At 39.2% G+C, this 144,179-nt stretch overlaps 2 protein-coding genes across 5 annotated transcripts in view; one reads left to right on the top strand and one right to left on the bottom strand.

Moving 5' to 3' along the window:
• Window positions 1-2,402: 2,402 nt before the first annotated feature.
• Window positions 2,403-75,862, bottom strand: MAGED1 (MAGE family member D1). 4 transcript variants are annotated; one of them, XM_060138234.1, is made up of 15 exons: window positions 75,820-75,847; window positions 41,124-41,227; window positions 40,929-41,022; window positions 8,487-8,560; window positions 7,048-7,776; window positions 5,718-6,386; window positions 5,522-5,585; window positions 5,226-5,305; window positions 4,906-4,997; window positions 4,601-4,680; window positions 4,467-4,509; window positions 4,131-4,193; window positions 3,443-3,557; window positions 2,823-3,208; window positions 2,403-2,614 (listed from the first exon to the last, which is right to left on the bottom strand). In XM_060138234.1, the coding sequence occupies exons 4-14, from the start codon at window positions 8,529-8,531 to the stop codon at window positions 2,831-2,833; spliced, it is 2,358 nt and encodes a 785-aa protein (XP_059994217.1). In that variant the 5' UTR covers window positions 8,532-8,560; window positions 40,929-41,022; window positions 41,124-41,227; window positions 75,820-75,847; the 3' UTR covers window positions 2,403-2,614; window positions 2,823-2,830. The 4 variants fall into 4 exon arrangements, 3 of the variants coding, with proteins under 3 accessions (XP_059994217.1, XP_059994218.1, XP_059994216.1); XM_060138235.1 differs by lacking the exons at window positions 40,929-41,022; window positions 41,124-41,227 and having other exon boundaries at window positions 75,820-75,862; XM_060138233.1 differs by lacking the exons at window positions 40,929-41,022; window positions 41,124-41,227; window positions 75,820-75,847 and adding an exon at window positions 9,091-9,239.
• Window positions 75,863-143,051: 67,189 nt separating this feature from the next.
• GSPT2 (G1 to S phase transition 2) overlaps window positions 143,052-144,179 on the top strand; it is a 2,539-nt gene continuing 1,411 nt past the window's right edge. Inside the window, exons 1-2 of the mRNA XM_060137386.1 lie at window positions 143,052-143,150; window positions 143,257-144,179. The exon at window positions 143,257-144,179 is cut by the window's right edge and continues 1,411 nt beyond it. Of these exons, the coding sequence (XP_059993369.1) occupies window positions 143,268-144,179 (912 nt within the window). The 5' untranslated portion in view covers window positions 143,052-143,150; window positions 143,257-143,267. The remainder of the gene's footprint in view (window positions 143,151-143,256) is intronic.

Raw genomic sequence — 144,179 nt, forward strand, 5'->3', positions numbered from 1 at the left:
CTGTGTACAATTAACCTAGATTCTCCAGTGTAAGTATTTTACTATATTTGTGTTATTCTCCTTGTCTCTCACACTCTATACACACATACATGTGGACACAAATTTTAAAATATTTTGAGAGTAAGTTACAAACACATTCTCTTACAGAAAACAGTACAATAATCAAAATCAGACCACTAACATTGACACTAACAGACCAATAACTGACCTTATTCAGATTTTGCCAACTGTCCAAATTGCACCAGAATTTCATGAGCAGTGAAGGGAAAGAATCAAATCTCTTCTGGGATATGAATAGGGCAGATGGTGTACTGAAGCCTGGATTAGGGTTCAATCCACAGGGATGGAGCTAAGGGGGCTTCCATAGGCATTGGGCCTCCTCTGCCCGCTCCAGGCCCCAATGATACCACCCTCCTCTTTCTTCAGGCTTCCTAGAACTCCCTTGTGACCTTCCACACCTCTGATGTTGCCATAACCACATAGTTCTGGAAATAAACTTTACCTGGGACTGGTCCCCACAAGGCAGAGGCCCCAGGACTCTTCCACCACTTTAGCACCTAACACAGCTAGGAGGATCCACAGAGCTCCATTGTTATTATTAGGTTTCTGTCTCACAGACACGAGCTGGGGAAGGGTGCAAAAATCATCTCTTGTCATCTCTCATTCCCATTGACAACTGGGCAAGGGAGGCTCAGAGAAGTCTGAGACTATTAGGGGCAGAGCTGGGGGGATGCCCCATTCCTGTCTCTTAGGCCTAGTGTCTTCCCCTGACATCACACAAGTGGTCTAAATTCCCCTCCCTAAAGGGCAGTCACAGTCTGCACACAGCGTGGAGCTGGGGGTGTGGGTGGTGACGGGTGGAGGAGGGAATGACACCTCAGGGAAGACCTGTGCTTACCCGGGTGGCTTATAGATGAACGGGTTGTTCTTTTCTGAGGCTGCGAAGTGGAGTCCATCTACCTGAACGTGGAGGCTGTAAACACACATCGGGAGAAGCCTGAGGTAGGTGAGGGACTCTGTGTCCTAAGCTGGCACGTGGTGAAAGCACCCTCCCCTGCAGAAAGGCAGCCCCAGTCCCACAGAGCTTGGGTGTTTCCACCAACAGGTAGAATAACCAGCACCCAGAAATGCAGGAACCACAGCCCAGACCCGAGGCACCCTAGACACGCACAGCTAGAGCAACCCTGCCTAAAAGGCCTCTCTGGCTGAGGTTCCCCCATACTTGCCTGAGAAGAGGGTCAGGATCCAGGCCTGTCTGAAAGAGGGGAGCCTGGCAGTAAGGACAAGAGGCAGGGAGGGGCGGGGGCTCCACACTGCTGGCTGCTTCCTGCTAATACTGGGTTCTCTCCTTTCAGAATGTGAATGTCACCCGGGAAACTGTGGAAGCCCTGGACACTGTCCCTGCCCACTACTGAGCCCTTCCCAGGAGGCTAAATTGCCTTTGCTCCTGCTTTCTTCTACCCCAGGAGCTCCTGCGTCTGCCCTTGCCCATATGCTCAGGTAACACTAAGCCTCTGAGGAAGTTATGGCCTCTAAGTTGATCCTCAGCGAGAGAGCTCTGCTTCCAGCAAGACCTCAGCAGCTCAAGCCATCCCCGTTCACAGTCACAGCCGAAAGACTGTCTGGCTCTGCATGGAGCTTTGTCTTACTTTCTCAATTCTTGTTCCCTGAGCAACAAAGGTTCCTCTTTCTCCCTGCAGGAGGGGGAGAAGTGGCCATTGTGAGGCCTCCTTCACTATGCATAAGAACTTGTCTCTGTGATGAGGCCCTGTTCCTGTGGGGGTGGGGACTGTGAAGGCTTTCTAGAGGCAGATTCCTGGGCAGCATTTCCAGAAGTAAGGGGCACCAGTGGGACTGACCCTTTATGAGCAATATGACTAGGGGTATGAGATCTTCCTTCTCACACAGGAAACTCTGGCACCTGGCTCATCATGTTCTCTGCTCCTATTCCTGCCCCCATCCTGGGGTCATTTCACTTTCCACATGGATAATATAACGAACACCCTGGAGTCCCCAGAACATTATCTCCAGGAACAGTTATCTCCCCTTACCTTCAACTACCCACTCTCCGAACTTTATTATTATTACCTGGAGTTCTACCTCCTCCGTCTTCTTAAATGCAACTGTCTGACCACCTACACCCTCTCTCATTATTTCATCTTTCAATGTCACTTCAAAACACCTAGCAGCATATCTATCACATATGAGTCACTTCAGTGATATTTAATACCATACTTTTTTTTAGACCTCATTAACATTCGTGTTCATCAATCCCTCCTTTGTTTCCCTATCCATTAGTCAGAAAGCTGATCTGCCCTTCAGGCTAGAACTGAGGCCCCATCTCTCCCATATAAACATGTTGATCTCTCCCTAAACACAGAAAAAACAGGGAGCACATCTAATTCACTTTGCAGTTTCAACGTTTATTTCTGATACCAAAACTTGACAGCACACAAGGGGGGGAAGAAAGCAATAGACAAGGAACAGCAAATAAATTTATCTTGCATGCCACTTTCAGTCAACAGGATGTGGCTCTCTAGATAGCTGTGTTTAGAAGGATTCTGAGGCTTCAGCCTCACTCAGGGGAAAGACTATTGCAACTGATTAGCAATATCTGTGAACATAAAAAAGAAAAAAAAGTAAAAGTCAATGCTATATACCAAATAGTAAGGAACATAAATAACAAATACTGCTTCCGCATACTTCCCTCTGCTACCCACCACGTGTTTCCTAGGACTCCCAGCTAGAGCACATAAATACATTCCCATGGATTCTATATCTCCCAATGACCCTAAGTGCCCAATCCAAAGTGATATACCTACCCAACATCTCACTCAACCCAGAAGAAACCGATGGCACCAAAGTTGGCAGCAAAGTTGGCACTGGCTGTACCACCAGGGCCAATAATGGGGCCGGCGAAGGTCTGAGGAAATCTGGAGCGAGCATTCTGGTGGTATCTGGCCCAGAAGGTAAATGGAATTCTGGACCAGGGATCTCCAAAATCTCCTTCCTCGTCCCAGGTCAGCAGCTCAAACTCAATGTCATCCCAGCTCCAGGGCCCAGATACGGCCTCATCTCCAATCCCCATGCGGGTTCTTGCCTCAGCCCGGGCCTCGGCCTCAGCTGCAGCAGCATCCAGAGCATCCAAGGCCTCATCTGCGGCCTCCATGAACTGCGCAGTCCAGTCACGAGGGTCTCTCTTCTGAACCTGAGATGAGGAATAGAAAATAAAACCCATAATAGTATTAGTTAATATTTATGAAGCACCTACTATATATTTAGCACCCTACTTTGTGCTATTGTTTATGTAGTAACAACAAATACCACCAATAATGTGGTACCTACCGTGTGTGATACCTAAAATCTCATTCCTGCTCTGGAATTTTCCCAGTCAGTCATAGTTCATCCCTTAACCTATTGAGTCTTGCAGTTCCTCTATTACCTCTGCAATGAATCGCAGCACTTTCATCTTGCTAGTCTCATGGTAGGAACGGAGGCCCCAGAGGAACTCATACTCAGGAGGATTGCTGTTGGGCACTCGTCTGTAGTCTAGGTACCTTAGAAAGAGGAGAAAGGCCTTTGTTTCTACCCAGGCAGAATGATAGTCCATCAATGCATAATAATCTGAGATTCTGACATCCCAGATTTCAGGTAGCAACTCCCCCCAGTCTCATTCCTAAACACAGATTTATCCTCTAATAATCAGGCATTTGAACTCCTGTGCCAGTGCTTCTACACAAAGCAGTCACCTAGGCCTGGAGGGTGGCTTGAGTAGGGTCATAGAAAGGACAACACTTAATTTCACCCCCTCTGTCACAGCTCTAGCTCCAAGTGCTTATAATCTTGTCATTGAATCACAGATAGGCCCATTGCAAAGCCTCAGCTAAGCTCAGCCTTTGGAATATCTACTGTGGGCGTGGTGGACAGGCTCCACTTGCAAGATCACTATACTGCAGGAAAATCCAACCACAAGGAGCATACTCAATAAATACTCCTGCGTACATATGTGTGTGTATATGCATAGGTATAGGTATAGTTAGTATAAGAAATGAGCATGGAAAGGGTTTTCTGAGGCTGACCAGCACACAGAATTCATGAAGACCAGACAAAGCTGCTTAGGCATCACTTACTTTTGCTTTACAAACTCGTAAGTGAGAAGTTTCCTCAGATCTCCAAGGAGGGGATGTCTTACCCTGATAGTAACAACAACAACAAAAAAGGGATCCATAATCACACACTATGACATTGCCCAAAGGAAAGAAGAGAGTTTTCCAGCACAGAGGTCAGAGACAAGAGAAGAGGCAGAGAGGTCAGGACTATTTCCCCATCCACCCAGGTCACATCCTTGGGCTCTGTACCTCCCCAAACCAATTCCCTTAGACCACCAGGCTGATGCAATCCTGGGACCATCCTCTGTTGCCAAAGGATGATATACACAGGCAAGAGATGAGAGAGCCCAATCATACCCAGGACGCAGTCCCATCTTGCGTAGTGCCTCCCAGAGGACAGCTGCAATGGGAGGCAAGGGGAGACAAGGGATGGAAAATGAGCGTGGAAAACAGGCGGTAGCCAACCCCCAGCTGCTGGCCCAGCCACTCACCTTCACTGGCACGGTTGCCATTCATGAAGATGACACCCAAAATCACTAAGAGGAGACCCAGCTTGGGTGTGTCTTTGGTCCTAAAGAAGTACAAAAAGAATATATTTTCAGCAGTCATTTGCATGAGACACCCCAGGCAGCTTACCCATCTAGCTTCCCCAGTATTCCTCAGCTAGGGGATAATTCTACCCCAGGTCTGCCCATGACCTGCTATGTGACCCTGAATCCTGGACCTGGCCTACTCGAAACTCCAGGAAAAAAGCATCACTGAGAAAGGCAATGTTCCACCTCCTTTCCCATCTTACGTTCCCAGTATGCCAGCCAGGGACTCAGGGGTACTGATGAGAATATACAGGTGTTCTTCCTTGTCAATTTCCTTCAGCTGAATTCCAAATTTCTACAGGGACAAAAAAACAGACTATGAAATTACAAAATCTAGCATAAGCTACCCCCACTCAGTACTACCCACACTCAGCTACTCCTTCGCCTCCCTGTGAGATTTGCCCTAAACTCCCAGTAGGAATCCCATGAATCTTTTAAATCAAGACTTTCCCATGATATCTAACAAAAACAAAAACCAAAAAACCTTTCCCCATCATTCTGTTCCTCAGGGCTGCCTTCTCACCTTCTCCAGGACAAAGCATGCGCGTTCAATGATTTCTGGATACACATCAGTGTATTCACGGATGATATCCCTCAGCATTTCTGTAGGAGAGAGGAGGGAGCACCTGAGCTGAGCAGGGGCCACAGAGCTGCGACCTCTTTGCCAGCCCTGCCCAGGGGAGCACAGTCAGTGAAAAAGGAAGACTCAACCATGGAAGGACGGGATTGAAGAGGAGGGGACATATAAGCAAAGAGATGTCCACAGAGCACGGGGTGAGGGGAAGAGCAGAGCTCCAGGAGAGGGCACTGGATACCTACCTGAGCGCTTGATGGGCACCTTTGTGTAATCTTTAAGCATCAGGTACTTGACCAACTTATTCGCCTGGGAGGGAAAAAGGAAATCATTAAAGTTATAAGATATTTACAGAACACTTGGTTGAATTATAGATGGAAAGACAACAATGAAAAGAGCAAGGGGTGGGGGGAGAAGTGACTGGGGAGTTACAGTTCTTACTCTTTCCTGAAGAAGGGCCACATCTCGGGGCTGTGAGGCACCCAGGTTCTGTGAGGCACGCGAGTTGGGAGAGGGGCGCAGGTTTGGTGAGGGGCGCAGGTTCTGCCAGTCAGGTGGAACTGGCCAATCGGTGGGGATCCAGTCAGGTGGGAGCGGCCAGTCAGTGGGAAGCGGCCAATCGGGTGGCAGTGGCCAATCAGGGGGTAGTGGCCAGTCGGGAGGGCCTTGCCAATCTGGAGGACCCTGCCAGCCTGGTGGAGTCTGCCATCCAGGTGGAGTCTGCCATCCAGGTGGATTCTGCCAGGCCAATGGGTTCGGCCAGACAACTGGACCAGGCCAGACAATGGGGTTCGGCCAGATCACAGGGTTCTGCCAGATCACTGGGTTTGGCCAGATCACTGGGTTCTGCCAAGCAACTGGGTTTTGCCAGGCTGGTGGGGTCTGCCTAGCTGGGGGGCTCTGACGTGCTGGTGGGGTCTGCCTGGCTGGCTGGTTTTGCCAGCCTGATGGGTTCTGCCAAGCCAATGGGGTCTGCCAGAGCACATTGGGGGGTGCGCCAGGTGGGCTCTGAGTGGTAACTGGAACCGGTGCAGACCTCCAGGTCCCTGGAGCCAGTGGGGCCCGCCTCTGATCCCCACTGCTGCTCTCTTCCACATTCAAGTTATTAATCTGCATCATCAGAGAAAAGGAAGGTCAGGGTCACCAACTGTTTCTATGTCCTCACCATATCTGTTCCAGGAAGGCCCCCTAAAACCCTCACCTGTAGTGACAGCCTGACCCACTAGCCAATGGTCACCCTGAGTCCTGGGCTTGTCTTTCACTGTCTTCCAGGCAGGAGTTTCATCTCTGAACCAGGCCAGGAGCAACCCAAGGGTGGGGCCTGAGGCTTCTCCTCTTCCCATGTCCACCACTGGCTCTGCTTGTACCACCCTGGACAAATCACTCAAGTCACTTCACCTCTCTGGGACTTAGTTTCCTTCTCATAAAACTGAAACTATGATCCCTAGCTGGTATGAGGTACCTTGAAGATTTAGTGAGTGAGATAACCTGTGTGAATGTGCCTAGGCCAAGACCTAACACATGGTGGCTACTTTCAAAACGTAAAGTGAATTACATACAGGCTGTATATATTATGTGTCCATGTCTCATCTCCCCATTAGTCTGCGGACACTCAGAGAACAGGAATTAACACTTTCACCTTTATCATCCCCTACAACCTAGTCAAATACAGACAGTTACATATATTGTTTTGTTTTGTTTAGAACAAATGAACAACCTCAGAGAAGAAAAGAGAGCGCCCAAAGCAAAGTGGAACTAGCAGGGATCTCACCTTGCGGGTCCTCTTGCCCCGAATTATAGTCCTGGACTCCAGATTCTGAGCCTGGGAACCATCTGCTGATGTCTGTGCAGCTGCACCATCAGATTCACAGATACCTGGGCATGGGTCAGCCTCTATGTCAGCCTGGGAAGTGGCTATCTTGGCTTGGTTAACATTCTGGGTCTGGGTATCAGCTACTGGGGCCTTAGTGGTGTCATTCCAAGCCCTGAAGGCTGTTTTGGGCTGAGTGCTGACCATCTCACTGGCACTGAGAGACTGAGAGAAATTGTAGGTGGCATTTGGGCCCACCGTAGTAGTGGTATTCTGGGCCTTAAAGGCCATCTCCGACTTGTTGGCAGTTAACTCACTGGTGGTTGCTGCCTGGGAAAAATCATAGGCAGCATTTGGGCCCTTTGGGGGGGCATTCTGGGACTTAAAGGCTGCTGTAGGCGGTGTGTTGGGAGTCTCCTTGGCATTAAGAGCCTGAGAGAAATCATAGGCAGCATTTGGGCCTTTTGTGGTGGCATTCTGGGCCTTAAAAGCTGTCTTAGGCTTAGTGGCAGCTGCTAAAGCCTGCATATCAGCCATCTCACTGGCTGTTGGGGACTGTGAACTCTGAGGACTAGCATTCGGCGCGCTGGCAGCTGCTGTGGCCTGGTTGGTAGGCGGAGCCTCTGAGATCTGGATGGCCTCCATCAGGGTCTGCATAAGCAAGGTGCTGTCTTCCACGGAGGCCTCAGCCTGCAAATACAGGGGAAAAAATTAAATCTCTGGGTCTGCGAAGTGGGGTTGGGAGGATAGGGGAGAGAACATGCAGGGAAGGTGCAGGCGAGCGGTTGGTGCAAAAAGAGGAAGGCTGAGGAAGAGATCTAGTGGCCTGCGTGGATTAAGGGATAACAAAACTTGTGGTAGGGGCCGAGTGGGGCAGGGGCTAAACAAGGGGTGGGGCCAAATGAGGAGAGGGGGCAAAGTGGATGGGGGGTGCTGATCTAGGAGTGAGGTTAGAACAGGGCAATGCAGAGTGAGGTAGGAGCTCAGGAGGAGGAGGCGGAGCAAGAGTGCCGCCTTGAGGAGTTGAGGAGAATAAGGGGGTCGCAGGGGGTGGGGAATGCTGGAGAAAGGGAGGGTGGAGGCGGGAGGTTGGGGGAGGGGGCGGCGGAGAGCTCTACAAGCCTCAGGACTACGGAAAAAAAAGGTTCCTTACCCAACCAGGATTCTCTGGGCAGATTGCCCTGACTACTAACAGGGTCTCCCCTTTCTCTGAGCAGGGACTGATGGCTGAAAAGGGACGACCCCCCCCACACCCCGCGCCCTTAAACCATGGGAATTTGAAAAACGACGGAATCTAGGCACCAAGAAGGCAAAATCGGATCCAGGCGTCTGGACAGCCAAAGGGGCCCGGGGGGAACTGTCGGCTAGGGAAATGGTGGGGAGGGGAGTGGAGATCTCACCTGGAAGCCGAGGAGGCCCGCACCACAGTCCATTTTCTGAGACATGGTTCTTGTCCCTCTGGCAAGAGCAGAGCCTGGGGGGTGTGGAGGAGGAGTTGGGCATTATACTACAGAGGGCAAATGCGAAGGAACAAATTTGGGGAGATGGTGGTGTTTGAGGTTTGATTGTGGGGGCGGATGAGGTGCTGAATGTGAGGGGAACGGGCCAGATCGGAGTGCGAAAAGTGAATGGGTGTCCGGATGGAGGTTCTGAATCCCGAGAAGCTACGACGGGGAGAAGCTTCAAATCGGGGTTCAGATAAGAGTTCTGAATCCAGGCAGATTGCGTTGGGATTCGCATTTGGGAAATTGAATGGAGTTTTCCAATCAGGAGGAATCGTATAACAGTACAGATCGAGGTCGAGAAATCTGTAGAGATTCTGAACGATGGGAGGGGTTCAGAGAGCGAACAGGGATTCTGAATAAGGGAGGTTCAGGTGAGGGGTGTGTGAATCGGGGTTCGGGGAGTGGAAGAGGGATCAGAATCCGGGGTAAAGGGATCGGGATGAAAAATGGGGGGCCCGCACCAGGGGGCAAGATGCCCTGTCTGGGGGCTAATTCTCACCTTGCCTCAGGCCCCAACCCCAACCCCCTCGTTGCCTCCCTTCTTCACGACTCAGAGGATCGGGATTGCAGTGTTCTGCTCTCAGCAGCCGCACCCTCTCCTTGTCCAGGAGAAAATGCCAGCGCGGCAGCTAGGACGACCCCGCCTCTTCGCCTAATATACCACCCACCGCCTCACATGGTTGTACGCATGCGCAAGAACTGACCGACCAAATAAGAGTCCCGCCCGTTTCCCCAACAAAAGCTTCGCCCTGAAGGCTAAGCTGCGCATGTGCAGCGGGAAACAGTCCCGCCCCTTTGCCAACACACCACCCCACCACCAACCAGGTGGACAGTTTACAGCGGTCCCTCCCCTTCCTCTATATCCCCTCCCCCAAACAGATGCGCTGTGCCTCTAGATCCCACCCCTTGCCCCACACACCGGCCCCCTACCTTTTCCGCAATGCGTCTCTGTTCTATCCCTCCCTCTCAAGGCCCCTCCTGTCAGGTGGGCATGCAACTCCACCCTCTAGTCTAGCAGCACTTAGGTCACTATTAAGGAGGTCTCTGTGTGGGGTCTCTAATTGCAACAAGTGCTTGGCTCCTGCTAAAAATAAGCTCATCCACTTAGGGGGCCTAGGAAAAGGAATGGCCAGAGAGGATACATTAATGGAGGTAGAAAAAGTCTGTGCCTGCCACGTGACTCTACATGATCTTCCCCCCCACCCAAAAGCTTCCAGACTCATAAACATTAGCTTCTTTCCTGCCCTTTTGCAGCTCCAGCTATTTATTTTGTGTGTGGAGGCGGGGAGGAGGGGAGGGAAGGGCACAACGTGTACTTCACAGCACGATCTACGCTGGAGCTTGTTTTCCTCTCACAGCAGCCTTGGGAGGTGGATATCAGCATCTCCATTGTACAGATAAAGACGCTGAGCTACAGACATTACATGAACTAGACAAGGACACTGAGCCAGTAAACAGAAAATGCAAAATGTGGGCCTGGGTCTTCCAGACCCTAAAAACCCCTGTTGCACCATCGCTGGCCCGGGGACTGAGGCACCCTCCCTTCTTCAGTTTGAGCAACAGATCCGCCCCACCTCCCCTGCTCTGTCAGCACCCGTCCCAAGCAAGCAAGTGTTCTGTTCCCTGAGACCTAAGCTCACGCTCTGCATCCCGGAGGGCACAGGTGGGGATCCGCTCCCCCCTCCCCGCCTGCTCTACGTGGGTCCATCCCAGTGTGCAAATTGCTCCTTGGGGTCCACTCCCTGCTCCGTCAGGCCTCTTTGCTATGAGTGGCACAAACGCTGTCCCTGAGGCCTTTCTGGTGCCTGCTGGAGCAGCCAGGACAATAAGGCACCTGTATGTCTGAGCCATGGCAAGCCTTGATTAAGAGTAAACGTTTGCCCTGCTTCCTTCCAGGGCTGGGCCTCAATTCGTGGGATGGAGTGCTGGACCAGTGTGTCACTAGCTGCATGAGCCCACTCAGGCCACTGGAATTCTCTGAGCCTGGCTTCTCAACGGGAAGCACAAGTAGTACTTACTGGGGTCCTACCCAACAACAAACGTGCTGCACTTCCAGAATGACTGGAGAAGCTCAAAAAGGCAGAAAATGATATACAGATGTGAAATGACTCAAATTGAACTGATACTCTCCAAAAATCCAAGGTAGATCTTTGTACACTTCACATTTGTTCTTGCATCAGCTCCTGCCAGGAGCCAACATATGAAAGGAAGCTAATGCTGGGAAGAACTGCAGCATTTGGTCCCCAAGGGCCAACATCAATTCTGCCTGGCTGGATGACTTTCCTCATCTGTTGCATAGCAACCTCCCCTGTCAAGCTGCCTGTTTTTCCTCAGCACTTCCTCTGTAAAGTGTCTGCAGTGGGACGTGATCAGACTCAGGAAAGGTCTGAAACACCATGTTATATGCTTTCTGCTCCCAAATCTGTATTTCCAGTTCTTGACTTGGCTTATGAGTTCTAGATCTATAATCCAACAGACTACCTCACTTCTGCAATTGTCTTGGTATTTTTACTATTAACAGGTCCCATATATCCTCCTCCTCAGCACATTGTGTTTCTCCTTTAGTCATGCCCTTCTCTCTCTTTTAGAGATGGATTTTTGTTTGTTTTATTCATTGCTGTATCCCTAGCACCTAAAATGATGCCTGGCATATTTTATATGCTCAAAAAATATTTAATGAATGAATGAATCCCACCATCCACCCTACTGCTTATGCAAGAAACCTGAGAGGCACTCTTTTTTCTTTCCTGTGATGAATTCACTTACTTTTACTCATTACACAAATAATGCATATTCATCATTAAAAATTCAAACATTACCTAAATATTTTAGAAATTAAGTAGCCATCACTCCAAATCTCACCACCTTGAGGTAACTGCTATTAAGATTTTGATGCTACCTTTTCATACACTTTATGCATATATATTCTTACATAAATGGGATTACATTATATATGCCATACTTTAAATTGCATTCTTTTACTTACTGCCTCCCACTTTCTTTCACCTCTATACCCTCATCTGAGACATGGTTGTTTTTTTTTTTTGCGGTACGCAGGCCTCTCCCGTTGCTGAGCACAGGCTCTGGACACGCAGGCTCAGCCAGCCATGGCTCACAGGCCCAGCTGCTCGGCGGCATGTGGGATCTTCCCGGACCGGGGCACAAACCCGTGTACCCTGCATCGGCAGGTGGACTCTCAACCACTGTGCCACCAGGGAAGTCCTGAGACATGCATTTTTAACAGCCATTTTTATATCCTTTTATGTCCAAACATGTTCCATGTTTTTTGTTTTACAAACATTAAGATCATATTATATACACTTTAATGCATCTGATTTATCTTAGTTAATGCTAATCTACCTCTGATTCATTCTTTTACATTCCTGCATAATATTCCATAATAGGGATGGACCACAATGTATTCAACCATTTCCTCACTGATGGTAATTCATTTTGGTTTCAGGTGTTTTGGCGGAGGGAGGGAGAACATACCAACAACATTGCAATAAAATACTTGTACATATATCCTTATATTTTAATGCTCAATATTTATTCCTATGACATCAGATGCCCAGGAGTAAGACTGATATACTCTACGTTTGGTGTCATAAGACTTTTCCAATTTTTTTTCCAATCTGATGTGTATTTTATTGGTATCTCCTTCTGTTTTTAATTTACATTTCTGATAAGTAAGTAGTGGACCACATATTCATATAAGAATGGACCTACTGGATTTCTTTTGGAAAGTACTTATGCAAGTCTTTTACCTATTTTTCTTGTGTTGTCTTTGTCTTAATTATTTTGCGGACTTCTTGGTACAGTCCTACAGATGCTTATTGAAATCCCTTAGAGCTAGATGTATTGCAAATGTTTTTTTTCACATTTTAGTAAGTGTGTATACTCTATACTATGTAACAGTTCCAACTGCAAGAATATATCTGCCAAAAAGGCCAGATATATTATTCACTTATGCACATTCCCTTAGCAGCTAAGAGAATGTGATCTAGGATTTACCAGTGTGGTGGGGTCCTGAAGACCACCATCGGGTTCAATGATTCACTAGAAGCACTCACAGAACTCAGGATAGGTGCTACATTCATGGCTATGGTTTATTACAATGAAAGGATATCGATTTAAATCCACAAAGCTAAAAGATGCATTAAGTCAAAGTCCAGGAGAGAACAGGGATGAGCTTCCAGTTGTCCTCTCTCAGTGGAATTGTATGGCAGTGCTTAATTCTCCCAGCAAGATGTGTGATAACCAGGGAAGCTCACCTGAGCCTTGGCGCCTGGGATTTTACTGGAGGTCAGTCACGTAGGCATGGAACACCTGGGTGGCTAACCTTAGTTTACTCAGTCTTCAGCCTGTGCAGAGGTCAAACTAATGCCGCAAGGCTCAAGGTCCCACTATAAATCATACTCTTAACATAAACCATCTGTTGGCCCAAAGCCCCGGGTGAACAAAGAGACTCTAATCAGGCACCATATGCCAAAGGCTTAGAGGTTATCTCCCAGGGGTTTGTCAAGAGCTGGACCTTTCTTTGGAATGTGCAGACATTTTTCGGAATGCACAGGGTTTGAACACCCCAGACCTGCCGAGTCAAGTCTTCTACTGCACAGTCATAATTCCAACCTAACACTTGATCTGAAAGGAGTGATTCAAAGATTCAATGATGGAATTCAATGCCATATCTGTGATGGTGGGAGCAGGAACCGCAAGAAAATCCAGTTTCTAGGCGCAGCATTGGTAGCAGGGCCAAGGGCAGCATCCAGTATACAGTATTCAGTGGTGACAGTAATAGTATCCAACCATGCCAATATTTATGGCATGATTTTTGAAATACAGCTGGGCCAGCTGCTCTTAGCAAATTATTTTATTAATTCTACCACTTTAACATACTTAAGAATATTTAAATTTTAAAAATTAATTATGGATACACTGAAAATTGCAAAGATAGTACAGAGAGGTCTTATGTACCCTTTAGCTGCTTCCCTCAGTGAGCACATCTATATACATATAATACAATATCAAAACCAGGAAATTGACATTGGTATCACATGTGTGTATAGTTCTATGTCACTTTATCACATGTGGAGGTTTCCACAGTAATCACCACAACAACCAAGATACAGAACTATTCTGTCACCACAAAGATTTCCCTGTACTACCCCTTTATAGTCACACTTACCTCCATTCCCACCACTATCCCTAACCCTTGGAAGCCATTAATGTGTTCTCCATCTCTGTAATTTTAACATTCCAAGAAGATTATAAAATTGGAATCATACAGTATGTCACATTTTGAGTGACTTTTTTCACTCAGCATAATGCCTGTGAGATACATCCAAGTTGTGTGGTTTTCTCCTTTTTATTGCTGAGTACTATTCAATGGTATAGATGTGCCACAGTTGGTTTAACCATTCACCCACTGAAGTACATCTGTGTGGTTTCCAGTTTGGGCTATTAGAATAAAGCTGCTATAAACATTTTTGTACAGTTTTTTCTGTGAACATAAGTTCTCATTTCTCTGGGATAAATGCCCAAGAGGGCAATTGCTGGATTGTGTAATAAGAGCATGCTAGGTTTATAAGAAACTTGCCAAACTTTCCCAGAGTGATTGTATCATTTTACATTCCCACCAACAATATGTGAGTGGATCTATTTTCTCCAAATCCTTGGCAGCATGTGTTGCATATTTTTAGGAATTCTGATAAATGTGAAATAATAACTCATTGTGGTTATAATTTACATTTCCCTAATGGCTAATAATGTTGAACATTTTTAACATATGCCTATTTGCCATCAATATATCCTCTTTGGAGAAATGTTTCTTCATGTCTTTTGTCCATTTTTCAATGGATTGTTTTCTTTCTTTTTTTTAAAGTGTTGAACCTTGAGAATTTATATATTTTATGTACGAGTCTTTTGTCAGATATATGGTTCGCAAACTGGTTTCTCCCAGTTTGTAGCTTGTGTTTTCATCCTCTTAACAGAGTCACATGGCAAATTTTTTAGAAGTCCAATTTATTGATTTTTTTTCCTTTCAAAGACTGTGGTTTTTGTGTCATTTCTAAGAACTCTTCAACAAGCCATAAGGATCTGAAGATTTTATCCTATATTATATTCTAAAAGACTTATGGTTTTAACTTTTTTTTTTTTTTTTTTTGTGGTACACGGGCCTCTTACTGTTGTGGCCTCTCCCGTTGCGGAGAACAGGCTCCGGATGCGCAGGCTCAGCGGCCATGGATCACGGGCCCAGCTGCTCCGCGGCATGTGGGATCTTTCCGGAACGAGGCATGAACCCGTGTCCCCTGCATCTGCAGGCGGACTCTCAACCACTGTGCCACCAGGGAAGCCCAGGTTTTAACTTTTATATGGGAGTCTATCATCCATTTGGATTGAAATTTTGAATGAGATTTGAGGTCTAGGTTGAGTTTTATTTGGGGGTATGGGAGAGGCAGAGATACAGAAATCCATCTGATCATTCCAGCACAATTTGTTTAAAAGATAATCCTTCCATTGAGTTATCTTTGCACCTTTGTAAAACATCAGTTGGCCATACTTGCATGAGGCTATTTCTGAGTTCTCTATTCTGTTCCACTGGTCTGTGTGTCTACTCATCCATCAATACTGCAATAGTCCTGATTACTGTAGTTATACAATAGTCTTGAAGTTGGATAGAATTTTATTCTTCTTTTTCAGAATTATTTTATCTATTATTCTAGTTCTTCTGTTTTTCTACACATTTTGGAATAATTTATATCTACAAAGCATCTTACTGTAATTTTGATAGCAACTGCATTCAACCTGTATATCAATTTAGGGAGAATTAACATCTTTCCTATGTTGATTGTTCTAATTCATGAATACAGTATGTCTCTCCTTTTATTTTGATCTTCTTTGAGTTCTTCATCAGTTTTGTGTATTCTGCTGTTGTTGGGTGGAGTGTTCTATAAATATCAGTTAGATCCTGTTGGCTGATGATGTTGAGTCTATCTGATTATACTTTTCTCCAAATTTGGGAAGTTTTCAGCCACTTTTTCAGCCCTTCCTCCTTCTCTCCTTCTGTGACTATGATGACAGCTATGTTAGATCTTTTGCAATAGTCCAACAAATACCTGAAGGCTCTATTTATTTTTGTTTTTCAGTCTATTTTTCTCTGTCAGATATAATTTCTATCATTTCACCTTCAAGTTTACTAATTCATTCTTCTGTCTTCTTATTCTGCTGTTGAGTTCATCTATTGATTAAGTTCATTTATTGGATTTTTCAGTTCCTAAATTTTTAAAATTCTTCTTTATATCTTCTATTCTTTTGAAGATTTTCTATTTCTTTGCTGAGACTTTCTGTTCTTTCATGTGTCCTATGAACAATTGCTCATTGAAACGTTTTTATCAAGGCTGTTTAAAAACCCTTGTAGATGACTCTAATATCTGTCATCTTGGTGTTGGTGTGTGTTGACTGTCTTTTCTCATTCCAGTTGTGATTATCATAGTTCTTGATATGACAATTGATTTTCAATTGCATCCAGGATATTTTGCATCTTATAAGGATCTGAATCTTACTTAAATCTTCTGGTTTACCACATGTGGGTGGAAGTCCACATTCCTACTCAGCCTCCACTGACACCTGGGAGAGAGGGGCTTCTTGTTACTGAGGGCTAAGTGAGAGTTCCAGCTCCATATTAAGCTTTTACTGATACCACCCTGATTGGGAGAGACCAGGTGCCTAATTACATAGCCAGGGAACTCACCACCACATCATTGCTTGGGATCCAAGTTCCCTAGAGAGCATGCCATCTTATCTCCTACTTTCAGGGTCATCACACGTTTGGTTTATATATAATGCTCAGTGACAAATAGGGAAGAGTACATCTATACCATTTACCTCTTCCTGCTGGAAGCAGAAGCCCCCAATTCTAGTTGGGGGCTTTTAAAAAAGTTATAACCATGGAGATTTCTAATGTAAAATCATACTATAAGAAAAAAATAATTTGATCACTTAATTAACAATATATATTGCAGTCATTTTGATGTCTTATATGAGTTGCTGAAATAACAAAAACAATATTGGGCAATAATCTGAAAAAGTAACATCCCTTTCTTTTTCTTGAAATGATTTTACCATTTAGAATGTTTGTTGCTTTTTTATAAGTAGCTTTCAAACAACATATTTAGTAGTTTATTTCTCTTCCTATTTTACTTACAGTTACTCATGTTTCTTTCTTCCTTGTTCCCAAATCTAATCCATCACCTATTCTTGTTGATTCTACCATTTTAAGTACACCTCGATTCCATTCTGTTCTCTCACTTTTCATCATCCTATTGCTAGAAGGATGCATGAAGAGAGGGAGAAATGGAGAGAGAAAAGTTGAAAAGAGAGGGGATGAAGAGAAAGAGAAGGGAGGAAGGAAAGAAGAAAAAGAAAGAATGAGTGACAATAGCAGTTGCAAGTAAATGGAATTATTAAGATAAGGAGAAATAAGAGAATGGAGAAGGAATGGATACTAAGTTGAAATAGACAAAGCAGGAGGAAAGAGAATGAGGAAGTAGAATGCATAAGGGAGAAGAGATGTAGGATGGAAGAGTGTGAAAGGGAGGTGGAAGGAGATAGAGAGATTAAGGGGTAAATGAAAAAGAAAGGAAAATAAACAAGAGGAAGGAAGAGAAAGAGGAAGGAGGGTGTAGAGAAAATAACTAGGGAGGAAAGAGGAGTGTCTGAAGTAAGAGGGGCAGGGTGGAGGAGGAAGAGGAAGGGGGATGGGGGAGAGGGAGGAGGAGGAATGATGTGGAATCACACCTCACTATTGGCAGATTTCAGTCTGCAGAGAGAAGAATGCTTAATGTTAGAACTTCTTTTTTCTCCTCAAATACCTAGTTCCCTTTATATTTGGTACCCATCAAAGTGCCAGAGGTAATTTCTCACAGGACGTCACTCTTGCCTAGAGGTAAGACCACTGTGGTTTTCAACCAGTAAGCACCACGTGCCCCACATTTTGAATAGATAAATTTGTGTGTGATACTCAGCATTTATCACATACTTTCTGCTGCTCGTTATTCATCAGGTATGGATGTTATCTGACAAATTTAGGTATGCAGGAAATGTAAGTTTTTTCTCTGCAATTCAACTTGAATTCTGTCAAGTTCCCAATCTACTGAGTGGTTGAAACTCAACTCCAGCAGTGTGAAGTTCTCCTCACCCCATTCTTTGGGATTGTAAGTTATGGTATCTTAGTGTCAAAACATCACGATGAGTGATATATGTTGAGTATCACATGTCCATGCCAGCATGACATGATGTCATATCTGGTTTACCAATGTTTGTCCAAGCAGCTAGCTGTTGAGTTGAGCCTAATTCTTTACCACAAAGCCCCTTTTGGGGTCTGACTCTCTCTGAGGGTGTCATATCCCACTCATATACATGGGAAATATTCTGCTACTCCTATCATATGTTCATCTCTGTGAGGCTGTCTTTGATTAACATATTCTTCTTATACTCCCATGATATCCTGAGCTGAGAGAAACTATGTGAGGAAGCCCAAAGCTCAGAAAGCATATAGATACCACACAACCATTTTTAGTTTGTAGTCTTGTCCTTGTCCTCTTCCTGGCCTTACCCAAGAAGTGAGGCACAAGGCCACATTGCTAGAGGATCTTACAAACCTATCTTGGGTTTCTTCCCATCCCTGTAACACAGGGTTTGGTTTCTCCTTTTTTCAGTAACCCACAATATCTACTGACTTCTTACTTCTTCTTTGCTTTTCTTCCCAAAATGAATATGAGGCTAGAGATACAGTCTTGAAAAGAAGTGCTAACAAGAACAAAAAGCTAAACAAACTAAAAGTCAATGAGTTTTCTTAGACTTCAAGGAGAAACAAGGTTTCAGAGCAAACCACCATCCTGAAATATTGAGGGACAGGCAAATCAAGAGTCACAGACAAGATCTGCTTACCTAAGGCAGAAGCCACTAGAGCCATAACCTTGTAGGAACTCTTAAATGAAAATTTTGACAAACTGCTAGAGGCTGAATATGGACTAGAATGAGAGTGAGAAACTCCTGGGAGTGGTAGTCTTGTTGAGAAAGCACACTTTCATGGGCTTTATTTCCAGGAATCTCACCAGGTTCTCACAGTAAAGATACGAGAAAGACACCTTGGCAGCCCCAGCAGGAGGAGGGTAAGAGTCTTTGTGATTATTCTTGTGAAATATGCCCAGAGCCTTATCCATAACAACGCCCTACTTTCCAGGAGGAAGGACTACCAGAGCCCTGTCCCAGAGCCATGAAGGTAGGACATTATTTTTCTCACTCCAGCCCCCCTCTAGCTTTCTTGTCTCACCTAAGGTGTGTGTATGGCAGAGGGAGAGTTGTGTGGGTGGAGATGTGGGGACTATACAAGAAGAAGTACTTGTAAGGGTCACAGGCCCACTAAAACACTGAAATTTAATTGGAATATTACAAAACACTCCCTTTCCCCCACACCATACCACCATACCAACAGGGCTCCACTATATTATAGTGGATTATAGCGGAATGAGCTGCAAGACAGAGACTTTCTAAGGAAGCCCAAAGTCAAGAGAGGAGAGGACGCTAGAGGAATATGAAGCCTCTGCCACCTGTTGCTAAAGTAAATTTTAAACAAAGCCCAACTCCTAGCAAGATTAACATAAATCTTCACAATAGAGGCCTCGCTTTCTCTCAGTTCCTATGACCTGTCTAGCTTTCAACAAAAAATTACAAGGCACACCAAAAGGCAGGAAGAAAAAGTCTGAAGAGACAAAGCAAGCATCAGACTCAAATGTGACAGAGCTATTGGAATTATTAGGGAATTTAACATACTACAATTAATATGTTAAAGGCTCTAATGAAAAAAGCAAACAACATGCAAGAACAGATGGGTAATGTAAGCAGAGAGATGGAAATCCTAAGAAAGAATCAAAAGGAAATGCTAGAAATAAAAAAATCTCATGACAGAAATAAAGACTGCATTTGATGGGCTCATTAGTAGACTGGACACAGCTGAGGAAAGAGTTTATGAACTTGAAGACAGGGCAAGAGATACTTGCCAAACTGATATAAATAGAAAGAAGAATGAAAAAAACAGAACAGAACATTCCAGAATTGTGAGACAATTTCAAAGGATACAACTATGTCATAACTGGAACACTAGAAGGAGAAAAGAGAGAGAATGGAACAGAAGAATATTGCAAATAATAATGGCTAAGACTTTTCCAAAATTAATGAAGACAACAAATCACAGGTCCAAGAAACTCAGAGAACACCAAGCAGGTAAATACTAAAAAATTTACACTGAGGAACATCATATTCGAACTGCAGAAAACCAAAAACAAAGAAAAATATTGGAAGAAGACAGAGGGAAAAAAATTCTAAGTATACTTATATCAGAACAAGGACAAGAATTACAGAAGACTTCACCAGAAACCAAGCATGCAAGAAGAAAGTGGAGTGAAATATTTAAAATGTTAAAAGAATAAAATCCAGTGACCTAGATTTCTATGTCTAGCAAAAGTATCATTTAAAAGTGAAGGAGATATAAAGACTTTCTCAGACAAGCAAAGACTGAAGGAATTCATCACCAGTAGATCTGCCCTGCAAGAAGTGTCAAAAGATTTTTCAGGCACAAGGAAAATGATATAGGGCAGAAGTGCAGAACTACATAAAGACAGGAAAAGCATCAGAGAGGGAATAAATGAAGCTTTCCTTCAAAGAGGAAATCAAAACTACAATTATAGACATTCTGGGATGCTTTAATCAAAGGAAATTTATGCAATACATTTTTCCATTATTAAACAACTACATGCAATTCACAATAGAAATATTTCAACCATAAACATATAGCAAGGATAAAATAAAAGGATGAATTAAGTTATGGCACACAATTAATAAACAAAAGAAGATGTATTAATATTAGACATAGTACTTTAAGGCAAAACATTCTAGATTAAAAGTTCACTGCATAATGTAAACAGAATAATATACAAATCATAATTTAATAGATGTGCAAGAAGGAATAATAAAACCAAAATCATATCATGCTATTATAACACCCCTAAGTGAATGATAGACTAATCATTCAAAATATGATTCTTAAAACTCTTACAAAGATACTGTTCATTGAGGCCCAAACATAAAATATTATGGTGCCTCAAAATGAGCATTATGGAATTCTTAAATCCTTCTTCCATGTTTTCTGGAATGGAGGTAACTTGATTTCATCTGTTTCATTTACATATGTGTAAGAATGAAGAAAGAAATTTTAAAGTACTGTATGCTTAAGAGGTGCTATGTATTGTGGTAAGTGCTGGGGAAATAATGATGAGCAAAAACACACATATTACCTGCTTTCAAGGACTAATGGATCTCAGTCTAATGTAAACAAACTGAGCCCAGTCACGCTCACACAATTTTAAGAAAGCTTACTGAGCGGTTCATGCCAATTTGTATCACGGGATCAGCCAAACTGACATCTCGAGGTTACATCAAATGATTTTTTTATAAACTTAAATAGGTTACACCTTCCTTCATACTCCACATTTCCCTTCCAGTTAATTCCTCCCTCCCACCACCTAGCAATTAATATTCCATTAATAAGCAGAAGGTTACCAGAAGAGACAAGAGGAAGAAGCCTGCAAGTAGAACTTCCACACAGTTTGAGGATGTTTGATATTTTATCAGATGATCTTGCCATAAGGGCTCTTGGTATCTTGTGACACACAGGCCCTCTATCATTTGCATTGGAAAATCCAGAGGTATATCTGAATGTTCTCATATACCTGGGATATGATTTAGCTCCATATGTGTCTTTTAATGTTCAGCATCAATATAAAACTTCTAAACCGCCTAATTTGAGAATCACAAAGCTTTAACGACAACTATAACAGGGAGCTGGGCTTAGACAAGTCATCACATACTTCAGCTTTATGGCATTTCCTGATTCATTTAATGAAACAAGGATAATCTGAAAAGCACTGGGATACCATACCAACTCCAACATTGTACACACACACGCACATGCACAATGGTAAATGATATATTCCACCTGAGACTGTTTTTTAGTACATGATGTTACATCACAATTATTTTGACATAACATTTTCCATGACATTAAAAAGCCTTTGCAAACTTCCTTTATAATAACTATGCAATATCCAATGATATGAATTTACCTATGACTAATTAACAAAAGTATTATTTCTATTTATTTTTGTTCATTAAATTATCATTGTGGTGATTTTTTTCCCCACAAACTTCGGTGCATATTTCAAATTATTTTCTCATGGTATATTATTAGAAATGGAATTACTAGGTCAAAGGTGTATGAACTATTTTAAGGTTGCTATTCAATAATACCAAAACGCTTTCCAGAAAGATTTTGATCAATACTAGTAATGTAGAAGAGGTCACATGTACCTCTGATAGTGTTGAGTGTTTGCTTGAAAAATATTTTCCAGTTTGATAGACAAAATGATATTTAATTGATTTAAATTGCATTTCTTTCATGATTAATGAAGTGGAACACACTTTCAATGTTTATTAGACATTTGTACTTCTGCTGTGAGAGTTCTTTAAATATTAAGATTATTAACCTTATATCTAGCTCATTTGCTGCAATTTATTTTTTAGTTTGTGGCTTGCCTCTTAATTTTGTTCATGAATTCTTGATCTAGGAAAAAATGTAAACCATTACTTTCTTTTCCATTGTCATTTCCTCTATATTTTTAATGCTACAGATGTCCTTCCCAATCCAAAAGCCAAATAAATATTCATTTTTCTGGAGATTAATTTGGAAATGTGTATTTAGGGCCTAAAAATACTTTCTCAGTAACTTACCTTTCAAGACTATGCTCTAAGTGGGAAATGATAAAAATCTGAATTATTTTGATGATTTTCATGACAGAAGCATGAAGTATAAAGTAAGAAAACACAATACAAATTCAGCAGGATATTCACTGGGACTTTTACAGTTGCCTCAGAATTTTGGTTAAAGCCACATAGCTAAAAAAAAAAAAAAAAAAAGATGCCAAGTATCCCCATATTCTAAAGAGAGCCACCAAGGAGTCCTGAACACAATCCAACAGGGCTTAGGCAGGGGTGGCAGACTACTCATACTACTGATACTTATTCCATTCCTTCTCAGCCCAAATGTACTTAGAGACTAGAAAGAATTAGAGAACAATTTACAGTGTTGTGGGTCCTTGGCTTGGGAAAGAGTGTCTTTCTCTCCCTTGAGGAAGGGAAGGGCATGCGACTCCCTTGCCAAAGCCATGTGAAGAGGGATCCAAAGAACCACTTATAGAGATTGGGGGAATCTGCATGAGATAAGAAGAGAGGGGAGTATTTTATCACATTTTGGATAGTCAACAGTTTCCTTCCAGATTGGAATTTCTGATGATTACTAAGGTTTGACTTGCTCCTAAAGACCTCTCTACATTAAGTGCATTCCTATGGCTTCTCTTCACCATGTATTCAACTACACTTAATAACTTTTTTATATTGAATTATAGTTGTTTTACAATATTATATTAGTTTAAGGCATACAACATAGTGGTTCAATATTTTTATAGATTATATTCATTTAAAGTTATTATAAAATAATGGCTATATTTCCCTGTGCTGTAGAATATATCCTTGTGATTTATTTATTTTATAAATGGTAGTTCATACTTCTTAATCCCCTACCCCTCCCTCCTTCCCTCTCCCCACTAGTAACCACTAGCTTGTTCCCTGTATCTGGGAGTCTGTTTCTGTTTTGTTATATTCATTTGTTTGTTTTATTTTTTAGATTCCACATATAAGTGATAACATACAGTATTTGTCTTTCTCTGTCTGACATTTCAATAAGCATAATACCTTCTAGGTCCATTCATGTTGTTGCAAATGGCAGACTTTCATTTGTTTTTATGGTTAATATTCCACTGTATTTATATACCACATCTTTTTTATGCATTCATCTGTTGATGGACACTTAGGTTGCTTCCTTATCTTGACTATTGTAAATAATGCTGCTATGAAAACTGGGGTGCATATATCTTTTTGAATTAGTGTTTTTTGGTTTTTTTCGAATATATACCCAGGAGTAGAATTGCTGGATCACATGGTAGTTCCATTTTTAGTTTTTTGAGGAGCCTCCATACTGTTTTCCATAGTGGCTGAACCAATTCACATTCCCACCAACAGTGTAGAGGGTTCCTTCTCCTCCACATCCTTGCCAACATTTGTTATTTGTGTTCTTTCTGATGATAGCCATTCTGTCAGGTGTAAGGTGATACCTCACTTTGGTTTTGACTTGCATTTCTCTGATGATTAGCGATGTTGAGTAACTTGAACTCTGGTTGAAAGATCATCCATGATCACTACATACATGGGCTTATCTCTGCTGATGAATTTTCTGATGTTAACGAGATCTGAAGCCTGGTTAAAGGCTCTTCAATACTCTTTGCACATGTTTTCTCACCATCATGACCTTCTTGGTGACTTATAATCTCTGAAGTTGGACTGAAGCTATGATCATGTGACCCACATCATGGGCTGTCTGTCCTATGTATAGATTCATCCTAATGTAGGACAGTGTCTAAGATTAGAGCACAGTTATTCTAATTCTTACTATAGTCTTGGAAGCTCCCTGGCTGGGAGCCAATTCTGTGAGTATCTATCCTAAGGCTTAAACATCTATCCTTTGAAGGGAGGTTAATCTGTCTCTTTAACCTGTCTTTACACTCAGAAGTTTCTTAAACTCAGAGTTATGAAGAGTTATCCTTGGAATATGTGGTCACATTACCCGTGATCCAAAATCTTCCTCAAATCCTTGATTTTGAATAAATTTCTTGTTCTTTTTCAGGCTCTTTCTCCTCATCTGATAACACAGATTTTTAAAGTACAGCTATCACTTATATCTGATACTTGGCAGTAGTGAGGAAACCAACCAGCTCAAAGGAGAGGAGAGGAAGAGTAAAGAAGAAGAGAAAAAGGAAATGGAAACGAAAATGGAAAGAAAAGAAAGGAAATTATTCTTAAACAAGTCTCCACCACATAGCTTCCTAAGAGGCAAGCTAGAGACTCAATTGACCCTCCAACCTGACAAAAATACTAAAAAAATGGAGGACAAAAAATGTGAAATAATTGTTTTCAAGACATTGGACATCCAGGAATGAAAACCAGTGATCCCTGAGAGATGAGGAAAAATGAGGTGAACCTTTACAACTTGGGGGAGTTTCCAGTTTGTGGTGCAATGAGGGAGAACGCAGTCAAAGTCCAAAGGATTCACTCAGTTTAGGTGACAGAGATGAGACCAGAAAGACCAAGGTGGCTAGAGTTCAGAGAACAGAATACCAAAAAGGAGAGCGCTGCACTTAGGGAGAGCTCCAGACACCTTTGAAGGATTGCCATAAAATATTCAGGAGAGTACTGATTAGTGAATGCATATAAAGAAATTATCCAAGGCTTGGAAAAGAACCACCTGAAAGTGTTAGAGGGAACAAGTGTCAGAAGCTCAGACAGGTCTGGGGATCATGCCTGTTCCCACCATCCAGAGCAGAAAAACTCAATTCCTGAGGCATGGGGTATTCAGATGGGCTTGCCTCAGTAGGCTGGGATAATTTAGCAGAACAATGCTGTGGTCCTGCCTAATAAATCTTAAAAGCAAGGCCTGAAAAAGATTTAACTGCTTCCGAGTAATTGCTTCTCATAATAAAGCTCAAGAAGATGTATAATAATACAATAATAGCACCAAAAGGTAAACCTTTATACCAAAATTTTACCAAAAAGTAAAGTTCATAATGCCTGGCATGCAATTAAAAAAAAAACTCAAGCATATGAAAAAACAGAAAAATGTGACCCATCATGAGGAGGAAAAAGAAAGTTAATCAATCCAAACTGACCCAGAACTTACACAGATGCTATATTTAGCAGACAAGCACATTAAAAAAGTTATTATAACTATGTTCCATATGTCCAAAAGGCTAGAAAAAAGAATGGTCATGTTAAGTAGAGAAATGAGATATATTTAATAAGGTGCAAATCACGGGCTTAGTGATAGAAAGCAGAATAATTGAAATAAAAAATACACTGGATGGAATTAACTAGGAAAGATTAGTGAACTTTCCTAGTTAATTCAAGTTCCAAGTGAACTTGAAGACATAACAATAGCAAACATTCTAAATTAAATAAAAATAAAAATTTAAAAACAAACAGCACATAAATGCCCTTGTTTACACTGTTTCCTCTTTTGGGAACACTTTCCCCCATCCCAACCATCCATCCATCCCTCATCCAGTTAACTCTGAATCTGCCTTCAAGTCTCAGCTCAATCATCACTTCCTCCATCTTTCACCTCCCTGAGTAGATCAAATCCTCTTTAAACCTACTCACAAAGCCCCCTACTTACCCTCCACAGCAGTGTCACTTCACAAAAATTTGGTCTGTGATTAATGTCTGTCTTCTTCACAAGACAGTAAGTTCCATGAGGGTAAAGAAAACATGTTTATTTCTGCCTACTATGATATCCCCAGCAACTCAAACTGTGCCAATCATATAGTGTTCCTGTACCCTGAATACTGTGTCTCTCACCTCTGGGATTTTAATCTATTAATTATAAACCCTTTCTCCCATATCTTCAACCTCTTTCTCTACTGGCTGTATCCTACCCAACATCCCTTTTTCTTACTAAATAAACCTTGATTTTTATTATGGGTGATAATGTCCCCAATTGTAAACATACTTCCCAGACACCCTTGCAGACAGTGGTGGTCATGTGTCACAGTTCTGTCCACTGGATGTAGATGGAAATTGTTGGGTAGGATTTGGGGGAAAGCTCTGTATAAAGGAGATGAATTCTACTGACAAGTTATTTTACCCTCTCCTCTTCCTCATCTTCCTACCTGGAACATGTAAATGATGGGTGGAGTTGCAGCAGCCATCCTGCAACCATGATGGGAGCCACATGCTAAGGATCATGGAACAACAACAAAAAAATATGTGGTACCTGAGACACTGATGAAATCATGGAAGTCCTGGGCTTTATACCATTGGATTTGTTTTAGTAAGATAAAGATATCCCCTAGTCATTTTAAGCAACTTACTTTTCAGATCTCTGTTACTCATATCCAAATGCAATTCCAAATGCCTATCACAAAACATGAAATCTCTCTCTCTCTCTCTCTCTGACAAACACACACACGGAATCTTTAATACACTATCTCATTCACACATGATTCCCTCTATGACTTATGTGATAATGACTGTGATTTATGATCTCCACACACTGTCCCAGTTCTCCAAACTATCACACACTGTCTTTATTACTCCCATTTCTGCACATACATTATCCTATCCTGTACTATCATACACACAAGTGTCCATACAGTACCATGACACCCACTGTCAAATGTAAGTACCTCTAATCAACCTCCATTATCACACACACCATCTCCATCACTCAGTCACATCTACCATTACTCAATCCCTACACTATCACACAGTGCCTATCCATACCCACTATCATACACACAGTCCATATCCCCACTATAAAACCTCCATCATCCTCCAAAATTCCTTTCCCACATGCTCATGCTATCTCCATATCATACACACTCACAATCAATAACCACATCACCTCCATTCTCACACATTCTTTTGCCATTCCTCACTGACACTCAGAAACTGCATTTACCCATCACACACTTTATTCAACAACTCCACTCAGACACTCATGATTTCCATGCTCTAAGTTATCATAAGTATTACCATTCCCCATTGTCATGCATGCTCACTGTACCTATCTGCCCCCACTAATTGATATACTTCTTATTGCCCCCAGCATCACACACTCAAACATATAAACACACTAACCCTATCACTTCCACCATGTACCTATCTTCTACCATCACACTACATTTTCCCCATTCCACCCACTGTCTACGTCCTCCTATTATTGCTTGAAATGCCCCATCCACATTTTCAAACACACAAGCATCCCAGGGTCTCATTAACATCGTGTCCTTTCTCACTATTTTCTTTCCCTCCCTACTCTTTCACACAACCATACATATGCACAGTTCTCATCTTCCACAGTATGACATGCACTGCATCCCTATCATTATCACATACTTTCTGATCTTGTCCTGTCACTAACATTCACATTGCCCCTGACTTCATTTTCAGTGATTTCATACCATCCTCCACTATTATTCACACCGTCCCCATTGCCACCATGATCACACATACCTTGCTCACATCACTTCCCACTATCCCACTGTCACTCAATACTCTCCCCATCTCTGCATCAAATACACAGCTCAGATCATCCACAATTTCACACATGGTGCCCATCCCCTGCAATCTTTCTCATTTTCTCTCTTTTTTCCCTTCCCTTCTCTTCTCTCCCACCCCCATACTACATACTTTCCCAATATGTGGTTATTACATGAATGCAGATATAGTAGGGAAATTTCTTACATGAAGCCTCATTTCAAAGCTTTAGTAAGTAGAGGAACAGACCATGGTCAAATTACAATATTTTGTGTTCCCACTTTAGCTAGTTGTAAATGGATTCCTTTTGGTACATTTGCCTTTAAGAAACATTTCTTCATGTTTTGTTACTGCATTTAGATGAAGTTTTTAAATATTCCATTGATATGACTTTAATATGAAACTATGCAGTTAAGTTATTTGCACTATACTTAAGTCTTCCTAAAATATCCCAACAGTTTTTTTTGTGAAGCTAAAAGCAAAATTGTGATATTTTTGGTACTGTAGAGGATAGACAGGTTCAAGCAAATGGCAATACTGAAGATATCACTAAGCTATGTTAGATGGAACGCTTAATCTTCACTTCTCATGCTTCCATGTGGAAGAATTTCAACTAGACTAACACTCTTGCTTTTCTGTCCATGGGAAAAGAGATGAGTTATATGACTAATATGTTTAGGAGAAATATCTGAGTAGGCTTGGCTTGGGCCCTTGCTCTCTGCTTCTCTTTCAGGAATCTGTGTGCCTATAGTGAACATGCATTCTGACTGGCTCCCTGCCATACAATAAGGGGCCTACTTTGGCCTGGAGTCTTGTGGTTTTGCAGTTGTCTGGGCAAATCTGCCTAATTCTGGGGTCCACACTAATTGGAACTCCACACTAAAAGCATCTTCTCCAACCAGCTTTATTAGTAATGAAGATGATGTTTTGATCTCCATCTATCTGATTCCTACATTTATATTTCAATTGGTTTTGAACCTAGGCAGGGAAGACAAGTGTTATTTATTGATCCCTTACAATTCCCACACAATGTAGACCACTGAAATCATGTAAATTCTCTTTACTGGCTTTATCTGTCTTTAACACAAACAAGTTTCAAGGTGGAGTTTGTTTTTGATTAGCACTTAAGATTGCTTAGAATTCTTTCATGGGATAGGGTGGCAAAGCTTTATGTGAAATACTAGAAAAGGAGTTAGATATTCATCCAGATGTACGGAAGCCTCACTAGAGAAAGACAAGATTATACATCGGTGAACCATTTCTTAAGGGGTAAAAAACCCTTTTAAGAAAAAACTAGAATTTAGTCTGATAGGATGTTCTTGTTAACAAGTTTTCTGGAAATTTATACTCTAACAGACATTTTAGCTATTTCTTTTTTTTCTTTTTGCTAGCTAGCTTTGTGCTAGCTTTTGAGCCCTTGCATACAAACTTAAATACTGTGCTTGTCTACTTATTAGTGAAATAACACCATTTCAGAGTACAATTTGTGTCCAAGGTAACTAGGCCCAAATATTGGAATTTTCAGTTTTTACCCTAGGACAATTTGTGTGGTACAGAAATGCCAACTGTTCTCTGGAAATAAAGCAGTGTGAGAACTGGACTTCACATGTGACCTCTTTTGCATAGGAACACTTTTCATACTTGCACATAGTTGGGTGTTCTAGTGGTACTGACCCAAATACAACAAGGTCAATACTGCTAATCCATTAGCAGTACTATTTACAATTACCAAGATATGGAAGCAACTTAAGTGTTCATCAACAGACGAATGGATAAAGAAGATGTGACATATATATTCAATGAAACACTGCTCAGCCATAAAAAAAGAATGAAATTTTGCCATTTGCAGCAACATGGATGGACTTGGAGGGTATTATGCTAAGTGAAATAAGTTAGACAGAGAAAGACAAATACTCTATGATATCACTTATATGTGGAATCTGAAAGATAAAACAAACTTGTGAATATAGCAAAAAAGAAACAGACTCACAGACATGGAGAACAAATTAGTGGTTACCGGTGGGGAGAGGGAAAGGGGGAGGGGCGAGACAGAGGTAGGCATTTAAGAGGCAGAAACTACTAGGTATAAAGTGAATAAGCTACAAGGATATACTGTACAACACAGGGAATATAGCCAATATTTTATAATAACTATAAATGGAGCATAACCTTTAAAAATTGTGAATTAGCATATTGTACATCTGAAACATATATTGTACAGCAACTCTACCTCAATTTAAAAAAAAACACAATGAGATATCACCTCACACCTGTCAGAATGGCTATCATCAAAAAGTCTACAAATAACAAATGTTGGCAACGATGTGGAGAAAAGAGAACCCTTGTACACTGTTGGTGGGGTTGTAAATTGCCACTATGGAAAACAGTATGGAAGCTCTTCAAAAAACTAAAAATGGAACTACCATATGATCCCTCTGAATTCCAGACAAGACTGACACTGACTAATTCATTTATCCATTCACCTATCCATTCATTACTTTATGGTGCTATATGTTAATCTAATCAATACATTTAATAAGGACCTGTTATGTGTCTGGCATGGTTCTAAGGCCCTTGAGATATATCAGTAAACAAAACAGACAAAAATCCCTGCCTTCATGAAGCTTACATTATAAAACATACTTAGGCATACCCTGATCAAATCCCTGAACTCAAAGAATAAAGAAAACATCTTACAACCTTACAGATAGAAAGAAAAAATTATCTACAATAGAAAAATTAAAGCCAGACAGGCAAAGAACTTTACACGAAACTTCATGATTTCAATCACTAATTTTCCCAGAAATGGCTTTACTAAATTCTCAGGAACGCTGAAGTCAGTCTTTGACTCAGAACCTATGTTTTCCTAGGACACATTATCTAACAGGGGCAATACTACCCTTTTCTCATGCAACTAGATGTGTGCTTTTCAATTTTTTTTAAATTAACGATATATTGTTTAGGGACATACATATAAGGTGATAAAACTATAAGAAAACCAAGGGGACTGTTAATACAAAAGTCAGGGAGAAGTGTTACCTCTAGATGGAGGTAGACGGGAGGGGTGATTGGAGAAGCGCACATGGCAGGGGGGGCACTAAGGTATGGCTAATGTTCTATTTCTTGTCCTGGATGGTGGGTTTACTGGCATTATTTTATTCATATTATTTTAAATGTAAATAATCATTCATTCATTCAACAAATAATAAGTGCCCATCATGTATCAGGCATTATTCTAGGCATTGTAGACACAGAAATAAATTAGATAAAAATCTCCGTCCTTATGGAGCTTGCAATAAAATTTTCCAGAGCTTAAGCACAAGAACATACACACTGAAAGAGTCTACCAAGTGTCCAGTACAATAGATACACAAATATCCACACATCACCATGAAATTTCAGAATATCAGTGATAAAGTAGAAATTCTAAAAGCTTCCAGGAGTTGGGGGTGGAAATAGTCCAGACTGGAATAGGACAGAAAGCTCTAGAAAGGGGATTTCCAGAAAATAACCTAACTTACTTGAGTATGTTGCAAAAACCCAAACAAAAACAAAAAAAACAGACATACAGATTAGATGGAAAAGATAGTAATATATAAAAAATGCAAGTGAAAAGCAATTATTCAATCTAGAATTGATAAAAATGTGTACAAGAAAAATGTAATCACAATTCACTACTGGTTTCTTTAGTGAACAATGCACACACAATAATGTAAATGTTATCATTAAAAATGTATGCTATAACTATATTAAAAGGATGGAGAAGGGAAGTAGGAGAGGAAAAGTGAAAATTTAATCTTCATCTACCACAACAGGAAGTCAACAGCTAATACCTGAAATAAGTAACTCAAGAAATAATAGTATAGCCGTATTGTTTAGAATTATTGAGATAAAAACCAAAATAAATAGCTAACACATTTCAAAGTTGGTTACTTCAGGCACTTGAGCCTGGTGAGTGTGGGGAGGTGAAGCTAAATACTGCTATTTTTTGTTATGACTAAATATTTTTAAGCCATATATAGGCCTTATTATAATATAGAATATACTGTATCTAAATATTATACTTACTATAATAAAAATACAAAATAGAATATACTTTCATTATAAAGGGAGCTAGTTAATTATAAAGGAAAGGGATATGATGAGAACTGGGATTTACTGAAATTAATATGGCCAACAGAATAGATCAAGAGGTGAGGAGCATATAAATGTAGAAAATGAAGGGCCCCCAATGTTTGCCTTTTATTCTTTTGCAACTCAGGGAAGTGGGTGTTCCAAATTGTTCTTAAATTGTAGCAATAGTCAAAGGGGAGTTTTACACTTGAGAAGTGACCACCAGAGGACCTGGTAGCCCCAGTCTCACAGGTAGGGTGGAACTGGAAATTATGGGTCCAAGATAGTCAGAGACAGGGGAGACTGAAGACAGGAGAGGGGAAATTTATTCTGGGAAAGAAACTCAGACTGCCACAAGAGAGCACAAGAAGAATGTAGTATTTCCCCTGGTTCCCCTCCTACCTTTCCTGCTGCTCATTCTCAGCTTTTTTGCCCCCATCCCCACTCCCAAATGCCTGTATTTCTGAGATTCTTCCCCGCCCCCACCTTTTCTCACTCCACACACTCTCCTGGGGCAAGCTCATTCATACCTTAATTAAAACCAGCACCTCTATGCTTGATGACCTCCAAATCTATCTGTAACCCTACTTGCTTCACAGCAGAATAAATTCCTGACTGCCTGCTGAATACTTCCTCTTGGACATTCCAAAGGTGCTTCAGACTTTGTTCAAAATTGAACTCATCATTTTTTTCCCTCAAACCTGTTCCTCATTCTGAGTTCTCCAGCTCATGGAATGGTTTTTACATTTCAACCACCAAAGGCAGAAAGAAAACTGAAGATCATCCTAGATTCCTTCTTCTCATCGGCCTCCCTATATCCTCCAGTCAGCCACTGAGTTCTTAATTTTTCACATACATGTATTCTAATTTCATTCCCACTGCCTTAACTCAGGCTTCAACATCTCTCCTCTTTTGTAATAGCCTCTGAACTCGTCTCCCTGTACCCAGTTCTGTCTTCTCCAGTCTATCCATCAAAATCTCATCCGCTAGACAACTGATGAGGACATACTGTATAGCACAGGGAACTCTACTTAATGCACTGTGGTGACCTAAATGGGAAGGAAATCCAAAAAAGAGGGGATATATGTATGTGTGTGGCTGATTCATTTTGCTGTGCAGTAGAAATGGACACAGCATTGTAAAGCAACTATACTCCAATAAAAATTAATTAAAAAAAACTCATTCACTGGATATTTCTAAAATGCAAATCTGTTCCTGTTAATAATCCCTTGACTAAAATCCCAATATCTCCCCACTGTTCTTAGTATAGCATTCAAGGCTCTCAATGATCTGGCCACTATCTTCTTCTCATTAAATACCCTCTCACTTTCTATGTTCCAAGTATACTAACCATTTTGAACATACCATAAATATACTGAAAACATTGAATTATTTCATATAATGTGTCTTTGCTCATACCACCACTGCTTGGAATGACTCTCTTCTATTTCTCAGCCCCAACAGTTAAAGCTGACAACATCTACACACCTTGCAGGACTTAGGCATTAATTTCTTTCTGGAACCCTCTCCCACCCAACAGAATTAACTATGTCCTCCTCTGTGTCTCTAATGTATTCTATATAGACTTTTATCAAGCATCTGTGATATTTTGCTGTGTACATTTGTTTATGTGTCTCTTCTACTAATATCAGCTTCTCTAGGACTAGGAACATATCTTTTTCTATATATTCTATATAGACTTTTATCAAGCATCTGTGATATTTTGCTGTGTACATTTGTTTATGTGTCTCTTCTACTAATATCAGCTTCTCTAGGACTAGGAACATATCTTTTTCACCTCTCTATTCAAAATATATATCACAGTGCCTGGTATAAAGAAGATGCTTAACAAATGTTTCTGAATAAATAAAAGAATCATCATAAGGATGTAATATATGAGGCCAGCCTGATGCCAATCTCCTATCTATGGCAGACATCAGCAATCTACCATAGAATTGTCCTCTTGCACCTCAGAATCATTGTCAAGCCAGCATATTATTAAAACCGATTTCAATCAATTGGAATTGGTACAAGATATAAAATTTATTTCTTATCCTGGAATGTAGGCTGTCACAATGGAGTGCCTCAGTAATTACTGGAGTTGATCTAAGAGAATTAACATGGGAGAATAAACATAACCAATGGCAGAGTATCTCCTAAACACTCTTTGCAACAGTATGTTGTAGCAAAAATTGGCATCAGGAGGTAAATTCTGTCTGTATACATCCAGCACTACCCATTGAAGAGACATCTTGTCATCAGAAGAGACAAAACCCCACATATTGGTATTCTGATTTATACTTCAATTTCGTCTCAATTGATTCAGAAAATATTCCTCTCTAAGGATCAGAAATCTGATAACAAGCAAAGTGCTGCACCTGAGCTACCAGGCATATCACACTTGGAGAAACAATGGATCAACTTATCTTCATTCCTTCTGCATCCAGAACCCCTGGGAAAGTACAGAAGAGAAAAAAACTCCTTTCTCAAATGGAACAACAATCTATTGGAGCACTGTTTCCAAATCTTAAGACCATAACACATATACAAAATGATAACTTATCTACAGACATGGGGCTATACTGGACAAGACTGTTCATTGCCAGAAGTAACTGGCCTGGAAGCTCCAGGCAAATTGGGCTGCCTGTACAGTGTATTAGTTTCCTATTGTCACTACAAATTACCACAAACTTAGTGGCTTAAAGCAACATAAGTTTATTCTTTTACAGTTCTAGAAGTCGAAAGTCTAAAATGGGTTCACAAGGTTGCATTCCTTCTGGATGCTCTAGGGGAGAAGCATTTCCTTGCTTTTTCTAGCTTCTAGAGTCTACATTTTTTGGCTCATGGTCCCTTTCTTCAACATCAAAGTCATCAGCTTAGCATCTTATTTCCTCTCTGACCCCTGCTTCTGCCCACATATCTTCTCTCTATAACTCTGACCATCTTGCCTATCTCTTATAAAGAGCCTTGTGATTATACTGAGCCCACCCTAATCATCTAGGACAATCTCCATAGCTCAAAATCCTTAACCTTTTACCATTTCAAGTAACATATTAGGTTCATATTCAGATTCTGGGAATTAAGACAGACATCTTTGGAGGTCCACTATTTAGCCTACCATTTGCAGATTGTGCAAGCTGTGCATCACACGATTCTGCAGGGTATCATTCATACTGTGCACATCATAGATATTTGCATTTATTATGACAATTTTCTGGCAGGTAGTAATAAAATGTTTTGAGGAAGAGATACCATATTCCAATTCACACAAAGGTACCATATGACTTAGCAGAAGCTCATGGTCTAAAGTGATTAATATCTCAACACAGCTGTAAAACACTGGGGTCAGGGAGCTCTGTATTATAGAGGGTTGAGGCCCTGGAAGAACTAAAAAAATTATAGCAAACATTCATTAAGTGTGTACTATGTGCCAGGCACTACACTAGACACTTTATAACTCTTAAAATCCCTTGAATCTTTACAACTTGTTGTGGTATTAATATTCTGACCCAAAAAATGAGCAACATGAGACTCAGAGAGATTTATTAAATATAACCAAGGTCACACAGCTAGAAGGTGGTTAAGCTGGTAAATAAACCTAGGTATAGCTGATTCTAGAACACAAATACTTTTCTGCTGTACCATGCTGCCTCTCTTTTTTTTTATTCTTTTGGCCGTGCCACACGGCATGTGGGATCTTATTTCCCCAACCAGGGATTGAACCCATGCCCCCTGCAGTGGAAGCGCAGAGTCTTAACCACTGGACCACCAGGGAAATCCCCATGCTGCCTTCTTAAAGTGAGAGGATATAAAAATCAATGTATTAGAGTTCTTACACCTTGAGTTTCTGGAAGGCATACTGATCTGTCAATGCTAAGGCACTGAATATTCCTATGGCAATTTCAAGCAGTAGTTCCTCTGAATACTGGGTGATAGACAAGCAACCTATGTCTATACCCATACCGGGAGGAAAATCATTCCATATACCCTAGTTTCTCCACTTCTTATCGGCTAGATTTTCTCGGTTTATTTTGGCTTTTCTGGTTATAATTCCTAAAATGATCTGGAACCTTTCCTGAAGCTTCCAGCACACACATCTGTCTGGCCTTCATTCCTACTCAGTCTTTTGTAGAACTGGACAATTCTCCCTTATTTCGTGATGATGAAACTGACCTAGCCAATTTCAGAGCCTACACCATGAGAAGTGGTTGTGGTGAACATTTGAGAAGAGAATCCAGTTATTAATGAAATCTTTCAAGTTTGGAGGTGATCCCTATTCAAAGCAATAAACGCTTTATAACCTTTACTCCATTTTCTGGAGCTCAATGTGGAGTTTCTGGGAGTATTTACCAGATTCCAAAACTGACTGAAGGCTACCAAAACTCACTGCACTGAAGAGTGAATTGTGATTTCTGGAATGAATCACTTAATGATGAATAAAGGCTAACAAATCTCTGAAGATTTACACATTGCCAGTATAAACCTAGAATAATTAAACTGTCTAGGATTCAAACCCTGGCTCTTCCAGTGATAGCTGTGTGACCTTGGGAAAATTCTTCCATCTCTTTTTCTTGGTTTCTTCACATGTAAAACAAGGATGAGAGTTCCTATATTATCCGATTGTTCCAAGAATTAAATGATTAAACAAACTATGTAAAGTTCTTATAGTAGTAGTATACATGGTAAGTGTATAATTATATGCAATAAATGGAAAGTATTTTAATTAACTTTTATTATGAATCCTTTTTTCATTTTTACCAAGATCTGATTTTTCTCACAAAGACCTTTCCACAGCATTACATTAATCAGATTCCTGTACTGTCTAATGCTGAGCAAGATTACACTTCAAATTGAAGGTCTTTCTACATTCACTGCACTATGAACTCACTGATACCAAATAAGGCTAAATCCTAAGGAAAGCATACTCATTTTTTTTTTTTTTGCGGTACACGGGCCTCTCACTGTTGTGGCCTCTCCTGTTGCGGAGCACAGGCTCCGGACGCGCAGGCCCAGCGGCCATGGCTCACGGGCCCAGCCACTTCGCGGCATGTGGGATCTTCCCGGACTGGGGCATGAACCCGCGTCCCCTGCATTGGCAGGCGGACTCTCAACTACTGCGGCACCAGGGAAGCCCATTCATATTTTTTACATACATTGAGGGTCTTGCCTTTATGAATCACTTAATGATAGATAAGACTTAGCCTCTAATTGAAGGCTTATTCATTCTAGTAGTTTCTCTCCACTATGAATTTGCAGATGATAAACAAGGATCTCCTTCCATCTCCACTATGAATTTTCTGATATTCTATAAGGACTGATATCACCAAAACCCCTTCCCACATTCATTACATGCATAAGCTTTCTTTGCACCATGAATTCTTTTTTGGCTTAAGATTTGAGCTAGATCTGAAAAGCCTTCCACACAGGCATTGCAACCATTTTCTTACCTTGGAACTCTCTCATGTTTCAAAAGAAAATGTCTGAGCTTGTCCTGAAGTCTTTCCCAGTTAATACCCTCATAGGGTTTCTCTTCACTATGCATTTTCATATGGTGGAAAAACCTTGATTATTCACTGCAATTTCTTTCACATTGGGAAAGTTTCCCCACCCTATGAAACTTCTGGTGTTGAAAGAGAACCGAGTTCTGCCTGAAGGCCTTCCCACATTTTTACAGCCATATTAATTAATAAGTTCTCAAGTGTGAATCCTCAGATGTCAAATTAAGATCGGCCTCATGACTAAAAATTCCTTTATATTCATTACCTTCACAGGATTTCTCTCTACTAGAGTACTCTGAGGCATCAACCTTGAACACTAACAAAAGACTTTTAGACACTAATCATACATGTAGGGCTTCTGTGCATCAAAAATTTCCCAGTGTCTCACACATTCTAAAAACTGTGCAGAGTCATAGTCCTATGAACCATATCTCTGTGCTCTTTCTCCTAGGGGCTTTCCTCATATAACAGACATCTAGCTCAGCCTTTTCTCAGCCAATGCACTCTCAGCCTTTCTCTTCAGTAAGATTATTTTTATAAGTGGCAGTATTGTGCCCACAACAGACTTCCCTGGAGAAAGGAATATGTTAGATTCTTCCCTGCAAAGCTTTCTTGCAGCCTATGTCATCACATGCCAAGTCTTCTCCACAGAAGAGACTCTGACCAATTGGTCTTGGATTCTGGATCCATAATATTCTTCGGAATTTGGCTTTTTCTGAGATTTCCCTCATTGAAATAGATCCTAGTCTTAGTCATAAGCTTATCATCTAAAATGATAAATCCTCAAACATAAATGGGCAAAAAAACATACGTAAACCAGTCACAAAAAAGGAAATATAAAAACATGAAATATTTTACCTTATCAGTCATCAATAACTGTAAATTGAAACAACCATGTGAGATTAACTGTTCCTCTCTCACTCTCACCAAGCAGTTTATATGAGTGCATGTTTGACTGCTGTCCTTGCTGGTATGAAAGTAAACTGGTAAAAACTTCTAGAAAACAACTTTCCAGTGTGTAATTATGAGCCATAGAATAGTCGTACCTTTTGAGCCAGTAATTACTCTTTAAACAATCTACCAAACAAAATGGTCAGATATGCAAATAAAGATTCATGTACAAAACGATTCATTGAAGCATTTATATTAGTGAAAAAATGGAAACACACAAAATATCCAAAAACATGGAAATGGTTAAATAAATTGCAGTATACTTTTATGAAGGGATATTACGCAGCCAACAAAAATGTTGCCCAAAATTGTTACTGACAAGGGAGATTCTCATGTGAGATAATTTTTAAAGAAAACAGGTTTTAGAGGAGAAAGCATGGGCTGAATTGTGTCCCTTTAAAATTCACATGTTGAAGTCCTAACCTCCAGTACCTCAGAATGTGACTGTACCTGGATATAGGACCTTTAAAGAGGTAATTTAGTTAAGATGAGATCATTAGGGTAGGCCTTTATCCAATATGACTGGTGTCCTTATAAGAAGAAGTTAGAACACAGAGACACATAGAGGGAAGACCATGTGAAGACACAGGGAGGAAAAGATAGCCATCTACGAGCCAAGGAGAGAGGACTGAGAAGAAACCAACCTGGTCAACACCTTGATCTTAGACTTCTATGCCTCAGAATTCTGAGGAAATAAATTTCTGCCGTTTAAGATACCCAGCCTGTGGTACTTTGTTATGGCAGTCCTAGGAAACTAATACAGCAGGATACAAAATTGTATATACTGAAAGGAAATATATCAATTAGTTAATAGGATTTATATCTGGGTAATGAAATGAACAATTTTTATTTCCTTCCTTATAAAGTTTTGTTGTTCTCCAAAATCCTCACGATGAGCATGTGTCTACCTTTATAATACAAAGTATGTAAAAAAAAAAAGATAAAGATATCCACAAGCAAACACAGAATAGATAGAAAAAACACATATAACTTTTACTTGATGAAATGAAGCTGCCAAAATGAGGTAGAAAGAAAATTAGTCAGAAAACTAAGGTCTAGGGACTTCATGGCTTTGTCTCACTTTTAGGTGGCCTCCCAACTCAGGGAGAGAGGGACTTGGAGAAGCAAAGTGATGTGAGGATGACTAGTTTGTTTGGAGGCTAATGGCAGAGACAATGAAAGAGATTCAACTGAGTGGAAATGGGAAGATGCCCTGAACAAAGGAGGTGTTGAATGTGTAGAACTAAGAGAGAAAAGCAAGGATTTGGAAGAAGGGAGACGGCAAGAGATTCATTTTCAGGGCACTGAAGAAGGGGAAGCAATAGAGAAGGGAGAAGTAACTGGGCATGCTAACAAAAAGGTAACCAAAAAGAAAACAGGAAAAGAAAGATTCTCTTTTGCCTGATTTTATGGTACCCACCAGATGGAGAGTTTGAGAGGGGTATAGGGGTTTAGAATATGTAACCCCAAAATATGCCATGTTGGCATATTGATTATTTTGAATTAAAGGTACTTGAGAACCAGCTGGTGCAAGAATGATACTCTGACCCTCCTTTGTCCCCCTGAAAGCAGGAGAAAACTTTCTCAAGAGAAAGAGATCCTCCCTGTACCAGAAGGGTAGAAGGCATCCTTATCACCAGAGACAGGGAATTTAGGGCCCAAGAAGGCTGTACAAACAAACCTTGTTAATTCTTTACTATTTCTAGGCCAAACCCCTTTGCCTTGTCGATTCTTCATAAATACATTGGTTTTTTTTTTTTTTGCAGTATTTAGGCCTCTCACTGTTGTGGTCTCTCCCATTGCGGAGCATAGGCTCCAGACGCGCAGGCTCAGTGGCCATGGCTCACGGGCCTAGCCGCTCCGCGGCATGTGGGATCTTCCCGGACCGGGGCACGAACCCGTGTCCCCTGCATCAGCAGGCGGACTCTCAACCACTGCGCCACCAGGGAAGCCCAATACATTGTTTTTTTAATCTACAAGGTATAACAGCTCTCTGTTCTGATCACTTGAGTCTCACATTTTTGTGGGACTCCTGTACATACAAAATTAAATTTGTTTTTATCCTGTTAATCTGTCTTATGTCAGTTTAATTATTAGACCAGTCAAGGGACCTATAAAGGAAGAAGGGAAAATTTTCCCACCCCTACAGTTGCAACAATAAAGACAACAACTACTACAACTATTTAGTAAGCATATACCAAGCACAAACACTCACTGAAATACTATATTTCACATGGAAACCTTGAGAGATAGGTATTATTATTACAAATGTATAGATGAAGAAACTGATGGTCAGAGAGGGAAACTGAGTTACTCAATATTTTAGAATTAGTAAGTAGGGGAACTGACAGCCAATTCAAGTATGCCTGGCTCTTAAGCTCCTGTGTTTTCCACCATGCCAAGGGGCCTCGTGGGCATTCACCAACCAAAATTCCAAAACTATCCTAACACTATCTAATAAAGCTGTAAGTTCACAAGTCCCTCCCTACCTCATTTTCCTTCCTTTGCTCACCTAAGAGGATTTCTTTCTGGGTTCTTTTGTCCTTAGCTCTTTCCAAATTCAGATGGGAATTTATTTTGGTCTTTTGATGTGGAAAATCCTGCAGCTGAAAAGGAAATAAAAGTTTGTGGTTAGAGGTGGGGTACTGCATGTCCTTAAATTCAGTTCTGAAGGGTACAGGGGGGGTGATGGAAGGGGGTTTCTTACTTATTAGATGTTTTAGAACCAGGCAAAGGTCTTGTGAAAGAGGCATAGAAATGCTTGTGTTCCCAAGAGCCACGGAGAGGGCGCTGACCTTGAGGGATGAAAACCTGATAAGAAAAACACAAGTCATTTACTCTCCATGGATTTGTTCCATAATCCAGGAACAGAAAACATTGGAATCCAAAGGTTACAGTGCACTGAATTGGTTAAGCATATAGGCTTCAGGGTTGAAGAGAGCAAGGCTAAAATCCCACTGTTACTTCTTACTTGCTATTGGACCTTGGGCAAATATCCTTACTTTTCTGAGCACTGGATGTGTGCAAAGGGAGTGTTGCTTGCCATTCCAGTAAACAACAATGTTGCCAGCCATCAAGTCAGCAGCCACTGCAGCCGCCCCCCACTCCTCCCGCATGGTGCGCCCTGAAAGGAATTCACGATGGAGAAAAACAGGAAGCATTCTGTGCTGGGGATACTGGCCCTAGACAGTTATAAGATGCGTATCTAAGGAATAATTTGAGTCTGGACTCTTGCATCTTCCCATACATAGAAAGTACTAAAATGGTTAACTTGAGATGTCTATTTTTGTGATTAGCAGTAATATTTTGATGTTCAACTACATTTTTTTCCAGCAAAGAACTCCTATATACCCTGTCTCCTCCCTCAGTAAGGTCCCCGAATCAAACTTAACTCGCTACTTTTAGGTTGTACATATTTCCTCAGCCAACAGATATTTCCTCTATAAAATAAAGCAAATAAAACCCCAAAAGGTAATGAGACGTTCTGAGTCTAAACCTAATCTCAAAAGAAAATGAAAGAGTTCTAGGAAAATTTGCTAGTTCTGCCCCCGCAGCTTGTTTGGACAAACCCTCATGATAAAACAACTAAAAAAAATCTTGGTGAAAAAGAAGTAACAACTACTTGAAAACAACAAAAAGACAGGGCAATAAAAATATAGAAATATCAGAGCAACACCATGGGAAAAGGGGAACCTAGAGAAGTAAATATAAGCAGAGAGGCAATCCCCCCAAAATTTAACTTTCTATATTTCAGTTGCCTTGAAAGGCAAAGGAAACAGATAAAGCCCAGAACTACACAGAGTAGGAAAACTATCAGGAGACCCTCCCTACAATAAGCTGGGACCCCAAAGACTACCATCTCGGGGTAGGAAGCAGGTCATTTTGTAGCTCAGGTTGAACTACAGGACTTGCCCTGGGATCCTTGAACCTTGAATTAGACAAAGAAGCAAATCAGCAGGATCAGCTGATAACAGAAAAGACTTCAAACACTGGGATTAGCAAACACAAACCATGAAATCAGTATTTTACCATGGATAAAGAAATAAGTAACAAACTTAAAGATACTTCCAAGCAACAGGAAACTGTAATAAGTGGTATATCATAAGTAAACCTAATCAACTTAAAAAAAATACAATACCCCAAATGAAAAACTCAAGGTATAGCTTTCATCAGGAGATTAGGAAAATAATTTATGAAAATTTAAGACAAGTCAGGAAATTAATAAGAGACAAAAGATGGAAAGTACAGAAGAGTGTAAGAGACTCAAACTGCTCTCACTCACTGAAGCAGGTGTCAGGACTTCGTAAAAGTGATCACGCTGAATCTTAACAACTACTTTACGAGGCACAAAATATATAATTTCACTGATAATACAGAAAATCCTTTTCAGCCCTTTCTCCATTTCTACAAGCAAAATTGGGCTCCAGACCTGCTTTTTCCTTAAAAGTAGCTAGTGAAATTCCAGAGCCTAACTTTACAAATGCAAATGTTCACAATCAACAAAAGGAAACTCAAAAAGAAATGTGGGCTCTGTACTCTCTCCCTACAGCCTTGAAGGGGTGGAAACCATTTTGCTTCACAATTATTTCAAATAATCTAAATTTGAAAGATGTTAAATTGAGAATTTTAATGAGAATGTCAATCTTGTTCTCTTTTACAATATGGAGACTTATGAATATTCATAACTGCTACCAACTAATTCTATTCTCTGTTAATACATATCTTTCCTTAGAAGTATTATTTAAAGAAAGGCATTTTATAAGACTCTTGCAAATTTAGAAATTGATGCTTTTTTCTATGAAAATAACCCACAAATGAAATGTGTAATTCTAATTAAGTATCTTATTTGGTAATTCATTAACCTGGTGGGGTAGACAGAATAATGGCTTTCCCAAGATGTCCACATCCTGATCCTGTGAATATGTCACCTTACATGGCAAATGGGACTTTGCATGTGTGATTAAGGATCTTGAGATGGAGAGATTATCCTGAATTATACTGGTGGGCTCAATGTAATTACAAGAGTCTATAAGAAGGAAGCGGGAGGATGAGAGTCAGAGAAGGAGATATGATCATGAAAGTAGAAGGTCAGAGTCACAGAGTTGAAGACGATATACTGGTAGATCTGAAGATAGGGAAAACGACCATGAACCAAGGGAACGCCGGCAGCCTTTAAGAAGCCGGAAAAAGCAAGGAAACCGATTTCCCCTAGAGCCTCTGGAGGGAGCTCGGCCCTGCCAGCACCTTGATTTTAGGACTGCTGACCTCCAGAACTACAAGATAATAAATCTGTGTTTATTATCTACGTTTGCCACAATTTATTACAGCAGCAATAGGAAACTAATACATCTGGTGATAAAGCTGAAATTGCTATCTCTGTATTTAAAAACAGATTAATACTTCTAAGACCATTCTGACAAATTAGGAAAAGATCATTGGCACTTTCCTCTCTACCCATAGGCATGGATAAACAAATATAAATCCATGATTCTGCTGGATTTACTATGTAACAAATACTTTGAGAGGATATATTTCTTTTAAATGAACAGTGTCATGATTTCTATTTCACCAGTGAGAAAAATGAAACCCCTAAGGTCAGTACACTATAAGCTAGGATTTAAATCCCTGTCTACTGGCTACAAAGTCTAGTATTATTTCACTACATCCTGCTGCCTCTCAAACTGCTTGGGGTGTGATGAAGACAGGGTAGAACATCTAAATGTATTCCTCAAACAACCCACAGCTGCACAAAAGACTCCATGTTTGTGAGATACTCTACCTTTTTGCTTTAACTCGATGATCTCACAGTAAGCAACATGCTGTTTTCTTAGTTTGACTTCCCAAGTACCCCAAATGACACACCCTAGAGAGAGGACCTGAGTGTTCTCGCCACAAGAAAATATTAGTGTGAGACGTGTGTGCTTTTCTCTCTGAATCTTAGTCTCAGTAAAATAATTTGTATTTGTTTATCACCAAGTTTCATTTTAGCATTTCACAAATGCTAAAGACCAAATCCTGGACAGTAGTCAATTAACTGAAATACTACCACCTTGTAGGCTCTTTTATTAAGTACTGTTAAAATTTCCAAATAAAGGTAATTTCCTTTCTTTGATGACTTCTAAAGTATTTACACGTCAAACACAGCTCATTAGAGCATGAGGCCTCAGAGATGCTCAAGTGAACTTGTTTCAGAAAAGAATTCTACTTTACTTTATACACAATGATATCAACTTACAGAGGTATAAGGACTGAAAGGGAAAAATAATTACAGTTATTCACAAATTACATTAACAAACCAAAACCACTTTGTGATAATTCACTGGGCTGTACAGGTATAATTCACGTACTTTTAAGTATGATTTACATAAATGTTATATAAAAACTCAATAAAATCTACAAACAAACAATTGGATCTAGAGAAAGAGGTTAGTAAGGTGAATGGATCTAGAAACTATACACCAGAAACAAGCATTCCCATATACCAGTCACAATGAATTACAAAATGTAATTTAAAAATATTAGCGAGAGCAACAAAAACTATCAGTACACAGAAATATACCTAACAAGATATGCATGAGACCCTTGCAGAGAAAATTATAATAAACTTTTTTCAAAGACGTTAAAAATATCTAGATAAAAGGAGAGATAAACCACGTTCATTGTTGTAAAGATGCCATTTCTGTATCTATAATCAATAACTAAAATGCAGTTCTAATCAAAATTTCAGTTTCTCAGAGACCATATTAAGCTTATCTCAAAATTCATATGGAAAAGTAAAAGACAAAGAATATACTTTTGAGGAAGAGTTAAGGAAGGGGTCTTTCCCTACCAAATATTAAGATGCATTACAAAACTATAGTAATTAACAGTGTAATACTAGTATAGAAATAGACAAATAGACCAGTGGAAGAGAACAGAAAGCCTAGAAACAGATATATACATACATTACAACTTGGTATATTATAGAGACAGCATTATAAATCTGTGGAGAAAGAACAGACAACTCAGTAAATAGTCCTTGAACCACCGATTAATCATTCAGAAAAAAAAATAAGATCTCTACATCATATAGTACATAAAAATAAATTCCAAGTGAATCATAAACCTAATTGTGAAAAGAAAATTATAAAAATTTTACAGGAAGGTACCGTAAAACACCTTTATGAAATCAAGGTGAGAAAGAATTCCCTAAACAAGATGCAAAAAACATGTCATAAAGAGAAACTGATAATTTCATGGGGAAATGGAAGTAGCTGCTCTTCCATGAAGGCTAAGGTGATCAATATTATAGCATAAACTGAACCATTTATGAAACTATTTCTATTTGTCCCCTTTCCCTAGCTCTTCTAGACCAGAGTGGCCTCTCAACTGCTCATTTCTTCGGGTACTTCCCAAGCTCAAGGCTAGATGACATACCCAGGTAGCTACCGTACATGGTCTAAATGACCACCTGCTCTCTGGTCCCCACACTCAAGAGGATTCTCAGCCACTGCCAGATTAACTGCTACTTCTATGGAAAATTAAGTTCTTACCATGGTGCCTTCCAGGAGGCCTTCTCTGAGCCCTGGGGTTAGAGATACCCTCCTCCATATTTCTACTGAAAGCACCACACCCTGGTCTCTCTGTCATAATACTCCCTGTTGTAATGTCTGTGTCTATCTCACCCACCAGACTCAGTAGAAAATATATCTAATTCAACAACATGTCCTCATTATTCAGCAGAGTCTATATCACTACATTTTTTACTTATTTTCTTGATTGATTAATTAATTAATGGTCTAGCTAACTTTTCTAAGGTTTGAAATCAATCTATCTTCCCCACAGGTATCCTACCACTTCTGACATTCTCAGACTATGTATGTTTTCCTCTCTCATCTTCTGTAACTTCCCTCTTTCTTCACTCATACTTCCTATCTACGAGGGTCCTGGGAAAATATTTTTCTGATAACCAAGAAAATAGAGGGAATGAAAAGTAGCAAGCCACGCTCATTGCCTCTTGAAGCTATCAGTTCACTATTCTCCTTCCCACCTAGAATCTTTCCTTTGTGACCTCCAGGATCCCCCTCCTTGAAAAATAAGCTTACCACACCCTTCAGTGATGTATAGAACACCCCCTTCACCTTCTAGCCATAAATGAAATAGTTCTCTCCTGAGCCTGCTGGTTCTCCCACATCCCTGGTCCCAAAATTCCCAACTGGTAAACCACACACACTGGTATGTGAAACCTCTGCATAACATGCTACTCAAGAAGTATCTGTCAGATGGACATTCTCAGGTGGCTTGCCCTGTGATACAGAGCAGAGCCCAACGTGTTGTAAAAGATAACTGGGTCCTATATTAACTGTATTGTAGGACTACACTGTAGTGTTCAACTTGTAGTAAAGAAGGATGATGTTTTCTAGAATAACTCTGCCTTGTGAGTATGTATGGAAATGCAGCCAAGAGCATTAAACAGATTGACACAAATAGAAGCCAAAGGATGAAAGGACATCAAGTGGAGAACCACAATAAATATGCCACTGTTTTCAATATCTTGAAAATTCAAATTCTCAACATGCATAGAGAAAGCAAAAATAATAACAATAGTAAAAAGTAAAGAAACAGAACTAAAATACGAAATAAGCATCTCCTAATTTTAAATATGCTCTAATATTAGTGAAGTAAATCAGGTCCAAGAAGTACATTAAATACTAATTTTAATTAAGGTTTGGAATTATTTATTATTCCATTACTAGTTTTAAAATTAAAAAACAATAATACATATGTATAATATTTCACACCTTCATATAAAATTTTGTCAATTTTCTAAAAGTTGATAAACTCATATGCAATTTTTGATCACTTCAACTGTATTTCTACAAAATTCAGGTAATTAAAGGTGTGCCATAAACAAACAAACATAAGATGAGACTCTAGGAGGCACTCCAAATGCTTACCCAGCCATCTTCACTTCTAACTGGCCACAGAAATAAACCAACCAAGGTTCTCAATCTTTGAGATTTTGGGTGAGAAACAAACAAGCCAGGGCCCTCCCTAAGGACAAGACTCCCTAAGGGACAGACTGTGTAAAAGAAAGGAACAAGCCAGCTCCCTCCTTGGAGATGGCTAAAGATGGTTGTTCAAGGATCCTCCAAAGACACAGGGTCATCTAAGCCACTACCCCAGTCTTCATATTCTGCTAGCCATAGATGCTAATTATCTCTGATCACTTCCTGGTTCTGGTTCTTGACCCTTGAGTTTGAGGAAGAGTTAACTGAGTCAGAGCCCACCCACAGAACCTCTGGCTAATTGCTAAGATCAATTGTTTGGACCATCCAAGAAAGAGGAGCATTGTAGGATGCTAACCCAGCTGTCTTCATTCTCAAATGGCCTCAGAGGCTGAGCAACCACACTCAATTCTAGGGCCCAATTCTTGGGCCTAGAAACTCTGGAAAAGATAGGACCAAACCAAGGTTCTCCTACTGAAGCAGCTAAGGGCAACTGTTCCAGGAGAAATGTGAAATAGTAACCAAGACCCCCCCATATCCACAGCAAATCACAAGTCCTGGCTATCCCTGATCATCTCTGAGCCATAGTTTTCTGGCCTCAAGACTGGGGGAGAAAAGAACCAAGGTATGTATCCTCATATACTTTTAGTGGGAGTTAAAATTGATGCAATCCTTTTGAAAATCAATTTTCCACTATCTAGTAAAGCTGAAAATATGCATAAACTAATACCAGATAATCCCTCTCCCAGATATATATCTTAGAGAAACTCAAGCACATGTGGAACAGGAGACATATATAAGAACAGCAGTACCGTTCACAATACCCCAAAACTGAAAGCAATCCAAATGTCCATAAACAGTAGAATGTATAGACAGATGTGTGTGTCCACATGTATCTGTATACATAGGCAAAGAAATGATTATCATAAAAGGCAAGTCAGGATAAATGGTTACCTTTGGGAGAGAAACAGGGATAAGACGAGGCTTCTGGATAACTTGCAATGTTCTATATTTGGCCCTGGAAGGTTCTTTTACGGGTGTTTACTTTATAATTATTCATTTTAGTGTACATTTACATTTTATGCAACTTTTGGTATTTTTGTTATATTGCACAATTCGAAAAACATTAAAAAAAAAAGAATTCGGGCCTCCCTATGGAACTCCCTTAAAGCATCCCCTAAGTGCACGTGTTCTCAACCTTTCTGAGGTAAGGAATGACATAAAAAGCATCCACCCCTCTGTAAAAGCTATGGGGACTGGTTATCCACATTCATTTACAATAGGATTTTTGGAAAGGGAAGCCTGGGCAGGCCAGGGTCCTACCAGCAGTGCCATTTCCCTTAAAGTTGCTAAGGGCAGTTGTTCAAGTCCCTCCAGGTACAGGAAGCAGTGAATAGAATGCTATCTTAGCTCCCCTTACATTCAAGATTTTACCGCCAGTCCTTTCTTGGCCCTGGTTATTGGCAAAAATAAAATAAGGTTTGTGAAGTAACGACAAAGTTGAAACAAAGCCAGGACTATCCAAGGGATCTGCTGCAAAGCTGGTTAAGGGCAACTACTCACGCTGGCCATTGCTGCTTCCATTCCCTAACTCTTCCTCCCTTCTGTAAAAATCCCCACTCCTTTGTCATGCCATGTGCCTCTTAGCTACACTCACCCCTTCTTCCACAAAAGAGCATCTTTCTCGCCTTCCTCTCTACTCTTACACGCTAAACCTTTCCTACTATCTTTGATGATCCCATGGCTAACTTGTCCATCACCCCAGCTTCACAGTTCCTTGACCTCCTTCTACTCCAGCTCACCCACCCACGGAATCTTCTCATCATCCAGAACCACTTTCCCCCTGAAATCTTAAGCTCCTATATCCTACTCTGACCATGATTTCTTGTCTGCCATTCTACCTCTTTCTAACATCCACTCTTTGAGCTTTGAAACCTCCACACAGCTTCACTGACACCCACCCACATATTCACACAGCTTCTCCTTCTCTGGTTCTACAGAATCCTCCTGAGAACACACTTTTTCCTGATGAGACTAAATCCCATGGTCTATAACCTGAACTAATCTCATCAGTAACCTCAATAATCTACTTAGCCCCTCAAACCTCCCACCACCCAAAATCATCATCACACATTCACAAGTCTAAAATCAAACCCAATGCTTGCCTTCCTTGCTCCCACTTTTTGGCAGCCGAACACACCTGGAAAAAAGGACAAGACTAAAAACATTTTATTTCCAGCTCAGAGAGGTGTCATTACTGCCCATCAATCTTCTCTCATTCCCCAAAGAAGGGTGCAACCTTCTTCCTCTTTCCTCTGGCTCCTGGTCATCCCCTCTCACACTCCAGAATGCCCTTACTGCCTTATTCAGAGAGAATATATTGGGGCAAGAAAGAAACTCCCTCAATCTCTTGCCTTTCCAAAACCTCACAAACAAGCCTTTCTGACCCTCTTTAACTGCAATATCAGAAGTGATGCCCTTTCTCTTGTTCATGGCCAGTCCTTCCACGTGTTCTCTATACCACAGCTTTTCCACATTTACTTCTCCAGTTACCCCATTTCTCTCCTGTATTTTCAATAACCTCTGTTTTTATTAGCTCCTCCTCTGCAGAACATATAAACACGCTCAGATCTCTCATCCTAAAAATATACACATACCATTTGTTATCTATTCTACTTTTCATAGACAAGAGTCTTGACACAGTAGTCTACATTCACTTCATCAACACTTTCGCCAATTACACTACTGGCCTGCTGTATTTTAGCCTTCATTAATGCACTGATCCATACACGCTCACTGCTCTGGTTTCCCCTAAATCCTTAACCTAACAGAACCCTCTCAAATCCACGTTATATATCCATGTAGATAAATTTCACATTTTATATTTTTAAAAGTTTAAGATAGTAGTTTTAAAAAAGAAGTGCAATACATGTTCATTAGTGTACAACAGTGCCTGGCACAGAGAAACACATAAAAGGAGATAAGCATCTTCAATCATCATTCCACCCTCCCAGAGGTAACTGTTAAAGCTATATTCTAACCTCTGGGAGAAGCTGAAAAAAAAATCACCTCATACCCTTAAATCCCAGGAAGGAGAGGAGGAAGAGGAATTCTCAGATTACTCAAGGATACACAACTGGGCCTCGGTGCCAACTGGTGGAGCTTTGAAGAGGAAGAGCACAATAGGCAAAAGTTTTGGTGTGGCCTGTTAAAGAAAAAATTATTCTGACACTTGTTAAAATGGTAAGAAAGACTTTATTGAGGACTATTGTGATAGGTGTCAAGACTATTGCTACAGGGGAGAGAGATTGGACTCAACTCTGAGTACAGTAAAGACAGCTGGGGATCTATAGCCAAGAAGCTATAGAAAATTACTAAAAGGAAACGTCAAGACGAAGGTGATTGTTGCTAAACTAACTTGGGATTCTCGCTGAAGGCAGACCAGAAGTGTTAAAATATCAAGTAAGGGTTGGGGGATTCTGGCTAAATTGAATTAGCAGAATCCTTTCTAAAACTAAGCAGGCCAAAGACAATGCCCAAGGATGAGGTTTAGTTGAAAAGAGGGCTCAAAGGAACATGACTAAAGTTTGGTCAAGGAGACAGTCTTTGTTAGCCCTTTCCCACTCTTCAGCTTTCCTTGGCGGATGTTTCTCCACTGAAATATTCTCTATTTTAGACCTGTGGCAATGAGACGGCCCCTGGATATACATGAGCAAACAGAATTACAGACATACAACACTACATCCATGTGTATGCACAGATCTATTTTGTATATATTATATATTATTCTATACATGTGTGTGGTGTGTGGGAAAGTTATGTATATGTATATACATTATATATTATGTGTTTTATACATAATCTGTTGTATACAACTGTATATATAACATATATAACCTATTGTGTGTATATATAACCTATGGTATGTATATTATAACCTATTGTAACACACACACACACACACACAATTCTCCCACATATCACACACACATCTAAAGCGCACTGTAACATGACATTCTCTCTCTCCTGACAGTTACACCTCTCTCCTTCTTACCATTCTCATACTGCCCCACTCCCATCTACCACCCAATGCATCATCAGTACATCACAGGGGTGATTATATATCTCATCTGCTTAAGACAACTGCATTACTTCTCCCTCATACCCTTCAGAGTGAAATCCCAGTTCTCTGACCTGACCTCTGGGGCTCTCAATGTCCTGGCCCACATTCATGTTTCCAGTTTTGTCTCTCCTCCCCTACATAAAATTTATGTTCCACTTATAACTAACTACATACATACCTCTCCTTGAATACATCAAGATTCCACTGCCTCTTCCAGCTTCCTCTGACTGGAACACCCTTCATGGCTCTTTCACCTTCATACTTCTTCTACTCATCCAATATCAACCATTATCGCCCCATTCCAAAGCATTTTCAGGTGCCCAATCTGTGCTCCCACAGACTGTCAATCCCACTTGCCTATGTCCAGTCTTTAGACATTGCCTGTTTATTTACTCATATCCCCACAATAATGAATCTTCACCAAGGACTGGAAACCAGTCAGGTTTACCTTCACATCTCCTGCACTGAACATAAGACCATATACCTGGTTGTAAGTGCTCCATACATTTTTGCTGAATGAATGAGTACATAAACAAATAAAGGTCATGCTCAGCAAAATTTCAATGCAATGCTGATGGAGTCATTCAAATGTGTTCAAAATAGTGAGGAAAATGGCATAACAAAAGGTCAGGCAGCAGGACTAAAAAAAAAAAAATCCCCTGAGAATTCACATCTTGTTTTCTAAGTACCAATCCCTACTGAAAGAATACACAATTCCTTGCAAAATAACTGATTCCAGGGCTGGAGCAGGGAGTATACATGATGAGCTGAAAATATATCAGAGAGCAGTGAAGTCAAGATCTAATGAAATCATGTGAAAATGATACAGGAACCAAACAAAAAGGACTCCTAATTTCTAGAAAGGCACAATTTCAACAAACAAGATTAGTCTACCCAGCAAGGATCTTATTCAGATTCGACGGAAAAATTAAAACCTTTACAGACAAACAAAAGCTAACAGAATTCAGCACCACCAAACCAACTTTACAACAAATGCTAAAGGAACTTCCCTAGGTGTGAAACACGAGAAGAAAAAAGACCTATAAAAACAAACCCAAAACAATTAAGAAAATGGTAATAAGAATATACATATTGATAATTACCTTAAATGTAAATGGATTAAATGCTCCAACCAAAAGACACAGACGGGCTGAATGGATACAAAAACAAGACCCGTATGTATGCTGTCTACAAGACACCCACTTCAGACCTAGGGACACATATAGACTGAAACTAAAGGGAGGGAAAAAGATATTCCATGCAAATGGAAATCAAAAGAAAGCTGGAGTAGCATTACTCATATCAGACAAAATAGATTTTAAAATGAAGACTGTTACAAGAGACAAGGAAGGACACTACATAATGGTCACAGGATCAATCCAAAAAGAATATATAAAAATTGTAAATACTTATGCACCCAACATAGGAGGACCTCAATACATAAGGCAAATGCTAACAACCATAAAAGGGGAAATCGACAGTAACACATTAATAGTGGGAGACTTTAACACCCCACTTACACCAATGGACAGATCATCCAGACAGAAAATTAATAAGGAGGGTTCCCATGGGGACTCGGCCTGAGGAACAGGGATGGGAGCTTCGAGACTAGGGTGGCGTGAAAGGTTGCATCCTTTACTTTACAACAATCATTGGAGTGCTGTTTTCAATATGTCCACACAGGGATTCAAAAATAACAAAAATGCTTTTGAAAAATACTGTCGTAGGTTGACAGAGTGGTTTATAAATTATAGCATACAGGGAATCTGTGCTGAAGGGCCGTGCAAGGCCTCTGCACGAGGCACCCTGTGAGCAAGTGAAACTCGGCCTGGCTCCAGGTTTGTTCGGCCAGGTTAGGCAGCTTGGTTTCTGCAGCCAAGCGTCTTTCCCAGTGGTCTCTCTGTGCTTTCTTCTGGATACAAGCTGAGTGGATAAAAGGCTCTTGGTGCTCCAGCCAGGAGTCAGTGCTGTGCCTCCGAGGTGGGAGAACCAACTTCAGGACACTGGTCCACAAGAGACCTCCCAGCTCCACGTAATATCAAACGGCGAAAATCCCCCAGAGATGTCCATCTCAACACCAAGATCCAGCTTCACTCAACGACCAGCAAGCTACAGTGCTGGACAACCTTTGCCAAACAACTAGCAAGACAGTAACACAACCCCACCCGTTAGCAGAGAGGCTGCCTAAAATCATAATAAGCCCACAGACACCCCAAAACACACCACCAGACGTACACCTGCCCAACAGAAAGACAAGATCCAGCCTCATCCACCAGAACACAGGCACTAGTCCTCTCCACCAGGAAGGCTACACAACCCACTGAACCAACTTTAGCCACTGGGGACAGACACCAAAAACAACGGGAACTACGAACCAGCTGCCTGCAAAATGGAGACCCCAAACACAGTAAGATAAGCAAAATGAGAAGACAGAAAAACACACAGCAGATGAAGGAGCAAGGTAAAAACCCACCAGACCTAACAAATGAAGAGGAAATAGGCAGTCTACCTGAAAAAGAATTCAGAATAATGATAGTAAAGATGATCCAAAATCTTGGAAATAGAATAGAGAAAGTACAAGAAACATTTAACAAGGACCTAGAAGAACTAAAGAGGAAACAAGCAACGATGAACAACACAATAAATGAAATGAAAAATACTCTAGATGGGATCAATAGCAGAATAACTGAGGCAGAAGAACGGATAAGTGACCTGGAAGATAAAATAGTGGAAATAACTACTGCAGAGCAGAATAAAGAAAAAAGAATGAAAAGAATTGAGAACAGTCTCAGAGACCTCTGGGACAACATTAAATGCACCAACATTCGAATTATAGGGGTTCCAGAAGAAGAAGAGAAAAAGAAAGGGACTGAGAAAATATTTGAAGAGATTATAGTTGAAAACTTCCCTAATATGGGAAAGGAAAGAGTTAATCAAGTCCAGGAAGCACAGAGAGCCCCATACAGGATAAATCCAAGGAGAAACACGCCAAGACACATATTTAATCAATATGTATTTAATCAAAAATTAAATACAAAAAAAACATATTAAAAACAGCAAAGGGAAAACAACAAATAACACACAAGGGAATCCCCATAAGGTTAACAACTGATCTTTCAGCAGAAACTCTGCAATCCAGAAGGTAGTGGCAGGACATATTTAAAGTGATGAAAGGGAACAACCTACAACCAAGATTACTGGACCCAGCAAGGATCTGATTCAGATTTGACGGAGAAATTTAAAACGTTACAGGCAAGCAAAAATTAAGAGAAATCAGCACCACCAAACCAGATTTAAAACAAATGCTAAAGGAACTTCTCTAGGCAGGAAACACAAAAGAAAGAAAAGACCTACAATAACAAATGCAAAACAATTAAGAAAATGATAATAGGAACATACATATTGATAATTTCCTTAAATGTAAATGGATTAAATGCTCCCACCAAAAGACACAGACTGGCTGAATGGATAAAAAACAAGACCCATATATATGCTGTCTACAAGAGACCCACTTCAGACCTAGGGACACATACAGACTGAAACTAAGGGGAGGGAAAAAGATATTCTGTACAAAAGGAAATCAAAAGAAAGCTGGAGTAGCAATTCTCATATCAGACAAAACAGACTTTAAAATAAAGACTATTACAAGAGACAAAGAAGGACACTACATAATGATCAAGGGATCAATCCAAGAAGAAGATATAACAATTGTAAATATTTATGCACCCAACGTAGGAGCACCTCAAAATATAAGGCAAATACTAACAGCCATAAAAGGGGAAATTGACAGTAACACAATCATAGTAGGGGATTTTAACACCCCACTTTCACCAAAGGACAGTTCAACCAAAATGAATATAAATAAGGAAACACAAGCTTATATGATACATTAAACAACATGGACTTAATTGATATTTATAGGACATTCCACCCAAAACCAACAGAATACACATTTTTCTCAAGTGCTCATGGAACATTCTCCAGGATAGATCATATCTTGGGTCACAAATCAAGCCTTGGTAAATTTAAGAAAATTGAAATCATATCAAGTATCTTTTCCAACCACAACACAATGAGACTAGATATCAATTACAAGAAAAGATCTGTAAAAAATACAAACACAAGGAGGCTAAACAATACACTATTTAGTAAGGAGGTGATCACTGAAGAAACCAAAGAGGAAATCAAAAAATACCTAGAAACAAATAATAATGGAGACATGATGACCCAAAACCTATGGGATGCAGCAAAAGCAGTTCTAAGAGGGAAGTTAACAGCAATACAATCCTACCTTAAGAAACAGGAAACATTTCAAATAAACAACCTAACCTTCCACCTAAAGCGATTAGAGAAACAAGAGCAAAAAAAAAACCAAAGTTAGCAGAAGAAAGGAAATCATAAAGATCAGATCAGAAATAAATGAAAGAAACAAGAGCAAAGATCAATAAAACTAAAAGCTGGTTCTTTGAGAAGGTAAACAAAATTGATAAACCATTAGCCAGATTCATCAAGAAAAAAAAGGAGAAGACTCAAATCAATAGAATTAGAAATGAAAAAGGAGAAGTAACAACTGACACTGCAGAAATAAAAAGGATCAGGTGAGATTACTAGAAGCAACTCTATGCCAATAAAATGGTCAACCTGGAAGAAATGGACAAATTCTTAGAAATGCACAACCTGCCGAGACTGAACCAGGAAGAAATAGAAAATATGAACAGACCAATCACAAGCACTGAAATTGAAACTGTGATTTACAATCTTCCAACAAACAAAAGCCCAGGACCAGATGGCTTCAGAGGCGAATTCTATCAAACATTTAGAGAAGAGCTAACACCTATCCTTCTCAAACTATTCCAAAATATAGCAGAGGGAGGAACACTGCCAAACTCATTCTATGAGGACACCATCACCCTGATACTAAAACCAGACAAAGATGTCACAAAGAAAGAAAAATACAGGCCAATATCACTGGTGAACATAGATGCAAAAATCCTCAACAAAATACTAGCAGACAGAATCCAACAGCACATTAAAAGGATCATACACCATGATCAAGTGGGGTTTATTCCAGGAATGCAAGGATTCTTCAACATATGCAAATTAATCAATGTGATACACCATATTAACAAACTGAAGGAGAAAATGATATGATCATCTCAATAGATGCATAAAAAGCTTTCAACAAAATTCAACACCCATTTATGATAAAAACCCTGCAGAAAGTAGGCATAGAGGGAACTTTCCTCAACAGAATAAAGGCCATATATGACAAACCCACAACCAACATCGTCCTCAATGGTGAAAAACTGAAAGCATTTCCACTAAGATCAGGAACAAGACAAGGTTGCCCACTCTCACCTCTCTTATTCAACATAGTTTTGGAAGATTTAACCACAACAATCAGAGAAGAAAAAGAAAGAAAAAGAATTCAAATCAGAAAAGAAGAAGTAAAGCTGTCACTGTTTGCAGATGACATGATACTATACGTAGAGTATCCTAAAGATGCTACCAGTAGCAGGATACAAAATTAATGCACAGAAATCTCTGGCATTCCTATACACCAATGATGAAAAATCTGAAAGTGAAATTAAGAAAACACTCCCATTTACCACTGCAACAAAAAGAATAAAATATCTAGGAATAAACCTACCTAAGGAGACAAAAGATCTCTATGCAGAAAATTATAAGACATTGATGAAAGAAATTAAAGATGATACAAATAGATAGAGCAATATACCACGTTCTTGGATTGGAAGAATCAACATTGTGAAAATGACTCTACTACCCAAAGCAATTTACAGATTCAATGCAATCCCTGTCAAACTCCAACTGGCATTTTTCACAGAACTAGAACAAAAAATTTCACAATTTGTATGGAAACACAAAAGACCCCAAATAGCCAAAGCAAGCTTGAAAACGAAAAATGGAGCTGGAGGAATCAGGCTCCCTGACTTCTGACTATACTACAAAGCTACAGTAATCACGACAGTATGGTACTGGCACAAAAACAGAAATATAGATCAAGGGAACAGGATAGAAAGCCCAGAGATAAACTACCACACATATGGTCACCTTATCTTTGATAAAGGAGGCAAGAATATACAGTGGAGAAAAGACAGCCTCTTCAGAAAGTGGTGCTGGGAAAACTGGACAGGTACATGTAAAAGTATGATATTAGAACACTCCCTAACACCATACACAAAAATAATCTAAAAATGAATTAAAGACCTAAATGCAAGGCCAGAAAGTATCAAACTCTTAGAGGAAAACATAGGCAGAACACCCTATGACATAAATCACAGCAAGATCCTTTTTGACCCACCTCCTAGAGAAATGGAAATAAAAACAAAAATAAACAAATGGGACCAATGAAACTTAAAAGCTTTTGCACAGCAAAGGAAACCATAAACAAGACCAACAGACAACCCTCAGAATGGGAGAAAATATTTGCAAATGAAGTAACTGACAAAGGATTAATCTCCAAAATTTACAAGCAGTTCATGCAGCTCAATAACTAAAAACTAAAGAACCCAATCCAAAAACGGCAGAAGACCTAAATAGACATTTCTCCAAAGAAGATATACAGATTGGCAACACAGGAAAGGATGCTCAACATCAATAATCATTAGAGAAATGTAAATCAAAACTACAGTGAGGTATCACCTCACATCACTGAGAATGGCCATCATCTAAAATCTACAGACAATAAATGCTGGAGAGGGTGTGGAGAAAAGAGAACCCTCTTGCACTGTTGGTGGGAATGTAAATTGATACAGCCACTATGGAGAACAGTATGGAGGTTCCTTAAAAAACTAAAAATAGAACTACCATATGACCCAGCAATCCCACTACTGGGCATATACGCTGACAGAACCATAATTCAAAAAGAGACATGTACCACATTGTTCATTGCGGTTCTATTTATAATAGCCAGGACAGGGAAGCAACCTATGTGTCCACTCACAGATGAATGCCTAAAGAAGATGTGGCACATATATACAATGGAATATTACTCAGCCATAAAAAGAAACGAAATTGAGTTATTTGTAGTGAGGTGGATGGACCTAGAGACTGTCATACAGAGTGAAGTAAGTCAGAAAGAGAAAAACATATACCGTATGCTAACACATATATATGGAATCTAAAAAAACACAAAACAAAAACGGTCCTCAAATTCCTAGGCACAGGACAGGACAAACGACGCAGATGTAGAGAATGGATTTGAGGACACAGGGAGGGTGGAGGGTAAGCTGGGAGGAAGAAAGAGAGTGGCATGGACATACATACGCTACGAAATGTAAAATAGATAGCTAGCGGGAAGCAGCCGCATAGCACTGGGAGATTGGCTTGGTGCTTTGTGACCACCTAGAGGGGTTGGATAGGGAGGATGGGAGGTAGGAGGATAGGAGATAGGTAGGAGAGAAGGTAGAGGTAGGAGATATGGGGATATATGCATACGTATAGCTGACTCACTGTTATACAGCAGAAACTAATACACCATTGTAGAACAATTATACTCCAATAAAGATGTTAAAAAAATCCATATGCTAACACATATATAGAATCTAAAAAAAAAAAAAAAAGGTTCTGAAGAACCTAAGGGCAAGACAGGAATATAGACGCAGATGTAGAGAACGGACTTGAGGACATGGGGAGAAGGGTAAGCTGGAACTAAGTGAGACAGTCGCATGGACATATATACACTACCAAATGTAAAATAGAGAGCTAGCGGGAAGCAGCCACATAGCACAGGGAGATCAACTCTGTGATCTGTGACCACCTAGAGGGGTGGGATATGGCGGGTGGGAGGGAGAAGCAAGTGGGAGGAGATATGGGGATATATGTATACGTATAGCTGATTCACTTTGTTATAAAGCAGAAAGTAACAGACCATTGTAAAGCAATTATACTCCAATAAAGGTGTTAAAAAAACATAACTGAGAAAATGACTATCCTACTCATAGTAATCTACAGATTCAGTGCAATCCCTTTCAAATTCCTAATAGCATTTTTCAAAGAACTATGTATGGAAACACAAAAGACACCGAATAGCCAAAGCAATTTTGCAAAAGAAAAACAGAGCCGGAGGAATCAGGATCACTGACTTCAGACTATACTACCAAGCTACAGTAATGAAGACAGTATGGTACTGACACAAAAAAAGAAATATAGATCAATGGAACAGGATAGAAAGCCCACAGATAAACCCACACACTTATGGTCACCTAATCTATGACAAAGGAGGTAGGAATACACAATGGAGAAAAGACAGCCTCTTCAACAAGTGGTGCTGGGAAAACTGGACAGCTACATGTAAAACAATGAAATTAGAAAACTCCCTAACATCTTACACAAAAATAAACTCAAAATGGATTAAAGGCCTGAATGTAAGGTCAGACACTGTAAAACTCTTAGAGGAAAACATAGGCAAACACTGCTTGATGTAAAATGCAACAAAATCTTTTTTGACCCACCACCTAGAGTAATGAAAATAAAAACAAAAATAAACAAATGGGACCTAATTAAACTTAAAAGCTTTTGCACAGCAAGAGAAACCATAAATAAGACAAAAGGACAACCCTCACAATGGGAGAAAATATTTGCAAACAAAGCAACTTACAAAGGATTAATCTCCAAAATATACAAACAGCTCATGCAGCTAAATACCAAAAAAAACTCACAACCAAATCAAAAAATGGGCAGAAGACGTAAATAGACATTTCTGCAAAGAAGACATACAGATGGTCAACAAACACATGAAAAGGTGCTCAACATCACTAAGTATTAGAGAAATGCAAATCAAAACTACACTGAGGTATCATCTCACACCAGTCAGAATGGCCATCATCAAAAAATATCTACAAACAATAAATGCTGGAGAGGGTGTGGAGAAAAGGGAACCATGCACTGTTGGTGGGAATGTAAATTTATATGGCCACTATGGAGAACAGTCTGGAGGTTCCTTAAAAAACTAAAAAATAGAACTAACATATGACCTAGCAATCCCACTACTGGGCATATACCCAGAGAAAAGCCATAACTCAATAAATACATGCACCCCAATATTCATTGCAGCACTATTTACAATAGCCAGGACATGGAAGCAACCTAAATGTCCATCAACAGAGGAATGGATAAAGAAGATGTGGTATGTATATACAATGGAATATTACTGAGCCATAAAAAGTAGTAAATTGGGTCACTTGTAGAGATATGGATGGACCTAGAGATTGTCATACAGAGTCAAGTAAGTCTGAAGGAGAAAAACAAACATCGTATATTAATGCATTTATGGGGAATCGAGAAAGATGGTATAGATGATCTTATTTGCAAAGGAGAAATAGAGACACAGATGTAGAGAACAAATATATTGACACCAAGGGGGGTGTGAGATGAACTGGGAGATTGGGATTGACATATATACAACTATTGATACTATGTATAAAATAGGTAACTAATGAGACCCTAATGTATAGCTCAGGGAACTCTACTCAATGCTCTGTGGTAACCTAAATGGGAAGGAAATCCAAAAGAGAGGGGATATATTATACGTATAGCTGATTCACTTTGCTGTACAGTAGAAGCTAACACAACATTGTAAAGCAACTATACTACAATAAAAATTAAGTTAAGAAAATAAATAGGACTTCCCTGGTGGCGCAGCTGTTAAGAATCCACCTGACAATGCAGGAGACACGGGTTCGATCCCTGGTCCAGAAAGATCCCACATGCTGCAGAGCAACTGAGGCTGTGCGCCATGACTACTGAGCCTGCTCTCTAGAGCCCGTGAACCACAACTGCTAAGCCCACGTGCCAAAACTACTGATACCTGCGTGCCTAGAGCCCATGCTCTGCAACAAGAGAAGCCAGTGCAATAAGAAGCCCATGCCCCAAAATGAAGAGTAGCCCCCGACTTGCCGCAACCAGAGAAAGCCCAAGTGCAGCAACAAAGACCCAACGTAGCCAAATAAATAAAAATATAATAAAAATAAAAATAAAAAATATTTAAAATAAATAAAATAAAATAAAATAAAATGGCACAATTTAAGCATCAAAAAAAATCATAATGCTACAAATAATCAGTACTGCAAAGAGTGTGCAGAAAAGGGAACCCTCCTATACAGTTGGTGGGAATGTAAATTGGTGCAGCCACTATGGAAAACAGTACAGATATTCCTTAAAACACTAAAAATAGAACTATCCTATGATCCAGCAATCCCGCTCCTGGGCATGTATCTGGAAAAGACAAAAACTCTAATTCAAAGAAATATATGCACGCCAATGCTTATATCAGCACTATTTACAATAGCCAAGACATGGAAGCAACCCAAGTGCCCATCAACAGACTACTGGCTTAAGAGATATGGTATTTCTATACAATGGAATACTACTCAGACTTAAAAAATGAAATATTGCCACCGGAACATGGATGGACCTAAAGAATATCACACTAAGTGAAGTAAGTCAGGCAGAGAAAGACAAATATCATATGATATCACTTACAGGTGGAATCTAAAAAATAATACAAATGAATCTATTTACAAAACAGAAACAGGGCTTCCCTGGTGGGAAGAATCCACCTGTCAATGCAGGGGACACAGGTTGGAGCCCTGGTCCGGGAAGATCCCACATGCCGCGGAGCAACTAAGCCCATGTGCCACAACTACTGAGCCTGTGCTCTAGAGCCCGCAAGCCACAACTACTGAAGCCTGCGTGCCTAGAGCTCATGCTCCCCAACAAGAGAAGCCACCGCAATGAGAAACGCGCACACCGCAGAGAAGAGCAGCCCCCACTCGCCCAACTAAAGCCTGCACTCAGCAACAAAGATCCAACACAGCCAAAAATAAATAAAAATAAAAATAAATAAATTTAAAAAAACAGAAACAGACTCACAGACATAGAAAACAAACTTATAATTACCACAGGGGAAAGAGGGGGGGAGGAGGGATAAATTAGGAGTATGGGATTAATAGATACACACTACTATATATAAAATAGATAAGTAACAAGGATTTACTGTATAGCACAGAGAAGTATATTTAATATCTTGTAATAACCTATAATGGAAAATAATCTGAATAAAAATGTAACTGAATCACTTTGCTGTACATGAAACTAAAACAATATTGTAAACCAACCACAGTAAAAAACATTTTTTAATCACAATGGATACACATTAACTACATAAAAATCCATGAATTCCTAATGATATTAAACAATGAAGGTCTCTAGGAAACCAATTCTCTGAAAATTAATAAATGATAAAAAAGTATTTATCTTTTTGTTTTTTAACGTTAACTCATTTTTTAACTGAAGTATAGTTAACTTACAATATTCTGTTAGTTTCAAGTGTATGGCAAAGCGATTCATTTACACACACATATGTGAAAGTGTATATATATATATTACATAATTTCTCAGATTCTTTTCCATTATAGGTTTTTATAAGATATTGGGTATGGTTCCCTGTGCTATAGAGTAGGTCCTTGTTGTTTACCTATTTTATATATAGTAGTATGCATACATTAATACCAAACTCCTAATTTATCTCTCCCTCCCCTCAACCCTGCTATCCCCTTTGATAACCATAAGTTAGTTTTCTATGTCTGTGAGTCTATTTCTGTTTGTAAATCTTGACTTTCTTTTCATGAAACACATTTCAGGATGAAAAAGATACCTGGTAAGGAAAAGGTCTCCTTTATAAAATAATCCCAGCTAACAAATGGAGAATGAGTGCTAGAATTAGACCACTACTTTCCAACCACTACTGAAATAATGAATTAGACAATTATCTTCAACGGCTGCTAAAATCAACAGGAGAAAGGGTGGTAGGAAATGCTACAATGGAGGTATCAGGCTGAGATCACCTGCAAACACAAATCAATCCCAGCATCAGTTAAAAAGATAAAATGACACATGATGAAATGCAAAAGAAAGTGTGTAACACTGCCTGAAATGATTCTTTCCCTTAAAAAATAATTAAACTGAATCTACGCAAGCCTCTAGCTCTAAATGCCAGTGAACAGGAAACATGGGGAGGGGAAAACACAATAAAAACCACCTCAAAGAAGCAATCATCTAAATCCATTTGTCAATCAGACAAATGATTTAGTTTCTCCAATAAATCAATGGTTTTTAAAATTGGGGGTGGGGAGGGGTGTATAGAGGATTTATAGGAAAGGAGACTCAAGAGAAAAACATCCAGTAGCAATAAATGGCCTTTGGACATATATTTTAAAAAGCTACTGTAAATAGACATTTTTAAGACAATCATGGAAATTTGAATATGGACTGAGCATTAGATAATATAAAGAATTATTATTAAACTTATTAGGTAAATATAATGGCCTAGTGGTTCCTTATATAACGCACCTATGAGTTAGGGATACAGAATGAGTTATTTATCTGTGCAATGACAGGATGGCTGGGATTGCTTTAATATGTCCCTGTGAAAAAAGTGGGTCAGGAGAAAAGATCAAACAAAATTGGCAAAATGGTATTACTTGTTGAAGCTTAGGAATAGAGTCATGCACAGTTTTTGGGTGTGTGTGTGTGTTTTACTATTTTCTACTTTAAATCTATCTGGGGGCTTCCCTGGTGGCGCGGTGGTTGAGAGTCCGCCTGCCGATGCAGGGGACGCGGGTTCGTGCCCCGGTCCGGGAAGATCCCACATGCCGTGGAGCGGCTGGGCCCGTGAGCCATGGCCGCTGGGCCTGCGCGTGCGGAGCCTGTGCTCTGCAACGGGAGAGGCCACAGCAGTGAGAGGCCCGTGTACCACAAAAAAAAAAAAAAATAGTTAAATCTATCTGAAAATTTCAATTAAAAAAAAACACAAGCCAATGTGAAAGACTTCCAACTGGCTCCTTCCAAACTTGATAGTTTGAGCAATAGAAGAAATAATGAATGCAATGAATTGAAAAGTACTAAATATATAACAAGTTCAATAAAATATAGAAAATGATGACAATAAAATCTTAAGAAATATAAAAACATGTTAGGACACTGCATTGTCACCCCTGACCTCTCCCACACTCTCCATCTGCCAGCAATGGAGGGCGTGGGCCCCACGCTCCAGCGCCATCCATTTTCAGAGCTAGTTGATTCGGCAGCCGTGTGGCTGACAAGGTCTTGGTGCTCTGGCCTGGGGTCAGGCCTAAGCCTCTGAGGTGGGAGAGCTGAGTTCAGGACATTGGACCACCAAAAACCTCCCGGCTGCATGTAATATCAATCAGCAAGAGCTCTCCCAGAGATCTCTGTCTCAAAGCTAAGACCCAGGTCCATCCAACAGCCAGCAAACTCCAGTGCTGGACGCCCCATGCCAAACAACTAGCAAGACAGGAACACAACCCCACCCATTAGCAGAGAGGGTGCCTAAAATCATACTAAGTTCACAGATACCCCAAAACACACCACCAGACGCAACACTGCCCACTAAAAAGACAAGATCCAGCCGCCCCCACAAGAACAAAGGCACTAGTCCCTTCCAACAGGAAGCCTACACAAGCCACTGAACCAACCTCACCCACTGCAGGCAGACACCAAAAACAACGGGAACTACGAACCTGCAGCCTGCAAAAAGGAAACCCCAAACACAGTAAGTAAAGTAAAATGAGAAGGCAGAAAAACACACAGCACATGAAGGAGCAAGGTAAAAACCCACCAGACCAAACAAATGATGAGGAAATAGGCATTCTACCTGAAAAAGAATTCAAGTAATGATAGCAAAAATACTCCAAAATCTTGGAAATAGAAAATACAAGAAACGTTTAACAAGGACCTAGGAGAACTGAAGACTAAACAATGACGAACAACACAATAAGTGAAATTAAAAATTCTCTAGAAGGAATCAATAGCAGAATAACTGAGGCAGAAGAACGGATAAGTGACCTGGAAGATAAAATAGGGGAAATAACAATGGCAGAGCAGAATAAAGAAAAAAGATAACAATGTCAGAGCAGAATATAGAAAAAAGAATGAAAAGAATTGAGGACAGTCTCAGAGACCGCTGGGACAACATTAAATGCACCAACATTTGAATTATAGGGATCCCAGAAGAAGAGAAAACGAAAGGGACTGAGAAAATACTTGAAGAGATTATAGTTGAAAACTTCCCTAATACAGGAAAGGAAATAGGCAATCAAGTCCAGGAAGCGCAAAGAGTCCCATACAGGATCAATTCAAGAGAAAAACGCCAAAACACATATTAATCAAACTATCAAAAATTAAATACTAAGAAAAAATATTCAAAGTAGCAAGGGAAAAGCAACAAATAACATACAAGGGAACACCCATAAAGTTAACAGCTGATATTACAGCAGAAACTCTGTAAGCCAGAAGGGACTGGCAGGACATATTTAAAGTGATGAAAGGGAAAAAACTACAACCAAGGTTACTCTCCCCAGCAAGGATCTCATTCAGATTCAAAGGATAAATTATAACCTTTACAGACAGGCAAAGGTTAAGAGATTTCAGCACCACCAAACCAGCTTTACAACAAATGCTAAAGGAACTTCTCTAGGCAGGAAACACAAGAGAAGAAAAATACATACAAAAACAAATGCAAAACAATGAAGAAAATGGTAATACGAACATACATATCAATAATTACCTTAAATGTGAATGGTTAAATGCTCCTGTCAAAAGACATAGACTGGGTGAATTGATACAAAAACAAGACCCGTATATATGCTGTCTACAAGCGACCCACTTCACACCTAGGGACACAAACAGACTGAAACTAGGGGGAGGGTTAAAGATATTCCATGCAAATGGAAATCAAAAAAAAACTGGAGGAGCAATTCTTACATCAGACAAAATAGACTTTAAAATAAACATAACTAAAAGACAAACGAGGACACTACATAATGATCAAGGGATCAATCCAAAATGATGTAACACTTGTAAAATTTATACACCCAACATAGGAGTACCTCAATACATAAGGCAAATGCTAACAACCATGAACGGGGAAATCGACAGTAACACAATAATAGTAGGGGATTTAACACCCCACTTTCACCAATGGACAGATCATCCAAAATGAAAATAAATAAGGAAACACAAGCTTTAAATGACACAAGAAACAAGATGGATTTAGTTGATATTTATAGGACATTCAACCCAAAAACAAAAGAATACACATTCTTCTCAAGTGCTCATGGAACATTCTCCAGGATAGATCATATATTGGGTCACAAATCAAGCCTTGGTAAATTTAAGAAAATTAAAATCGTATCAGGTATCTTTTCTGACCACAACGCTATGAGACTAGATGCCAATTACAGGAAAGAATCTGTAAAAATTACAAACACATGTAGGCTAAACAATACACTACTAAATAACCAAGAGATCACTGAAGACATCAAAGAAGAAATCGAAAAATACCTAGAAACAAGTGACAATGAAAACGCGATGACCCAAAACCTATGGGATGCAGCAAAAGCAGTTCTAAGAGGGAAGTTTATACAAATAAAATCCTACCTCAAGAAACAAGAAACATCTGAAATAAACAACCTAACCTTACACCTAAAGCAATTAGAGAAAGAAGAACAAAAAAAACCCCAAAGTTCGCAGAAAGAAATCATAAAGATCAGATCAGACATAAATGAAAAAGAAATGAAGGAAATGATAGCAAAGATCAATAAAACTAAAAGCTGGTTCTTTAAGAAGATAAACAAAATTGATAAACCATTGGCCAGACTCATCAAGAAAAAAAGGCAGAAGACTCAAATCAATAGAATTAGAAATGAAAATGGAGAAGTAACATTGACATTGCAGAAATAAAAAGGATCATGAAGATTACTACAAGCAACTATATGCCAATAAAATGGACAACCTGGAAGATATGGACAAATTCTTAGAAAAGCACAACTTTCTGAGACTGAACCAGGAAGAAGAAGAAAATATGAACAGACCAATCACAAGCACTGAAATTGAGAATGTGATTAAAAATCTTCCAACAAACAAAAGCCCAGGACCAGAGGGCTTCACAGGCGAATTCTATCACACATTTAGAGAAGAGCTAACACCTATAATTCCTCCAAAACATAGCAGAGGGAGGAACACTCCCAAACCAAACAAAGATGTCACAAAAAACAAAAACTACAGGCCAATATTACTGATGAACATAGATGCAAAAATCCTCAACAAAATACTAGCAAACAGAATCCAACAGCACATTAAAAGAATCACACACCATAATCAAGTGGGGTTTATCCCAGGAATGCAAGGATTCTTCAATATACACAAATCAATCAATGTGATACACCATATTAACCAACTGAAGGAGAAAAACCATATGATCATCTTAATAGATGAAAAAAAAGCTTTTGAGAAAATTCAACACCCATTTATTATAAAAAGCCCTCAGAAAGTAGGCATAAAGGGAACTTACCTCAACATAATAAAGTCCATATATTACAAACCCACAGCCAGCAACGTTCTCAATGGTGAAAAATTGAAACCATTTCCTCAAAGATCAGAAACAAGACAGGGTTGTACACACTCACTACTATTATCCAACATAGTTTTGGAACTTTTAGCCACAGCAATCAGAGAAGAAAAAGAAATAAAAGGAATCCAAATCAGAAAAGAAGAAGTAAAGCTGTCACTGTTTGCAGATGACATGATACTATACATAGAGAATCCTAAAGACGCTACCAGAAAACTGCTAGAGGTGAATTTGGTAAAGCAGCAGGATACAAGACTAATGCACAGAAACTCTTGCATTCCTATACACTAATGACGAAAAATCTGAAAGAGAAATTAAGGAAACACTCCCATTTTCCACTGCAACAAAAAGAATAAAAAACCTAGGAATAAACCTACCTAAGGAGACAAAAGATCTCTATGCAGAAAACTATAAGACACTGGTGAAAGAAATTAAAGACGATACAAACAGATGGAGAGCTATACCATGTTTTTGGATTGGAAGAATCAACACTGTGAAACCGATTATACTACCCAAAGCAATCTATAGAATCAATGCAATCCCTATCAAACTACCAATGGCATTTTTCACAGAACTAGAACAAAAAATTTCACGATTAGTATGGAAACACAAAAGACCCCAAATAGCCAAAGCAAGCTTGAGAAAGAAAAACAGAGCTGGAGAAGTCAGCTCCCTGACTTCAGAGTACACTACAAAGCTACAGTAATCAAGACAGTATGGTACTGGCACAAAAACAGAAATAGAGATCAATGGAACAGGATAGAAAGCCCAGAGATAAACCCACGCACATATGGTCACCTCATTTTTGATAAAGGAGGCAAGAATAAACCATGGAGAGAAGACAACCTCTTCAGTAAGTGGTGCTGGGAAAACTGAACAGCTACATGTGAAAGAATGAAATTAGAATACTCCCTAACACCATATACAAAAATAAACTCAAAATGGATTAAAGACCTAAATGTAAGGCCAGACACTATCAAACTCTTAGAGGAAAACACAGGCAGAACACTCTGTGACATAAATCACAGCAAGATCCTTTCTGACCCACCTCCTAGAGAAATGGAAATAAAAACAAAAATAAACAAATGGGACCTAATGAAACTTCAAAGCTTTTGCACAGCAAAGGAAACCATAAACAAGAAGAAAAGACAACCCTCAGAATGGGAGCAAATATTTGCAAATGAAGCAACTGACAAAAGATTAATCTCCAAAATATACAAGCAGCTCATGCAGCTCAATATCAAAAAAACAAACAAACCAATCCAAAAATGGGTGGAAAACCTAAATAGACATTTCTCCAAAGAAGATATACAGATTGCCAACAAACACATGAAAGGATGCTCAACATCACTAATCATTAGAGAAATGCAAATCAAAACTCCAATGAGGTATCACCTCACACCAGTCAGAATGGCCATCATCAAAAAACCTACAAACAATAAATGCTGGAGAGGGTGTGGAGAAAAGGGAACCCTCTTGCAGTGTTGGTGGGAATGTAAATTGATACAGCCACTATGGAGAACAGTATGGAGGTTCCTTAAGAAACTAAAACTAGAACTACCATACGACCCAGCAATCCCACTACTGGACATGTACCCTAAGAGAACCATAATTCAAAAAGAGTCATGTACCACAATGTTCATTGCAGCTCTATTTACAATAGCCAGGACATGGAAGCAACCTAAGTGTCCATTGACATGTGAATGGATAAAGAAGATGTGGCACATATATACAGTGTAATATTACTCAGCCATAAAAAAACGAAATTGAGTTATTTGTAGTGAGGTGGATGGACGTAGAGTCTGTCATAGAGTGAAGTAAGTCAGAAAGAAAAAACAAATACCGTATGCTAACACATGTATATGGAATCTAAAAAAAAAAAATGGTTCTCATGAACCTAGGGCCAGGACAGGAATAAAGACGCAGAAGTACAGAATGGACTTGATGACATGGGGAGGGGGAAGGGTAAGCTGGGACAAAATGAGAGAGCAGCAATGACATATATACACTACCAAATGTAAAATAGCTAGCTAGTAGGAAGCAGCTGCCTAGCACAGGGAGATCAGCTCGCTGTTTTGTGACTGCCTAGCATGGTGGGATAGGGAAGGTGGGAGATTCAAGCGGGAACGGATATGTGGATATATGTATACATATAGCTGATTCACTTTGTTATACAGCAGAAACACACACAACATTGTAAAGCAATTATACTCCAATAAAGATGTTAAAAAAACACATTATGTTGGCTGATGGTTTTAAATACCAAGTATAAAATAGTTATGGGGAAAAAATTAATTTGAAAATGGAGTAGGTAGGTATTAGATGATATTAGGAATTATTGTTATTTTTTCTTAGTGAGATAATCGCAATTAAATTATTTACAAAATGTTCCTATTATTAGGAGATGAACACTGAGATATTTATGGGAAAAGTACCATATGTGCTCTTCAAACTGATCTATTAAAATGGTATCTCAATCATAATGCCAAGAAAGATTTTTGTGAAAATTGACAAGCTGATTCAACAATGTATATTGGAATTCAAAAGGCCAAGAATAGGGCTTCCCTGGTGGTGCAGTGGTTGAGAGTCCGTCTGCCGATGCAGGGGACACGGGTTCGTGCCCCGGTCCGGGAAGATCCCACATGCCGCGAGGCGGCTAGGCCCGTGAGCCATGGCCGCTGAGCCTGCGCGTCCGGAGCCTGTACTCTGCAACGGGAGAGGCCACAACAGTGAGAGGCCCACATACTGATAAAAAAAGAAAAGAATAACCAAAGCATTATTGAAGAAAAAGAGCTAAACTGTAGGACTTACTGACCATAAATAAGATACATTATAAAGTTACATTAATTATGACAGTGGTACTCATATAAGAATAGAGAAACCAAAATGAACAGAATCCAGAAACAAACCATCATATATAACCTAACCTTTGATTTATGAAAAAGATGATGACACTATAGGAGGGAAAGGATGACCTTTTCAATAAGTGGTATTGGATTGACTGTACGTCTGTTTCAACAATAACAACAAAACAGTGGGCCTTTACCTATATCCATAACTCATACTGGCAACATATAATAAAATGAATATCAAATGAATTGGAAATATAAATGAGATTAAACAGTAACACCACATAGAAAAATATCTTCATGACCTTGGGAAAGGCAAAGATTTCTTAACCAGGACAAACAAGCACTACTCATGAAGGGGAAAAATTATAAATTGAACAATATTAAAATTGAGATACAGGCATATCTTGTATTAGTACGCTTCACAGATATTGCATTTTTTACAAATTAAAGGTTTGTGGCAACCCTGTGTTGTCAGATGATGGTTAACTTTTTTTAGTAATAAAGTATCTTTTAATTAAGGTATGTACATTGTTTTTTAGACAATGCTATTGCACACTTACTATACTACAGCATAGTGTAAAATTAACTTTTATATGTACTTGGGAACCAAAAATTTCATAAGACTTGCTTTACTGTGATATTCACTTTATTGCAATGGTCTAGAACCAAACCAAGGTGTGCCTTATTCAGTTCATCAAAAGACACCATTAAGAGACTGAAAATGCAAGCAACTGAGATTTGCAAATAAATAGATCTAACAAGTATTCACATCCTTAATATAGAAAGATCTCCTACAAATCAATAAGAAAAGGATAGTCAAAGAGAAAAAGTGGTCAAAAGACTTGAACAGGCACCTCAAAAAAAGATACCCAGGCCAACAAACATGAAAAGACACACATTTATCACCAGAGATATGCAAATTAAAACCACAACGAGGTACCATTAATAACCACTAGAATGGCTACTTTTTTTTTCCTTAGAAAGACAACACAATGACAAGTGTTGGCAATATTCTAGAGCAAATGGAACTCTTAAAATTTTCTATTAGGAGTTTTTTAGTACAACCAATTTGGAAAACCATTGGCAGTATCTACTAAAGCTAATCTTATCCATAACCTGTGATTCATCAATTCTACTATTAGGTGTATGCTCAACAGAAAGCTGTGCATATAATCACCAAAAGACATGTTCTAGAATGTTTACAGTACTATTTGCAGGCCAAAGATGTAAAAAACCAAAATGCCCATCAGTTGCGGTATATTCACACAATGGAATACACAGCAATAAGAATGAAGGAATTACTACTACGTCCAATAACTTGGATCAATCTCAAAAACAAAATCTTAAGCCAAATAAGTCAAACACCAAAAAATACATACTATACTATTATATTTTTATAGAGTCCAAAAATAGGCAAAATTATTATACAGTGATAGAAGCCAAGATGTGATTAATTTGGAGTTCAGTTTGTGACTGGTAGGGAATACATTCAAGGGATTTCAAATACTGATCATTTTCTATTTTTTTTTACTGAAGTATAGTTGACTTACAATATTATATTAGTTTCAGGTGTACAGCACAGTGACAATATTTTTATAGATTATACTGCATTAAAATTATTACAAGATTATGGCTATAATTCCCTGTGCTATACAACATATCCTCCTTGCTTATCTATTTTATACATAGTAGTTTGTATCTGTTAATCCCATACCTGTAATTTGCCCCTCTCCCTTCTGGTAACCACTAGTTTGTTTTCTATATCTCTAAGTCTGTTTCTGTTTGGCTATATACATTCATTTGTATTATTTTTTAGATTCCACATATAAGTGATACCATAATGTATTCGTCTTTCTGTCTCACTTATTTTACTAAGCATAATATTCTCCAGGTCCATACACATTGCTGCAAATGGCAGGATTTCATTCTTTTTTATGGCTGAGTAATATTCCATTGTATATATACACCACATCTTTATCCATTCATCTGTTGATGAATACTTGAGTTGCTTCCATATCCTGGCTATTGTAATTAGTGGTGCTATGGACACTGGGGTGCATGCATCTTTTCGAACTAGTGTTTTCATTTTTTCTGGATATATACCCAGGGGTGGAATTGATAGATCATATGGTAGGTTACACAGGGGTGAAAATGCTTTGAGCTGTACACTTATATGTGCACCTTTCTGCATGTATTTAAGTTTACTTAAAAATAATGCCTACAAATCTCAAATGGTTCAGCCAAAATAGATCAAAAAATAGATAAAACATTATACTTCAATTTTTAAAAATTGGATGGATGAATAGTGAGCAAGTCAGTGAATAAGTGAGCTAATATGGCAAAAGTTAACAACTGTTGAATCTAGGTTCAGAGTATAAAAGTATTAATTGTACTCTTCTTTCAACTTATGCTTGTTTAAATATTTTATTAAAAATATTCAAGTAAAAAGAGTAATCACACCTCTCAGTTCTTAATATTTATAACTAGGAAGTAAATCAAGCACCTGATATAATCTGACTTGTGAAAGGAAACTTACAGAATGAAATTTTTATACCCAGACTATTTCTAATAAAATAAAATATTCTGTGTATTTTCTATTTCTCATTAATGAAAAGAGACAGAGAAAGAGAGGACCAGGCCAGGACTGAGTGTCTGACAGACTTTAACTCCATTAACTCCACTACCAAGTTACTATCCACCTGAGTCCTGGTTTTATTAGTTAGCAAGTTACTAACTTGGTTTTATTAGTTAGCAAGTTACTATCCACCTGAGTCTTGGTTTTATCATCAGGAAAATGACAATGATGATACTGACTTTAGAGAGTGGTTTTGAACATTAATTAGGGAGCCACTAAATTCATTTCAATTTACCATACCAAACATTTATGGGCAACATATTATGAACACGCAGTGGTAAGAGCAGTGAGAGAGGAAAGCAAGTATGCTGTAGGACAGCACACAATGCACCACAAATAAACAGATTGAGGAAGAGGTGAGGATAGAGACAGAGATACGTCTTCCTAGAGGGGCTGGTAACTGACAATCCACTTAAATGGTAGCAAGAAGCTAGCCAAGCAGAAGAGAATATGGGGAATTTACACAGACAGATTAGATCATCTGAGTATGCAGAGTGGTTCATTAATGCTATGCAGTAAAGTGACCACAAGCAGAAGGGAGGAGAGGGAATGTTGGAAGCAGAGTGACCAACAAATGCAGAGACACTGTCATAGATATACCCTATTTTTCCACTAATAACTGTATAGTTTGTGCTCTCTCTTCCTTTAGGTTTCTGCTCAAATGTCACGATACCAGGGAGGCCTTCCTGACCATCCCATCTAACATAGTACAGCCTCCCCATCACAATCTATTACATATTTCTTATATATTCACTTATTGTCTCTCGAGTAGTTTAAAGGACTTTGTTCTTGTTTTTATTTTCCACTGTTGTATCCTCAGTGCTTAAAACACTGTCTGGCGTATAAAAGCTATTCAATAAAAAAACTCTTGAATGAATGGATGGATGGATGCACACCCAGTGGGTTAAAGCCAGTGTGATATTTAAGTGCTGTTAAATTATGATTTGAATAGATAATAAATAGACATCAGCAATACCCTTTGAAAAAGTTCCTAAGTGTTTTGGTGTCATGAAACCTCAGTCTCCTCGTTAAAGAACTGAAAATTATACCTGGCCTAGAAAAAAGAATCATCTCTTATTTTGGCAAGCCTAACACATTAGCTACAGGAGGAAGAGGGAATAAGTTGCTTGTTCAAAGAGATCTCTGGTTAAATTCCTCTTTAGAGCCTGAAAAATCCCTGACACTCATTATAAATTTAATGATCATTTCCTCTCCCTTGGGTAAAGAACTGAAATAATAAATTGTGATAATTAATGAATATTCTTGCAAGACAAATTACACATGATAAATGGAGCAGAAAAATACATTTCACATTGCAACAAATGAAAAAAAAGGACAAAGTTCATATTGCACCAAATAGATAATACATGCGAAGCTCCTAGAAAAAAATCTTTGCCTGAAAATTCTGCCAACTTGCTCTTCAATGTTGCTACTGGACACCAGAAAAAGATTTACATAATAAACCGAACTCACATGAAACGATAAATTTGTGATTGGATGTCATATCTGTCAACCATTTCTGCTCTGTGAGAAATTCTAAAGGGGATGGGAAAGCTTCCAGCCTCTAAAGCTGACACCAAATTATAGGCAAAATCCACTATGTTTGCCACTCTAAAAATTTGGGGGTTCAATTGTATACCAAAATTTTTTTAAGTGTCATGAGTGGAGGGCTGAAACCAGTGCAATACCTGATATGTGATTTCGTTTTGGGTAAAAAATAAATACATAAAAGGACATAATTTGAACAAGTTCCTATGTCTCTGAGAGCTCTAAAATTTCTGCTCCTTTTCTTATTTTTAAAAAGAACAAAAGCCAGCCTTGCCCTTGAAATTGAAGTCACATCTAATTTTAGAAAGTATATAATTCATCGGCCTCTGCAGGAGTGGGACCGAAGAGATCAGAAGTCTTCAGGGGGAGTAAAATACTGGGGTCGAAAGTAAAAAGAAGGAAGAATGTAGGTTCAGAGTGGGGGAAGGAGGTAGCAAAAGTTCTGAGGCTAAGAGGGGAGCGGGGTGGAAGGTGGGAGTAAGAGGTAGGAAGGAAATCGGTGGTAGAGGGAATGACCCAAACTCAGAAAGACTGGTTAGAGGATTCGGGATAAAGAGGAGAAGTGAAGAATAATCAGGGATAAAAGGACCACGAGAGTCAGAAGGCGGAAGGGGATGACGGCCAGCCATCTCCCGAGGCGTAGGAGAGAGGAGAGAGTGAGCGATCGGAACCACAAGCGTCAGAAACATCCTTCAGTGTACCCTGGGGATGAATTCTTTCCACCTCATGTTGAAGCAAGGAGGAAACCGTCCCTGAGGTGTCTGCGGACTCACTTGTGAAAATTACCAGTCCCTTTCTTTACACTCACCTTGATGAAGAACGCCGCGACGCGACGATGGCGTGACCGGAAGTGCTATTTTCTTTTGTTTGGAGGAAGCTTTAGCCCGGACCACCACACCCTTCCCCCGCCTTCACTCCAGACAACTTCCTGTGCCTCTCTAGCAAGCTCTTGAAATACTGTATCTCAGTGGCTCTCTCACCAGATGGGAACCCGGATAGTGACGTAAGATGTCTGGAAGAGGGAATCAGTAACTTTTTACAAATCCTAGCCCTAGTCATCCCAGGTACTACAGCATCTCCGCCAAACTCTACGTATCCAATTTGTCACCTCGCCTTCCTGATGCAGACTTTCAAATACCTCCCTTACCTTTAGTCCCTTAACTCTCGGATGTCTACAGTTACGTATTTACGATACTGATTTACTGCTTCCTGGCATTAAAAAAATAATAATAAATTCATGTTTATTAGTGGCATACTTCGATTTCAAGATTTTTGAAACTTCTTAATCTGAATCATTTTTGTCTTGGAATGGTATCCAGAGAGTTACGTGCCATACTCAAATTTCCAAATAAATAAAAGTGAACTCATTTAGAAAGCGTTCTTGTATACTCCCCCCGAAATGAAGACAATGATAATTTGACAAAAAGTTTCAATAATAAGAATAATCCTTACTCTGGTTAAAAGTTCAATATTGAGTTAACTATTGTCATTACCTCCAGAAAGCTCTTCTGGGCCCAAAATCTGTACCCCAGGCCTCCTCTTTTGTGGTTATTTTCAATAAATCCACAAATGTACCAAACACTATTCTATACCCAGAGGCATTGCACTAGAACCCCACAACATAGGGAGGGGCTAAAGGCGATATTTAAACACATAAAAGTATAGCATAAAATAGGTGATTATAAATGTTTGTCGAATGAGTAAACGACCAAAATGTGGTCAAGGCAATGACGGGGGCTGACACAAGGTCCTTACTTTTGCTAGTATTTGTATAGTTCATTTCAACATTTGACTCATATTTTGTCATTCACCCAACAGATTTTGAACAACCACTCAGTGTAAGGTTCTGCTCCTGATATTGTCCATATAAAGAAGAATAAGACATAGTCCTGGATTTCAAGACCCTCCAACCAGTGGGGGAAATGAACACATAAACAACTAGCAGCACTATAATGTGACAATAATAATCGGTAAAGAGAAGACAGTGTTGCAACTATGGCTATCCAATTGACTGGTGAATACTAAAAACCTAAAACAGACCTTATCTCCTAGAAGGTGCTCAATAAAGGCTGGTTTAATGTTGAATAAGTGATTGAATGGATGAATGAAAAGGAAGAATGACAGTGGATTTGAAGTGTGGTGTGAAAGAAGCGGTGATGAGAGATGAAGCCTGGATGTAAGAAGAGGCCAGACGAAGAAGGACCTTGCATGCCATGTTACAGAGTTTGAGCTTATTATGAAGAAAACAGAAAGCCAAAAATGAATTTTAAGCAAGAAAGCATCTAGTCAAGATGGTTTTCTGGGGACTCTAGTCTGCCATCTTCTCCATCTGCTGGCTTTCCACATAAAGTCTCTATCTCTTGCCTCAACAACAACAAAAAGCATCTAGTAATGTCTTAAACCAAAATATAGAAAATGGGTTGTACCAGTGCAACCTGGAGGCAGAGAGGTTGGTTTAGAGGCTATTGTGGTAATCAATGACCAAATACAGAAAATGAGTGGTTTATGCTATTAAGAATTAATTGTATTTGGAACTGAGCTGGAAAAAAATAGTCAGTGGATTATCAGAAATCCAGAAGCAGTGAAACCTGAGCATTTTCCTTGATGCCCTCCACAATCAAAATTTTGATTATTTCATGCAACAAATATTTATTGAGCAGATTAATATGCACCAGGCCCTGAGGATAGAACCATGGCCAAAATGGACAAAAATTTCTGCCCTCACAGAACTTACATTCTTGTTTCATGGCTAATAAAATATTTAAGAAAACATATGTTAAGTGGTGACAAGCGCTACATAGAAATAAACCAGGTAAATGGGATAGCAATGTACTATGGGGGTTACACTATGTGGGGGACGGGAAGAGGGTTGCCATTATAGAAGAGCTCACTGAACATTTATAAACTTTATTCACTTCTCTCAGTAACCAGGATCACTATCTTAGTTCAGACCTTCTATATTACTCCCCAAATGCCAACTATGGTATACAAAAGCCTTGGTTGTCTAACTCTGTCTCTTTCTCTCATCCCATCTCTCATCACTCAACCTCTCCCACCCTAAATCCAAGTCTTACACAACTGTTTATAATTTGGAAAGTGCACCAAGATCTCAAATCTCTGTGCATTCACACTCCGCTAACTCATATGCATCTTTCAAAGGTCAGCTCACATTTTATCTCTCATGAAACCTTGCTGATGTTTCATTTCACTCCTTAACCAAAACCAGACAACTGCTCCCCTTGTCTGCCATGTTTAGTATTCTTAGCACTTTCTTTCATTCACTCAACAAACATTTGTTGGTCAACTTCTGTGTAATTGTCACTGTTCAAGGCAGTAGAGATACATGCATAAATAAAAGAGTGAAAAAAATCCCTGCACTTTTGTAACTTACATCTTAGTTAGGAAGACAAGCAATAAACAAAATAACATAAATATGGACCTTATAAAACAGTAGTTCTCAACTCTGGGTGCCCATTAGAATCACTAGGAGAGCTTTCGTCTTTCTTCTTTTTTTAAATACCAATGCCTGATCCCCATCCCAGCCAAAATTAATCTAAAGCTTAGGAGTGAGGTCAGGCATTTACATATATTTTTAAACCTCCTTTAAAGCTCCTTTCTGATGCACAGAGAAGATTGAAAATTACTGCACTACAGGCTATGGAAAATGATACCAGAAGGACAGTCTGAAAAGCTAAGGAATTAAGAGCAAATAAAATGATAAACATGTATGTCAATCTAAAAAAACATGGTGTGTATAAAAACATAATAATCATACTGATTGCTGGGGTTGAAAAAATGGTGATTCAAAGATTCTGAACAAAAATATCATACAACTCAGGAGGAGATGGACATCAGAATTCATTTGTTTGGGAGAGAGGTTAATATATTTTTAAAGTTCAGACATTGTTAAGTTAAATAATTATAAGAAATATTCAAAAGTTACCACTAAAATAACAGATTCACAGTGAGAGTAAAAAGTAGAATAAGGAAAAATGCATACATTTAAACCTGTAGAGGGATTAAATGGAATAGGATAAAAAATTTCAATAAATTTTTAAAAAGGAAACACATGCCTATATGAACAGAAAGACATGGATTGATGGATAGGGTAGTTGATGAGAGGCAGAGGAGGATTGCATAGCCCAAGGAAATTTATTAATAATTATCTTAGTTGAGAGATGGTTCAGATCCCATAACCCCCAAAAGTCCCTACGATATCCTGTTTTAGTCACACAGTCTTCCCTATCCCTAATGTTCTCTTTCAATCTAGTTTCTTCTTTTCTAAAATGTCACATAAATGGAAGCATAGAATATGTAACCTTTTGAGCCAGGCTTCTTTTACCTAGGATAACACCTTTGAGATTCATCCAAGTTGCTGCATATATCAACCATTCATTAGTCTTTATTTATGACGTGTATTTCATCATATGGATGTGTTGCAAATTGTTTATCAATTCACCAGTTGAAAAACATTTGGGTGGTTTCCACTTTTGAAGATGATGAATTAAGCAGCTATAGCATTCATATGCAGTCTTCTGTGTGAACATCAATTTTAATTTCTCAAAAGAAATGCCTAGAAATAGGACTGCTCATAAATGGTTATGATGTGTAGATGTTTAACTTTATAAGAAACTGCAAAAATGTTTTCCAAACTGACTATACCATTTTGTGTTCCCACCATCAATGTGTGAGAATTATAGTTGCTCTACATCCTTGCCAGCACTTGGTATTCTTTACACTACTTTTATGTTAGCCTTCTAATAGATATGTAGTAGAATCTCTTTGTGATTTTAGTATGCACACAATTTGTTAAAAGGACAATTATTTCTCCATTGAATCTGTACCTTTGTTAAAAAAATCAATTCACCATATTTGTATTGGTCTATTTCTGAATGGTCTATTCTTTTCCACTGATCTATGTGTTACCCCTTCACCAATACCATGCTATCCCGATAACTGTAGTTTTAAAGTAAATCTTAATCTCAAGTAGTGTGTGATTCCTCCAAATATATTCTTCTTTTTCAAAGTTGGTTTGGTGATTCTAATTCCTTTGACTTTCCCTATAAATTAAGGAATCAGGTTTCCTATAACAACCAAAAATCCTGTTGTGATTTGACTGAAATTGTGTTAAATCTATAAATTAACTTGAGATAATTGTCATCTTTTTTAACATCTTTATTGGAGTATAATTGCTTTAAAATGGTGTGTTAGTTTCTGCTTTATAACAAAGTGAAGCAGTTATACATATACATATGTTCCCATAGCTCTTTGCTCTTGCGTCTCCCTCCCTCCCACCCTCCCTATCCCACCCCTCTAGGTGGTCACAAACCACCTAGCTGATCTCCCTGTGCTATGCGGCTACTTCCCACTAGCTATCTATTTTACATTTGGTAGTGTATATATGTCCATGCCACTCTCTCACTTTGTCACAGCTTACCCTTCCCCCTCCGCATATCCTCAAGTCCATGCTCTAGTAGGTCTGTGTCTTTATTCCCGTCTTACCCCTAGTTTCTTCATGACCGTTTTTGTTTTTTTCTTAGATTCCATATATATGTGTTAGCATATGGTATTTGTTTTTCTCTTTCTGACTTACTTCACTCTGTATGACAGATTCTAGGTCCATCCACCTCACTACAAATAACTCACTTTCATTCTGTTTTATGGCTGAGTAATATTCCATTGTATATATGTGCCACATCTTCTTTATCCATTCATCCAATGATGGACACTTAGGTTGCTTCCATCTCCTGGCTATTGTAAATAGAGCTGCAATGAACATTTTGGTACATGACTCTTTTTGAATTATGGTTTTCTCAGGGTATATGCCCAGTAGTGGGATTGCTGGGTCGTATGGTTAGTTCTATTTGTAGTTTTTTAAGGAACCTCCATACTGTTCTCCATAGTGGCTGTATCAATTTACATTCCCACCAACAGTGCAAGAGTGTTCCCTTTTCTCTTGTAAAGAGGACTCTACAAATCCATGAGCACTAGATCTGTCTCCATTTCTTTAGATCTTCGTAGTTTCCTTTAATCAGTGCCCTACAGTTTTCAATATGTAGATCCTGTTTGTTTCGTTGTTGTTGTTGTTAAATTCACACATAATTGCTTCCCTTTTTGAGCTATCATAAATTGTATTGTTTCTCCTATTTTGTTTAAATGTTGGAGTTAGTATAATTTTTAAAATTTTCATTACTAGTATTTAGATATATGATTGATTTTGTGTGTTGACTGATATCCTGAGTTTTTGTTAAACTCACTTGATACTTCTAGGGTTTTCTTTTTTTAAGAAAACATCTTTATTGGAGTATAATTGCTTTACAATGGTGTGTTAGTTTCTGCTTTATAACAAAGTGAATCAGTTACACATATACATATGTCCCCATATCTCTTCCCTCTTGTGTCTCCCTCCCACTAGATTGCTTATGAATTTTTTTCTAGACAATTATGTCTGCAAATAGGAAACTTTTTTTCCCCTTTCCAATTAGTGTAAATTTTATTTATTTTTTGTGCTTAATTGCACTGTTTAGGACTTCTAATACAATGTTGAATAGAAGAGGTAAGAATAGTTTCTTTGTCTTGTTCCAGAAATTAAGGGGAAAGCATTCAGCTTTTCACTATTAGGTATAAAAGCTGGAGTGGCTACAATAATATTAGAAAAAATAGACTTTAAAACAAAAATGTTTATTATAAATAAAGGAAAAACTTTATAAGGATAAAAGAGTATATCTGCCTGTAAGATATTAAATTTGTAAATATATATACATCCCAAAACAGAGCTTCAAATGAAAGAAGCAGAAAGTTGCAGAATTGAAGAGAGTTATGGAGAATTCAACAATAATAGTTGGAAACTTTCACAGTCTATTTTCAGAAATGTTTAGAACAATAAAGCAGAAGATCAACAAGGAACTAGAAGACCTGAAGAGCACTATAAAGAAACTAGACTTAATAGACATCTATAGAATGCTCCACCTAAAATAGGCAGACTACATATTCTTGTCCAGTACACGTGGAATGTTCTCCAGGTTAGACAATATACTAGGCCATAAAACAACAAATTGAAAATCAACAAAACAAAAAAATCAATTCTCTGAAAAGAGCAACAAAATTCATAACTCTTTATCTAGAATGACCAAAAGAAAAAAGGCAGAAGACTCAAATTACTAAAATGAGGAATGAGAGAGTGAGTGTTACTACTGGCATTAAAGAAACAAGAAAGAATATAAGAGAATGCTATGAGCAACTGTTCCCAATAAATTAGAATACTTTGATTCTTTCTAGGAATTTGTCCATTTCATCTAACTACTGAAACTAACTCAAGAAGTGGAGAATCAAAATACACCTATAACAACTATAGAGATTGAATTTGTAATTTATAAAACTTCCTACAAGAAAAGTCCAGGTCCAGACACACTGATAAATTCTACCAAACTTTTAAATGATTAATTAAAATCAATACCAATTCTTTACAAATTGTTACAGAAAATAGAAGAAAAGAAATATTTCCCAAATTCTACAAGGCCAGTATTTTCCTATTAACAAAAGCAGACAAAGGCATGACAAGAAAGGAAAACTACAGACCTCTATGCAAAAGTCCTCGAAAAAATACTACCAAACCAAACCTACCAGCATATACAAGGGATCATATTATGACTAAGTAGAATATATCCTATAAATGCAAAGTTAGTATAAAATCTGAAAATCTTTTAAAGTAAGTCACCATATCAATAGAATAAAGGACAAAAACCACAAATCATCTGAACAGACACAGAAAGAGCATTTGACAAAATCCAATACCCCTTCATGATTAAAAAAATAAAGCCAAATTAGAAATAGAGTGGAACTTCCTCAACCTTATAAAGGTCTTCTATGAAAAATACACAGCTATTATCATATTTAATAATTAAAGATTGAATGCTTTCTCTGTAAGATAAATGATAAGGCAAGGATATACACTTTCACCACTTCTATTCAACATTGTACTAGAGCATTGTACTAGAGGTTCTAGAGAGGGCAGTTATGCAACAAGATTAAAAAAAAAGAAATCTTGATTGAAAAGAAGTAAACTATCTCTATTTGCAGAAGACGTGATCTCGTTTATAGAAAATCCTAAGAATCTCCAAAAGAAAACCTATTAGAACTAATAAATGGGTTTAGCATGTTTGTAAAGTACAAGATCAATATATGAAACTCAGTTATATTTTTATACATTAACATTGAACAATCCAAAAATGAAATCAAGGAAATAATTCCACTTACCATAGAATCAGAAAACATAATTAGGAATAAATTTAATAAAAGAAATTTAAAAATTATACTCTTAGGCTACAAAACATTATTAAAAGTAATTCAAGAAGACCTAAATAAATGGAAAGAAATCCCAAGTTCATGAATCAGAAAACTTAGTACTGTTCAGATGGCAATACTCTCCAAGTTGATCTACAGATTCAGTGGAATCCCTTATCAAATCCTACATATATTATTTTTGCAGAAATTGACAAGGTAGCCCTAAAATTCATATGGAAATTCATGGGGCTCACAATGGCTAAAACAGTCTTTAAAATAAATTCAAAATTGAAGGACACAGAATCCCTGATCTTAAAATTTTCTACAAACCTAGAGCAGTCAAGACATTGTGGTATTGGCATAAAAATAGACATATAGATAAATGGAATGAAGTGGAAAGTCCAGAAATTAACTCTTGCAATTAGTCTATTGATTTTCATCAACCATAGACCAAGAGTGACAAGAATTCATAGTGACAGAGTAGTATTTTCAGTGGTCCTCAGCAACTGAATAGCCACATACAAAATAATGAATTTGGACCCCTACCTCATACTATACAAAAAAGTTAACAGAAGAAGGAGAAGGAGAAGGAGAGGAAGAGGGAAAAGAGGAAGAAGAAGAAGAAGAAGAAGAAGAAGAAGAAGAAGAAGAAGAAGAAGAAGAAGAAGAAGGAGAAGGAGAAGGAGAAGGAGAAGGAGAAGGAGAAGGAGAAGGAGAAGGAGAAGGAGAAGGAGAAGGAGAAGGAGAAGGAGAAGGAGAAGGAGAGGGAGAGGGAGAGGGAGAGGGAGAGGGAGAAGGAGAAGGAGAAGGAGAAGGAGAAGGAGGAGGAGGAGGAGAAGGGTAGGTGTGAGAAGATTCTGAGGTAATTCTTATGATAAGCAAGGTAAGAAAACCGGGAGGGCAAAAGAAACCTCCCTGGGTTCTCTCAAAGTCATTTAGGTGCAATTTGGCAAAGACTGAAGTTTCTGAAGACTAGGTGGGAGCAGAATCAAAGAAATATTCCTTTATTATTTATTTAAGTTTTTTTGACTGTTGAAGTCTGGGAAACATGAAAAATTGGTAACTGGCAGATGAAAAAATATCATAAACTCAGGAAAGAATACCACGGATTTAAAAATAAAGTTTTTGACTTGCTATCTAGACAGGAAAGATGAAAAAGAGGAGGTAAGCCACTACTTTTTCCACAGCATCATGCTACTTTTCTTGATTGGAGTCATGGTTGTAATTCTATTAGCAACGCTCACTTTTACTAGCATCTATTGATAGGCTACTATGTGAATGATAAATAACTGGTAATGGTGAGATTGGGTGGGTTTTGGTGTCAAACTGGGAAAATATGAATACTCAGGCTCAGTATCATTTGACAAAAAGTGTTGGCAAGGATGTGAAGAAAAGGGAACGCTTGTTCACTGTTGATGGGAATGTAAATTGGTGCAGGCACAATAAAAAACAGTACGGAGGATCTTTAGAAAACTGAAAATAAAACTACCTTATGATCCAGCAATTCCACTTCTGGGAATTTATCCAAAGAAAACTAAAATACTAATTAGAAAAGATATAAGCATCCCCATGTTCATTGCAGCATTATTTACAATAGCCAAGATATGCAAGAAAACTAAGTGTCTATCAATGGAAGAATAGATAAAGAGATGGGTATATATATATATATATATATATATATATATATATATATATGAAATGGACTACTAGTCAGCCATAAAAAAGAAGGAAATCTTGCCATTTGTGACAACATGGATGGAAACCTTGGGGGTACTATGCTAAGTAAAATAAGTCACAGACAAGTATCTGATGACCTCACTTATATGTGGAATTAAAAACAAAACAAAACAAAGAAACAAAAAAACCAAGCTCATAGATACAGAAAACAGACTGGTGGTTGCCTGAGGCAGGGGGTAGGGGGTGGGCAAAATCAGTGAAGGGAGTCAAAAGGTACAAACTTTCAGTTATAAAATAAATAAGTCATGGGAATGTAATGTACAGATGGTCACTATAGTTAGTTAATAATACTGGATTGTATATTTGAAAGTTGCTAAGAGAGTAAATCTTAAAAGTCCTTATCATAAAAAAATTGTTTATGGAACTATGTGTGGTGACAAATGTTAACTAGGCTTATTGTGGTGATCATTTTGTAATACATACAAATATCAAATCATTATGTTGTACACCTGAAACTAATATAATGTTATATGTCAATTATACCTCAATTTTATTTTTTTTCAAAGTTTAGATTTCCATCTGTTTTCCACTACGTTGACTGATCAAAAAATATACTGCATTTTCTTATTTTTATTATTTCATTTCCCACCTAGAACTGTCATATCTTTGAATGTAAATGATTTATCTGTACTTTTTATTTATGTTGATCCACGTGTTCTTTAAGAAAATCTTTATAGTATTTAATATTGTCAGTTAACACTTTAATACTCATATCTTGTTTGACATTTGACATTTGAAGGTTTTGTATACCCCACATAATCACTAAGTATCAAATAGACACTGTGGCAGATATTTTTGCCCTGACCATATCCTGTCCACACTCACGTCTTTACAATGAAGGTTGCCCTTATGGAACATCTCAACTTTCTGTCTGAGGGACCTTTTGATTTTGTTTCTTGCTACAGGAGTACACTTATTTTCAATCAGAACAAGCCAAAAGTGTTAGAGAGATATTTCCCTTAGAAGTAATGCTCAACTAATGAGTGATGGGAGTGAGTGGCTAAATACAGTAGTTTCTTCTACCTTAATTGATATAACTCTAAGATGCATTCACTATCTCCCAGAGTTGCCCAGCTGGATTAACTCCAATTGTGCACCTATTTTGGGTTCTTTACCTTCCTTATCATTCTTTTCCACTACCTTATTTACTTATTTTTTTAATTTTAATTTTTTTATTGAAGTAGAGTTGATTTACAATGTTTCAGGTGTATAGCAAAGTGATTCATTTATATATATATCTATTTCTTTTTCAAATTCTTTTGCATTATAGGTTATTACAAGATATTGAATATAGTTTCCTGTGCTATACAGTAGGTCTTGTCTATCTATTTTATATATAGTAGTCTGTATCTGTTAATCTCAAATTCCAAATTTATCTCTCCCCCCGTCCCCTTTGATAACCATAAATTTGTCTTCTAAGTCTGTGAGTCTATTTCTGTTTGGTAAATAACCTCGTTTGTATCATTCCACATATAAGTGATATCATATGATATTTGTATTTCTCTGTCTGACTTACTTCACTTAGTATGATAATCTCTAGGTCCATCCATGTTGCTGCAGATGGCATGATTTCATTCTTTTTTATGGCTGAGTAATATTCTGTTGTATATATTTACCACATCTCCTTTATCCATTCATCTGTCAATGGACATTTAGGTCACTTCCATGTCTTGGCTATTGTAAATTGTGCTGCTATGAATATTGGGGTGCATGTATCTTTTTGAATTAGAGTTTTCTCCAGATATATGCCCAGGAGTGGGACTGCTGGATCATATGGTAACTCTATTTTTAGTTTCTTAAGCAACCTCCATACTATTCTCCATAGTGGCTGCACCAATGTACATTCCCACCAACAGTGTAGGAAGGTTCCCTTTTCTCCACACCCTCTCCATCATGTATTATTTGTAGATTTTTTGATGATGGCCATTCTGACTGGTGTGAGGTGATATCTCATTGTGGTTTTGATTTGCATTTCTCTAATAATTAGTGATGTTGAGCATCCTTTCATGTGTTTGTTGGCCATCTGTATGTCTTCTTTGGGAAAATGTCTATTTAGGTCTTCTGCCCAGTTTTTGATTGGGTTGTTGTTTTTTTTTTTTTTGAAATTGAGCTGTATGAGCTGTTTGTATACTTTGGAAATTAATCTCTTGTCGGTTGCATTGTTTGCAACTATTTTCTCTGATTCTGTGGGATGCCTTTTTGTTTTGTTTATGGTTTCCTTTGCTGTACAGAAGCTTTTACGTGTAATTAGGTCCCATTTGTTTACTTTTTTTTTCCATTACTCTAGGATACGGATCCAAAAATATATTGCTGCAATTTATGTCAAAAAGTGTTCTGCCTATGTTTTCCTCTAGGAGTATCTGGTCTTAGGTTTAGGTCTTTAATCAATTTTAAGTTTATTTTTGTATGTGGTGTTAGGAAATGTTCCAATTTCATTCTTTTACATGTAGCTGTCCAGTTTTTATACCTCAATTTTTAAAAAGTACAAATAAATCCACTCTGTTCTGTAATAGCCACCTGTTAAAAAATATCTGAAGTGAGACTACTTCTAGAAGACAGAAGATAGGGATTGATAGCTGAAGTGTGGCAGCAATAAAATTACATGGATTTATCATGACTGTAGCATAAGAACAAGGTAGCTGTCTTGCAATAAAACAAAGTAGTGGAGGAGGATGAGGGAACCTTCTAGGAGTGCTTAACAATTTTAATAACTTGATCTGGACAATGATTGCACAGATATTTAGATAATTGAGCTCTACACACATGAGTAGTGCATATTATTTCATGTAAAATACCTCAATTTAAAAGACAATAAGAAAAAGGAACAGATATTTCTGCTTATGGATAATATGGAGTAAAAAACCAAGATTTACCCTCAAAGCTGGGACAACCAAAAGATGTTTTAAATAATATGAAACATCAGTTTTCAAGACACTGGAGATCCAGAGATCCAGCAATCCAGAGATCCAGGAAACAAATGAAGTAAGCTCAAAGATTGCCCCAGTTTATTGCTTTGAGAGATTTTCTGGGCTATAGTGCAGGGAGGGAGAATTTTTTTTTTAACATCTTTATTGGAGTATAATTGCTTTACAATGGTGTGTTAGTTTCTGCTTTATAACAAAGTGAATCAGCTATACATATACATATATCTCCACATCTCTTCCCTCTTGCATCACCCTCCCTCCCACTCTCCCTTTCCCACCCCTCTAGGTGGTCACAAAGCACTGAGCTGATCTCCCTGTGCTATGCGGCTGCTTCCCACTAGCTATCTATTTTACGTTTGGTAGTGTATATATGTCCATGTCACTCTCTCACTTTGTCACAGCTTACCCTTGCCCCTTCCCATATCCTCAAGTCCATTCTCTAGTAGGTCTGTGTCTTTATTCCCGTCTTACCCCTAGGTTCTTCATGACCTTTTTTTTTTCTTAAATTCCATATATATGTGTTAGCATATGGTATTTGTCTTTCTCTTTCTGACTTACTTCACTCTGTATGACAGACTCTAGGTCCATCCACTCACAACAACTAACTCAATTTCATTTCTTTTTATGGCTGAGTAATATTCCATTGTATATATGTGCCACATCTTCTTTATCCATTCATCCAATGATGGACACTTAGGTTGCTTCCATCTCCTGGCTATTGTAAATAGAGCTGCAATGAACATTTTGGTACATGACTCTTTTTGAATTATGGTTTTCTCAGAGTATATGCCCAGTAGTGGGATTGCTGGGTCGTATGGTAGTTCTATTTGTAGTTTTTTAAGGAGCCTCCGTACTGTTCTCCATAGTGGCTGTATCAATTTACATAGGGAGGGAGAATTGAGAAGAAGACTGATGGACTCCTTGCATTGAGAACATGGGGCTGAGTGTCCAGAGAGACCTAGGTGGCTAGAACTTTCAGGAGAGAGTACTAAAGAAAAGAAACTGCACAGAGGTCAAACTTCAGATATCTACTGAGATTCCCCTTCAGCATTCAGTTGATGACTGATCAGAACATGCATGTGAGGAAAGTACCCAAGGCCAGATATAGAGTCACCCAATAGGATTAGAACTAACAGTATATGCTGGGAAGGCAGAGCCAGAAATAATGCCTGTTCCCACCAGCCACACTAAAACACCTCAAAATTCATGGAGCATGAGGTTAGAGTACACAGAAGAGTAGCTTCCGTAGCAGGGAATCATTAGGCCTAGAATGAGCACTACTCCAGTACTGTAATAAAACAAAAACATGACCCAATAATATCAAACCATTTCCAGGTAGCTTAATTATTTCCCAGAACTATGTCAAGAATATTTATAGGAATAGAGACATATTTAACATTGAACAAGGTAAAATCTATAATATCTAGCTAGTATTCAATTAAAAATTACAAAGAATGTAAAAAGCATAAAAATATAAACAAAAATTATCGAGGAGAAAATTCAATTAGAACTGATTCAAAGCTGAGATGTTAGAATTAGCAGACATAGACATTTAAATAGACATTATAACTGTATTCCAAATGTTCAAAAAGTTAAGTAGAGATGTGGAATATATGAAAAAGACCCAAATAGACATTCTTGAGATGAAAAATAAAATTTTTATGATGAAAAATATGATGGATAGAATTAATGGCTGATTAGACGTTGCATAAGAAAAGATTAATGTACTTGATGGCATGAACTATCTGAAATGAAACAGGAGAAAAATGAGTTATAAAAAATGAACAGCATATCAGTGGGCTATGGACCAGTAACTAATGAAAGGATAATTGGAGTCTGAAGGAGAGAAGGAAAGGAGACAGAAAATAAATTGAAGAAATAATGGCTGAAAATGTATAAATTTGATAAAAACTATAAACTCACAGAACCAAGCAGATAAATGAATTCCAAGCACAAGAAAAATGAAGAAAACTACACCTATTACATTATGATCAAAGTGTTTAAAACCAGTGAAAAAGATAAAATCTTAAAAGCACCCAGAGATAAAAGACTTGTTATGTACAGAGGAAGAAAGAAAATGATGACATCAGATTTCTCCTGGGAAACGATGCAAGTAAGAAGACAGTGCAGAAAAATCTGTAAAATACTGAAAGGAAATAAAATGGTAAGGTAAATTCTGTATCTGGCAAGAATATCTTTCAAAAATAAAGGCAAAATAAAGACACTTTTCAGACATATAAAAGCTGAAATAATTTATTACTGGCAGACTTGTACTACAAGAAATACTAAAAGTGCTTCAGGAAAAAGAAAAATGATACCAGATGGCAATATGTATCTACAGAAAGGAATAAAGAGGCCAGAAATAGTGTGATATTGTTATTAATAATAAGAAATATATATTTGGTCTTCATCTGCTGTTCTTGGTACATAGCTCCTAAAATTCTTGCAGTTTCCTGCATAAGAGCCATAGGGGCATCTTTTGTTATAATATTTGGTCTTTTGTCCTCAGTTCCTGAAATAGTTTTAGGGCATAAAGGTGAAATGGGTGTCTTGTTATTTATTCATAACAAACCCCTTTCAACCACGTCTGAGATTATGTTAATGAGGTGATTTTTGGAAAGCCACTAAGGATGAGGGCTGGTTGCCAGGGGAAAACAACCTTGATCAGAGGGTTAGAACTTTCAGCTTACCCCCTAAACACACACACACACACACACACACACACACACACACACACACACACACACACACCCTCCAGCAAAAGGAGAGGGGCTGAAGATTGAGTTCAATCACCAATAGCCAAATATTTAATTCATCATGCCTATGTAATAAAGCCTCCATGAAAACCCAAATGGACGTGCTCAGAGAGCTTCCAGGTTGCTGAACATCCTGAGATGCAAGAAGAGTGGGGTGCGCCCAGAGAGAGCATGGAAACTCTGCCCCTTCCCACATACCTTGCCCTATGCAACTCTTTCATCTGACTATTCCTTTTATAATAAACCAGTAATTTAGTAAATAAATGTTTTCCTGTGTTCTGTGAGCTGCTCTAGCAAATTAATTGAATCTGAGGAGGGGGTCATGGAAACCTCTGATTTATAGTCAGCAGGTCAGAAGCACAGGTAACAACTTGAACTTGCGATTGACATCTGAAGTGATGGGGGTGGTTTTGTGGGACTGAATTCTTAACCTTTGGTATCTGACACTATCTCCAGGTAGATAGTGTCAGAATTAAGTTGTAGGACACCCAGCTGGTGCAGAATTGTGTGCTGTGGGGAAACTCCCTGCCACCCTGACACATCTGGTGTCAGAAGTGAAGTAGTGTTAGAGTATTGAAAATGGAGGAGACACACAGTAATGTGTTTTTCCTCTGGAAATGGTACCAAAAAGGATAACTATATGAAAATATTTTTCTTATTATTTAAAACTTTTTAAAAGAAAATTGATTGTTTAAACAAAAAATAGTAATGTATTGTAAGTTTTATAATATATGTAAAAGTAAAATGTATAGAGCAATAGAATAAAGACCAGGAGGGGAGAATGAGCAGGCTATTTTAAGGATCTTATATTGTACCCAAAGTGGTATAATACTACTTGAAGGTAGGTTACAGTAAGTTAGATATATGTCATCTAAGACTGACCACTAAAATAACAAAACAAAAAGTTATAGTATAAACTGACAAAGGGGATAAAATGGAATCAGAAAAATACTTGACTAATGGAAAAGAAGGCAGAGAAAGAGAAAGAAAGAAACAGAGAACAGATGGGACAAATAGAAAATAAATAGAAAAATAGAATAGAAAATAATAGAAATAAATAGAAAAATACTAAACTCAAACTAAACCATATCAATAATGACAAAATGTAACTTGTCTGAACACCCCAATTTAAAGTTATAGATTGGCAGATTGGATAAAAATACAAGTCACAGCTGCATGCTGCCTATAAGAAATATAGGCAAAGGCAAAAATATAATAAAAGATTTGATAAAGGTATACCATGTTAACTCTAGTGGAGAGAAACCTGGAGATGTTAAATTTATGAGACAAAGTACATTTTAGGGTAAAGGATATTATCACAGAAAAGGAAGGATATTTAATAATGATAAATTAGTCAATTAAATAAAAGGACATAACAATCATAAATGGTTATGTACCTAATAACATCGTGTCAAAATATATGGAGCAAAACCTGATAGAACTGTGTTAGGAAAAAAAAAAACAAACCAGTCCTCTTCCTGTGTTTTTCCTTTACTCTCACACTACTATCACACTCTGACACCAGATGTGTGGGTGGGTTTCCCACACCAAGCAATTATGTGATGCCAGCTGGGTGTCCTACAATTTAACTCAATTCAATTCAAATCTGACACTACCTGGAGATAGCATCAGATCCCACAGGTTTAAGGATTCAGTCCCACAAGACTGCTCCCCTCACTTCAGATGCCAACTGAAAGTCCAGGTTGTCACCTGTGCTTCTGACCACTGGGTTCTTATAGCCTCATCTTCAGGTTTGATTAATTTGCTAGAGCAGCTCACAGAACTTAGGGAGACACTTATATTTACCAGTTTATTAAAGGATATGATAAAGGATACAGATGAATAGCCAGATACGTAGATGAAGGCCTGGGAGGGTCCTGAGCACAGGAGCTTCTGTTTCCACGAATTTGGGATGCATCACCGTCCTAGGTGAGGCTCTCCGAATACTATACTACTGGGATATTATGAAGGCTTCCTCATGTAGGCATAATGAATTATTAGCTCCATTTCCATCCCCTTTTCCCTCTCTTGAGGATGGGAGGGTGAAGCTGAGAATTCCAAGCTTCTCACCATGACTTCATCATTCTGGTGACCACCTCCTGTCCAGAAGCCCACCCAGAGTCACCTCATTAGCACAAAAGATGCTTCTAGTGCTATTATCACTTAGAAATTTCCAAGGGTTTCAGGAGCCCTGTGTCAGGAACTGAGGTCAAAGACCAAATATTGTAACAAAAGATGTTTCTAGTACTCTTATCCCTTAGGAACTTACAAGGGTTTTAGGAGCTCTGTGTCAGAAACTGGGATCTGAGACCAATATACATTTTCTATTATCTCACAGCTACAAAGAGAAATATTCAAATCTACAATTATAGTCAGGGATTTCAATATTCCTGTTTCAATAGCTAATAGAAAATGTAAGCGGAAAATCAGCAAGGACATGAAGCCAACTTGAACAATACAATCAACCAGCTAGACCTGATTGACATTTACAGAACACTGTACCCAAAAACAGTAGAATACACATTCTTCTCAAGTACACATGGAACATTTGCTGTTATAGATCATATTCTGTGGAATAAAAACAAGTCCTAATACATTTTAAAGGAATTAAGTCATACAAAGTGTATTATCAGATGCTAAAGTTATTAAATTAGAAATCAATAACAGAAAGACTCTGGAAAATCCCTAAATATTTGGAAACTAAATAATAAACTTTTAAATAACTCATGGACTATAGGGTAAATCAAGAAGGAAATTAAAAAGTACTTTTAACTGAATAAAATGAAAACACAGTATATCAAATTTTGTGGGATACTGCTAAAGTACTTAGAACAGATATTGAATCATTATGTTTTACACCTGAAACTAATGTAATGTTACATGTCAATTATATAAAAATATAGAAGTACTTAGGAGGAAATTTATAGCACTGAATGTCTACATTAGAAAATAAGAAAGGTTTCAAATTAATGACCTCCTTAGGAAGCTAGATAAAGAAGAGAACATTAATCCCAAAGTAAGCAGAAGAAAGGGAATAGTGAAGATCAAAGTGGAAACTGATGAAAGAGAAAAGATAAAAACAACACAGAATAATTAATGAAACAAAAAGCTCATTCTATGAGATCAATAAAATGGGTAAATCTCTAATCAGAACGAAAAAAAAAGAAAGAAAAAAAAAGGAAACACAATTGAATATTTCCATCTAACTGGGGCATCAGCTATTCAGTTTTGACTGATTGGTACCACTAGTGAACTCGCATTCTCAATAAATTTTGCAAACATCATGTTACCAGCACTTCTAATTTTCAAGAGAAGTTGGAAGCTGCTATTTTTATGTAAAATCTGATTTTTAAATGTTGGCAATCAATTCAAAACTTTTCAGCACTATGAGGGCCTAACACAACCCATCTGTAGGCCTCCAGGCACTATGTAATCATGGAATAAACATTGTAAACAGAAGTTGAGAACTGAGATACTTCATTTCTTATTTTATTTTTATTTATTTATTTATTTAAAAAAATTTTTTTGCGGTACATGGGCCTCTCACTGTTGTGGCCTCTCCCGTTGCAGAGCACAGGCTCCGGACGCGCAGGCTCAGCGGCCATGGCTCACGGGCCCAGCTGCTCCGTGGCATGTGGGATCTTCCCGGACTGGGGCACGAAGCCGTGTCCCCTGCATCGGCAGGCGGACTCTCGACCACTGCGTCACCAGGGAAGCCCCATTTCTTATTTTAAAAAGTACTAGAAATTAATTCTGGCTGTAAAACTGAATTTTTGTGTAATTAAATAATTTAATACACTTGTACTTTGTTTTAGCCAGTCCCAACCCAGTAGTTCTCAATCTTGGCAGCACAAATTACCTGGGGAGCTTTTTAAAATACTGATGACTAAGTCATACTTCCAGAGATTCTGATTTGATTGGTCTGGGGGGTACAGCTAGGGCAACTGAATTTTTAATTAAACTACTTAGGTGTTTCTAACTTGCAGACAAGGATGAGAGCCTTTGAAATAGACTGAGGTAAGGATGAGTGCTTAATAGGGCAAATTGCCTATTGAAGACTCAGGAAGGAAGATACAATTTGCTCAAGGGAAACTCAGCTTTCAGCACTTCTCTTTAGTCCCCAATCTAATCTCTTTTGTGGTGGTCTTTTCAACTTGCTTTCAAATACGTTGCCTACATTCACTTGCTTGATCGTCACCAAACATTCCCTTATTCATTCAACCATTCATTCAATGTTTTGTACTCTGTATTAGGTGCTGAGATTCCAAGAAAATAAGATATAATTCCTTGGCTTTGAGATGCCACAATCTAGTAGAGGGAGGGAGTAGACATGTAAACAAATCTTCTTCCTTGTTATAGCCTACTATGTTCTAGGTAATTCCTCTTCAGCATGTATAGAAGTCCCCACTTATCTGCAGGGGATACATTCCAAGAGTAGACCCCCAGTGGATGACTGAAACTGCAGAGAGTACTGAAATATATATATATATATATATATATATATATATATAATGTTTTTCCTACATGTACATACCCATGATAAAATTTAATTTCTAAATTAGGCACAATAAGAGATTAACAATAACTAATAATAAAATAGAACAATTATAATAATATACTGTAATAAAAGTTAAGTGAATATGGTCTTTCTCTCTCTCAAAATATCTTATTGCACAAATTTAATGCTTTTTCCATCTTAACTAAGTACTTGTCACACACTGCGGCCCTAACTTTTGCAGTTTGAGGTGCGACAGCAAAACTAGCATGAATTAATTTTTCCTTCTTCAAAATTTCACAGATAGAAGATTTGTTCTTACTGTAGATCTTAGCAACCTCAGCATATATTTTACTTTCCTTAAGTAGAGAACTTTCACCTTTTCACTTAAAAGAAACACTTTACAGCTTCCCTTTGGTGTATCCAAATTGTCAGCATCACTACTCTTGTGCTTTGGGGCCATTATTAAGTAAAATAAGGTTACTTGAACACAAACATTGCAAAACTGCAACAATCTGATAACCTAGACGGCTACTAAGAGACTAACAGGCAGGACATGTTGGACAAAGGGATGCCTGCGACAGAGCGGGACAGCTAGAGATTTCATTATGCTACTCAGAATGGCATGCAATTTAAAACTTATGAATTTTTTATTTCTGGAATTTTCCATTTAGTATTTTTGGACTGCAGTTGACTCTGGATAACTGAAACCACAGAAAGCAAAACCTCGGATAAGGTGGGACTACTGTAGTCAGTTCTTGTTTTTCACTGCAATTTCTGCTGTTTTCATGGGCAACTTCAACATTTATTTGGATTACCCATCCAAATTTAGCCTCAAAGCTCCTTGATGCCCACAACACCAATGGCCATTAACTCTATCCACTTCAAGCTCCAAACTCTATGACCTTTACTATGGATCCAATTTAATGTAATGTGTCTCTCAAAATTCACCAATGATGACTTTCTTCAAAATTTAATACCTTTCTATCTCTTGCTTCTACTATTTGGCACTGTTAGCCTATGTCCCTTTCTTCTTGATGTCCTCCCAGGAGCATCATACTTTAGGTACCTACGTTATTTCAGGGACAACTCCAGTTGATTAATAATGATGACTTGAGGCAGTATGTCAAGAAAATTTTAAGGCCATATCTGAGATCAAGAAGTAGTGTCTGCCCATGGATATAAGAAGGGGGGTGGCAGCATACTTGCCCTCCTAGCTTTAATGCTGTATATCCAGACCTCAGTGTTAACAAAATCACACATGTAACAATTGGGTACAAAATTCTGACATCAGCTACCATGTTCCAAACCTTTGAACTCTCACAGCATTTTGGCAATCCTACCCTTATGGTATTTATCTTACCACAGCTCTTATAGTAGCTGTTTTTGTATCCAATTTATCCTTCTTACTTTTTGACAAGCTCCTTGAAGACTAGAATAATGGCCTACTCACTATTGTTTTCCTCGCACTGCTTGGGATGATACAAAAATGACAATAGAAACTACATTTATTGGGTGCCAGGCACTGGATAAAACATCTTAACTAAGAAAATCATCTAATTTAACTGTTACAACCACCTTGTGAAATAGGCACCAGCCCTACCCCAGTTTTACAGATGAGGAAACTGAGTGTCAAAGAGGTTAAGTGACTTGCCTAGGTCAATTAACTAGTGAATAGTAAAGCTTGGACTAGATCCTAGGCCCGACATCAACTCTTATGTTCCTTACTCTGTACTCAAAAATTGCCAAACCATAATAATGATTCAAAGAACACAAAACATTAGCATTAGTATAGTTTAATTTATTAGGCAGGATGGTGGGTGCATGGGCCTACACTGTACAATTCTATATACCATCTTAAATGTCTTTAACATGTTATGATATTTTAAAGTTAGTGATCATAAGAACTTTAGATAATTGAGTTCTATCTTTCTCTAAACTTATGAAGTCATTTTATCATGCCATTAAGGTATATTAACTTCATTTTAAAATTTCTCATGTATTATTCAGATACCAAAATGCTCTTATATAATGTATCATGGACTACTATGTATGCTGTATTTGCAACCATGTCTACAAATTTGTGTCTGAAGTAGTTTAGCAATGCCTAGATCCATGAAAGTGACGAGTACAATATGAAAAGCATAGGCTAGAATCCAAGAAACTTGAAATCTAATAGACTATATTGGACACAGGCTGTAGAAAAGCTAGTAAACAAAGAGAGAATGGGGTGTCAATATGGAGTCCAGCAAGTAGTACATTAAGAAGAAAATGTAAACATTTAATTCCTTTGGTAGGAGCGATGAGTATGTTAGGTTCATTGACATAACCCATAAGAACTATGACTCTTATTTGTGCGCCAAGGAAACCTTCTCATTAGGACTTTTTTCCATTGTAGATATGAAGAGAACATACTGATGCAAAGATATAAATTATTGATCCACTTGCAAACTAAAATTCTCATTAAAAATCACCTGTCAGTTTATGGGACAAGATAAAGTAGACACACTTCTCATTCTTTCCACTAAGAACAGCTAAAAACCCTACACTTGATAGGCGAAAAGAAGAAATCAGACCAGCTAGGAACCTCAGGACATGAAGTACAACACAGCAGTGAGTTCCTAAATTTTTTTTCTTTTGTCTCATATATCCAAGACTGGGTGCAACAGAATCTAGCAACCCAGAAATGCCAATGGGTACATTTTCAAGAAAAGCCTTATTTCTGTAGCCAAAGAACTGGGAAAAGATAACAAGCATCAGCATAACAAGATAGGAAAATTAAGGCAATTATTGCCTTACTCCAGCCAAACATCATGGAAAATAATGTGGCCTTACCTCACCCCTTGGTCAATAAAGGCTGAGTGGAGAGCTTAGACTTCCATTCTCACCTGGCTGTAACAAGGCATGTCTTTTCCTGAATCAGAGTGGTTTCAGACAAAGCCCAGTGGGGAGCTGAGACATTTATCCTCACCCAGTGACAAGGAAGCATTCCCCTGTGGTTTCAGTAGAGGCCATACAGGGAACAGTAATGAGGTGCCCCACAACATACAGATAGGGTAGTCTCAGTGTTGGCCAAGTAGGGAGCCTGAACTCCTGTCCACCTTTTAACGGTAACGAGGAGCCCCTCCCTTCCTGGGTATCAAGGGAAGCTGAGTGAGGAACCTAGACTTCCACATACACCTGGCAATGATAAAGCAGCACTTCCCCTTCTCCCACTTGTATGGTGTCAGAGGGAGTCTGTTGAAACGAAGGATTTAAGTAAGATCCAGAGTCTTCATAACATGCTACAAAAAATGTCCAAAATACAACACAAATCACTCATCATATCAAGAACCAGGAAAATCTCAACTGGAATGAGAAAAGACAATCTACATGTGCCAACACTGAGATGACACAGATATTGGTATTATCTGACAAGTATTTAAAGCAGCCCTCATATAAATGTTTCAATGTGCATTACAAACACACCTGAAACAAAAAAGGTTGAAAATCTCAGCAAAGAAATATAAAGTATCAGCAAAGAAATAGAAGACATAAAGGAGGCTCAAATAGAAATTTTAAAACTGAAAATACAAAAACCAAAATAAAATCACTGGATGGACTCGGAGCCAGAATAGAGAAGACAGAACTGAATAAGTGAACTTGAATATAGAACAATAAAATTACCTAATATGAACAGAGAGAGAGACTGAAAAAAAAAGGACAGAGCCTCAGGTACTTGGACTATTACAAAATACCTAACATTCTTGTCATCAGAGACTCACAGGAGAGAGAAAAAGAGTGGAACTGTGAGTGTATTTGAAGAAATATTGGAAGAAAATTTCCCAAATTTGGGGGAAAAATTCTTGAAAGCAGCAAGTGATGCATTATACATAAGGAAGAAACAATTTAGATTGGCAATAGATTTATCATCATAAACATTGAGGCTAGAAGGAAGTGGTAAAACATTTTTCAAGGGCTGCAAGAAAATAACTTAACAAAAAAATCTATATCCAGAGAAAATATCTGTCAGAAAAAAGGAAGAGATCAAGACATTCTCAGATGAAGGAAAACTAAGAGAATTTCTTCCCAACAGAATGGCTAGAAACAATTTTTCTAAATAGAAAGGAAATGATGAAAGGAGTCTTGGAACATTGAGAAGGAAGAAAGAACAGCAAAAAGAGAAAAATTAGGGGTACATATAGTAGACTTTCTTTCTCTTTAGTTTTCTAAACTATGTTTAGGAATTGAAAGATAAATTATAGCATTGTCTTAAGTGGTTCACAAAGTATGTAGAGAAATATTTAAGATGATTATATTATAATAAGGGAGAGCAAAGGGACTTAAAAACTGGAAAGTTTTCTACACTTTACTTAAACTAAAAAATGAAGACATGGGTGGACTGTGATAAGTAATGTACCTACAATGTATAATGGAATAATATGTATAGTGTATAATGTAATACTTAGAACAATAACTAAAAATCTATACAGAGAGATACACTCAGAAACACTACAGTAAATAAAAATCAAATGCCTGGGCTTCCCTGGTGGCGCAGTGGTTGAGAGTCCGCCTGCCGATGCAGGGGACACGAGTTCGTGCCCCAGTCCGGGAAGGTCCCACATGCCGCGGAGCGGCTGGGCCCGTGAGCCATGGCCGCTGAGCCTGCGCGTCTGGAGCCTGTGCTCCGCAACGGGAGAGGCCACAACAGTGAGAGGCCCGCATACGGCAAAAAAAAAAAAAAAAATGGAATTCTAAAAATGGTATAAGTGAGTAGCCATGGACTCATTTTTTCCTGCTCCTCCCTTCTAACTATAAACTCTGGAAATAATGCAAGGAGGAACTAAATGAGAACTCTGAAAGGTGGAAAGAGGAAGGCAAGCTAGTTAGGGCCCCAGGACTGTGGGAACATCATGGTGGCAGAGTGTCTTATGACAACCCCACCACCACCACCACAATACACACACACACGCACACACACACACACACACACACACATACACCAGGGCCTGGCATTTCCCAAACTCCAACCTATCAGCAGCAGAAAGCCCAGGTAGGCTTATTTCTCTCCTGAGGTGAATAGAAATACCATCACCAACACCCAATGGAGCCTGGTGGCAATGACCAGTAGGATTTATCAGGAGACCTGCTGATAATAAGCAGCCAGGGAAAATGAATTTCTTCCCTACTGGCCTACCCTCCCCTACAGAAGATAAGAGGCAACAGGGTGGCAGATTCCAGAGTGCTCCTACCTCAACAAGCAGCTCCACCCAGGAACCCTCTTCATCCACAGGGCCTGAGACCCCCTTGATAAGAATTTTAAAGCAGCTGTCATAAAAAATGCTTCCACAAGCAATTTGAAATTCTCTTAAATGAAAAATTAGGAACTCTCAGTAAGAAATAATATAATACTGAAATAAGAAAATTCAGCTCAATAGTACAGTGGAGAAGAAAGGACAGAATCAGTGAATCAAGGACATATCAAGAGAATTTATTCAATCTGAACATAGAAGTAGACCAAATACAAACCGGAGCCTCAAGAACCTGTGACAAAATAACAAATGCTGCTGTTTACAAGAAACTCACTTCAAACTCAGTGACATAGGTAAAGTGAAAACACAGAAAAAATATATAATGCAAGTATTAACAAAAAGAAGTTCTTTGAGAAAAAGTCAATAACATTGGTAAACATTTTGCTAGAAGAGTAAAAATTAAATGAGATGACTCACAAATCACCAAAACCATGAATAAAATAGGGGATATCATTAAAGATTCTACATAATTAAAAACATAATATGGAATAGTACAAATAATTTTACATTCATAAATTTGACAACTTAGAAGACAAAGACATATTCCTCAAAAATCACAACCTGCCAAAATTCAACCAAGACAGTATATATAATCTGATAATCTGATTAGTCCTATAACCATGAAAGATATTGAATTTGTGATTAGAAGACGCAAGACTACTTCCTGTATCATTTTATGATTTAAGAATTACCCTAAATAAATGTATCTATTAAAGACAGGCCACCACCTTCCAACCACCTAAGCCCAAACTGAAAGGATATAGAGGTAAATGGCATAAGCTTTGGAGTCAAATAGAATTGAATTCAAATTCAGTTTTGCTATTTATCACATGTATGAACAGAAACAAGCTGATTTTTCAGGTTGAATACAAAAGCTAGAAGAGACTGATGTCCCAGCTCAATGGGCAGGCAGGAAGAGTTCCTTCTTACTCCATTTGTTTTATCCAGGTCTTCAACTGATTGGAAGAGGCACACCAACATTAGAGAGGGCAATCTGCTTTGCTCAGTCCACCAATTCAATGTTAATCTCATCCAGAAACATTTTCACAGACACATCCAGCAATAATGTTTGGCCAAATGTCTGGGAACCCCTGGACACACAAAATTAACCACCACCGGGAGTAACACCTGTGAAATAAAAGGGAAGAACAAAGATTGAGCAGAGAGAGCCTTTGAACCATGATGCAGAGCTGGAGAAATCTCTCTCAGCATAGTGAAGAGCTCTAGGGCAAATATTGTCTGTTAGAGGAGCCCATGTTTGGTGGAAATGGTTAAGCCCTTGTAGAGCCACTTTGCTCAGACGGTGGCTGGGAGTCAACCAGTAAGAATTCTTTTTTAAAAAAATTTTATTTATTTATGGCTGTGTTGGGTCTTCATTTCTGTGCAAGGGCTTTCTCTAGTTGTGGCAAACGGGGGCCACTCTTCATCGTGGTGTGCAGGCCTCTCACTATCTCGGCCTCGCTTGTTGCAGAGCACAGGCTCCAGACGTGCAGGCTCAGTAATTGTGGCCTAGTTGCTGCGCGGCATGTGGGATCTTCCCAGACCAGGGCTCGAACCCATGTCCCCTGCATTGGCAGGCAGATTCTCAACCACTGCGCCACCAGGGAAGCCCACCCAGTAAGAATCCTGACTTTGCCTACCACTGTCTTGTTCAGTTACTGGGTGGGGGCCACCAGAGAAGATTAAGAGTTCAGTTGGAAAGCAAAGGCAGGCTCAGAGAGCTAACAGTTGTCAGTTAAACACATTCTTCTCAATTGGAAGGCAAGTATCATTTTGAAGATGAATATGACAGGTGCATCTCAGATATATGTGCCACAGCATCATGATCTAAGACACCATCATTTCTTACCTGGATAATTTCAGTAGCCTCTTAGCTAATTTTCTTGTTATCACTCTTGTCTCTCACCTCTCACTCCTGTGTCAGTACTCCTCACAATAGGCTGAGAAATCCTGGTAAAATGTAAGTTAAATCACCTACTCAGCTCAACAACCTCCTATTGCTCTCCATTTTCTTTGGAAAAAAAGGTTAATAAAATGACCATCAAAATACATGATCAATAACTACATTTCCTATTTATTCCACAGTACTCTGAGCACATATCACCTTCTCAGAGAGACCTTCCTGTCTGCCACATCAAATGGAGGGAGCACCCCTCCATTCTCTATGACCACATCACATTTTATTTCATGCCAAATCTTATCAAATTAACCTCATCTTGAGGGTACAAATTATATTGATTTTGTACTCTGCTGCATCGCTAGCTTTTAGAGCAGTGCGTTATATCTACCAGGCTCTCAATAAATATGTTTGGAGGGACTTGTATAATTCTTATATTGTTTCCTTCCCTGGCAGAGATGTAATCTCCACTAGGGCCATGATTTTATCTGTTTCACCTTTGGATCTGAAGATCATAGAATAGTAACCAGCAAAGAGTAGGCCAAAAAAATTATTTGTAGAATAAGTAAATGGTGTCTATTGGGTCCCCACAATGTACCAGGCCTATTGACAGATATTGCATAATAGTAATAAGCAAGGAAGATGGGTATCTATATTTAGATATAAAAAAATTAAAAGTAACAAATATATATCAATGCTATAAATTATGACACATGTGCATAAAGGAAAAATACATAGTGCTATCAGAATATAAAACCAAACTTTGCTCAGAAAGTCAGGAAAACATTCTATAGAAAGCAAAATTTATGCCAACAAGTTCAGGATAGGGAGAGGTTAGCAAGGGAAAGGAGGAGAGGAGAACAGTATTCCAGGCAGACAGAACAGTATGTGCAAAGTCCCTGCGGCAGGAAAGAAATTGGCATGTTTGATAAGCTGAAAGAACTTCTGACATTGTATATGTTAATGCCTTCTAGCCAAAGAACACTAGGAATACACAGGGAGATAAATTTAAGTTGTATTTATTACTCATTGCAGCGAAGAAATGAACGACGTGTGGAACCGTGAATATGTGCCAGGAAGATCACGTTAGAAAGGACCTATTATGGGAGTTGAGTTTGGGTTGGGTGATTTGGTTGTTTATGTCCAACAGGAGAACAACAGGGCTTAGCCGTGAGTAGCAGGACATGTTGTCAGCAACACTGAGGCCTCCTTGTAACCATCAGGCAAGTGCCACACATCAGCCACTGCTTCCTTCCTTCATATGACTAAAGAGCAGAGAGATGTGGGGGAAAGTGGCACAAGAACCTGGAGAGGTAGGCAGGGCCGGGCCAGTCAGGGCCTGGAAGACCATGTTGGCTAACTTGTCCCTTATCTTAAAGCCAAAGGAAACAGAGGCATGATGTACTTAAATCTGTGTGTCAAGGACAGTGGAGGGTCTGAGATTTTATCCTGCTTGCAAGTTCACAAGTTAATTTGCCACAGGTTGACAGATCCTGGCAGAAGACAGAAGACTCCTGAGTGAGAGACAAAGGACTTTACACTCGCAGCAAAAGCAGTAGCCAGAGCAACAGGTCTGCACCAGTGCTACATGTGCCCAAAGTCCCCTGGGGGCGATGAAGGTAGACTTACCTGGATGCCTGCACATGCAGAAAGCTGTGATACAGGAGGGGGCCCTGAGCTTGGGAGACTTACTGCTTTTGTAGTGAGCAGAAGCAATCCTGCTCTTTGGGGGAGGTGTTACCTTATCCCTCAGGATTGCTCAGTACAAATAAAACCCTGAGAAATCTCCCTGGTTAAGAGTGGTTAGGGCTTTAAATTCTTGGCATACCCAGCAAAACCACAAAGGAACACTCAGGGTGCATGGTGGACTTCCTCTTCCAACACTGTGTTGTTGAAAAGGGCAACATTTGGAGAAACTGCTCATCACATGGAGAAAACTAACACTGAGTCACGGCCTTACACCACATATGATCATTCCCATCAGGCTACAAACCTGCTATAATTTCTCCTGTGTTGACCCCCACACTCCCCTGCAGCTACTGCCCCACCTGGTCACCCTATTAATGGGGCAGGGGAATGTAACACACCCCGGGATAACTCCAGTGAGAGAGTATGTACAGAGACAGTGGTACTTTGCTGAGTGAAAAGAAGCACCCAACCCCATGAGGAAGGAAGGACAGGTGGAGGCAAGGAGGATGATGTTCTGGGCTGGGGACACAGAAGATGTCTGAACCCATGGGCACTGGTCCTCCATGGAAGCATGAAAATGGCACCCCAAGAGGCGGTTTTTGTATGTAGAAAGGATGTGGGCCTGGTGTAAAGTAGAGAGAGGCACCAACCCTTCCCAGCAACTTCCAGGCCTACCTCTTCGAGAAAGCCTCACCCTGCATTTTCTATGGGAGACAGAGTTCCTTGATATCCTTGGTTGCCATGGGAACTCAGGTACTTGATCCAGCTTCTGTGAACCACATGTGTCTCATCAGGACCAATTTTTCCCCAAATGGATTCATAATGGTCAGATGCTTCGTTCTGAACTTGCTGATATTATCTGCAGATGGGTGAATAGCTGACAGTTTTAGGGACGAGTGACAGCTTTGGGGATGGAATGGGACACATTACCCCACCTAAAACTGTAGGAGGAACACTCCTGTTTAATCTACAGTGGTCGATGTTTCTACCTGTTGTGATGTTTGTATGTGTTCATTATACCACCGTACGTTATTTTAATAAAGTACTTAATGATGAGAATTCTGATATACCTATTCATTTTTCCTAACATAATACAAATTATAGTCTCATTAGTAATTTAATAGTTATATTCAACATGTAATGATTTGTGGCATGGTATCAAGTAATATGCTAAGCACTTTACACATAAAATCTCACTGAAGTTTCAAAAACGTCTCACTGAGGTTTTGTGTATTTTCTAAAACCTCCGTTTTGCTGATGAAGAGATTGAAGCCCCAGAGAAGTTAACTAATGGCACACATGGTGGGGGCCTGGGTGTGTGTACAGGAAGGGGCAGGGTGGAGAGTGCCAGGTCCAGAGGTGGGGGGCCCAAGATACCTGTGAGGATCTTCGTGGCATTAAACAGCAAATACAAAACACCATGGCAGGTCAACAGAGAGACTGTGGGAGAAAGGGGGGGCAATAACAATTTTTTTAAATATTTATTTATTTGGCTGCATTGGGTCTTAGTTGCGGCACACGGGATCTTCATTGTGACATGCAGGATCTTTTGCTGTGGTGCGTGGGCTCAGTAGTTGTGGCACGCAGGCTCAGTAGTTGCGGCGCGCGGGATCTAGAGCACATGGGCTTAGTTGCCCTGCGGCATGTCGAATCTTGTTCCCTGACCAGGGATTGAACCTGAGTCCCCTACATTGGAAGGCGGATTCTTAACCACTGGACAGCCAGGGAAGTCCCTTCACTGCCCTTTTGAATGAGAAGCCCCACATTTTCATTTTGCATTAGGCCCCTCCTTATATAGTTGGACCTGCGTGGTAGAAAAAGTCACAAATTCAGTTTGCATAGCTCCAAAGCCCATGTTATTGCTTTTTCTTTTCTTCTTGCCTTTAACAAAAAGAAAAAGAAAAAAAATGAAGAGGTGATACACACGCACAGTATAAAATTCAAAACTTTCAAAACATACAGTCAAAAGTATGCCTCTTGGTTCTTCCCTGGTGGTGCAGTGGTTAAGAATCCGCCTGCCAGTGCAGGAGACATGGGTTCGAGCCCTGGTCCGGGAAGATCCCACATGCCTCGGAGCAACTAAGCCTGTGCGCCACAACTACCGAGCCTGCGCTCTAGAGCCTGCGAGCCACAACTATTGAAGCCCGCATGCCCCATCTACTGAAGACTGCACGCCAGAGCCTGTTCTCTGCAACAAGAGAAGCCACCGCAATGAGAAGCCCGCGCACCACAACAAAGAGTAGCCCACACTCGCTGCAACTAGAGAAAGCCTGCACGCGGCAACGAAGACCCAACGCAGCCAAAAATAAATAAATTTTTAAAAAAAGTATGCCTCTCACCCCAGTTGTAGAATCATACAGTTCTCCTCCCCAAAGGCAACAACACTTTTCCACCAGGTTCTTATATATACTTCCTTTTATATTGCGCATATACAAGCATATATATGTATTTCAACCACTCCTCTTTATATGCAAGTGGTTAAATACCAAACAGAGTCTGGGCCTGAATTTTTCCATTTCTAATGTATCTTGGAGACCTTTCTGCGTGATCACAATGAGGCAAAAGTTAGAGAGTGCTTGTCATGCCATTGTTTTAAGTGCTTTAAACCTGTTGGCTTAACCCTCATCATACCCAATGAAGTAAATATTATCCTTGTTTATCGATGAAGAAACTAAAGCACACAGAATGTGAATAACTTGTCAAAGGTAACATGGCTAAAAATGGGGAGAATCAGGATTGGACCCACGCAGTGTAGTTCCAGAACGTACACTTAACCACTAAGCTAAATAACATTCTTTTTTCTTAAATAGCTGCGTGGTACCCTTTTATATAGATGTACTCACTTTTATTTATTTACCAGTCTGCTACTGATGGACACTTATGGTTTTTCCAATCTTATGTTATCACAGACAAATCTGCATTGAATAAGCTTACATGTGTCATCATGCCACACATGTGCAAGTACATCCAGTGGATAAAATCATAGAAGTAGGATTTCTGGATCAAAGGGAAAATGCACACATGATTTTGACAGATATTGCTAAATTGCCCTCTCCAGGCGTTGTATCAATTCACACCCTCACTAACAATGCAGGAGCATTTCTGTTTCCCCACATCCTCACCAAAAGAGTGTGTTTCAAACAGTAGATTGGGCAACATGATAAATAATGAGTGCTATCTTACTGTAGTTAAAATACACATTTGCCTTATTATGAACAAGGCTGGGGATTTTAAAAACATATTTAGAGGCATTTTGTATTTTCCCTCCCATGAACGTATTTGTCATACCAGTAGCAGAGACTGAGTAGCTCTTCTCCAAACCTGTTCCTTTACTTCCTCGAGTTCCCCAGCCTTCCAGAACCTAACTGTGGCCTATGGACTGAGTCCTGGCCAAGGGAAAGTGGACCTAAGTGATGTACAACATTGACCAGCCTGACTCCTAAAGGCCTCCTGTGACATCCTCCTATTCTCTTTCTTGCCCCATCTGCTGGCAAACTGTTCACACCAGAGTGACCAATGCAGCCAAATGCTGAAAGTGGCAGAGATTCTTCCGTCAGTTGGTCCCCGAATAAGTTCAGAAAGCAGAGCCAAGCCTCCCAAGCCTGCTTGCATTTGGATTTTACGTGGGCAAGAAACATCTCTAGAGTGAAAAGGCCACTGAGATTTGGGAGGTCCTCTGTTACAGCAGCTGGTGTTATCATAAACAAAGAGAGGCCTTTGTTCCTTTTTCCAAAAACGGTTCAATAAAAGACTATTTTCTTATTTGGGAAATTAGCCCATCGTCTGTGACATAGATGGCAAATACTCTTTAAACTTGGCCTTTTGAGTTTTTACTTTAGATAGATTTAGTTTGGTGAATCTCTTTTCAGTATCGTTGTACTAAAATTTATTCCCTTTTTCTTTTATGAATTCTGCTTTCCCGGACTTCTCTGGTGGCGCAGTGGTTAAGATTCTGCCTGCCAATGCAGGGGACGTGGGTTCGATCCCTGGTCCGGGAAGATCCCACATGCCACAGAGCAACTAAGCCCGTGTGCCACAACTACTGAGCCTGCACTCTAGAGCCCGCGAGCCACGACTACTGAGCCCGCACGCCACAGCTATTGAAGCCCACGCGCTCTAGGGCCCGTGCTCCGCAACAAGAGAAGCCACCACAATGAGAAGCCCACGCACCACAACGAAGAGCAGCCCCCGTTCGCCACTACTAGAGAAAGCCTGCGAGCAGTAACGAAGACGAAACGCAGCCAAAAAAAAATAAATTCTGCTTTTGCAACATGCCTAGAAAGATCCTGTTCACTCCAAAATTATACCTAAAAATCTTTGGAGAGTCTCTGCTACACCTCTTTTTCTAACAGTTGTTTCAGCATGAATGAATGATGAGTTTTAACAAAATATGTCTCTGCATCTACTGAGGAGATCATATTTAGTTTTCCCTTCCCCTTCATCTGTTAAGGTGATGGATTACACTGACATTCTCTGATGTGAAACCAATCTTGCTTTCCTGGGATAAAAGCAACTTGGTCATGATATGGTATCTTCTCTATATATTGCTGGGCTTTCTTTTTTTTTTTTTTCTTCAAGTTATGTTGCTTAGGATATTTTCATCTCTGTTTATGAAACAAGGTGGTTTGTAACTTAAACTTCTGAAAGTGCCCTGTCTAGTTTTAGTACCAATGTTATGCTACATAAAATGCAAGAGGGTAGTGTACCCTCTATCTCTATTCTCTAAAAATTTTATGTACTATTGGGATTATCTCCTATTTAAGTATTGACAGAACTCATTTATGAAGCTATCTGGGCTTAGAGATCCTCTGTGGAGATTTTTTATCCCATGTGTTTCATATTTTTAGTTTAAATCATGTTTTTTTAACTTCTCTCAGTTTTATTAAGTTGTATTTTACTGTGTGTCCACTTCCTCTTAATTTTCCATTTTGGCATAAAGGTCTCTAGTAATGTCACTTTATTTGATTCCTGGTATTAATAAATTGTGCCTTTATTCATTTTTCCGCTTAAGTCTGACCAGAGGCTTGTCCGTTTTACTGACTATTCAAAGGGCCTGTAAAATGCTGTGTTAAAATGCTCTATTGTATGTTTGTTTTCACTTTCATTAGTTTGGTTTTTATCTTTAATGATTCTTTGTTTTTCTTTGCGTTTATCTTGTTATGTTTTAACTGCTCAGGATGGATGCTTAGCTCATTTTCTGCCATTCTTCTTTTCTTTTTAAAAATATATTTTTTATTGAGATATAATTCGCATACAACATTACTAGTTTCAGGTGTACAACAGAATGATTTGATATTTCTGTATATTGCAGAATGATCACCACAATAACTCTGCTTAACATCTGTCACCATTCATAGTTACAAAATTCATTTTCTTTTGGTGAGAACTTTTAAGATTGACTCTCTTAGTGTTGGGCTGCACCCCGCAGGCCTATAAGGCCCGTGCTTGCCCAGCTTCAAGACCTAACAAAGAGCCTGGAGTCAGCGACAGAGACATCAGTGGTTTAATGGATGGGGGATCTTACATGTCTGAAGCAAGGTCCTGGAGCGACATCCCACCGTGTGCTGCGGATGGCGGGCAGGACATGGCTGCAGTCTTCTCTCCCGGGGATAAGGGGAGAGATTGCCAGTGATAGGGGGAATCGGCCTTAGGTTAGCTCATCGGTTATCAGGGAAACTAGCAGAGGAGCATGCCCTGCACTGCCGCTTTAATAAGAACAATCCTCAGTAGCTGGGCCCTGGGGCAAGTATGTAGGAAGGTCAGCCATGTGAGTAGGGGATAGGTGAAACTGGTTGAGCAGGGGATGTACAGAGAGCAAGAGAACAGCCATCTGGAGTGGTCTGACCATACAGTTATCAGCTTTCAAATACGGTAGACCCCCAGTGGATGCCTGAAACTGAAGATGGTACTGAACCCTATATATGCTATTGTTTTCCTATACATAAATACCTATGACAAAGTTTAATTTATAAATTAGGCACAATAAGAGAATATCCAAATTGCCAGCATCACTACTCTTGCACTTTTGGCCCATTATTAAGTAAAATAATGGTTACTTGAACACAAGTACTGTGATACTGCCACAGATAACCCAGATGGCTATGAAGTGATTAATGGGAGGGACACGCTGGACAAAGGGATGATTCATTTTCAGGCGGGACAGTGCAGGACAGCAGGAGATTTCATCACACTACTCAAAATGGTATGCAATTTAAAACTTAAGAATTGTTTATTTCTGGAATTTTCCATTTAAAATTTCTAGACTGCAGTTCAAAGCAAGTAACTGAAACTGCAGAGAACGAAACCAAGGATAAGGGGGGACTACTGTATGCAATACAGTGTTATTAACTACAGTCACCATACATGACATTTATTTTACAATTGCAAGTTTGTACCTTTTGACCTCTCTGGCAACCAGCGAACTCTTCTCTGTGTCTATCAGTTTGGCTTTTTGTTTGTTTGTTTCTGTGTGTGTGTGGTGTTTGTTTTCAAACCCACATATAAGTGAGATGATATGGTATTTGTCTTTCTCTGTCTGACTTATTTCACTTAGCATAAGGCCTTCAACATCCATCCATGTTGTCACGGATGGCAGATTTCCTTCTTCTTTATCATTGAATAATATCCACTGTTCTATATATACACCACATCTTCTTTATTCACCCATCTGTCTATGGACATTTAGGCTGCTTGCATATCTTGGCTTCTGTAAATAACGCTGCAGTATACATGGGGGTGCAGATATCTTTTTGAGTTAGTGTTTTCATTTTCTTCAGATAAATACCCAGGAGTCGGATTGCTGGATCATAGGGTGGTTCTATCTTTAGTTTTTTGAGGAACCACCATACTGTTCTCCATAGTGACTGCACCAATTTACATTCCCACCAACAGTGCACAAGGACTCCCTTTTCTCTACATCCTTGCCAACACTTGTTATTTCTTGTCTCTGATAATAGCCATTCTGACAGGTGTGAGATGATATCTCACTGTGGTTTTGATTTGTACTTCCTTGATGATTAGCAATGTTGAGTAACATTTCCTGTACCTGTTGGTCAGCTCTGTGTCTTCTTTCCTCTTTTCTAATATACACATTTAAAGATATAAGTTTTCATCTAAGTGAGCTGTCTTGCCAGGTTTGGTCTGTAGCATCTCTTTGCCACCTAGCTGAATGTGTTTTATCATTTGCACCTGGATAGATGATGCAAAGTGAAATGGGAGCTGATTTACTTATGATTCGGTCATCTTGACTCAGAGGGTGTAAGCCGTTGGGACCTCAGCTAAAAGTGAGGGGGTGGTCTACCAACATCACCACTTTTGGTTAGCTCTGAGCTTTAAAGCACAACTCAGTTTTATAGCTGTTTACTTTCATGTAGGCAATTCTGGATAGAAGCTGTTTTCAGTTGTAGGCTTGTTCTGCTCGTCCTGTCTTCTCGTAAGAGACCCAGTAATTGCACACAGTAATTCCTCAGTGTCCTCTTAGAACTAAGTTGATTTAAAATGTTTTCTTTTTATGTTCCCTGAGCTTTTTAGTTACTCTCGGCAGGCACACTGGCCCTTACGACCTACTTCAATTTATCAGAACTTGAAGTCTGTTATCTTGGTGCAGGTGCTGAGTATCATATGCATCTCATTTGTTATTTATTTAGTTCTTCTATGTTCTTATCGTGTGCACTTGATCTGTCATGCCCTGAGAGAGGCCATTGCAAGTCTCATACTGCTAATTTGTGTCTGTCATAATCATAAGTGTTATAACTTCCTAGGAAGTTATAAAATATTCCCTTCTTTGTCTGATATATTGCATTCTAATCTTAATTCATTCTGTCCCAATTTAAAATTGTGATTTAAATTTAATTTATCTCTCTTTCCTTCTTTCTTTTTCTTCCTTCCTTCCTTCCTTCCTTCCTTCCCTCCCTTATTCCATTCTTTCTTCCCTCTTTCCTTCCTTCCTTCCTTCCTTTCTTTTATATTATTGATATTTGCAATTGTCTGGAAAATCAGCCTGCCTAGGCTAGGCTATACCATGTTAACAAACAAACCCAAAATAATTCTCCCTTACGTGTTGGCTATGGCTCACTCTCTACCATATTCATTCCAGGATGCAGCTTCCATTGAAGATATGGCTAGCTTTTAAATTTTTGCTTGGAGGTAACAGAACGCATTACATAATACTTTGTGGAAGACTTAGATTTAAATGTATCTGTCATATCAATACCTGTGAATGGTATAATCTGACCTATTTTAAAAGACTTTCCATTTGGATTACATATGCCATAGATATTACTTTGCACTCTGATGAGAAAATACTGTTATCAGTTCCTGACAGTAGAGTATTGAAGTTCCCAGCAATAATTTTGGATTTGTCTATTATTCCTTTCAGCTCTGTCAGTTTTTGTTTCATGTATTTCAAGGTTTGGTTCTGGCTGCACACACATTTAGAATTGCTAAGATTTCTTGCTGGATTGATCCTTTTACCTTTACGAAACATGCCACCTGTGCCTAGTAATTTTATTGACCTGAAGTACACATTCTCTGATGCTGATACAGACACTCCTGTTTTTTTAAATAATTAATATTAGCATGATATGTATTTTTTCCATCTACCTACTTTGAATCTACCTGTGTAGTTGAAATCTTTCCAGTAGACTGAACATATTTGGGTCACTTTCTTTCATCAGTTCTGTCCATCTCTGTCTCTAACTGGTGTACTTAGAGAATTTACTTTTAAAGTAAATATTCCTATGGTAGGACTTCAGTCTAGTCTTTCAGTTCTTGATTTTTGCTGTTCCCTCTGATTCTCATTCTCATGGTTTGTTTTTGCATTCCTGTGGGTTACTTGCATATGTTTTAGGGTTCTATTTTGAATGCTTTGGCTATTTCACATTGTATGGTTTCTCTAAGTATTATAATGTACATATGTAACCATCTACAGGTATCAATGTTTTATGATTTTGCATGAAGTTAGAATCGTTAATTGCAGTTAAGTCCATTTACCTCCTAACTTTGAAATTTTAATTGTCTCAAGTATTTCGTTAACATGCATTAAGCATCAAAACAGATGTTATACTTTTTGCTTCAACCATCAATCATAATTTAAGAAGCTCCTGATTAAAAGGATAGTTTATTTTATATACACTTCTTTTTTCCAAATCAGTGCTGTTCTTTATTCTATTTTTAAATCTTTATTAGAGTATAACTGCTTTACAGTGGTGTGTTAGTGTCTGCTTTATAACAAAGTGAATCAGCTATGTATATACATATATCCCCGTATCTCCTCCCTCTTGGGTCTCCCTCCCACACTCCCTATCCCACCCATCTAGGTGGTCACAAAGCACTGAATTGATCTCCCTGTGCTATGCGGCTGCTTCCCACTAGCTATCTATTTTACATTTGGTAGTATATATATATGTCCATGCCACTCTCTCACTTCGCCCCAGCTAACCGTTCCCCCTCGCCGTGTCCTCAAGTCCATGCTCTATGTCTGCGTCTTTATTCCTGTCCTGCCCCTAGGTATTTGAGGACTTTTTTTTTTTTTTTAGATTCCATATATATATGTTAGCATATGGAATTTGTTTTTCTCTTTCTGGCTTACTTCACTCTGTATGAGGGGACTCTCGGTCCATCCACCTCACTACAAATAACTCAATTTCGTTTCGTTTTATGGCTGAATTATATTCCATTGTACATATGTGCCACATCTTCTTTATCCATTCATCTGTCGATGGACACTTAGGTTGCTTCCATGTCCTGGCTATTGTAAATAGAGCTGCAGTGAACACTGTGGTACAAGTCTCTTTTGGAATTATGTTTCTCTCAGGGTATATGCCCAGTAGTGGGATTGCTGGGTCGTATGGCAGTTCTATTTTTAGTTTCTTAAGGAACCTCCATAGTGGCTGTATCAATTTACATTCCCATCAACACTGCAAGAGGGTTCCCTTTTCTCCACACCCTCTCCAGCATTTACTGTTTGTAGGTTTTTTGATGATGGCCGTTCTGAGCGGTGTGAGGTGATACCTCATTGGAGTTTTGATTTGCATTTCTCTAACTATTAGTGACGTTGAGCAACCTTTATGTGTTTGTTGGCAATCTGCATGTCTCCTTTGGAGAAATGTCTATTTAGGTCTTTTGTCCATTTTTGGATTGGGTTGTTTGCTGTTATGATATTGAGCTGCATGAGCTGCTTGTAAATTTTGGAGATTAACCCTCTGTCAGTTGCTTCATTTGCGAATCTTTTCTTCCAGGCGGGGGGGTTGTTTGTTCGCCTTGTTTAGGGTTTCCTTTGCTGTGCAAAAGCTTTTAATTTTCTTTAGGTCCCATTTGTTTATTTTTGTTTTTATTTCCATTTCTCTAGGAGGTGGATCAAAAAGGATCTCGCTGTGATTTATGTCATAGAGTGTTCTGCCTATGTTTTCCTCTAAGAGTTTTCTAGTATCTGGCCTTACATTTAGGTCTTTAATCCATTTTCAGTTTATTTTTGTGTATGGTGTTAAGGAGTGTCCTACTTTCATTCTTTTACATGTAGCTGTCCAGTTTTCCCAGCACCACTTATTGAAGAGACTGTCTTTTCTCCACTGTATATCCTTGCCTCCTTTGTCATAGGTTAGTTGACCATAGGTGCGTGGGTTTATCTCTGGGCTTTGTATCCTGCTCCATTGATCTATATTTCTGTTTTTGTGCCAGTACCATATTGTCTTGATTACTGTGGCTTTGTTGTATAGGCTGAAGTCAGGGAGTCTGGTTCCTCCAGCTCCGTTTGTTTCCCTCAAGACTGCTTTGGCTATTCAGGGTCTTTTGTGTCTCCATACAAATTTTAAGATTTTTTTGTTCTAGTTCTGCAAAAAATTCCATTGTTAGTTTGATAGGGATTGCATTGAATCTGTAGATTGCTTTGGGTAGTAGAGTCATTTTCACAATGTTGATTCTTCCAATCCAAGAACATGGTATATCTCTCCATCTGTTTGTATCATCTTTAATTTCTTTCATCAGTGTCTTATAGTTTTCTGCATACAGGTCTTTTGTCTCCTTAGGTAGATTTATTCCTAGGTATTTTACTCTTTTTGTTGCAATGGTAAATGGGAGTGTTTCCTTAATCTCTCTTTCAGATTTTTCATCATTAGTGTATAGGAATGCAAGAGCTTTCTGTGCATTAACTTCGTATCCTGCTACTTTACCAAATTCATTGATTAGCTCTAGTAGTTTTCTGGTAGCATCTCTAGGATTCTCTATGTATAGTATCATGTCATCTGCAAACAGTGACAGCATTACTTCTTCTTTTCTGAGTTGCATTCCTTTTATTTCTTCTTCTTCTCTGATTGCTGTGGCTTAAGCTTCCAAAACTATGTTGAATAATAGTGGTGAGAATGGACAACCTTGTCTTGTTCCTGATCTTAGAGGAAATGGTTTCAATTTTTCACCAGTGAGAACGATGTTGGCTGTGGGATTGTCATATATGGCCTTTATTCTGTTGAGGTAAGTTCCCTCTATGCCTACTTTCTGGAGGGTTTTTTATCATAAATGGGTGTTGAATTTTCTCAAAAGCGTTTTCTGCATCTATCTGAGATGACCATATGGATTTTCTCCTTCAATTTGTTTATATGGTGTATCACATTGATTGATTTGCGTATATTGAAGAAACCTTGCATTCCTGTGATAAACCCCACTTGTTCATGGTGTATGATCCTATTAATGGGTTGTTGGATTATGTTTGCTAGTAATTTGCTGAGGATTTTTGCATCTATGCTCATCAACGATATTGGCCTGTAGTTTTCTTTCTTTGTGACATCTTTGTCTGGTTTTGGTATCAGGGTGATGGTGACCTCATAGAATGAGTTGGGGAGTGTTCCTCCCTATGCTCTGTTTTGGAAGAGTTTGAGATGGAAAGGTGTTAGCTCTTCTCTAAATGTTTGATAGAATTTGCCTGCGAAGCCATCTGGTCCTGGGCTTTTGTTTGTTGGAACAGTTTTAATCACCATCTCAATTTCAGTGCTTGTGATTGGTCTGTTTATATTTTTTATTTCTTTCTGGTTCTGTCTTGGAATGTTGTGCTTTTCTATGATTTGGTCCATTTCTTCCCGGTTGTCCATTTTATTGGCATATCGTTGCTTGTAGTAATCTCTCATGATCCTTTGTATTTCTGCTGTGTCAGTTGTTACTTCTCCTTTTTAATTTCTAACTCTATTGATTTGAGTCTTCTCCCTTTTTTTTCTTGATGAGTCTGGCTAATAGTTGATCAATTTTGTTTATCTCCTCAAAGAACCAGCTTGTAGTCTTTGTGATCTTTGTTTCCTTCCTTTCTTTTTCATATATTTCTGATCTGACCTTTATGATTTCTTTCTTTCTGCTAACTTTGGGTTTTTTGTTTGTTTGTTTGTTTTCTTTCTCTAATTGCTTTAGGTGTAAGGTTAGGTTGTTTACTTCAGATGTTTCTTGTTTGATGAGGTAGGATTGTATTGCTATAAACTTCCGTTTTAGAACTGCTTTTGCTGCATCCCGTGGTTTTTGGGTTATCATGTTTTCATTGTCATTTTTTTCTAGGTATTTTTTGATTTCCTCTTTGATTTCTTCAGTGACCTCTTGGTTATTTAGTAGTGTATTGTTTAGCCTCCACGTGTTTGTATTTTCTACAGATTTTTTTCCTGTAATTGATATCTAGTCTCATAGCGTTGTGGTCAGAAAAGATACTTGGTATGATATTCATTTTCTTAAATTTACCAAGGCTTGATTTGTGACTGAAGATATGATCTCTCCTGGAGAATGTTCCATGAGTGCTTGAGAAGATAGTGTATTCTGTTGGTGTTGGATGGAATGTCCTGTAAGTATCAATTAAGTCCATCATGTTTAATGTGTCATTTAAAGCTTGTGTGCCCTTATTTGTTTTCATTTTGGATGATCTGTCCATTGGTGAAAGTGAGGTGTTAAAGTCCCCGACTATGATTGTGTTACTGTTGATTTCCCCTTTTATGGCTGTTAGCATTTGCCTTATGTATTGAGGTGCTCCCATGTTGGGTGCATAAATATTTACAATTGCTTTATCTTCTTCTTGGATTGATCTCTTATCATTATGTAGCGTCCTTCTTTGTCTCTTGTAATAGTTTTTATTTTAAAGTCTATTTTGTCTGATATGAGAGTTGCAGCTCCAGCTTGCTTTTGATATCCATTTGGATGGAATATCTTTTTCCATCCCCTAACTTTCAGTCTGTATGTGTCCCTAGGTCTGAAGTGGGTCTCTCGTACACAGCATATATACGGGTCTTGTTTTTGTATCCATTCAGGCTGTATGTCTTTTGGTTGGAGCATTTAATCCATTTATTTAAGTCAGTTATCGATATGTATGTGCCTATTACCATTTTCTTAATTGTTTGGGGTTTGTTATTGTAGGTCTTTGCCTTTTCTTGTGTTTCCTGCCTAGAGAAGTTCCTTTAGCTTTTGTTGTAAAGCTGGTTTGGTGGTGCTGCATTCTCTTAGCTTTTGCTTCTCTGTAAAGGTTCTAATTTCTCTGTCGAATCTGAATGAGATCCTTGCTTGGTAGAGTAATCTTGGTTGTAGGTTTTCCCGTTTCACCACTTTAAGTATGTCCTGCCAGTCCCTTCTGGCTTGCAGAGTTGCTGATGAAAGATCAGCTGTTAAACCTCTGTGGATACCATTGTGTGTCATTTGTTGCTTTTCCCTTGTTGTTTTGAATACTTTTTCTTTGTATTTAATTTTTAATAAATATGTGTTTTGTCGTGTTTCTCCTTGGATTTATCCTTTATGGGACTCTCTGTGCTTCCTGGACTTGATTGACTATTTCATTTCCCATATTAGGGAAGTTTTCAACTATAATCTCTTCAAATATTTTCTCAGTCCCTTTCTTTTTCTCTTCTTCTTCTGGGACCCTTGTAATTCGAATGTTGGTGCATTCAATGTTTTCCCAGAGGTCGCTGAGACTGTCTTCAATTCTTTTCCTTCTTTTTTCTTTATTCTGCTCTGTGGTAGTTATTTCCAATATTTTATCTTCCAGGTCACTTACCCGTTCTTCTGCCTCAGTTATTCTCCTACTGATTCTTTCTAGAGAATTTTTAATTGCATTGTTCATCATTGTTTGTTTGCTGTTTAGTTCTTCTAGGTTTTGTTAAACGTTTCTTGTATTTTCTCCATTCTATTTCCAAGATTGTGGATGATCTTTACTATCATTATTCTGAATTCTTATTCAGGTAGACTGCCTACTTCCTCTTCCTTTGTTACGTCTGGTGGGTTTTTACCTTGCTCCTTCATCTGATGTGGGTTTCTCTATCTTCTCATTTTTTTTAACTTACTGTGTTTGGGGTCTCCTTTCACAAGCTGCAGGTTCGTAGGTCCCATTGTTTTTGATGTCTGCCCCCAGTGGCTAACGTCGGGTCAGTGGGTTGTGTCGGCTTCCTAGTGGAGGCAACTGGTGCCTGTGTTGTGGTGGATGAGGCTGGATCTTGTCTTTCTGGTGGGCAGGACCACATCCGGTGGTGTGTTTTGTGGTGTCTGTGACCTTATTATGATTTTAGGCAGCCTCTCTGCTAATGGGTGGGGTTGTGTTCCTGCCTTGCTAGTGGTTTGGCATAGGGTGTCCAGCACTGTAGCTTTCTGGTCGTTGAGTGTAGCTGGTTCTTAGTGTTGAGATGGAGATCTCTGGGAGAACTTTCACCTCTTGATATTACGTGGAGCTGGGAGGTCTCTGGTGGACCAATTTCCTGAACTCAGCTCTCCCACCTCAGAGACACAGGCCTGACACCCGGCCGGAGCACCAAGATGCTGTCAGCCACACGGCTCAGAAGAAAAGGGAGAAAAAGAAAAGAAAGAAAGAAAGAATGAAAGAAAGAATGAAAGGAAGGAAGGAAGGGAGAAAGAAAGAAAGAAAGAAAGAAGGAAAGAAGAAAGAAAGAAAGAAAATAAAATAGTTATTAAAATAAAAAATTATTTAAAAAATAAAAGTAAAAAAAAAAAAAAGGACAGACTGAACCCCAGGACAAATGGTAAAAGCAAAGCTATACAGACAAAATCACACACAGAAGCATGCACATACACACTCACAAAAGGAGGAAAAGGGAAAATATGTATATATATATATATATATATAAATTAAAAAGATATGGAGCAACCAAATCAATAAACAAATTTACCAATGATAAAAAACTCTAAATTCTAAACTAAGATAAACAGAAAACCAGAAACAAATTTGATGCAGGAAGCAAACCCCACATCTAGATTTGCTCCCAAAGTCTACCCCCTCAATTTGGGGATGATTCGTTGTCTATTCAGGTATTTCAGAGATGTAGGGTACATCAAGTTGATTGTGGAGCTTTAATCCGCTGCTCCTGAGGCTGCATGGAGAGATTTCCCTCTCTCTTCTTTGTTCGCACAGCTCCTGGGGTTCAGCTTTGGATCTGGCCCCGCCTCTGCATGCAGGTCGCCTGAGGGAGTCTGTTCTTTTCTCCGACAGATCGGGGTTAAAGTAGCAGCTGATTAGGGGACTCTGGCTCCATCAGGCCGCGGGGGAGGGAGGGATACGGAATGCGGGACGAGCCTGCGGCAGCAGAGGCCAGAATGACGTGGCAACAGCTTGGGGTGCACCGTGTGTTCTCCCGGGGAAGTTGTCCCTGGATAACGGGACTCTGGCAGTGGTGTGCTGCACAGGCTCCCGGGAGGGGAGGTGTGGATAGTGACCTGTGCTTGCACACAGGTTTCTTGGTTGCTTCAGCAGCAGCCTTAGCTAGCGTCTCTTGCCCATCTCTGGGGTCCACGATGATAGCTGCGGCTTGCGCCCGTCTCTGGAGCTCTTTTAGGCGGTGCTCTGAATCCCCTCTCCTCGCGCACCCCGAAACAGTGTTCTCTTGCCTCGTATGGAGTTCCAGACGTTTTCCCGGACTCCCTCTGACTAGCTGTGGTGCACTAGCCCCCTTCAGGCTGTATTCACGCAGCCAACCCCAGTCCTCTCCCTGGGGTCTGACCTCTGAAGAAGCCGGAGCCTCAGCTCCCAGCCACCAGCCGCCCCAAGTGGGTGAGCAGACAAGCCTCTCGGGCTGGTGAGTGCTGGTCGGCACCGATCCCCTGTGCGGGAATCTCCCCGCTTTGCCCTCCGCACCCCTGTGGCTGCGCTCTCCTCCGCGGCTCCGAAGCTTTCCCCCTCCGCCACCCGCAGTCTCCGCCCGCGAAGGGGCTTCCTAGTGTGTGGAAACCCTTCCTCCTTCACAGCTCCCTCCCACCGGTGCAGGTCCCGTCCCTATCCTTTTGTCTGTGTTTATTCTTTTTTCTTTTGCCCTACCCAGGTACGTGGGGGAGTTTCCTGCCTTTTGGGCGGTCTGAGGTCTTCTGCCAGCATTCAGTAGGTGTTCTGCAGGAGTTGTTCCATGTGTAGATGTATTTCTGATGTATCTGTGGGGAGGAAGGTGGTCTCCACGTCTTACTCCTCTGCCACCTTGAAGGTCTCCTTTATCTTATTGTATATTTTTTATTGAAGTACAGTTGATATACAATGTTGTGTTAGTTTTATGTGTACAGCAAAGTGATTCAGTTATGTGTATTTATATATATTCTTTTTCAGATTCTTTTCCATTATAAGTTATTACAAGATATTAGATATTGAATATAATTCCCTGTGCTATACAGTAGGTCCTTGTTGTTTACCTAATATATATATATATATATATATATATATATATATATATAGTAGTGTGTATCTGTTAAAAGCAGACTCCTAATTTATTCCTCGCCACCCCTTTCCCCTTTGGTAACCATAAGTTTGTTTTCTATGTCTGTGAGCCTATTTCTGTTTTGTAAAGAAGTTCATTTGTATCATTTTCTTTAGGTTACACATATAAGTGATATCATATGATATTTTTCTTTCTCCACCTGACCTACTTCACTTAGTATGATAATCTCTAGGTCCATCCATGTTCCCGCAAATGGCATTATTTCATTCTATTTTATCACTGAGTAATATCCTATGTGTATATATATATATATATATGTGTGTGTGTGTGTGTGTGTGTGTATAATACATATGTATACACACACACACACACACACACACACACATATATATATGATATTAGTCATATATACCACATCTTGTTTACCCATTCATCTGTCGATGGACATTTAAGTTGCTTCCATGTCTTGGCTATTGTAAATAGTGCTGCTATGAACATTGGGGTGCATTTGTCTTTTTGAATTATAGTTTTCTTCTTTTCCCGATAGATGCCTGGGACTGGGATTGCTGGATCATATTGTAACTCTATTTTTAGTGTTTTAAGGTACCTCAATACTGTTCTCCATAGTGGCTGGACCAATTTACATTCCCACCAACAGCGTAGGAGAGTTCCCTTTTCTCCACACCTTCTCTAGCATTTATCATTTGTAGACTTTTGATGATGGCCATTCTGGCCAGTATATACACACCACTTTTTATCCACTCCATTTTTCTTCCTTCCTCTCTGAAGCTGTAAGTTTTTTTAAGTTATCCTTTCCTTTTTGTTTGGAGAGCTTCCTTAAACAATTTTTCTTGGGATACATCTCTAATTATTGTAGTTTTCCTTGTTCTGAGTGTGTCTTTATTTCCCCCCATTCCTGAAGGAACATATCTCCATATGTAAAACTTAGGGTTGTGGATTCTTTTCTAAAGAACTCGAAAAATATTGGTCAATGGCACAACCTCTTAGTTTTGAGATGAATAATTTCTGGTAATCTAATGTATAGCATCGTGACTGTAGTTAATAATAGTGGTGTACTGTGTACTTGGCATTGCAAGGAGAGTAGATCTTATGTGCTCTCACCACAAAAAAAAGGATAACTATGTGAGGTGATGGATATGTTTATTAACTTGATTGTGGTTATCATTTCATTATGTTTATGTCTATTAATTCATCACATTATACAACCCCCAAAACAGAACTTGAAAAAGATGACACGCCACTTCCATATGTCCTTCATGGTTTAAGACGAACAATCTACTATCGCTAGAATCGGTTTTCCTCTATAAATAACATGTCACTTCTGAGTGTTTCATTTCTTGATTATTTTCTTTGTCTTGAGCTTTCAGTAATTCAAAGTTCTTGTGTGTTGGCAAGGAATACTTTGGGTTTATCCTATTTGGAGTTCACTCACTTCCCTGAGTCTGTAGTTTTAAAGTTGTTCAATTTTTTTTTCCTTAAACTTGGGAAGTTTTCAGCCATTAGTTTTTGAATACATCTTTTTAAGAAAATGACATCTTATGTCCTAAATAATATCTGTCTAGACCCCCAAGATAACTGGAACTACTGCAATGTGGTAGCAACATGCTTATTAAAAGTAAACCTTTCATTTTACAACAGTTTTTAGATTTTCAGAATTACTGTAAACAGTGTAAAGACAGTTCCCATATGACCCATGACCAGATTCTCCTAGTATTATCATTTTGTGCTAGTATGGTACATTTATCACATTAATGTACTGATATTGATACATAATCATTACCCAAAGTCTACACTTTATATTCATATTCTCTCAGCTTTTCTCTAATGTCCTTTTGGTATTCCAAGATCCCATCCAGGATACTGACTCACATTTATTAGTCACGTCTCCTTAGGCTTCTCGTGGTTATGACAGTTATGTAGATGTGATTTTTAATGCTCCTGACAGTCTGAAATTAATATAACTACTCCCGAGTTCTTTTGCTTAGTGTTAGAATGATATGTTATTTCCCATCTCTTTAACCTATCGGAAACTTTTAATACAAAATGGGTTCTTGCTGACAGTACTTACTTGTGAATTTGTAAATTCCACTCTGACTTTTTTTCTGTGTTTATAGGCCATTCACATTTAAAGTGATTATTGAACTAGTTGCATTAAAATCAACCATGTTTGTAGCTGTTTTCATTACGAGAGTCTTCTTTTCCTGCCTTCTATGGTTGTAATGGAATGTTTTATATTAAGCCAGTTCATTTCTCCTCTTGGTGTATTGATTATACTTGTTTAAAATATATTAGAGGTTTACCAGAGATTACATATACATATTTCACTAATTTAAGACCACCTTCAAACAACATATCCACCTCACATGTAGAGCAGGTCACTTAGACTATTCCATCTCTTTTTATGTTACTGTCATTCATTTCACTTACCCACGTGCTATAATCACTTGATTCATTATTACTTTTATTATTTAAACAGTTATTTTTAGATCCATTAAGAATAAGAGATTTCATTTTACCTTCCTTTATTACTTCCCTGATGCACTTCCTTTCTTCATGTAAATCCAAATTTCTGCCGTACATAATTTTCCCTATAAATCTTTTCCCGTTTCTTTCAGGGTAGAACTACTGGTGCTAATTCCCTCGATTTTTCTTTATCTGAGAGAGAAAGTCTTTATTTACTCTGCATTTTTAAAGAATAATTTTTGCTGCATATATAATGATCCTAGGTTGGTACATTATTTTTCTCTTGGCACATTAAAAATGCCCCCTGTGCTCTCTTCTTGCTTGCATTGATACTGACAAAATGTCCACTATAATTTTCTCTTTGTTCTTCTACAGGTAAGGAGGTTTTCAATTTTTTCTGGCTTCCTTCAGGATTTTCCTTTGTCTTTTCTCTTTTGCAATTTGAATATGATACGCAATGAGGCATCCACCAGGGTACCTGCTGCTGCTGGTGGGAGAGCTAGGAGCTGCGGGCCTGGGTATCTCTCTGACACTGGGTGGAGTGTGGAGAGACCCTGGAACTAGTTCACCTTCTGGTACAGGGTGGATATCTGGGAAATGCCAGGCCTAGTTGCCTTCTGCCATTGGGTGAAGGGACTGCAGATGCCTGGAATAGATATTCTTCTGCAGGACAGAATGCCATGAGCCACCTGGTCTAGTTGGCAGTCCTTTGTTGGGTAGAGGATAGAAAGACACTGGTCTTGGCTCACCTTCTGCCACTGAGTGGACACCTAGGAGACATTGGGGCTGGTGGAGTCACCTGTGCATGTGGCGAGGCCCTCCTGTGGTCAGCCTGAGAAGAGCATGGGGTGGGTCAGCCCTCTGAGGATCAGCTATAGGTGCTGTTTTGTGGAAATAGTGCCTGTTGTTTCCTTCATTTGGGGGTGGAGAGAAGGTGGTCCTGCCTGCCAGGCTAGGGTTAGCACTTGTAAATGCTGCAGGTAGTTCAGCTTGGTGCTTCTATTGGGCATCCATTTCTCCTTCATATCACTGTCGGGTTTTCACTTTTCCGGACGTTTGCACATTGACAGCAGGCTTTGCTTTTTAATTTGTAGTTCTTTTATTTACTTATTTGCTTACTTACTTACTTACTTACTTACTTACTTACTTACTATGAAGACTGGCATTTCTTTCTTGCACATCTCTAGAACCCGATTCAGGACATCTGAGGGATAAAAAGAAAGGTCAGGGAATTCACCACAGTGTATCATAAATCTTCAAGTCCTTAGGTCTTCTTTCCAACGTTTACAATCTTTTTACGATTATTTGTTGAAATTTTCCCAAGGTAATTATTTGAATTTGGAGGTGAGGAGCAAGAAAAAGTTAGTCTACACTATTTTCGCCAACAACCCAAAGTCCCTGAGGTATTTTTATAAATACAATTATATGAAATGTTCCTAACCTTCTGTTCCTTTAGACATTCTTTATTAATGCCTACAAGCAATGATCAAAGTAGAAAATCAGCTTTCTCTCTTTCCATCCCTCTGTTTTCCTTAATAATGTATAATTTTATTTATGTCTGTTTCACTTGATTTGCTAGTTTTATAAGGATTTAGTTCTCAACAACAGTCCACTTGCCTTAGATTTTCTATTATTGGTTGACTGAGTTCATACCCTGCAAATTCTTTAAAACACAGTCCTTAGAATAAACTTCCCTCACTTAGCACGTGGTCAAAATTGTTCGCCTATTGCTTTTATGCTTCAGCCACAGATCGGTAGTGTGAAAAATGTTGGGGTTGGACTTTCTTCCTTGATGATTTTTTAGGTCTTTGCTCCACCAAAACTTGTGCTGCAGACCACAGGAGTATACGGATATCAGGTAGAAAAATCCTCTGATATTAACATTCTTTTGGAACATATTTTAGAGCCAGATCTGCGTATTCACCTTTAAGAAATAATAATAATAAGGCTTAACAATCATGCGTGGGTCATTTCCACTTCCAGCCATGGCTGTGATGAACTAGCTTGTTGCAGTCCTATTATCTCACAGAGAAAAATTTAAAAATCTGGACAAAAGAAAAAAGCTTCTGCTTGTAGGCACCAGAGAACTCCTTCTGTGTCCAGGACATCAGTGTAGGAGAGCCTGGAGAGTAGGGAACCTCACTGAGGGGGATCTAACAGTTTTGTGCTGCTTTTTACCCTCAGGGAATCTGCTGAATCCCAAACTGCCCTGGGTGAGAGCACATCATTCTACAGGCAAAACACCCACTAAGAGACAGAGACGACATTTGCTTCTAGGAAAATTCCTGGGGCTAGGGGAAATTCATGGAGCCAGACTTACAAACCAGGCAATATTGGAGAAGTCAAAATCTTAGGGAAAAGAAAGGTAGACAGAAGTGAGACCGACCTTGGGTGGTTTTCTTCCTTGAGGCATTTGTTCCTACCTAAACTGCGTAGGACACGAGACTAAGAAGATGAGCAGACAGCTGTTACAGGTCTCAACAGTTTTCTCCGCAGTCCCATGGTACAGTAGAGTAAAACACTAAGTGCAGAACTCACCCAAAAGAGGGTCCCCAGTAAACACCCCAGGCTGACAGTTCGGACCACTGGAGAGCTGTAACCTGGGAGGAGGGAAAACCAGGGGTAATCCAAGCCTGATAATTCCTGAAGCCTCCTGGAGTCAGCTCAGCCCCTGACTGGATTGATAGGATTGCCCTATGCTAGCGGCCTGCCAGAGAGAGTGTGAAACTTCTATGGAGGGAAAAACATTGCCCAGAGCCAGTCGACTCTTTTTTAAACAATGTTCTGACATTTAGATCAACCACCAGACATATCAAAAAACAGGTTAAGAGACGAAGAAGAGAAAAGAAAACACCCAGAGGTTCCCAATATTGGAATTATCAGACAGGGGCAGAGAAATAATTATGATTAATATGTTCAAGACTATGGATGATGACAAAATTGAGATCTCATCAGAAAGCTTTAATTTAAAAATCAACCAAGTGGATGCACTGAAAATTGGAAAGCTAACAAATACCATTCACTGACGTTAAGAATTCAACATCTGAGTATAACAAAGTATAGCAGACAGCAGTATAAAGGGGGAAGAGAGAGAAAGGGCCAGGGAAAGGGCAAGCAGAAGGCTGACGGGTACATAGGGTTTGTCTCTGAGACCTCAGAGATGCATACAACTTCTCCTCAGAAGGGGCAAGAACAGACCATGGTTTAAGCGGCAGCTAATATCTATGGAGCCCTTTCTGTGTATTGGTCACTCTGCCTGGTCTCTGCAATTATTACCCGGAGACAGACTTAAGTACCGCTTCTACATGGCTGCATCTGGCCCTCAACAGACACTTCTGGCTCCTGATCAAAAAGTCCTAAGGATTTTAAACTATTTTTATTGTGGTAAATTTATACATAGCATGAAATTTGCTATTTTAACCATTTTAAGTGTACAATTCAGTGGAATTAATTAGATTCACAATATTGCACAACTGTCACCACTCTTTCCATAATATTTCATTCCTTTGCACAAAAACTCTGTTCACATTGATCAATAACTCCCATTAACCCCTCCCACCCAGCCCCTGGTATCCTCTAACCTACTTTCAACTCTCTCTATGAATTTACCTCTTCTATACTTTTCATATAAGTAGAGTCATAAAATATTTGTCCTTTTGTGTCTGGCTTTAAAGCACAGAAGTAACAAGGCTTCCATTTTCTTTTGGGTTGATAAGAAAAATTTAGAACCAGCCTTTGATAGCCCACTGTAGGCATGTGCATAACTCACTGGATGCCTTTTCAGCCACATCTCTGATATTTTGGGGGAATGTTGAGTTTTCCCTACTCCTGACAAGCCTGCCAAGTAAGAGATGTGAAGTTTCAACAAATGAGTGAGTGAGAATGTCCTGAATCCTACCAGACAGAAGAGAATTAAAAGCGTTTTTCATCAGAGACGATTTACTCTCTACTCAGGATTAAATTAAGTGAAATAAGAAATTATCGGTTTCTCAGACCTCTAATGGTGAACTTTCTTTTCTCAGTGGGTGAATTACTTCAAGATCAGAGCAGAGCAATTGTACACTCCCCTCCAACCCTCATCAAAGAAGCTCAGCCATCTCAGGTGGGGAAGACAAAACAACAACAACAGATTTTTCAAGGCTCAATCTCCGTGGACACAACCTGTTCACCATTTCTCTCCCTTTAGGTCACTCCTTTCTGATAAACACCCAAGATGTTTGACAGCAATAGCACCAGCTCACTCTACTACTTCTCCTTTCTCACTTCAGTATCTCATGCCGTTGCTTCATTTGTTGCAGAACAGATTTTATAACTAAATAGACAAGCATGGAACTATCAATAAGATAGAGTAGACTTAATAAAGCAGGGAACTGCCCCCCACACTGTCTGTTCTACTTCCTTGTTCTTACTTACCTACCGAACCTACTGTGAGCAGAAATGCTTCCGTCTTGCAGTGTCTTGATTTCCTAGGGAAGGTTTAGTAAGTCTATAATAGGTTTTCAGAGGAAGGAGGAAATGTCACATGTCAACTGGTGATTCTGCAGTATTAAGGATGCCTCAATGGCTGTTCTCATGACATATGAAAATACTGATTAAAATTTAATGATATATCTTTAAAACTTCCAAAGACTAGATCCTGAGTTTTTCCCCCATAATGATGGGAATCTCCCTCTCTTCCCGTGTTCTTCTGAGCAGACTCACAGAACGAGAACATGTCGGTCTGCAAATGGGGTTGAGCCACATGCATCTACTTAACAAGGGGATAGAGACGGTTCAATTGGCAGGATCTATATCTCATGAGACCCAAGTCTTAAGGGATGGAGATTAAGGACAGAGGAGAATTGGGTCACAAGATTCTTGCATTGGGTCAAATATGGCAGGGGAGCAAAGTTGACATAATAAAGAACAGCTCTTTGCTCCATGAATGGCAATATTCTACTGGCATGAAACGGAGGTATGAGGCACAGGAAAGGCTTTCTAGGAAACATCCTTGATGTTCAGGCAGGACCTGAGCTGGATTCTGCAGGTGCTCATGGGACGAATGTACATCAAGCTCATTCCTTGTGAACAGGCGACCAGACCTGCTGGCGATGAGATCAGCGTGGCAGCACCTCTGCCTATGGTCAGATCATCAAGCTTCACACTTCCTGTGTTAGGCCCTGCACTCCTTTCTCAGCCCATAGCTGAGTTCCCGTGTTTTCAGTTTTCACGTGTGACCTGGTGTGCAGAATGGATAGTGTGGGGCAGGATCTTTTGTGAGCCGCTATGTGAGCCCTAAACCTGCAAACATCATCTACCATCAGAGTAGAGCCAGAATCAAACTAGGCCCCCTTCCTGAATTGGAATATGCCTAGCACAGTGCTGAGCAAACAGCGGACTTCCTTCCTTTGCCCTGTTAATATTTCCCACAGTGATTTTGGTGAGCCAGGGAGGTGGCTGTTAGAACCCCTGGCAGATGGGCAAAGTACTGTGCTGTGGAGCCACTAATCAGAACCCCAACTAGCCACCTCGCCCATCCACTAGGAGGCTCTGGTCCCTCATCGCATGCAACATGGAGATAAGGCCACTTACCTCGTTAATAGGATTGCTGTGAGGATTGAACAAGATAGCAGGTGTGAAAGTGCTTGGAGAGAGTAGGTGACTCAATCCTGTGAGTGTATTCACTTCAGTGCATACTTAATCCTTACCCCTGACTTGTTTTTGGCCCTAGGAGCTCCGCTTCTCCTTTCCCAGTAGATTTGTTGATTTCGGACCCAACAGCCTTTCCTATCAATGCCCTAGGGTAGGAAAAACTAATTTTGGTCAAAGAGGTAATATGTTCAGTCCCCAGGTGGGACTTGGGATTTCTCCAATCCAATCATGGCTACACCGTTTCCCTTTGTCAGATAATGATTTTTCCAGCCTCTTCTATAGCTAAAGGTGGCTCTATGATCCAGTCCTGCCAAATGAGACGTATGGGGAATGCGTTGGGGGCTTCTGTGGTATATGCCTTTTTTTTAATGAGAAGGACAGATGTGGCACAGGAGGATGGTGGCACTTGGAATGCAATAGAGATGCCTGGAGCTCTTGCAGAGATGCCTGTGTGGCTGCATGAGGTTACCACCTTAACCTGCAGAAAATAGTGGATCAGGGGGATGGAAGCCATGGGGCCCTGGAGCAGCTGAATCAGAGAACAAATGGGTGCTTCCAGATTTCTTATTGCAAACAACAGCGACAACAACAAACAGCAAAAAACAAAAAACATAAGGCCCTATTTATTTTACCTTTGCTCCCAAACTCTCCCTTAAACTCATTTGAAGTTAACTTTTACAACTTCTAATACTGGCTCTATATCCAGAAATTCTGATTTCATTAGTCTGTTTTGTGGCTTTGGATATTTTATTTATTATTTATTTATTTATTTATTTATTTTTTGAGGTACACGGGCCTCTTACTGTTGTGGCCTCTCCCGTTGCGGAGCACAGGCTCCGGACGCGCTGGCTCAGTGGCCATGGCTCACGGGCCTAGCCGCTCCACGGCATGTGGGATCTTCCCGGACCGGGGCACGAACCCGTGTCCCCTGCATCGGCAGGCAGACTCTCAACCACTGCACCACCAGGGAAGCCCTGGATATTTTTTTTTAAAAAAAAAACCTTCTGCTATAAATATTGTCAAACTGATACATGATAAATTAACTATTATAACGAGCTCCCATGTAAATCCCACCCAACTTCAACTGTCATGAGCTCTTGGTCAGTTTTATTTCATGTAAACCTATTAATTTACCCACCCCTCCAGGTTTTCTTCAGGCAAATCCCGAACATGTTTTCAGTTAATCCACGTATATTGCAGAATACAGCTCTCCAAGACAAAGACTCCTTAAAAAGACTACTTTAGTGACACAATACATGCCATTATCATGCCTAAACAAGAGTTAATAATTACTTAGTATCTTCAATACTCACAGGTAAAGTTTCCCTTTCTCTCTTTTAAATGCTAATGTTTTCACTTTGTTTTCTTCAACTCTGGATCCCATTTAGACTCAGGCACTGCAGTTTTTCAATATGCCTGCTAATTCTCTGTAAAATTCACCTTCTCTTACTCTCTCTTTTTCTCATGAGAAATGAGTCCTTTGCTCTAGAGAGTCATCCACATGCAGAATTCTGCTGATTTCATTTCACTGGCATCATTTAACACACTCCTCTGTCCCCAGCCTTTCCTGCAAATTGGGATTTAGATCTTGTCTTCTTCTGGTTCAGTCTTCATAATTTGGCAAGAATGTCTCAGAGGCAGTGTCTCATTCGTCCATTGGGAGGTGAATACAGCATGGTTGTCCATCTTTTTGTAAAGCGAGCAGATATTGGTGCTCATTGCCTAGAGCGTTTGCATCATTTGAGGTTGAAAATGGAGATATTTTCATTTTATCTACCCTTCTTCATTTATTAAATGGAATTCTTCTCCGATGAGAACCTTCCCTCATCCACTATTTGGTAACCAGTGTTACCATTCATATGCCACACACAGGATAATTGTTTCATTACTTGCCTCTGCTTACCCAATTTCCAAGTAATGAATCTATTTCCTAGCATTTGGTCACGGTGACCATGAGGTCTTTGTTCCTCTAGAGCCACCATGAACCCAACATTTAATCACAGTTGATGTGTTTAAATCTGTTTTAGGTATTATTCTTATTGTCACTCAATTTGTCCCTGCGTGATGCAGACTCATAATCTGAATCTGCCCACACGGGGGCAAATGCAAAGCCGGCGCTCAGTCAGTGTGGGCTGGAAGTACGTCATAGAACTGAGTGAAGTGTACTGACATCACACTTTCCTGTTTTATTACAACATTATATTACTGTGCTCATCCCTCCAGATGTTTGAACCTGGCATTACCCCTTGGCTGTCTTTGTTGTGATGTGCAGGTATTACTACATTTGGAGACAGAAGAATTAAGACTCCCTCTCCTTCGTTGGACCTTTCTACCTTACTTGGGGGACACGTGACTCAACTAGGCTCATGGGTTTGATCATCTTTTGGCTTACAAAATTCATTTCCCCACATTACCATTAATTCTCACTCACACTGTTTTCTCTGTGTTCATCTGTGCCATCATTTGCTATTGCTCTACTTTCTGGAACCTTGCATGGCTCAGATTTCCTCTTTCCCTGACACATCTATCTCCTCCATATCATTGTACCAGCACCCCTGTGGAAGTAATTTATCAGTAAATCTCCAGTGGCCTTACTCGGCTTCTTCCTCTTAATGGTTTTTCCCGTCATGGCTGTGCATTTTGAGGGCTGAGTGTTTGGGCCTTGGTCACATCAAAGACCCTTTGGCAACCAGCCTCCTTTTCTCCAAACTTCAATTTTCTGATTTCTAACCTGGGGCAAAAGATCTGGCCCTCCTGTGCCCTTGTGAAATGAGCTCCACAAGAGATTGCCAGAACATCATGAGGCATACAGAGTCTGGAATGTGTAAAACATTTGTACCCATGATTACTTGAATACAGGCTTGACTTTATCCCGTTACTCTGAGAGATCACAGTAATCTTTACGCAGGAATTGCTAGGACACATGCAGCAATTGGTTGGCCATCAGGTTACTGTATGGAGATATTTTCCACTCGTTAACCCTCAGATAAGACTACTTTCTGGTTAGGCTACTCCAGCACTCGGCTATCAGGCAGTTCAGTTCTAGCTGAGTGTGCTTCACCAAATTTTATTTTTAATTTTTTATTGAGATATAACTGACGTATAACATTGTATAAACTTAAGTTGGACAATGTGTTGATTTGATACATTTATGTATTGCAATATGAATGCCACTGTAGCTTTAGCCAACATCTCCATCATGTCACATAATTATCATTTTATTTATATGCTTCACTACATTTTATTTTAGCAGTTCTGTGTACTGGTGTAAAATGAACAAGTCTGAGTGACTAATAATCTCAGTTTTCACAGTTCTTCATATTTCCCATATTGACTGTGTGTGAATTAGTCTGAAAACAACAGGTTTATAGTTTCAGCTTTGGTTTGTAATTATATTCTCACCTAGGACTGGAAACATTGGATGGGGTGTGGTGTGGACATTGCGGGGATTAGGGACTGCCTTAGAATGGAGATACATTTACCCCATTTAGCCTCAAATTCAGGCATTTTTGTTTATGTTTACTCATAGCCTTTTCTATAAGGTGTATCATCCATGATGGAAGTTGCTGTCTCACAATTTACCATATTGGTGTTTAGTAATGATGATGTCACTGAAGTATCTTACAAATCTAGCCTCTTTGGCTCTTTGTATCTGCCATGTACCTTTGCCCCTAGTACCTCAGGGTGTACATGTGAATGTGGATGCATCTCCACTTATCAGATAAGGAAACTGAGGCACAGAATGTTTAAGGATATTAAACAAAAACAATAGTTAACAAAGGTATTACTTGATTTTGAACCCCAACTTTTCGGTACTTGTATTAGTCAATGTTTTGTTGCTGTTAGCAGAAAGCATTCTATGTTAATTAGTACCGGGATTAATTTGGGGAGTTAAGGCCTATAAATACTGTCCTAGGGCCTGGAGATACAGGTCTATTCATGGCCTCTCAGAATGATTATTATAGTCATTCAGCAGAATTGGTCCCCAAGGGGAGCTGCCACAGTTGAGTGGGTAAATCAGGATGCTTCCAGTGCAACTGTTGGCTTTAGGAATAAGGTGTCTTAGAACCAGGAAATTCTACCAGATTGTTAGCTCAAGAAAGATTCTTCCCCAGCTACATTCAGAACTCCAGATCATGCCTGCTTTACTCTACATCTCTCTACACTTAAATTAGCTCTAAAATAAATCTGATCAGTGTGCATCAGATTGACAGAAGGTAAAATTCATCTGGAACCCTACTAGTAAAAACTCTAGGAAACAGAGAATTAAGCTTTCCTGCCTTTTCAGTATAGAGAGGCATATTTATGAATGCAGTGGGAAGATACACTGAGAAAACAAATATAAGGCATCCAACACAGTGTTCTTAACCCTGTATCCCTAATCCCTTGATATATTCCTCTTCTCCTTCCAGCCTATTTGGTACTACCATTCCTAAAACCTGGATGAAACTGAAAACTCTGCTTGTGCTCTAGTATGCCTAATGATGCTAGGTGTATGAGGGGGAAAGAGGGGAATCTCAACACCAGAGAGTATTATGTTTTCCAGTATAAACTGCTTTTGTTTAATTGGAATGCTTAAGAAAATAATTTTACATTTGCAACTCAGCCACTTTCCCCACACCCTAAAAGTCTATCCTAAACCTTCTCCGTTTCTCATTTTCCTTATTTCATTCCTCTCTCACAATCTCCACAGGGTTATCTCCTACTTCGGGGAGAAAACATGTCCTCATAAAAGAACTTCACTGTATTATCCTTTATTTCTAAAATTTACCAATATTTCCATTTTCTACAGATAATCTATGACTTTATCCTCTTCTCCCATTTTGTGATTTAAACCTGCCAAATCTCCCAATTCATTTTATTTTTGGAGATAATAGATCCTACAAGCCAGTATGGCCTTAGAATCATACTGCCTGTGTTTGAACACAAAGCCCACTACTTACGAGTTATATGACCTTGGATAATTCACTCAGCTTCTCTAAACATCCATTTCTTTTCTGTAAAATATAGTGATAAGATTACCTTCTTTGCAGAATGGTAGGGAAAATGAAATAAGAAAATCCATAGAAAGTAATTAAAATATGACCTGCACCCAGGAAACACTCAACAAAATGAGTTATTATCAGATAAATGTAGTTCAACCATGACATACTGGTAGAGAATGTGTAGAGCTTATGGAAAACAATCTGTTTTTTCTAATCATATTGGTGGTGGCAGTATCAAGACTTCTATATGTGTAGGTGGGATAAATCAAGTGAATAATTATTTATTTTCTAATTTTTATTTAATTTAATTAATTAATTTATTTATTTTTGCGGTATGCGGGCCTCTCATTACTGTGGCCTCTCCCGTTGCGGAGCACAGGCTCTGGACGCGCAGGCTCAGCGGCCATGGCTCACGGGCCTAGCCACTCCGCGGCATGTGGGATCTTCCCAGACCAGGGCATGAACCCGTGTCCCCTGCATCGGCAGGCGGACTCTCAACCACTGTGCCACCAGGGAAGCCCTTATGTTCTAATTTTTATCATCCCCTTTTATCATTGAGAACCAGTATTTCTGGTTTGGCAGAAATATATAAAATTGGTCTGGTATATTTTGTCTCACAAAATAATAAATAAATAAATAATAAATAAACCGTGAAGGATTACCAGCATAGTCTCAAAACCACTCAGAACCCAAGTTGAAGAGGCTTCCACTGGTCAATAATGGACCATCTTAAATTTGATGTGTAGTGAGAAAAATTGTTTAAAACATCAAATATATGTAAATCCAATAATTCATAATTATTCTTTTGCAATATCCTTACTTGTCATCTGTGAAGGATTATAGGCAACCGCATCATTATTTTCAAAACACTCAAATAAAGAGAAATAATCAACCACTTACCTGTCTCTCTTTTACAATTTGTACCTCAAAGTAACAAAATTGTCAATAAAAGGAAACTGTTTTAAATGTGTATCCCAATTAATAAAGAAAGGACGAACGACAGAAGTACAATATCACAATTTTGCAACACCTAATGATGCAATGTTTCTACACAATCATCATTAACTTCTGCTAACTATAAAAGGAGTCACAACCTGATATTATGTGCCTCTTTATGGAAATACTCAAAATCTCCATTCAAGTATTCTTGCTAAAAAATTGCACCTATATCAAGCTCACAGATCCAATTATAGATATACAGAAAATACAGAGAAAAAAAGGAATATTCTGAACTATACCATAGGGATACAATCAGCAAAGTCAAGAATGTAGAAAACTCTCCAAGTCACATACCTACCTTCTTCAATGAATAAATGATGGGAAAAAATGGAGGATAGGTTGGGAAGCTGTAGATAGAGACTTAAAAGAATTATCAAAAAAGGCAGGCAATTTTATTTTATTTTATCTTTTTCATTCTTTCTTTCTCCCTTTTATTCTGAGCCGTGTGGATGACAGACTCTTGGTGCTCCACCAACGCATCAGGGCTGTGCCTCTGAGGTGGGAGAGCCAAATTCAGGATATTGGTCCACAAGGGAACTCCCAGGTCCACGTAATATCAAACGGCAAAAATCTCCCAGAGATCTCCATCTCAACGCCAAGACTCAGCTCCATTCAACGACCAGCAAGCTACAGTGCTGGACACCCTATGCCAAACAACTAGCAAAACAGGAGCACAACCCCACACATTACCAGAGAGACTGCCTAAAATCATAATAAGGTCAGAGATACTCCAAAACACACAATCATACGTGGACCTGCCCACCAGAAAGACAAGATCCAGCTTCCTCCACCAGAACACAGGCACTAGTCCCCTCCAACAGGAAGCCTACACAATCCACTGAACCAACCTTAGCAACTGGGGGCAGACACCAAAAACAACAGGAACTACGAACCTGCAGCCTGTGCAAAGGAGACTCCAAACACAGTAAGTTAAGCAAAATGAGAAGACAGAAAAACACACAGCAGATGAAGGAGCAAGGTAAAAACCCACCAGACCTAAAAAATGAGGAGGAAACAGGCAGTCTACCAGAAAAAGAATTCAGTATAATGATAGTAAAGATGATCCAAAATCTTGGAAAAAGAATGCAGAAAATACAAGAAACGTTTAACAAGGAACTAGAAGAACTGAAGAGCAAACAAACAGTGATAAACAACACAATAAATGAAATTTAAAATTCTCTAGAAGGGATCAATAGTAGCATTGATCCCTGAGGCAGAAGAACAGATAAGTGACCTGGAAGACAAAATAGTGGAAAAAACTACTAGAGCAGAATAAAGAAAAAAGAATGAAAAGAATTGAGAACAGTCTCAGAGACCTCTGGGACAATATTAAATGCACCAACAATCGAATTATAGGGGTCCCAGAAGAAGAACAGAAAAAGAAAGGGACTGAGAAAATATTTGAAGTGATTATAGTTGAAAACTTCCCTAATATGGGAAAGGAAATAGTCAATCAAGTCCAGGAAGCACAGAGAGTACCATACGGCATAAATCCAAGGAGAAACACGCCAAGACCCATATTAATCAAACTATCAAAAATTAAATACAAAGAAAAAATATTAAAAGCAGCAAGGGAAAAACAACAAATAACACATAAGGGAATCCCCATAAGGTTAACAGCTGACCTTTCAGCAGAAACTCTGCAAGCCAGAAGGGAGTGGCAGGACATATTTAAAGTGATGAAAGGGAAAAACCTACAGCCAATATTACTGGACCCAACAAGGATCTGATTCAGATATGATGGAGAAATTTAAAACTATACAGGCAAGCAAAAATTAAGAGAAATCAGCACCACCAGACCAGCTTTGAAACAAATGCTAGAGGCACTTCTCTAGGCAGGAAACACAAGAGAAAAAAAGACCTACAATAACAAACCCAAAACAATTAAGAAAATGGTAATAAGAATATACATATCTATAATTACCTTAAATGTAAATGGATTATATGCTCCAACCAAAAGGCATACAGTGGCTGAATGGATACAAAAACAAGACCCATATATATGCTGTCTACAAGAGACCCACTTCAGACCTAGGGATACATACAGACTGAAAGTGAGAGGATGGAAAACGATACTTCATGCAAATGGAAATCAAAAGAAAGCTGGAGTAGGAATTCTCATATCAGACAAAATAGACGTTAAATCAAACATTATTACAAGAGACAAAGAAGGATGCTACATGACGATCAAGGGATCAATCCAAGAAGATATAACAATTGTAAATATTTATGCACCCAACAGAGGAGCACCTCAACATAAGGCAAATACTAACAGCCATAAAAGAGGAAATCGACAGTAACACAATCATAGTCGGGGACTTTAACACCTCACTTTCACCAATGGACAGATCATCCAAAATGAAAACAAATAAGGGCACACAAGCTTTAAATGACACATTAAACATGATGGACTTAATTGGTATTTATAGGACATTCCATCCAAAAAAAACAGAATACACTTCTTCTCAAGTGCTCATGGAACATTCTCCAGGATAGATCACATCTTGGGTCACGTATCAAGCCTTGGTAAATTCAAGAAAATTGATATCCTATCAAGTATCTTTTCCGACCACAACACTATGAGACTAGATATCAATTACAGGAAAAAATCTGTAAGAAATACAAACACATGGAGGCTAAAAAACACGCTACTTAATAACCAAGAGATCACTGAAGAAATCAAAGAGGAAATCAAAAATACCTAGAAAAAAATGAAAACACGACGACCCAAAACATATGGGATGCAGCAAAAGCAGTTCTAAGATGGAAGTTTATAGCAACACAATCCTAACTTAAGAGAAAAGAAACATCTCAAAGAAACAACCTAACCTTACACTTAAAGCAATTAGAGAAAGAAGAACAAAAAAACCCCAAAATTAGCAGAAGAAAAGAAATCATAAAGATCAGATCAGAAATAAATGAAAAAGAAATGAAGGAAACGATAGCAAATATCAATAAAACTAAAAGTTGGTTCTTTGAGAAGGTAAACAAAATTGATAAACCATTAGCCAGACTCATGAAGAATAAAAGGGAGAAGACTCAAATCAATAGAATTAGAAATGAAAAAGAAGTAACAACTGACACTGCAGAAATACAAAGGATCACGAGAGATTACTACTAGAAACTATATGCCAAAAATAGACACCTGGAAGAAATGGACCAATTCTTGGAAAAGCACAACCTTCCGAGACTGAACCATGAAGAAATAGAAAATATGAACACACCAATCACAAGCACTGAAATTGAAACTGTGATTAAAAATCTTCCAACAAACAAAAGCTCAGGACCAGATGGCTTCAGAGGCGAATTCTATCAAACATTTAGAGAAGAACTAACACCCATCCTTCTCAAACTCTTCCAAAATATAGCAGAGGGAGGAAAACTCCCAAACTCATTCTTCGAGGCCACCATCACCCTGATACCAAAACCAGACAAAGATGTCACAAAGAAAGAAAACTACAGGCCAATATCACTGATGAACATAGATGCAAAATTCCTCAACAGAATACTAGCAAACAGAATCCAACAACATATTAAAAGGATCTTACAACATGATCAAGTGGGGTTTATTCCAGGAATGCAAGGATTCTTCAATATACGCAAATCAATCAATATGATACACCATATTAACAAATTGAAGGAGAAAAAGCATATGATCATCTCAACAGATGCACAGAAAGTTTTGACAAAATTCAATACCCATTTATGATAAAAGCCCTCCAGAAAGTAGGCATAGAGAGAACTTACCTCAACATAATAAAGGCCATATATGACAAACACACAGCCAACATCGTCCTCAATGGTGAAAAACTGAAAGCATTTCCGCTAAGGCCAGGAACAAGACAAGGTTGCCCAGTCTCACCACTATTATTCAACATAGTTTTGGAAGTTAGCCACAGCAATCAGAGAAGATAAAGAAATAAAAGGAATCCAAATTGGAAAAGAAGAAGTAAAGCTGTTTGTAGATGACATGATACTATACATAGAGAATCCTAAAGAGAATCCTACCAGAAAACTACTAGAGCTAATCAATGAACTTGGTAAACTAGCAGGGTACAAAATCAATGCACAGAAATCTCTTGCATTCCTCTACAGTAATGATGAAAAATCGGAAAGTGAAATCAAGGAAACACTCCCATTTACCATTGCAACAATAAGAATAAAATATCTAGGAATAAACCTACCTAAGGAGACAAAAGACCTGTATGCAGAAATTATATGACACTGATGAAATAAATTAAAGATGATACAAATAGATGGAGAGGTACACCATGTTCTTGGATTGGAAGAATCAACATTGTGAAAATGACTCTACTACCCAAAGCAATCTTTAGATTCAATGCAATCCTTAGCAAACTACCACTGGCATTTTTCACAGAACTAGAACAAAAAATTTCACAATTTGTACAGAAACACAAAAGACCCCGAGTAGCCAAAGCAAGCTTGAGAAAGAAAAGCGGAGCTGGAGGAATCAGGCTCCCTGACTTCAGACTGTACTTCAAAGTTACAGTAATCAATACAGTATGGTATTGGCATGAAAACAGAAATATCGATCAGAGGAACAGGATAGAAAGCCCAGAGATAAACCCACATACATATGGCCACCTTAGTTTTGATAAAAGAGGCAAGAATACACAATCGAGAAGAGACAGCCTCTTCAATAAATGGTGCTGGGAAAACTGGACAGCTACATGTAAAAGAATGAAATTAGAACACTCCATAATACCATACACAGAAATAAACTCAAAATGGATTAAAGACCTAAATGTAAGGCCAGAAACTATCAAACTCTTAGAGGAAAACATAGGCAGAACACTCTATGACATATCACAGCACGATCCTTTTTGACCCACCTCCTAGAGAAATGGAAACAAAAACAAAAATAAACAAATGGGACCTAATGAAACTTAAAAGCTTTTGCACAGCAAAGGAAACCATAAACAAGATGAAAAGACAACCCTCAGAATGGGAGAAAATATTTGTAAATGAAGCAACTGACAAAGATTAATCTCCAAAAGACATTTCTCCAAAGAAAATCTATAGATTGCCAACAGACACATGAAAGAATGCTCACATCATTAATCATTAGAGAAATGCAAATCAAAACTGCAATGAGATATCATCTCACACTGGTCAGAATGGCCACCATCAAAAAATCTACAAACAACAAATGATGGAGAGGGTGTGGAAAAAGGGAACCCTCTTGCACTGTTGGTGGGAATGTAAATTGATACAGCCACTATGGAAAACAGTATGGAGGTTCCTTAAAAAACTAAAAATAAAATTATCATATGACCCAGCAATCCTCCTACTGGGCATATACCCTCAGAAAACCATAATTCAAAAAGAGTCATGTACCAAAATGTTCATTGCAGCTGTATTTACAGTAGCCAGGACATGGAAGCAACCTAAGGGTCCATGGACAGATGAATGGACAAAGAAGATTTGGCACATATATACAATGGAATATTACTCGTCCATAAAAAGAAACGAAATTGAGTTATTTGTAGTGAGGTGGATGGACCTAGAGTGTGTCATAGGGAGTGAAGTAAGTCAGAAAGAGAAAAACAAATACCGTATGCTAACACATATATATGGAATGTAAAAAAAAAATGGTCATGAAGAACCTAGGGGTAAGACGAGAATAAAGACACAGACCTACCTACTAGAGAATGGACTTGAGGACACGGGGATGGGGAAGAGTAAGCTGGGAGAAAGTGAGAGAGTGGCATGGACATATATACACTGCCAAATGTAAAATAGATAGCTAGAGGGAAGCAGCTGCATAGCACAGGGAGATGAGCTCGGTGCTTTGTGACCACCCAGAGTGGTGGGATAGGGAGGGTGGGAGGGAGGGAGATGCAAGAGGGAAGACATATGGGGATATATGTATATTTATAACTGATTAACTTTGTTTTAAAGCAGAAACTAACACACCATTGTAAAACAATTATACTCCAATAAAGATGTTAAAAGAAAAAGCTAGGCAAAATTGAACGGTAGTGTTTGAGTATATATTTGTGGGATAAAACTGTACAGAAAATCATGAAGGTGATTACCATAAATGTCAGGATAGTGGTTACATTTAAGGATGGAAGGAGTGAGCTGTGTTTGGACAGGGTACAGAGAAGCCTTCTGGATTGGCTGGCAAAGTTCTATTGATTTGGGTGGTAGTTACCAGTGTGTTTTCCTTCTAAGTCAATAAGCTATAATTTTGTTTTATGCAATTTTCTGTACTTGTGCTATATTTTGCAAGAAAAAATTTTAAGGGAAAAATGATTGAATTAAGCAGTGGCCAGATATTGCCTTTGATAGGACTTCTCCCATATACTGATGAGCTCTCTCAAAGTTCTAGGCAGATCAACTGGAGACAATCAGCCCATCACACAGACCAAGAGCATTTTGTCCAAGGTTAGTCTCTGTGTATATAGCCTGGTCAGTTTCTTTCTCTTGGGTGTATCTGCCTCTCTCTGAGCCCCAAGGATGATGGCTTGTGAAGACATCCAGTCACCATTTCTCATTTCTCCTTTAGGTTTCTAAAAGTGAATCATCCTCTGTTCTCTAACAGAGATATTATTAAGTAGCAATTACACTAATATTCTCATGATCAATACAAATGACCCAGGTAAAGGAAATGTCTCTGGTCTGTTTTGCTTCCTTTCTATTACTAACTTTATGTGAACACAATTGCCTAAACCTTGACAAGTTCTCCCAGAGACATTTTAGTAAGTCTATCTGAGGTTCACAGAATGCCCAAGAAAGGCTCCAGCACATTGTAGAGTGCTGTCCAAGGGTCTCTGCACATTCACCCTCTCATTTCTTCCTATTCTTTGTGATTAGGTGTGTACATTCTCTTTATGTGATAGCGAATAATTAAGCCATTACCTGAGGCAAAAAGAATGAAGGGGTTTCACATCTAATGGCTTGGGAACAGCACAGAGCTAGTAAAATAGTGGCAACCCCAGACTGAAACCACCAAGGATCCAAGTGTGTTAGACATACATTTTTTTCTACCCCTGAAATCTGCAGAACAAATTTCTTAAGTTATAAATCAGTTACTAATTTTTACCTTTTGGGTTGTTGTTGGATTTATTTAACATCCAACTCTGACTTCATCTTGTACTAGCAAACTGCATTTTCCCAGTATCTTTTTTCTATTTCAGTTTGATCTAAATTAATATAATTTACAAAGTAGCTCTTCTAGGTTTTGGCTCAAATGTTACAAACTCTTTCTAAGCGTGAGATTCTATTGCTTAGGGTCTTATGGACTTTGCCCATCTCAGAGGTCTTAATCAGCTTAATTAGGCTGATACTCACAAGCCTTGTAAGGTTCCAATATGACACTGATTCTTTCTTAGAGCAAACCCAGTATCAGCAGTAAGGTTCCAGGCCCCCAGAATTAGAGAGGAAAGCCTGTGGACCTACGGTGTACTCCAGGGTGGTGCTGGTGAGTGGGGCAGGTACACCAGAATACAGTTGGTTAGAAGAATACAAGTGATCTGAGTCCTGTGCCTGTCTGTGTGATCCACCACCGTATCACAGGCCAGCCATTGTCCTGGCACCTGCACAAATGCTGTAGGTTGCGCAGCTTTACTGGGACAAGGGTCTCCTTGGGAATTCCTTCCATGTAGATACAGCCAAAGTGCTTAACATGAAAAAAGGTTATAACCCCATCTTTACACGGTAGAAGCCATCAGCCAAAGTTATAGGCTTATGGGGGGGCGGGGGGGGCGGGAGGGGCGGCACTAGAAAAGGGAAATCCAAAGGCCTCGGGTTTCAAATTAATACTGATCTAAAGTTGCATTTCCAAGGTTCGGCTTCATCTCCCTGTATTTCAAGAGCGCCTCCCTGATCACTAATTGCTTCCTTCCGTTGCTGGGTAAACCTTTAACCCCTATCCTACCTCCATTTGTTCAATAGGAATTTTCATTTTCACTTGAATCTTGAGTAGAATTGGAAATCAGGTGTGCCTGTCTAGGCTTAATCATTAAATCGTGGTCAAATCGCTCTCCCGGAGCGCGTGAACAAAAATGAATGGACATTTACGTAAAAAAAAAAAAAAAAAAAAAAGAGAGAGACTTTCGGACTTCACCCAGGACTGAGGATGCAGGAGGCCGAGCGTACGGATGGCAGCGAGGGGTCAATCCCCGCCCGGCGCCGGGTCGGCGGTGGAGGAGTCGGAAGTGGTCGGGGTTTGGGGGAGGAGATCCGCTCATACACAACAGGAGAGGCTGCGCCGCCATATCTGCTGCCGCCGCCGCAGTTGCGAATGCAGCGTCGGGACCAGGCTGCCTCCGCGCCGCCGCTAAGGTTCGTGTCGCTCCCCCCCGAGCCCCCTGCTCTTGCCGCCTCACCCCCGGCGGCACTGCCCTCTCTTTCTGGCCCGTTGAGCCCGCTCCCTTCCCGCATCCATCAGGGCTGAGGACTATGGATCCGGGCAGCAGCAGCAGCAGCGACTCGGCTCCCGACTGCTGGGACCAGGTGGACATGGAAGCACCAGGTTTGGCCCCGAGCGGGGACGGAGCCGCCTCGGCGGCTGCTGCGGCGGCGGCCGAGGCCCAGCGTGAGCCCCTCATCTCGGCCTTCAGCCGACAGCTCAACGTCAACGCCAAACCCTTCGTGCCTAACGTCCACGCCGCGGAGTTCGTGCCGTCCTTCCTGCGGGGCCCGTGCCAGCCGCAGATCCCCCTGGCCGACGCCCCCGGCATCGATGAAACCTGCCCCGGCGCGGGCGACCCTCAAGGTAAAAGGCTGGGACGGGGGGCACCTGTGGAACATTCCAAAGAGGAACAGTTAGTGTGGCGTGAAGGTTCCAATTCAGCCGTTACCATGGAACTTTCGGAACCTGTTGTAGAAAATGGAGAGGTGGAGATGGTCTTAGAAGAATCATGGGAGCACAATAAAGAAGTAAGTGAAGCTGAGCCAGGGGGTAGTTCCTTGGGAGATTCGGGGCCCCCAGAAGAAAGTGGCCAGGAATTGATTGAGAAAGAGGAAATCAGAAAATCGAAATCTGTGGTCATACCCTCAGGTGCTCCTAAAAAAGAACACGTAAATGTGGTATTCATTGGGCATGTAGATGCCGGAAAGTCAACCATTGGAGGACAGATAATGTTTTTGACAGGAATGGTTGACAAAAGGACACTTGAGAAATATGAAAGAGAAGCTAAAGAAAAAAACAGAGAAACTTGGTATTTGTCATGGGCCTTAGATACAAATCAGGAAGAACGAGACAAGGGTAAAACAGTAGAAGTGGGTCGTGCCTATTTTGAAACAGAAAAGAAACATTTCACAATTTTAGATGCCCCTGGCCACAAGAGTTTTGTCCCAAATATGATTGGT

This window comes from Lagenorhynchus albirostris, chromosome X (genome assembly GCF_949774975.1).
Source record: "Lagenorhynchus albirostris chromosome X, mLagAlb1.1, whole genome shotgun sequence".
In the NCBI taxonomy this organism is placed as follows: domain Eukaryota; kingdom Metazoa; phylum Chordata; class Mammalia; order Artiodactyla; family Delphinidae; genus Lagenorhynchus; species Lagenorhynchus albirostris.

Coding starts and splice junctions, on each gene's coding strand:
- MAGED1 (XM_060138235.1), bottom strand. CDS start 8,531: ATGTCTCAGAAAATGGACTGTGGTGCGGGCCTCCTCGGCTTCCAG. Junction 6,387..7,047: donor GGGGCAAGAGGACCCGCAAG/GTGAGATCCCTG, acceptor CTGATGATGCAG/ATTAATAACTTGAATGTGGA. Junction 3,209..3,442: donor TGCTGCGATTCATTGCAGAG/GTAATAGAGGAA, acceptor TCCTCATCTCAG/GTTCAGAAGAGAGACCCTCG.